Source organism: Medicago sativa, chromosome 6 (genome assembly GCF_051527215.1).
Source record: "Medicago sativa cultivar Bolivia chromosome 6, Bolivia_mono, whole genome shotgun sequence".
NCBI classification, from domain to species: Eukaryota; Viridiplantae; Streptophyta; class Magnoliopsida; order Fabales; family Fabaceae; genus Medicago; species Medicago sativa.
Genome location: NC_140754.1, coordinates 19,366,402 through 19,486,556, shown reverse-complemented (window position 1 = coordinate 19,486,556; position 120,155 = coordinate 19,366,402). Strand labels below are relative to the sequence as shown.

Below are 120,155 nucleotides of genomic sequence, written 5' to 3'. Positions count from 1 at the left end.
TTTGTTATAATTTGAAATCAAAAAACATTTATATTTTTATTTTTAATCAATTAAAATTACATAAAAAACACCGTTCATAATTTTCAAACGTAAGCGCAATAAAAGAGCGAATAGACGGGCACATGAATAGTAATAAAAAATATTATTTAAATTTACTTAAATAGAACAGTCTGATAGGCCTAGAATATTATTTAGACTGGTCTATTCCCCAACCCTACCTGAGAGGTCCCGAGTTGGAGCCCATCTAGTGCATTTGGAGGGAAGTAAATGTAAAGACCTTTGTAGTACTCTTTACACGCACTAAGGTCTTCCTTACCGATTCTACTTACGCTATACGACGTCATTCAAGCTTTTAGAAGCTATTCTTAGATTTTATATTTGGTCTAACTCATCCTTACAAAAAACCAGCTTCTGGGGGTGAGCCGGTGAGGGTTGCCCATGCTTTATAAACACTGCACATGTCATATCTCTAAGCGATGTGAGATTAAATCCGCCCTTTCAAACCCAACACAAAGTGTTGGAGGCTGCAATGAAGGCAACCCAAAAGCCGCAATTAAGCGACTAGGGTGGACCACAATAAATGCATAATTTTGAACAGCTATCTATCTTAACTATTTGTAGATCACATGGTTTTTGAACTTGGCAGGAGGCTTAGTGCTGCGTTTGGGCCTGATTGTCAACAGAATCAAGTGGCAAAGGTTCCAGTTCAGTAGGTCATGAATTGTGCATGAAGGGCTCCTAAGTCAATGGCTTTATAGCAGCGATCAATAACAACCAATATGATCTCAGAAAAGAAAAGAAAACACTTAACCTCTTAAGATTCTTAACAATTGGGAGAGGGATAAAGATCAGTGATAGGTAACTACTAATGTGTAGAAAAGTTAAACAAATGATAAAGATACTTGGTTTTCACTAATTGCCATTTGATGAATTGCATTTTTTTTGCTAAAAATGATATATGCCTTGCTTGATTCTTACTCTTTTTCTGCTCTCTGAAGTTGGAAAGGTTGATTGCAAAAGTTCTATTATGCTATATAGTTTGTTGGATGTACTATCAGCACTTCATTTCAATATTTATATCATTTTAGAGCGTTCATTCTTCGGTTAAGGAAGGTTTTGTTAGAGGGTATATAGTTTGAAAAAGGGCTGCTGCAACTCTTCATAGTATGCAGGCTCTAATAAAGCGTTTACTGTTTATGCAGTAAACGTGTTTTCGGGTTAAGCTTTTTGCGAAGCTGCTTTGTGCGCTTTGTTAGCATAGCACGCATACACAACGAGTTTTTGATGCCTATTCTTGAAACAAAAATGCCTTTACAGTTTTACAGTGATCTATTCTTTTATTGTCTTTTGTTAGGCATGTAAAAAGTACGAAAAATCCGAGCACGGAAACACTCAAAATGAGTTTGACAAACAATTCCGCCGTTGCAGAGTATATTATCTTCTGTCTTGAATTGTTAGGCATGCAGTTGAGACGTGTCTCGAGATGTTTGTTCAAATAAGATTAAAATGGTTAGTGAACAAATCATAAACTATATTTTTAGTTTAATTTCTTCTATTATATCATGAGATAAATAAATCTACTATAAGCCATTCATATACAGTATCAATTTAAGTACCAAAGTATAAGAGTACTTGTGCAAACTTAAACCTTTAGTTTGACCAAAGGGACTAAAAGCAAAACAAATATTCATTTTCTCAGAGAATAGAGATGTGTAAGGAAATGTTTCGATCTGCAGTTACGTATTTTTTTCTTCATCGTCTGATATTCCACTGAAGTTTTAATATAACATGTGCTTGAAAAATCTACTTTCTCCTCGGCTATGGTATTATCAAGAGGTGCGCTGAAGCTCGTCATGTTATACAAATGTATCTCACATGTCATCTTTTATGTTTTATGTCGATTTCGTCGATCCGTTTCAACAACCTGGAAATTTGCCAGTACCACCCACCCAATATAGCTCTGAAGAAAGAAAAAAAAAATTTGTCAGTTTATCAGCAAAATATTTTTACACCAGCAGTTAAACACTTGATATTTTTAACATCATAAATTGATGAGAAAAATCATTCATCAGTTTATCCCGCCCAAATACAAATTAACGATGATAGAAAAAAATGTATGGTTTTGTGTATTATTCTAGAAAAACCAAGCGACAGATAGATAATTACGGAGCTTGAGTTCCATATGCATATTTTAGACTTCCAATTCAACGAAACTGTGCTGTGCCGATGCAAGGTTATTGTATGAGTGATCCAATTGACCGTAAGTCAGGTCATTGGTGGATAACTACATGAGGCTGCAAACTTATTCACATTTCAAGTTGGTAATTTGCACAAATATGGGAATATTACTCTGATAGGTACCAGAATTTCTGCTCAAGAAATATGAGATTAAGCTCATAACTACAAAGAATTTCTGAGTATTTTTCTAACCAAATATGCATGATATGATTCTGAGAAAAAACCAACATGCTGATAACAAAACAGCACCTTCACTTAGTATTAAGCATACAGACCGGCACACGGTGCTTGTTTCCATTTCTGTTATTTATCACTTGTTTCCTACAAGTTTATTTACAAAATGGCAGATGCAGCAAACAAAGCATTAATGATTGCTCTAAATTAAAAATATAGAAAACATAAGGTATTAACAAAAGGCTTAATAAAGGAAAATGCTAATAAGGAAAATGCTAATAAGTGACCTTAGGACATCTGTTTGACTTGTATTTTCAAGACAAAATTTCTTTTTACGTACAGATTCTTTAAACAATGTTCTTAGGAGTTAGGAAAGTTGTTATTATGACTGTTAAATTAATCATCGATTATAAGGTATTAACCGTCGTAGATCTTATGCATACCTACACGGTTTTGTCCTTAATTAAAAGCCACCCCAATGGGCTGAGGAGAGTGAGTATTCATAAACTACTCTGAATCTCGATCCCACACGGTGTTACAATGTAAGAGTCTTCAAGAACAATATCCGTCAATTGAGGCTAGGGAGCTAAGGGATCGTCAATCCAACACTCGTGTGAGGCTTAGACTCTCCTTCTAAATCAATGTTCAAACCACAAATCTATTGCTTGGATTGTTCCTTCTACATTAAAATAACGAGTTTTATAAAATACCTTTATCTCAACCCAAATTAAGTAAAACTTTTTGGTTTACTATAGAACAAAAATCCATAATTTCAAATTAACAAGAATCGATCAAACTTTATCCTACTAAGTGGGGTAAATTACATGAATCAATCTCAAAGAACAAAAAAAAAGGGGTTTTAAATAGTAGCTGCGGTAACATTAAGAATTTTGCAATTTCGATTGTTACGGATGTTGAGTTACAGATTGCACAATCTTATTAAAATTATTTATACTATCTTGTAATGTAAAATAACTTAATTTCTCATTGTTTTATCATAATTTCATAACGTAATTATTTACATAATTTTGTAATCAATTTATTTCTTCTTTTAAGAGACAAGATCATAATAAAACCAAATCATACAATAAATTTGATTCCTACCATTTGCCGCAGCCGTAACGGCGTTTAGTCACATTGGTTTCTGTGATTTTTTTTGTACTATGTTAAACGGAGAGAGAAATGGTAATAATCACCACCTATACCTTAATATCGTGACAGTTTTCGCAGTAAAAAACCCGTATTTAAAACCTTGCAGAAAAAGTAAGAATGAGAAAATATAGATTGACTTACAATGAAGCTCCAAGATGAAGAAGACCTAGTTTTATACTCATAATATCAATCCGACCAGACCTACTTTTATACTCATAATTTTCATACTGCGAATAATAATTCCAACCATTCCCAGCACCAGCACTAGAACCAGTGGCACTTCTTCCGCCGACACCGGCTTTTTCGTTACCGGCACCACCGGCACTTCCTCCACACTGAGCGCGTTTCCGATCATCCATGAGAACTTCATACGCTTCAGAAACCTGTTTGAATCGACGTGTAGCGTTGTCTTGAACGGATTTGGGTGATTGATAATACTTATCTGGATGACATTGAAACACGAGTTTCTTGAATGCTGCTTTGATTTCTTGTTTTGATGCTGTTTTCTTTAACCCTAGAACCTTGTAATAATGATTCATGATCAGATTTTGGTGTGTGTGAAATTGATTTGATTTGCGATAAAATTTTGTTTTTAGGGTTTTCTTTTGGTATTATATCAACACTAGACTTTTCACCCGTGCTGTCGCACGGGTCTCACAGATTCACTACAAAACAGAAAATTTAATAGAGAAATAATATTGAAGTTAAGATTGTCCCAAGATGTCCTATAATGTAAATTAAAAGTTTTGTAGATCTGAAAACAAACTTTATCAAACTTATTTTCATATTTGACAACAAAACAGTAAAATAAGTAAATTTTTAACTTTCTTTTTTGACAAAATGGTGAAATTTAACTTTTGTTTATAGTTAAGACCGAAAGAAATATATATTTGCATTGAAATCCAAATAAAATATTATTGAGAACTATGTATATTGAATATTTGTTACATTTAAAAAAGTGTTAGCAAATCAATAATGGGTTAGTATGTACCGAACTTAAATTAGACCTTCTTACTTGATTTCTTTTTAGCCAAGTACCACTGCATGCAAAGAAATGATAGTATAGGTTCAAAATTCGACCATTTAAAAAAAAGTTTCTAAATTTTATGTCGCTTAAATTGTTGGACCTACAATCAAATTTAAATCAGAGTTTAACTATGGTTTTATCATTTAGTGCTTACCATTCATGTTATTTATTATTAGTATTGTTTTTTTAAATAGTATTCTTTTGAAAACATGATCATCTGGAGAGTTACAAATATGGAATTAAGGTACCACCATTTAGTGTTGTCAAGAATTATAAGTTGGAATCAATGAGCACAACTACACATCTACACTGAAACTTTTAAAACTGGAGTGATAATCATACCAAGTTATATTTGTACATAGAACAAATCAAAACAAAAGCACACATCCTTGCACTTTTTAAGATATAATAGAGGAAATTTTTTAATCTCCAATCTGCAACAAAGCCACTGTCAAATACATAAGGAAGGTTCAGATGCACACAGATTTGTAGTCATGATACAACCAACATGAACCTATCAAGAGAAAATCATCTTGCACCAATGGCATGATCAACATTCAACAATGCATATTTCTAGTCATACCGGCACACATGAAACCTGAAATGGGTGATGCATAATATATCTTCAACTACCACAAATTAACTCACATCACATCAAATTCAATTGAAAACTGAAAAGATTATGTTAAATCAAAGCAAACTTAATTTTTTGAATACCAATTAAAACAACCATATGCTCGTAGAAAATAAGCAATAACATTATTTTCTTGTCCTTTCCCTATCACAACTTTAACAATTGAAATTTTTCACAATAAAGAGAATAAATAATATACTCCATCGTTTTCATTCGCATTACATTCATTTTCTATAACATTATTTTCAAGATATAATTTAGAGAGTACAGAGGTGGAAATGGAAAAAGTGCACAACAAATAGCTCAATTAATGCAAAAGCTTTTTAGGTATAAATGAAAATAATGAACTTGTGAATTGAAGAAAAGGAAAAGGTGCATAATTAACTTGTTGATCCTATGTTTCTCTAGGAGTACCCACTTGTTGCTCTTGTATACCCTTCCCGTAAACCAAAGTCCAAACATGTTATCAATATTATGTAACAAACTTGTTTTATCCCAAAGTCAACAACATCACTGCATTTGGTTGTCAAACATGGAAAAGGAGAGAATGAAATAAGAACAAAAATAGATTAAAAAAACTTGTAAAGTATTGAAGAATCAAAAGAGTGATTGGCATGAATAAAGAAGTGTACACAAACAATCTTTGAATCAATTTTCAGTGAGTGAGCCTATAACAAAAGAAGAATTGTTAGAAACATTAGAAGTAAAGAATCAATATCAAAATAAATAACTCACTTTTAAGAGAAGGAGGGGATTGTTTTTCAAATATCTTACCAATGACCACTTTCATAGTCTGAGTCGCTGGACTTCTTTTTAGTAAATCTCAATGAAGCCCTCGTATTCCTTCATTCTTCAACATTTCCTTTCAACCTTTGCAACAAATGTGAAGTCAGGTTTCAAATGAGATGGAAATTACAACATAGTAGAAATCAAATCAATAGAATGAGAAAAGGATTTGAATTTTTTCATATCATGTCAGCAATCATGTAATCGACTTAAGAAAATTAAGAATAAATGGGAAAACATATAGGTTGAGGTTGTCATTACCTTTGTCGGTGATGGTAAGCGTCGTCGTCTCCTCTTCTTCTTACGTGGTCGATTTGGGCGACATCGTTAGGAGAAAGAGCAGAGATGTGATAGTTGATGTCATTGAAAAGAATGGAAGCTGAAGAAAAAAAATCGATTCTTTGAGTCATGAACGATTCGTGTTCTATAAAATCGAATAGAATTTGGAAAAGTGCGTGCGAAATTGAATTGAAATTAGGGATTCAGAAGAAAAAATAAAAAACAGAGAAATGCATATATAAAAAAAAGTATTACCAGAGTAGAAGCGAGTTTTTTGAAGGAGGTATTGAAGCAGTAATTGCCAAAGATCCTGAAATGAAAAAGGAGTGATTGTGAATTTATATGGAAAGCGGTGAAGAAAAAACAAAGAAGGAAGAGAGAAAGGTTTAATGGGAACGAACCTCGAGAAAAATTGGTGATAAAAATAGCACTATACATATAACAAACAGCACCATTCAACCACTTTAAAATTGGTGATAAAAACATAAAGCGGTAGAAAATCCAGCAATTCAAATTGAGAGCACAATACATTCCAATGAAATATGCAAAATTGTTGGTATTTTCAATGCCACTATTTATTTTCAAACTGATATATAGATTGAAGCAAAAAACAGCACTATTTTAAACAATTAGGGTAGAATCCATGCACCAAAGCAACCAACCACTTGAAAATTCAAAAAATATAGCAAACATCACTATTTTTGGCAGAAGATATTCATTATTAAAATTAGGCTAGAGAAAGAATGTCTATAGTAAATGGGAGAACTGCTATTTGATAGATTATAGTTGAGATTATTTCTAGTAACAGTAGCAAGAAGCTTCTGATTTCCAAGCCATTTGATGCAGAGATTCAAAGATTGTTTTTTAAGGATGCATTTCTCTTTTTCTCTTTGACCAAAGGATGCCTTTTTATAATTGTTTCTTGTCAAGACTTGTTAAACCACAGTAAGTTGCAGAGTACACAAAAATCATGCTTAAATCAACCAATGCTACAACAACTTTCTAAATAACAGTTTTAAGATTGTGAAAAAAAAATAGCAGTTTTAAGAGGATAATAGGGAATATTCATGTCTGAAAGATTACGAAGCAAATTACTCTTCAAAAATTACTAAGTTATGGACATATAAAATTTTAATGTAGAAGTGCATACCAAAAAAAATAAGCAAATTGCAGACACATTACTAATTTGAAAGGGGAATGTTACATGTAAATGGAGAGAGTCTTTGAATTGAATTAGGAATTCCAACAGAGAGAAAATAATTGTTAAAATCAAGTGATTTCAAACATAATTTCTTGACTGACATAGCTTGTAAGTTTCTTAAAAGATAGAGAACAAAAACACATGTAAGGTGACATAACATAAAGTAGTAGAAAATCCAGCAATTCAACTTGAGAGCACAATACATTCCAATGAAATATGCAAAATTGTTGGTATTTTCAATGTCACTATTTATTTTCATAATGATATATAGATTGAAGCAAAAAATAGCACTATTTTAAACAATTAGGGTAGAATTCATGCACCAAAGCAACCAACCACTTGAAAATTCAAAATCTGCAAAATTGATATGTATGAAATTCAAACAAAGCAATTCAACCAATTGAAAATATGAAAAATTGATATATACAGCAAAGAACAAACTTACACAGCAACTATCTGTTTATAATTTTAGAAACAAAACTATGAATATTATACAGTACAACGAAAAGGAAAGTATACTCACAGTTTCGAAGTCGTACTCGACGATGTATGTTCTGTACTTCACTTGTAGGTTGTTTATTGCCTTGTCATATTCTGAAACTGGTTTTTTTAGCAGAGGACCTATCAAAGAACGAAAGTGAAATTTCTGTTATGTATAAACGGCAACAAAAAAATAATTACATTAAAGGAATATGTGTTCAAATGTTGACCAGTTAGGCAGTGATACGACATAAGAGTTTCTATGTTTCTGCCGACCATGTTTTCTTAAATAGAATTAGAGTTAGTTGAGCAATAGAGATTGAAGCATAGAAACAAAATGGATGAAAAATAGCAATAACAAAGGAACCCCATTAAAATGAAACACAAATAGCAACAACATAGCATAGAAAAAAAACAAAAAAAATATCAATACGTAACAAAGCATAGAAACCTAACCTGAAGCACCTGCGATGGATAGATTCGGTATGGAAGAACTTACAAAAACTGGAGCAAGAAATAAAGTGTTGAAATAAAGATTATCTGAAAGAAAGCGATTTGTTTTGTTCAAAAAAATAGGAGATTAGGTGTGATGTGGCCGATTTGTTTCAGCAAAAAAAGAAAGGGTTAATAGGGAAATAGGAGATTAGGTCTGATCTGTTTCAACAAAAAAAATAGGGTTAAACAAATCGGAATTAAGCTTTAGGGTCAAAGAAGACAAATATATAGCACTATGATTTCCATAAACAACATGTTGAAATCAAAGAAGAGACCGAATCAATTCAACAAAAAAATAATAAGCAAATAACACTATGCATTCGGCACTTTAATAATAAGCAAAGAACATATCATTTTGATTGCAGTGGGTATAAGAAGCAAACAACATAAAAATTATATGTGTAAGGAAGAACAAATATAATAAGCAAAATCAGAAAAAAAAAAAAGTCTAAAAACCTAATGTTCTACATCAGCCATGAAAAAAAAAAGTTCTTATATAGGTACCAATTAAAACAGAAACAGAAAATAGTGTATTTGGGGTGACTACAATTAGAGTTATATATGCTCATATATATTAAAATGAAGCATGGAAAGAGAAGAGTCTGATTCTCATAATTTATAACAGGTTAATTAAGTAATTCAAAATTATGCACTAATTAATATATTTTGTCCTTGTTAACCCTATCTCTTGGAGTATATTCACCAAAACTCAAGGAAGATTATATGCAAGCAAATACTCATAGAAAAGGAAAAGGATATGTCAAAGCAAATAATGAGCAAAAATAATAAGCAAATAACAATATGCACTCGGCACTTTAATAATAAGCAAAGAAGAGAAATATATAGCACTATGATTTCCATAAACAACATGTTGAAATCAAAGAAGAGACCGAATCAATTCAACAAAAAAATAATAAGCAAATAACACTATGCATTCGGCACTTTAACAATAAGCAAAGAACATATCATTTTGATTGCAGTGGGTATAAGAAGCAAACAACATAAAAATTATATGTGTAAGGAAGAACAAAAATAATAAGCAAAATCAGAAAAAAAAAGTCTAAAAACCTAATGTTCTACATCAGCCATGAAAAAAAAAAAGTTCTTATATAGGTACCAATTAAAACAGAAACAGAAAATAGTGTATTTGGGGTGAGTACAATTAGAGTTATATATGCTCATATATATTAAAATGAAGCATGGAAAGAGAAGAGTCTGATTCTCATAATTTATAACAGGTTAATTAAGTAATTCAAAATTATGCACTAATTAATATATTTTGTCCTTGTTAACCCTATCTCTTGGAGTATATTCACCAAAACTCAAGGAAGATTATATGCAAGCAAATACTCATAGAAAAGGAAAAGGATATGTCAAAGCAAATAATGAGCAAAAATAATAAGCAAATAACAATATGCACTCGGCACTTTAATAATAAGCAAAGAAGACAAATATATAGCACTATGATTTCCATAAACAACATGTTGAAATCAAAGAAGAGACCGAATCAATTCAACAAAAAAATAATAAGCAAATAACACTATGCATTCGGCACTTTAACAATAAGCAAAGAACATATCATTTTGATTGCAGTGGGTATAAGAAGCAAACAACATAAAAATTATATGTGTAAGGAAGAACAAAAATAATAAGCAAAATCAGAAAAAAAAAGGTCTAAAAACCTAATGTTCTACATCAGCCATGAAAAAAAAAAAGTTCTTATATAGGTACCAATTAAAACAGAAACAGAAAATAGTGTATTTGGGGTGAGTACAATTAGAGTTATATATGCTCATATATATTAAAATGAAGCATGGAAAGAGAAGAGTCTGATTCTCATAATTTATAACAGGTTAATTAAGTAATTCAAAATTATGCACTAATTAATATATTTTGTCCTTGTTAACCCTATCTCTTGGAGTATATTCACCAAAACTCAAGGAAGATTATATGCAAGCAAATACTCATAGAAAAGGAAAAGGATATGTCAAAGCAAATAATGAGCAAAAATAATAAGCAAATAACAATATGCACTCGGCACTTTAATAATAAGCAAAGAAGACAAATATATAGCACTATGATTTCCATAAACAACATGTTGAAATCAAAGAAGAGACCGAATCAATTCAACAAAAAAATAATAAGCAAATAACACTATGCATTCGGCACTTTAATAATAAGCAAAGAACATATCATTTTGATTGCAGTGGGTATAAGAAGCAAACAACATAAAAATTATATGTGTAAGGAAGAACAAAAATAATAAGCAAAATCAGAAAAAAAAAGTCTAAAAACCTAATGTTCTACATCAGCCATGAAAAAAAAAAGTTCTTATATAGGTACCAATTAAAACAGAAACAGAAAATAGTGTATTTGGGGTGACTACAATTAGAGTTATATATGCTCATATATATTAAAATGAAGCATGGAAAGAGTCTGATTCTCATAATTTATAACAGGTTAATTAAGTTATTCAAAATTATGCACTAATTAATATATTTTGTCCTTGTTAAGCGTATCTCTTGTAGTATATTCACCAAAACTCAAGGAAGATTATATGCAAGCAAATACTCACAGAAAAGGAAAAGGATATGTCAAAGTACATTATATAAGCAACAGGGATAGTGCACACAAATTATCATTATATAGAAGTGCACACCAAAAATTAAATAAGAGACCAAAAATATAGAAGTGCAATAGGTTATAAGCAAAGAATATTATACAATTCAAGGAAAAGGATAGCTGAACGAAAAGGAAAGCAGACTCACAGTTTCGACGTCATAGTCGACGATGTATGTTCTGTATTTGAGTTGTAGCTTGTTGATTGCCTTGTTGATTGCCTTGTTAGCCCTATCTCTTGGAAGATTATATGCAAGGAAATACTCACAGAAAAGGAAAACGATATGTCAAAGTATATTATATAAGCAACAGGGATAGTGCACACAAATTATCATTATATAGAAGTGCACACCAAAAATTAAATAAGAGACCAAAAATATAGAAGTGCAACAGGTTATAATGAAAGAATGTCATACAATTCAAGGAAAAGGATAGCTGAACAAAAAGGAAAGGATACTCACAGTTTCGACGTCATAGTCAACGATGTATGTTCTGAATTTGAGTTGTAGCTTGTTGATTGCCTTGTCGTACTCTGAAACTGGGTTTGTTAATAGAGGACCTGTGAATGAAGGTAAGTGGAATGTTGGTTATGATAAACTGCAAGGAAACAAAAATAATACAAACATCAGCAAAAAACAATTACAAAAATATGTGTTGTGAGGTAATTACCAGTTAGGCAGTGATAGGAGAGGAGAGTTTCCATGTTTGTTCCAGCCATAAGTCAAGAAAAGGAAAAAGGATTTTTGGGTTGGAAAGAATTTTGTCAGCAACTCTTTTCTTTGATCTGCGTTTTTATTTGTGATAGTAGCAGATAGTTAGGTTGTTGTTGTTTGGAAATAAATTAGGAAACAACTTTGAGCAAAAACAACAATTTGAGATTTTTGCGTTTTTTTTGTTGTTGTCATGTTTATCTGTGCGACATATTCTTGTTAGGGTTTCGGGGAAACAACTTATTTTTCTTGTTAGGGTTTCGGGGAAACAACTTATTTGGTAGCGGAAACAGAGGGAAACGGTTTAGCGGAAACAACTCAAATAGATGCAAACGATTATTTTTCTTTATTGGTTTTAATAATTTAATAATTAAAGTTTTAGTTAGGGTAAATTAGTAATTATCATCATTAGGGCAACAGTGAAATTAGGGCGACAATTATTGCTTGGGGCAACTTTTATATATAGAAAACAACTCAAATAGATGCAAACGATTATTTTTCTTTATTGGTTTTAATAATTTAATAATTAAAGTTTTAGTTAGGGTAAATTAGTAATTATCATCATTAGGGCAACAGTGAAATTAGGGCGACAATTATTGCTTGGGGCAACTTTTATATATAGAATAGATGTTGGTTATGATAAACTGCAAGGAAACAAAAATAATACAAACATCAGCAAAAAACAATTACAAAAATATGTGTTGTGAGGTAATTACCAGTTAGGCAGTGATAGGAGAGGAGAGTTTCTATGTTTGTTCCAGCCATAAGTCAAGAAAAGGAAAAAGGATTTTTGGGTTGGAAAGAATTTTGTCAGCAACTCTTTTCTTTGATCTGCGTTTTTATTTGTGATAGTAGCAGATAGTTAGGTTGTTGTTGTTTGGAAATAAATTAGGAAACAACTTTGAGCAAAAACAACAATTTGAGATTTTTGCGTTTTTTTTGTTGTTGTCATGTTTATCTGTGCGACATATTCTTGTTAGGGTTTCGGGGAAACAACTTATTTTTCTTGTTAGGGTTTCGGGGAAACAACTTATTTGGTAGCGGAAACAGAGGGAAACGGTTTAGCGGAAACAACTCAAATAGATGCAAACGATTATTTTTCTTTATTGGTTTTAATAATTTAATAATTAAAGTTTTAGTTAGGGTAAATTAGTAATTATCATCATTAGGGCAACAGTGAAATTAGGGCGACAATTATTGCTTGGGGCAACTTTTATATATAGAAAACAACTCAAATAGATGCAAACGATTATTTTTCTTTATTGGTTTTAATAATTTAATAATTAAAGTTTTAGTTAGGGTAAATTAGTAATTATCATCATTAGGGCAACAGTGAAATTAGGGCGACAATTATTGCTTGGGGCAACTTTTATATATAGAATAGATGTTGGTTATGATAAACTGCAAGGAAACAAAAATAATACAAACATCAGCAAAAAACAATTACAAAAATATGTGTTGTGAGGTAATTACCAGTTAGGCAGTGATAGGAGAGGAGAGTTTCCATGTTTGTTCCAGCCATAAGTCAAGAAAAGGAAAAAGGATTTTTGGGTTGGAAAGAATTTTGTCAGCAACTCTTTTCTTTGATCTGCGTTTTTATTTGTGATAGTAGCAGATAGTTAGGTTGTTGTTGTTTGGAAATAAATTAGGAAACAACTTTGAGCAAAAACAACAATTTGAGATTTTTGCGTTTTTTTTGTTGTTGTCATGTTTATCTGTGCGACATATTCTTGTTAGGGTTTCGGGGAAACAACTTATTTTTCTTGTTAGGGTTTCGGGGAAACAACTTATTTGGTAGCGGAAACAGAGGGAAACGGTTTAGCGGAAACAACTCAAATAGATGCAAACGATTATTTTTCTTTACTAGACCATTGACCCGTGCTGACGCACGGGTCATACGAAAGAACAAATATAGCGCAAATATGAAAGTAAACATTTTACTTGAATCGAAAAAATAGTATAGTTCAATTCATAAAATAAATTGCCAGAAACCTTTGTAATGTACCATATTAAACAATTTCCATGACATCGACCCTATTACGGTAACATAACACATAAATTTAATGACATAGTTTATTGAAGAAAAGAAAATCCAACGTCTGTCGACATAAAAATAGTACCAATATTGCTGATAAATAAGAGAACTGCTACAATGGGGTAAAAACAAAATTTAGCTTGTAATATAGAAGAACTGCTACACATTGTGGTAAAAACAAAATTTGCTGATAAATTTGCTGATCATTGCATATTTATCAAAGCAATTTCTTTCTTATGGTCACCTGAAGAAGTATTAATCCAATTAAGCTTTTGTCTAGCCTTTTCTTTAGAAGTTTTAAAATGTTGTTATTAAATCTCTAAATTAATAGTATACTTTTTGCAATGAAGTTACCAATTCATCACAGTTTGGTTAACTGTTTACTAAAGCCAATTAACAAACGATTGGGCAGGGCATGATGATTTAGAAAACGATTTGCTTACTGATTTTCATTAAAAATAGCTTAATTTGTTATGCACATTGTGTTTACTTCCCTGCATAAAAAATAGGTCATTTTGTTTCCTAAAGATTGACATACTGATAAGCATGGAAAAATAGGACATTCTGTTAACTAAAGATTGACATATTGATAAGGATGAAACACATGACACAAATTAGTAACCACTGAACAATTTTGTTATGTATCACAGAAAATAATAGGAGATTCTGTTTACTAAGGATTGACATCTTGATAAGCATGAAAAAAATAGTAACTATTTAACAATTTCTGTTTATATCGATCAAAAAAAATGACAGCTGAATTTCTTGACAAAAAATATTTTCAATATTATAAATATTATCATTTTTACTTATGCACTTGCATATTAAAAGTTTGGAGAGCAAAAGTTGGTTATGGCTTCTATATTCTAATGCAGAAATATGGGAAGCAGATAAGGTTAAATCAGAAAATAAGCATTAGGGTTAAAATAGTAAATCTAAGCAATAGGGTTTAGGTTAAAATTAGGGGTAAAATAATCACTCGGGTTAACTTTTATATATAAGAAGATATATAAGGAAGCATATAAGGTTAAATCAGAAAATAAGCATTAGGGTTAAAATAGTAAATCTAAGCAATATGGTTTAGGTTAAAATTTGGGCTAAAATAATCACTCGGGTTAACTTTTAATATATAAGAAGATAAGAAGATATATAAGGAAGCAGATAAGGTTAAATCAGAAAATAAGCATTAGGGTTACAATAGTAAATCTAAGCAATATGGTTTAGGTTAAAATTAGGGCTAAAATAATCATTCGGGTTAACTTTTATATATAAAAAGATATATAAGGAAGCAGATGAGGTTAAATCAGAAAATAAGCATTAAGGTTAAATCAGAAAATAAGCATTAGGGTTAAAATAGTAAATCTAAGCAATAGGGTTTAGGTTAAAATTAGGGCTAAAATAATCACTCGGGTTAACTTTTATATATAAGAAGATATGTAAGGAAGCAGATAAGGTTAAATCAGAAAATAAGTATTAGGGTTTAAATAGTAAATCTAAGCAATAGGGTTTAGGTTAAAATTATGGCTAAAATAATCACTCGGGTTAACTTTTATATATAAGAAGATATATAAGGAAGCAGATAAGGTTAAATCAGAAAATAAGCATTAAGGTTAAATCAGAAAATAAGCATTAGGGTTAAAATAGTAAATCTAAGCAATAGGGTTTAGGTTAAAATTAGGGTTAAAATAATCACTCGGTTAACTTTTATATATAAGAAGATATATATAAGAAGATATATAAGGAAGCATATAAGGTTAAATCAGAAAATAAGCATTAGGGTTAAAATAGTAAATCTAAGCAATATGGTTTAGGTTAAAATTTGGGCTAAAATAATCACTCGGGTTAACTTTTAATATATAAGAAGATAAGAAGATATATAAGGAAGCAGATAAGGTTAAATCAGAAAATAAGCATTAGGGTTAAAATAGTAAATCTAAGCAATATGGTTTAGGTTAAAATTAGGGCTAAAATAATCACTCGGTTAACTTTTATATATAAGAAGATATATAAGGAAGCAGATAAGGTCAAATCAGAAAATAAGCATTAGGGTTAAAATAGTAAATCTAAGCAATAAGGTTTAGGTTAAAATTAGGGCTAAAATAATCACTCGGTTAACTTTTATATATATAATATAATAATAATAATCACTCGGGTTAACTTTTAATATATAAGAAGATAAGAAGATATATAAGGAAGCAGATAAGGTTAAATCAGAAAATAAGCATTAGGGTTAAAATAGTAAATCTAAGCAATATGGTTTAGGTTAAAATTAGGGCTAAAATAATCACTCGGTTAACTTTTATATATAAGAAGATATATAAGGAAGCAGATAAGGTCAAATCAGAAAATAAGCATTAGGGTTAAAACAGTAAATCCAAGCACTAGGGTTTAGGTTAAAATTAGGGCTAAAACAATCACCCGGGTTAACTTTTATATATAAGAAGATTGGTTTTAATAATTTAATAATTAAAATTTTAGTTAGGGTAAATTAGTAATTATCATCATTAGGGCAACAGTGAAATTAGGGCGACAATTATTGCTTGGGGCAACTTTTATATATAGAAAACAACTCAAATAGATGCAAACGATTATTTTTCTTTATTGGTTTTAATAATTTAATAATTAAAGTTTTAGTTAGGGTAAATTAGTAATTATCATCATTAGGGCAACAGTGAAATTAGGGCGACAATTATTGCTTGGGGCAACTTTTATATATAGAATAGATGCATGGAAAACTTGCTCTTCAAGTAGGTAACAAACTTAATTAGATTCTTATGCAAGTTAACTCCAAACGTTAGGTTTAGTATTGTTAAAAGATATGTCAGGTTTTTAAAAGTATGATATGGTTTTTTTTTTTTTTTAATGAAGTACGATATGGTCGGTTAACTTCTTTACAAGCATATTTCATATTAACATATTATTTATTTAAATAATAAATTGACTATATATAGTATCATTTTAATAATTTAAATATGTTCACGTATGTAAACACAATATAGTTACAATAGGTGAGTTGCTCAGTGAATTGTCCCAAGAGGAATTTCAACTTCAAGAGCATCCTGAAAAAGAGTGTGTGTTTGGTTCAGCTTTGGATAGAATTGATTCTAACAGAATTTATTTTGATAGAATTGATTCTGACATAATTGATTTTGAGAGAATTGATTTATGTTTGGATACAATAATGTAAAATTGATTAAACGGAATGAAAGTTGTTTGGATAGTTTTGATCAAAATTGTTTTTGATGTATAATTACTAAAATGGACATAGTTAAATACAAATAAATGGACATAGTTGATTGTATGTGTAGATAAATACTAAATGTAGATATATTACTTAATTTAACTAAATAAATTTTTCTATATATTAATTTAAAAAATAATAAATACAATGATTAAACCAAATTTTTTTGACAAAATATTTGTTCTATGTATTTTATATTTTTTGATAAAATATATTTAAGTTAAAAATAATAGAGATGGTTGCCAAAAATGATAAAATATAGCGTAAAAGAAAAATTACTGTAAATCTGAACGGAAAAAATGTAAAGAAAAATTCAAAACTTGGTAACTCATGACCAGAAATATTTTCTGGGATAATTTGGTTCGTTAAATTTTTTTGATTCAATTTGGTTCATCAAATTAAATACAAACCAAAAAGAAGAAGAATTGATAAAGGACAATAAAGAATGGATAGTCACTACCAAAAAAAAAAAGGACAATAAAGGAAGATAATGAATTGTAATAATTAAAATATAAAATTTAATGGAGAATTAATTCTAGTTAACTCAAAAGCTAGGAATTGTAGCTTCAACCAGAATTGCTTTTGTAAAGCTGAACCAAACATGTGAGAAATTGCATTTTTTCAATTCTGAGGCTGTAGAAATGATTCTGGATTAAGAAGAATCTGAACCAAACAAAGAGTTAGATGAAAATACACTATGCAAGATGAATGAATCCCCCTTCGCTGCTTTCTAAGTTTCTCCTTTTATGCATGGAGCATCCTCACCCAAAAAATATTATAAAAAAGATTGTTGCAAATTAAAAAAGAGCAGGGGTCAAGCCAAACCCTCTCAAGCAAAAGAGAATCTATAACTAGGCAAACCTAGTCTGTTATGAACATAAGCTCCTCTAACCTCCATAGGTAAAGTACAATAATAAACAAAAGAGTTTAAGAAGAGACCTATGTATGCTAACCTATCAGCACACACATTCCCTTCTCTATATATATGAGTCACCAAAAAGTTAATATTAGCAATGTAATCCAAAAAATTGAGCCATATGTTCCTTATCTGCCAAGGAACCATAATAGCAGATTTGAAAGCCAAGACTGCAAGCTTTGAATCAGTTTCAAGGCAAAAATGAATGTACGTAATTTCAGCTATTAGAGAGTTTCAAACACCTAGACCTTCAGCAAAGCCGCCTAAGAATTGTTCATTGCTATCTCTAAATATTCCACCACAAGCTGAGGTTCCAGGGATGGCTACTCCATCACAGTTACCTTTGATTTGATCCAATGGAGAATGGGAGGATTCCAAAAGACTTCTTTGACAGTACTAATTCTGGTAGGAATAATTTTGCAATTGAAATCCTTGAAAATAGAGATTTCTATCATAGAGGAGCTAGCAGGGAACAAAGAGTTGCTAACAGATAGAGTTCTTTGTTTTCTCTAAATGTCATTTGATGAATTGCATTGTTTTCGATAAAGATACTTGGTTTTGCTACAAAAGATAGCGTGTTTTGCTTGTTTCTTACTTTTTGTTTGCTCTCTAAAGTTGGAAAAGTTGATTGCAAATGGTTTATTATGCTATATAGTTTGTTTGATGTTCTGTCAGCACTTTATTTCAATTTTCATATCATTTGTTTCATTCAGACGCAGAAGACTCTTAGAGCACTCATGCTTTGAAAAAGGGCTGCTGCAACTCTTCATATGAAATGTTTTCGTCGTTTTCACATTTTTGGTTCTATGTTCCCAGCTCTTTTGCTTCTGAAACAGATGATTCTTATCAAATATTCTATGGCTTAGTTCCACAAAAATAATCCTTTTTATGAATTCATGTGACTTGAAGTTGATGGTGGGGAAAATAATCACAGCACACTTAATTCTTGGCGTTTGGTCACAAGATACTATACAACCTTGGCTTTAATGGCATTGATAGATCAACATATTGTTCTGGTTATTGATTTTGATTGCAGAAATCATATTTTCAAGTAAAGTTACCCTTCCCCCTCTCAAATGTAAAACTATGATTCTTAACAGGTTCTTATAACCACTTACAATACTCCCTGGATTACAATATATTTTCATGTGAATAATGAGATATACACAAAATTATGTAGAGTCTAATATATTATTTAACAATTCCATTACATATGCAAACTTGACCTCTAAGTTTATGTCTTAATGTAAAACGTGTTTGAAAGATCCACTTTCTCCTTTGCTACCCGTATTATCAAGAACTACGCTGAAGCTCGTCGTGTTATGCATGTCTCACAAGTCATCTTTTCATCCAATTTCCCGATTCTTGTCGATTCCGCCTGTGTTTTCTCCAAAATGTTTGACTTTCTGATAAGCTGACCTTCGCCAGTAACCTAACCCGCCAAATCCGCCTAATATAGCTCTAGAGAAAAATCTTCCATCAGTTTATTAGCAAAATAGATTTAACATCAGCTGCTAAACACTTGATATAGAACTACAAAGAAAACTAGAAAAGAAGAGTCCTTTACCCAATAAAGAGCAGTTAATGTAGTTTATAAAGTCATGAACTACAAAAATATGTATTGTAAATATTTTTCTCCATAATTACCATGGAATAGAGTAACTTGCACTATATAGAAGTTGACCGTAGGAATTCTCATGTAAATTAAATCTAGTCAGGTCATTATTGTGAGAGAAGTGAGGCAGCTAGGATCATATACAAACTCAAATTAACACGCTAAAAGAATCAGGATTTCATAAAAGTTTTGTACTTAACACACTTGACACTTGTGAAGCAACTTCAGGACGAAACAGGAGTTGGAATAGAGGACTGCAAAAATGCTCTATCAGAGAGTGAAGGTGACTTCATCAAAGCACAAGATCTCCTTAGGAGAAAAGGCTTCGCGAGTGCAGACAAGAAGGCAGTCAGAGCAACTGCTGAAGGAAGGATAGGTTCTTACATTCATAACAGCAGGATTGGTGTTTTAGTAGAAGTAAACTGCGAGAAAGATTTTGTCTCCCGAGGTGAAATTTTTAAAGAGCTTGTTGGTGATATAGCCATGCAAGTGGCTGCATGCCCTCAAGTAGAGTATGTTGTTACCGAAGACGGTCCTGACGAATTCGTGAAAAAAGAAATGGAGATAGAAATGCAAAAAGAAGAACTTGCGTCAAAACCGGTGAAAATTAGATCAAGGATTGTTGAAGGACGGATAAGAAAAAGACTTGAGGATTTAGCATTTCTTGAGCAGCCCTACATCAAAACCAGAATTTTGCTGCTGAAGTCGCTGCACAAACTACAGCAAAACCTCGTGTCAATTTAGTCATTTCTTCATGTCAAATTGGTTGTTTTGTTTAAAAACGTCAACAATGTAGGATCAAACTTCAGTTTTCATGTATGTTACCAAAAGTCTAACCGAGCTTTTTAAAAGGTACATTATATATTCAGTACATCAAGGTTACATCTAAGTTACATCATAGCAACTGTTACAATTGTGGTACTGATCTGTGAAACACTCTTTAAAGTATATCATTGATTGATGATTATGTACTAAAATCAGTAACAGAATGAAGTTGGTTCAATGTTGTAAATATTTTTAAAGATAAAATACTAATTTGACATCTCAGCAGTGTGCTAAAGTATTTGAGCAATGGGTTGCATTTCACATTTTCCTATTATTTTTACAACCAACAACAAGCAAGCCTTATCCCACTAAGTGAGATCGGCTTACTTTGAGTGTGTCATCGCCCGTTTACAAAATAGTGCAACATCACTTTGTTAAAATTTCACTGTGCATAGCGCCACCATTTGACAACACAATATACTTTTTAAGGTGCATTACTCCCTGGATACAATATATTTTCTCAAGTCAAAATTTCACACAAACTTTCTCATGTGAAAGTTTTGGATCATTTTTTTTCTTTTCGGCATAACTGATCAATAGGGTAAGATTCTTATACATATTTATGAAGAGATATGCATACAAAATTTTCACAGGTCATGTAAAAAATTTAACATGAAAGGATTACACAACACAACCTAATACTTGGAACAAGCTAACCAACTCCCAATCCTCTAAACAGGGTCGGCCCAAGCCCAAAGCAAGTGAAGCATGGGCTTTAGGCCCCAAATTTTCGGGCCTTAAACTTTGGTTGAATAGAAAGTGTTTCGGACTAATTAACCAGAACAAATAAAAGTAGTCGATTTAAGATAGCACTGCTAATTCAATTTAAAATAAAAAAAAATTGAGAAATTGTCTCGGTAATCGGTTATAAATGACGTAAAATCAATAACCGAACATGGGAAAAATCAAATGCAATTATTTTGATTAGATTGAATTCTTAGAACTATCAAATAATTGATTTGATTCTTGCACCGCTACTGGCTCGTTTGAACCTTAAGATTGCAATAACATTCATTTGTACCCGATTCAAGACTTTCGTGGAGTCCCATTGCATCAGTTATAAAATTCGTCGTGGCTATGGGTGGAAATGGGTTCTAATTGCTTGTAGCTTCTGCTTCTGCTTCTGCTTATAGGTTTTGATTATAGCTTCTGGTTTTTTTTTATAGCTTCTGTTTGTAGCTTTAGCTGATAGCTTTTGCTTATGGTTTCTGCTTATAGGTTGTGTTTTTCCTTTTAGCTTTCTCCAATTGCATATGGCTTTTCCTTGTACTTATAGGTTTTGCATATAGCCTCTGTTTTTATTTTTAGCTTTCTAATAGCTTATAGCTTTTGCTTCTGCTTCTACTTATAGGTTTTGCTTATAGCTTCTAATCGTTTATAGCTTTTGTTTTTACTTATAGCTTCTACTTATGATTCTGTTTTTGCTTATAGCTTCTCCTTATATGTTTTGCTTATAGCCTCTAATTGTTCATAGCTTCTGTTTTTGCTTATAGCTTCTAATTGTTTATAATTTATGCTTATAGCTTCTGCTACTAGTATCCATGGCAGCGGTCGACTGGACTAACCTTCCAAAGGATCTTCTCAATCTGATATCACAACGAATCTATGACGAAGTCGATCTCATTCGCTTTCAATCAGTTTGTTCAACATGGCGTTCTTCCTCCGTCTCCAATCATCATCCCATATCACCCTTCAAGTTCCCACTCCTCAAATTCCCATTCCTCTCTGACCCCAATGACATTGATACCATCAACAGCAACAACAACACTTCATTCTGTTACCTCTCTAAACAAAATCTTTTCCTCATCCAACCACCACAACAACAAGAAGAAGAACAACCCCTAATTCGCCCTTGGTTGGTAGGAGTTGGCCAAAACGCGCATGGCCAACCCAAATACTTCCACCCAGTCAACCAAGATTGCTCTTATGCTGTCCATTTTGTGCTCGATTTCAACAAATTATCTGTTCTCCATTTGGGAAGCACCTACTTCATCATGGACATCGCCATCAAACTCAACCGTCAACTCATCATCTTTCAAGAATACATGTACCCTATAAAGGTCGTTGTTGTCACATGCCATGGAAAAAAACCTCTTGTTGTTGGCATGTTTGCCTTTCCTCCACATCCGTTACTTTTGAAATGTGGTGATGAGGATTGGAAGGTGATCACTGACATATCAACGGAATTCGGAGACATATGCGTTTTTAAAGGGCTGCCCTATGCGATCAACAAAATTGGTAAGACGATTATGATTGGACCGGATTCGAGTGTCCATTTAGTGGCTGAACCTTTGGTTGGTGGTGGGAACATGAAATTCTTAGTGGAGAGCGAGGGAGATTTGTTGTTAGCGGACGTTTATGATTGTCTTTGTATTGATCTTAATGATCCTGATCTTAATGATCCGGTAAGGATTGATTTGTTTAAGCTTAATGAGAAGGAGAAGAAGTGGGTGAAATTAACGAGTTTAGGGGATAGGGTTTTGTTCTTGGGGTTGGGGTTGGTATATTCGTTTTCTGTTTCTGCTTCAGATTTGTGTGTTTCCAAAGGGAATTGTGTCATATTTGATGAAAATATCTTTGAATCGATGTCATCTGAATGTGAGTTATATGTTTTGGACTTGGATGAAGGTCAGCTTTCGCTTTTGGATGATAATCCTGAATATTCCAACTTGTTCTGGCTACCTCGAGCATGGATCCGAGCTCGTTACCAAGTATGTTGATCTTGCATTGAGAGGTTTCTAATGTGATTGTGATAAAGCTTTACTGTGCTTAACTTCTTTTATTGTTACTTTTGCAGACTACAAGTTCAGCACCAAACTCCTAATCACATATTCATGTGAAAAAATGTATTGAAAATGCGGTGAAACTCGGGTTTCTGGATAAGCGTTTTGGTGGATTCTTGAAGTCTTATATGTAAGCAAGTTGTGATTATTCATGTAAACTCGGGTTGCTGGATAAACCTTTCCTAGTATTTGCTGTCTTCAAGGGTTCTGTTTCTTTGACTTGCCAACATGTTACATAATTATGACAACAAATTCATTCTTGTTTGTTTTATTGGAATGGAGTCGATGAACATTGTGAAAAATGCAGTTTTGAATAACTTATCTATGAACGGTTCCGTCCTCTTTCTTTCTTGTTTACTTAGATTAGGTTTTGATTGTTTATCCTTAATGTGTAGCTATTTGGAGGTTTTGTCATTGTGCATTGACAAGGTCTTCGGTATTATGGACCAAATGTCTTTTTCATAGTTCATTCATTAGAACTTTGAAGGGATTTACAAGCTGATATTACATATCTAAAATATGGAATGACCTAGAAAAGTATTATACATATCTAAAATATTTTCAATCTGCAGTTACATATTTTATTCTTTGTTGGCTGATATTCCATCGAATTTAAGTCCTAATCTAGCATGTGTTTGAAAGATCCACTTTCTCATCCGCTACCCGTGTTATCAAGAACTACGCTGAAGCTCGTCGTGTTATACGTGTCTCGGAAGTCATCTTTTCCTCCGATTTCTAGTTCTCATCCATTCCTCCTGTGTTTTCTCCAAAAGGTTTGAATTTCTTTTGACTCTTGATCTGTTTCGACAAGCTGACCATTCGCCAATAACCCAACCCACCAAATCCACACCTAACATAGCTCTGGAGAAAAATCTTCCATCAGTTTATCAGCAAAATAGTTTTAACATCAGCTGCTAAACACTTGATATAGAACTACAAACAAAACTAGAAAATAAAAGTCTGCAACCTTCCTAGCCAAATGGCTCCCATACTTTACCCAATAAAGAGCAGTTAATGTAGTTTATAAAGTCATGAACTACAAAAATATGTCATGTTGATATTTTTCTCCATAATTACCATGGAATAGAGTAACTTGCACTATATAGAAGTTGACCGTAGGAATTCTCATGTAAATTAAATCTAGTCAGGTAATTATTTTGAGGGAAGAGAGGTAGCTAGGATCATATACAAACTCAAATTAACACACTAAAAGAATCAGGATTTCATAAGATTTTAAAAGACTTTTTAGTGAGAAAGAAAGTTTTGTGGTATGACTTTTAACAAATAAAAATAAGTTATGTGGTATTTAATCAAGATGTCTTACGACTTAAAAAATGTCACTTGGTATTCTAAAGTATACGAATTTTAACAAATTATTTTATAGAATGGATTATGTGAGACTTTTTAGTCGAAAATATATATACTAAACCCATTCAACAATCTCATTGAGACTTTTACACAATTTAACTTCTTTTATGTCATTGCCACATATTGATTCTCTATTCATTGTCTTTTCTTTCTTTATCGTCATCATCAATTTATTATGAGTAATTTTTTAAATAATAGGGTTAATACATGTTTATCCCCCGTAATATTAGCGATTTCCGGTTTACCCTGTAAAAAAAATTGTTTAGATTCCAACCCTGTAATTTGAAGATTCTTTGGTTTTGGACCTTCATGAATTTTGACTGTACAAAATCGATGATATGACAGGGGGTAAACTGAAATTGGGGCGAAAGTACCTTAAATTTTGTAATTTGATGCCATGAAGGTCTAAAACTAAAGAATCTTCAAATTACAGGGTTGGAATCTAAACAAATTTTTCTACAGGGGGTAAACCGGAAATCGCTAATATTACAGGGGGTAAACATGTATTAACCCTAAATAATACTCCCTCCTTCTCATATGAGGTGTCCTTTTTTTCTAATTTTTTTGTCTCAAATTATTTGTTCATTTTGCAATATCAATACAACATTTATTATTTTTTCCACTAACACACACTTTTTTATTACATTTCAATCATCTATAACTATTCCACCAACTGTAATAAATAAAATTGTTTTAGTAAATGATACCTGAATTGTCGTTAAAATCAACATTATTAAAGTGTAAAACTCAAATGAAACACCTAATTTGAGATGGAGAAGTACTATTAAAGCAACTTCTGAAGTTTCCTATAAAATGTAAATAAATCAATCAATAGTGAAAAGTTGGCAAGAAATCAACGCTTATATATACACACACACACTCACCCACTTGTTTTTTAGGTTATATGCCATTCCAGTCATGGGACAACGCCGAAAGTGTCCCATAAAATATAAAAAGATGCCACGAAATGGACACTTAAAGTTCATTGTTCATAATATATGCTTGTTTTGAGCATATTCATTCATGTGATAGATTCACGTTGTTCATCTAAAAATTTAGCTTATTCAGATGGCTAGCAGTAGCAACTCATCTTTAGCTCTGGTGACATCTTCAAGGAGAAATCATTATGATGTGTTTGTCACCTTTAGAGGTGAAGACACTCACAACAATTTCACAGATTATCTTTTTGATGCCCTTGAAGCAAAAGGTATTTACGCATTTAGGGATGGCACTAATCTTCAGAAAGGTGAATCTATTGGACCTGAGCTCCTTCGAGCAATCGAAGGATCTCAAGTTTTTGTTGCGGTCTTCTCAAGAAACTATGCTTTCTCAACATTGTGCTTGCAAGAATTAGAAAAGATATGTGAATGTGTTCATGTATCTGGAAAACATGTTCTTCCTGTTTTCTATGATGTTGATCCTTATGAGGTGCGAAAGCAAAGTGGAATTTATTGTGAAGCTTTTGCTAAACATGAACAAAGATTCAAAGAAGATTCTCATATGGTGTCAAGATGGAGGGAAGCTTTAAAACAAGTGGGGAGTATCTCTGGTTGGGACCTACGTGATAAGTAAGTACTTTATTAATAGTGAATACTTTTCAACCTATAGTTTTCTCTTCTTTCTTTTCTTTTTTTGGTAGAAAATATAGGGTGAGGGTCCAAGTTCAAACAGAAATTCAAAGAATACTTACGAAATGATTTAAATTTACCTTTAGAACAAACATTTGGAGTTCAAACTATAGTTTTCCATAAGATGAAAATCATGTGTTATTTTGTTTAGTTTTTTTTTTTTTTTGATATGTGATGATTTCGTGTCATTGACAATTTTTCAAACATTCAGGCCACAATCTGCAGAGACTAAAAATATTGTTCAAAAGATAATAAATAAATTGGAATTCAAATCTTCATATGTTTCAAAAGATTTAGTTGGGATTAATTCTCCTATAGAAGCATTACAAAATCATTTGCTTTTGGACTCGATTGATGGTGTTTGTGCCATAGGAATTTGTGGAATGGGAGGAATAGGGAAGACAACCCTTGCAATGGTTTTATATGACCAAATATCTCATCGATTTAGTGCATCCTGTTTTATTGATGATATAAGCAAAATTTATAGATTGCATGATGGACCACTTGATGCACAAAAGCAAATCTTACTTCAAACTCTCGGCATAGAACAGCATCAAATATGCAATCGCTACAGTGCAACTAATTTGATACGACGTAGGCTATGTCGTGAAAGGGCCCTCCTGATTCTTGATAATGTGGATCAAGTTGAACAATTGGAAAAAATAGATGTGCATCGTGAATGGTTAGGTGCGGGTAGCAGAATCATTATCATTTCTAGAGATGAGCATATATTGAAAGAGTATGAAGTGGATGTAGTTTATAGAGTTCCACTCTTGAATCATACTGAATCTCACAAGTTATTTTGTCGAAAAGCTTTTAAACTTGAGAAAATTATTGGTAAATTATCAAAATTTGGCATATGAGATACTTAATTATGCTAAAGGTCTACCGTTAGCAATTAAAGTATTGGGCTCATTTTTGTTTGGTCGTAATGTGACTGAATGGAAGAGTGCATTGGCTAGATTGAGACAAATTCCAGATAAAGATGTCATGGATGTGTTGCAACTAAGTTTTGATGGGCTAGAGGAAACGGAAAAAGAAATATTTCTTCATATTGCTTGTTTTTTTAACTCTTGGTCCGAGAAATATGTTAAAAACATTCTAAATTGTTGTGGATTTTATGTTGATATTGGATTAAGAGTTCTCATTGATAAATCACTTATAAGCATTAATTATTCAGAGATTAAAATGCATTCTTTGTTAGAAGAGCTAGGCAGAAAAATTGTGCAAGAAAATTCAAGCAAAGAGCAAAGAAAGTGGAGCAGGTTGTGGTCTAAAAAACAACTCTACAATGTTACAGTGGAGAGTATGGTAAAGTAACTTTATAAATAAAAAAAATAAAAAATAAAAGACATGTTTCCATTTTCATATAAACTATAAATATTGAAAGTAATTTATTTTTTTTCTTTTATTTTTTGCAATTCTTTAGGAAAAGCATGTTGAAGCCATAGTTTTGAATGATGAAGTTGATTATAAAGAGATGGTATATTGGAACGTTGAACACTTGTCCAAAATGAGTAGTCTTAGATTGCTCATCATCAAGTACGGTTGGAATATCTTCCCATGTAGTCTTTCGAACGAGTTAAGATATCTTGAGTGGTATCGATATCCTTTCAAGTATTTGCCATCAAGTTTTCACGCCAATGAACTTGTACAATTGATCTTGAACTGGAGCAACATTAAACAACTATGGAAAAACAAGAAGGTACTATAAACTCTCTTATTATTACTGTTTATCTTAGAAATATAAACAAATTCAAAACAATTCTCTTACAATCAAAGTAATGGCTCTATTTTTGTTTGTTTTTCATGTCACAGTTTCTTCCCAATTTGAAAAGATTGGATCTAAGGTACTCCCGAGTGCTAGTAAAGATACTAGATTTTGCAGGGTTTCTGAATCTTGAGTGGTTAGATTTGGAAGGATGTGTAAAACTTGTGGAGTTGGATCCATCTATTGGACTTCTAAGGAAGCTTGTTTACTTGAATGTAAAAGATTGCGAAATCTAGTAAGCATACCCAACAGCGTATTCGGTCTTAGCTCTCTTAAAGATCTAAATATGTGTGGCTGTTCCAAGCTGTTTAACGATCCATGGCATTTGAAGGAGCCTGATGTATCCTCAAAAAAGAAGAAGCATGATATAAGTGAAAGGGCATCACATTCCCGATCAACGTCTTCGGTCTTCGAATGGACCATGTTGCTTGACAATTCTTTGTTTTCGGCTCCCACAACACTCACATATTTGTTGCATTCCTTGCGTAGTTTATATTGTTTGCGTGAAGTTGACATTAGCTATTGCCATCTAACCCAAGTGCCTGATACAATTCAACGTTTACGGTGGCTAGAAAGATTAAACTTAGGGGGAAACGATTTTGAGACGCTACCTAGCTTGAGGAACCTTTCCAAACTTGTATATAAATTTGGAGCATTGCAGGTTGTTGGAGTCTTTGCCTCAACTTCCTTTTTTTACCACTATCGAGCAGGATCATCGTGAGAACAAATTTTTCTCGGCAACAGGATTGGTCATTTTCAACTGTCCAGAATTGAGTGATAAGGAACATTGCAGTAGCATCACATTTTCATGGATGATGCAATTCATTCAGGCAAACCCACCATCCTACTTTGATAGGGTTCAAATTGTTACACCAGGAAGTGAAATACCAAGTTGGATCAACAATCGGAGCGTGGATGGTTCAATACCAATAGACCTATCTCCTATTATGCATGACAATAATAACAATATCATTGGTTTTGTATGTTGTGCAGTATTTTCCATGGCACCTCATGGTGAGGGGTTTTCATCGTCAGCCCGTATGGAACTGGTTTTTGATCCTATTGATTCCCATAAGAAGAGCTGTATGAGTGTTCAAGTAATTCTCAATGGATTTCTTGTTTTGACCAAATCAAGTCACCTATGGATAATCTACTTCCCTCGAGAGTCCTATGATGAATTTGGAAAAATCCATTTTGACATTATTCGGGGTGAAGGTTTGGATATGAAGGTGAAGACTTGTGGATATCGATGGGTACGTAAACAAGACCTACAAGAGTTCAACTTAATGACGAATCACGAAAAATCCTTGACTCGGAAGCATAAGATTTTGGCAATTGAAGATGGGAAACAACAGATGGATCAAAACAAGATCACGAAGAGTCTCAACAAAATGGACATGGAATGCTATAAATTCAAACTGAAGGCAGAGGAGCATTGACATGATTTTCATCTCTATTGTCATCTACTCAAGGGTCATCAAGTGGTAAAATGGGACTAAAGCTATTTCAGAAGAATCTTGTTAACAATTTATTCCTTTTGTTTTTTACCTTGTTTTAGTTGTAATGTTCACCTAAGAGTGATACAATTTTGATGTACCTGATTTCTTATATTTTGTAAATGATACATTTCAAATTGTCTTCTTTACTGCGCTCATTTTGCTGAGTTCTTTGTTCTGGAACAAGCTAACCAACTTTTGGATACGTATCTATGAATTTATATTCTCAATCCTCTAATATTGCAAGCTCTGACTCGTCCAAACCTTCGAGGTTTCCATTAATATCTTGAGGTTTAAAAGACAGGTGAGGAAGGGCTCGGCTACATTATTTTCCGGCAAACAATGTATACGATCCTCCTGGACCGTAAAATTTCCTGCATATACATGATCAAGCAAAGTCTATCAGCTCACTAGGGAGAAAGAGAAAAAAACAGGTCAAGTACATTACCTATAACAAGTAATCACAAAGTGTTGTCAATTGCAGGTCGCAGAAAATAGTGCTTTGTTCAAAACTCATTACACAACAGTACTATAGAGCTACTATATATAAACACTATTTGACAACATTTTGAACTAAATAGCGTATTGCGGAACAGTAGGGATTTGTTCAAATTTCTCTACGCTACAGCGCCAATTTAGCTTCTATTTAACAACACACAACCACAATCCAAACTACTTAATATGATTATGCTTCGCTTATATATCAAACCATAAATTTTTGCATATCAGAGTAAATTCAACTTAAACAAGTGCTCCAATGTTAATTTAAGATATCATCCATCCACAAAAAGTAGCATGCATGATTGAATTCATAAAATGCGTAGTGCATGATAATAGAATGATATGCCATCATTTATGTGCAAGTTCAGATCATTTGTGCCGGCAAACTATGCCAATTTACCGATTTTCTGTAATTTAACAAGAATATTTCTCACTACGTAAACACTGTTATTTCAGAATGTGGAAGTGAGTGCATATCTTGAGAGAGTAAACCTTCAAATTAGCCAAAGTTTCCAATGAAGCTCTGTGGCTGCAGCATTTATTTGTCCCTAGTTCTTCAATGATTAATTTCTCATCAAATTATTCCTTAATTTGTAACTGTAATTGTGGCCGAAATGTTAAGGTTAATAATACCGTTAACACTGCAATTTTCGCAATATCAAAGATTCGCAAGAAAATCACAACCGCGACAACAATTATGATTGAGATTAAGTTTCACTAAAACCAATATTGACCATTCACCATATCATAACATTGAATGGTCAAGATTGACTCAGTTAACTTTTCCTCACTTGATTATACTCTTGAAAACACATGAGTGAAATCGTAAATTAGTAATCGAAACTGTGAGTATCAGTCAAAATAGTGTTCATATTCTACAATTTAGTAAACATATCACTAAAATCACAACTCGTTAGTCAAATTGGTCACTCCATTCACTTTTTTCATTAGAGTCATTGACATTACAATCAATCGAATATGTTTCCTTTCACGTGAATCCATATGAATGTCACGTCACCAAAAACTAAGGTAACACATCAAGTTTGTATTGCACTATCACTCAAAAATTTCATATGCAAAATTAGTTCACGGTGACGTGGCATTGACGTAGAATCCACGTAGAATTTTATATGTCATTTAACATGTCAGTCATAGCTGTCAATGGTTAACAAATGATATTACTAGCCTTGACACATTTACTTGGGGGCAAACCTGAGACCTCACAGTTGTGTGTGTAAATTTAGGTGATACTTGCCACTCCGTACGGACAAAATTACTGCAAAAACAGTAAAAAAAAATTAAGCAATTCTTGCATTATAGTTGATAAGGTAGCTATATGATACAATATACTACATCAGTTCAAAAATTTAAGCAATTTTTGCATTGTCTCAAATAAAACCAGGCCAGCATACTATGAAGTTCGGCAACCCTTTTTCAAACTATATGCCCTCTAACAAGAGATTGTATCTTAACAAGAGATTGATAGTGACCAATATGCCTAAGCATGTCCCACAGAAAATATATGCATTTATTCCTTAGTTTAGGATCAGATTCAGTTTGAAGAGTGGAGCATATTGATTCAAACATTGGTATTGATCAAGTCCTTATGATCATTCCAAACCATCTTTCTTTATAAAGTGAATAAGATTATTAGGTGGAAGGGAGGGGAGGGGTTTGGAAAAAATGAATGAGCAAGTGGAAGAAATAAATACATTGAAAGGAGAAGGTTTTGGGGGTCCAATATCAGCCGATTAAGATGCAAATGATATCCAAAATATGTGATTCAACTACTTATTTTTCTTGTGTCAACATAAAGATAACATTGAATGTGAAAAAATTACTCTAAAATCATGTGTGCCCTCTATATATAGGTATAGATATAATAGATATATTGATAGATTATTAAAGTTTATTTCTTTACAATGTACACTGCATCTATACATGTTTCTTTTAATAAATTCAATTGAACGTATCTATGCCGTGTCATATCTTGAATTTTAAAAGAAACCATTTTTTTTCAAGATTTGCAACAATATTTTTTGGATACACAATTGAAGTGAATTTTAAATTTTAACCCAAGTCATGATATAGGCCCCATTTGAATAAATATTTTATTTACATATTATTCCCTCTGCTTCTTTTTAATTGTCTTTTTAAAATTATAAACTCAAATTAAAGAAGTGAATTTTTTCAGTTTTTTCCTATTATACCCTGTGTTAATCCTCATTAAATTTGTATTTTTTTGCACACCCTCTTTGTTTCCAATAATTTTGATGTGTTATTTTTCACCCAAAAGAAACAATCGTTGGTTATTCTCAATCTCTCCGGCATATTCATGAAGTCTTTTATTTTATTTTTTCTCTCAAAATTGTTTTTCTATTTTGCACTTGAAATTTTTAACGATATTTCTCAACTTAGTTATAGAATTTCACCTCTGTTGTTATTATAGGTAACAAAATTTTGTGCAGAGGGAGTTTAAACTTGAGATAACAAAAATTAAACTTTATTTTAAAAAAATAAACATTAACTTTTCAAATAGATAGTATTAATAAGCTTTGTGAATTCAAATCAACAATCAATTTAATCAAAACTTTGTCTTCCACAATTGTTCGATCCTGGAATCATCTTCGTCTCCGATATCATCCAATTGTTCGATCTTGGAATCATCTTTGTCTCCGGTATCATCCAATTGTTCGATCTTGGAATCATCTTCGTCTCCGGTATCATCCAATTGTTCGATCTTAGAATCATCTTCGTCTCCGGTATCATCCAATTGTTCGATCTTGGAATCATCACACGTAACAGCCATGTCGTCGGCGGTGCAAACTTGAAGTGGTGAGCTGACATCGGAAATTGTTCGCCGAATATCACCGACTCGGGGCGGTGGAGTTACCAAGTCATCATGGTTTCGCGAGACGAATCCAAACCACAGAAAATCGCAGTTGATTTCGGTTAGACCGGCTCTGGCAGAAACTAAGATTGAGAGAATCAAGGTTAGGAAAACTGAAGAAAAAAAAAACTGAAACTTGTCAGTTTGTTAGAGAGAGGAGGATGGAAAGATTGAGGAGGTTTAGAGAATCTTTGATGTTAGGGTTATGGGTTTAGAGAATGAGTTTATATGTTTGAAGTTACAATAATGGTTTGTTATTAATACTCTGAATTTGGTTAAGTGCTTTGTGAGTTATGTATTTTTATCTCAAACGTTTTTCATTTATCTTTTACTTTTTTTTTTTTTGGTCAGGTAGCCTAGTGGCTATAATTCCCCTTATAAGGTGAATAAATGGAGTGTCCGGGGTTCGAGCCCCGGCCCCTACATATAATAATGCATTGTACCAACTGAACTATGTTCACGGGACCATTTATCTTTTACTTTAATGTGTAGAAAAGGATTGTTAGAGGGTATATAGTTTGAAAAATGGCTGCTGCAACTCTTCATAGTATGCAGGCTCTAATAAAGTTTTTATGTTTATGCAATAAACGTGTATTTGGGTTAAGCTATTTGCGAAGCTGGTTTGTGCACTTTGTTAGCATAGCACGCATACACAACGAGTTTTTGATGCCTATCGCATACACAACGAGTTTTTGATGCCTATCCTTGAAATAAAAATGCCTCCAAATGTTCTTTTATTGTCTTTTGTTAGGCATACAAAAAGTATGAAAAATCCGAGCACGGAAACACTCAATGAGTTTGACAAAAAATTCCACCGTTGCAGAGTATGATCTTCTACCTTGAATTGTTAGGCATGGTTGAGACCGCGTGTCTTGAGATGTTTATTCGAATAAGATTAAAATGGTTAGTGAGCACATCATAAACTATAATTTTATTTTAATAAGTTCTTCTGTTATATCATGAGATCAATAAATCCACTAAGGAGAATGTTAACCAGTGCCTCCGGGGCATTGGTTAAGCATCAAATGAAGTAAGTTTTTATTAAAAAGTAATGTAATTATTACTTAATAAAAAGTGATAGTTTATATTACCAAGACAGAAAATTCTATTTATACATTCCTTAACCCGTGCATCGGAGCACCGATTAACAAAACCCATCTACTAATAACATTGAATGGTCAATATTGACTCAGTTAACTTTTCCTCACTTGATTATACTCTTGAAAACTCATAAGTGAAATCGTAAATTAGTACTCGAACATGTTATCGGTCAAAATAGTGTTTCTATTCTGCAATTTAATAAATATATCCTTAAAACTACAACACGTTAGTCAAATTGGTCACTCCATTCACTTTTTCCATTAGAGTCATTGACATTACAATCAATCAAATATGTTTCCTTTCACGTGAATCCACATGAATGTCACATCACCAAAAACTAAGGTAACACATCAAGTTTGTATTGCACTATCACACATAAATTTCATATTCAAAATTAGTTCGCGGTGATGTGGCATTGACGTAGAATCCACATAGAATTTTACATGTTAATTTAACATGACACTCATAGCTCTTCTTCAACAAAGAAAAACAAGTCAGTCATAGCCTTTAACGGTTAACAAATGAATCATTTTGATTCACTCGTTACAGTTTTCAGATATATGTTTGCCCATTCGCAAACTTCAAAAATTGTTGTCCGTAAGACCTGACTCAACTTGCAAGGCCGATATTACTAGGCTAGTCTTTATTGAAATGTTATACATAATATATTTAAACATGTCGACAACTAATAATATAGTAAACCTGATTCTTATATATGAAAATCGAAACAAACCCGTGCATCGCACGGGTTAGGGTCTAGTTTTTCCTAACAAATTAAACTCAAATTCTCTGTAACGATTAATCTTTTAATAATATTCATTAAGCACTATAATTCTATCATTTTTATCACGAAATTGATACCCACGTTGTTTATCTCTCGAATTTGATTTGTAGACTTTTTTTAATTGCATTTTAGTCCCTCAATTTAAAAGATTTTATGAACATTTTCGAGAAACAGAAAAAAGACAAAGAAGCGGTTACAACACTGCCACGCCTCAATTCTTCGCGCCATGAATCTTTCTTTCTCTTTTCTTTTCTCACACAATTTTCCCGAGAAAATTCCCTCAAGAAAATTTAAAAACCCTAAAAACAAAATTTCATCCCAAAATCCAATTCCAATTCAAATTCATACAAAAACACCAAAATCTCCATCATGGATCATTACAAGGTTCTAGGGTTACACAAAACAGCATCAAAAGAAGAAATCAAAATCGCATTCAAGAAACTCGCGTTTCAATTTCATCCAGATAAGCATTCTCAATCATCTAAATCCGTTAGAGAAAATGCAACAATTCGATTCAAGCAGGTTTCTGAAGCGTATGAGGTTCTCATGGATGATCGGAAACGCGCTGAGTTTAATTACCGCTGGCGGGCCGGTGGTGGTGGTGGAGGAAGTGCCGGTGCTGCCGGTGGAAGTGCCGGTAACTATTATTACCAATCTCAGTATAGTTATGGATATGGTAGAAGTGGGAGTGGGAGTGGGAGTGGGAGTGGGAGTGGTTATTATGGTAGAAGTGGGTCTGCTGGTGGTGGTGGTGGTGGTTTTGGGGATAAATTTGGGGTTTTTATTCGGATTTTGACGGCCAGGTCTTCGCTTCTTAATCTTGGATTCGCAGCGTAAGTTAATCTCTTGTTTTCAATGTGATTGTTCATTGATTCGACTTATGATAGAATATTATAACGTCGTTTTATCCATGTAGCCGACCCCAGTTAGTGGGATAAGACTTGTTGTTGTGAATTTTGTTGTTAATTGTTGTTTGTTAGAGTTGAATTTTATAAATACTGATTTTTGGGGAAGATTTGTGTTTGGTAGAGGCGTTTGTTTATAAAACACTCACTGTATTTGATTCACTAGGATACAATTTAACTGAGACCCTATTTGGATAAACGGCCTATAGCATGTGTGCTTCTCATGATAAAAGTTTATGTATTAGCATAAACTTGTTTGGATAGAATTATTTAATCTTATATACTAGCGTAAGCATTTGTGAATTGTGACACTGTTTGAGAGAACTTATGATATGTTCATGGGTTGTTTTAAGCTTATTTCAATAAGCTCTGCAAGATAGTTTATGAAAACAACTTGCAGATTACTCAAAAATTGCTTGACTTTATTTTTACTATCTTGTATTATAGAAGTAGCTTATTCATAAGCAATTATATGATAAGCTCTTATGCTATAAGCTGTAAAATAAGATGTTTATCCAAACAGGGCCATATATTGGAGGACTTGTGAAAATAAGCTGAAAACAGCTTATGAACCATGTTATAAGCTTTCATAAGTTCTCCTAAACAGTCTCATAAAACTTAGTCTATAGGTAAGTTCAAATAAGTCGATCCAACAAAATTGTGAGGGCTCACATAACTTTCAAAACAGACAATACCTTGGGAAGTATGTGCATCGTTCTTTAGATTTGAACATTGACACTAGAAGGATGGCCGACTCACCCTTTAGCTCCTTAGGCTCAACTCTGCTAGTTTTCTAGTACACTTTCACATTCTCTGCGAATCGAGGCTAAAGGTAGTTTATAAATATTCAGTCTCCTCAATTCACTGAAGTGTCTTTTAATTTGGGACAAAATCGTTTATAAACACTCACCATCATCAAACCACTGATACACATTTCACCTAAGAACAAAATCGAGACTGCTCGCATATGATTTAACTTGGACAATATCTCATAAAAGTGGTGATTATTTTGAAGTCTTTCGTTTTATTCTTGGTGGTTTTTCGTTACTGTTAATGATGTGTGCTATCTTTTCATGAATGTTGGAAATTCAGTTCCAAATATAACATTTTTACTAAAGATCAAAATGGAAAACAGGGGAACACCTGCAGCATCGTATTAGTTATAATGTTCCAGCATGAGTTTGAATTATTGACTAATTAATTTGGGCTTTGCCTAACATGCACAAGTGAGACAAGTCTTGAACCATGCACAAATACCATTTTCACCATTGGATCAATAAGTCATATCATATCTCATTTAATTTAATGGTGGAATTAATTTATGCAATGGTGAAAACTAGTATGTGCATGATGCAAGACTTCTCTTGTGTGCCATAGAATTGGCCATTAATTTGCATCAGGAAAGTTAAAGGAAGAAAACCACAAGTGTAGTCAACTTAATACTAAGTGAATGTATTGTTCCATTCTCAAACATGTTGGTGGTTTTCAGAATCATGTGCATATTTGGTTAGAAAAATTAAATCAGAAACCCAGTCTTTAAGTCTTCGCTTTGAATCGTGAGAGACGTTTTAATTTTAGACTTCAGTCAAACAGAGAACGAATTTGACTTCGTATATGATCCCGTCTGCCTCACTTCCCTCACAATAATAACCTGACGATTTTACAAGATTTTTGTTCTTGGCTTCTCAGCGTCAAATAAGTCTGGACTCAGAATTCCTTTAGTCAACGTCTATACAGTGCAAGTTACTCTATTCCATGGAGAACTATGGAGAAAAACTTGCATAATATAAAATATTTACATTACATATTCTAGTGATTCATGTTTCATTGTTTTATAAGCTACACAAACTGCTCTTTTTCATGTCTTGAAATCACACAACGTATAGAAGCAGATATACACAATGACCCAAGACTGATCTTTAAAGCTAGTTTGCAATTTGCTGCTCCCAGTTTCATTTTGATATTGCATCAGTGCTGTCAAATATCGGCCATGGTGGATATCGGTGGCGGTTTTTGGCTTTCCACCATGGTCAAATATGTCGGAATTTTGGCTCTCAGCCATGGTCCGCCATCGAGAACACTGTATTGCATGCATGGACTATTTACATTATGGGAACTCGTTTCTCAGTAAATAACAAAAAGCCAAAAGCGAAATCATTGAATGTATAAAGAGCTACTGCAAATATTGAGATACTTCAGGCAGAGCAATATGTTTTGTGCAAATAACCAAATTTAAATGAGAACAGGTTTGCAGCATCACATTGCACCACCGGTCATCCGCAAGAATTGTGATCCGTTCTATCATCTTCACAATAACTTGTGATTCTTGAAAAGCTAACCGATCATGATAGAGAGTCTCATAATACTATTGTTTACATAACACTTCAAAACACCCTGCATTAGTGTGACATATTTTTGTTGAAGAAAAGAAAGTAGAAGAGCACATTGAACTCAGATTCCATATTTACTATACCCACCACTGGCTTTAAAGAACTCCTTAAATTATTGATGCTCAAATCATTAATATGTATCTACAAATAACTATCAAATATTTAGCTGCTGAGTTTAACAATATTTTTCTGATAACCTGATGGAAGATTCTTGGCCAGAGCTATATTAGGTGCGATGGTTGTTGTTGATTCAAGTGGAGAATCTTTATGGAAGATGCAAAATTCTGGGGTAAGCTTTTGGTTTTCTCTCATTTATTGTGTTTTTTTTATCTTTCAGTTACCACATCCCAGCATCATGATCCCTTTGTTTCAATTTTGAGTTGATATCAGTTGGTTCATATGTACTGGCCTTTTGTTTATTCTCAATGATATCATTTTTTTAAAGTTGAATAAAATTTATTCAAATGATAAGACATGTTTCATCGTTTCTTGTCATGGATAGCATGGCCGCAGATGATTATATTTTTCAGTGTTGATTTCAGTGACCATATTGACAGTTTTTCTTTCTTGTATAAAAAGTGATTACTAATTTATTCTTTGAACTTTTTTATGCGATTTAAGCTTCCTATGTTAATTTTATGTGCAGCACTACTGACTTGTTCTTCCTTTCACTTTTGTAATATTATTTTTGCACTCAGAAATCTTTTGAAGAAGCCATGGACACCATTGAGAAAGCAAAAGTGTATAAAAAAGATAACACGAATGAACATCCTTGATTCAGTTATCTGCTCTCCGCTTCACTTGCCACTCGAATGCTTCTTCACGTTTAAGAAATAGTGAATAATGGAAGCTTTCAGTTTTGGGGATTGATTGCATGGATATAGTATATGTGCGGCTGTTCTTCTGTCTGTCGTCTGTACCTTGTTGTCTCTTGCAATTTGCCTCACTAAGTGGTCTCTCTTCCCTTCCCTAGTTACTTGTGCAATTGTAATTTACAATGTTAGCATGTATTCCATATACGGGATATTGGATTCTCTGCAGTCACGCTGTCGTAGATTTAGGGGATTGGATTAAATGCAGTTAATGGTGGGTGCAGTCAGGCTCAGTCAGCACCTCTGAACCATCTGATCAAGAACGAATGGTTCAGGTCTCAAGACAGTTTTTGATTTTTTATTTAATATTACTGAGGTTGAAATCTGGACAGTCCGATCTTGATCGTGTTCGGACGGTCTTGAGCTTACCGACTGCATGATGACTACACCCACTTTTGACTGCAACGAAACCCAATCCCAAATTTAGGTGGTTTGATGAGGATCTGATGGCTGAAATTAGATTTGTGGAAGTTGGAATAAGAGCCATATGATTGTCATGCAACAGTCGAGGTTTTTTCAACTGCGTGATTGCGTGCTTCTTTTAACTGCAGAGAATTTGAGTCCAATGTAGAAAGTATACTTGTACAGTTGTACTTGTACGTGTAAAAGTAATTCAATGTGTAAAATGGTTACAATCCTACTTGTACTTGTACTGCTGAGAATATGAGAGTTTGTATACTTGTTCCATTTATTTAGCAGTTTTTCCAAGTAAAACACAAATTAATTTTTAGCAGTTTTTTTAAGCTATATATTCACTATTTGCTATTTCTTTGTTACTTTAATCCTTTTGAAGTATTGCAAAATGTCACTCAAGAGCACTTGGATGATATGTTGATGATCTCTTCCAACTTAATAAAAGGTCTTGAGTTCAAATATTGTGATTCTCCCTGACTCGAGATATTAGTCTTTGTAATTGCACGTAGAGAATTTTGCAGTTCACAACCAAAAAAAAATGCCAAATGTCCACCGATTAACGATTAAGAGATAAAAAAAAAAAGATGAATGATAACATTCTAAATCCAAGGGGTTCCCTTCACATATTCTTTCCTAATTGATGATCTTCGCCACCACCAAATGGTCGCTTAATCCCTTAATTTTCCTTTGATGTGTCTATTTTGGAATGAGTTTGTAAGTTTTCTTCATTAGGCTTTGTTTACGACTTTGGAAAGAAAGGGAGGGGAAGGCTTTGAAGAAAAAGGAAGGAGCAAATAGAAAAAATGGAGATTAGAGGACATTGGGGGTTCATTTTTCTTCATAATACAAAATCATCCTTCTTTGGGGACGGTTTATATGAATGCTTCAAATTTAACCTACGTTGTTATAATATTCTTAAAATTTAAAATATATCAATCATAAGCATTAGTTTATCATTCTTTACACAAATACTCTTTTAAATATAGTGAAAGATTTCTCCATTTCCCCATATATTTCCCATCCTCCAAAACCCTCCACTACCTTAAATTACTGAAAAGATTAAAAAAATATATAATTTAATTCAATGTACAATATATAATATAATAGTATTCATGGATATTTGACCATGTACAACTGACTACTCGGCTAACATGTACCCATGTTCTCCCCCTTCCATTTTTTTAAGGTAGTGGATATTTTACCATATTGTTTTCATTCAAACTAACCCTGGATCAGTTATGTCTCCTTTTCTCTCTCTTTAACCGCTTCATTTATCATGCTACATACATAGAAAAGTGGTTGTATAACCTTTGGATGTGTTCAAATCAATGTTGCATCATTTTGGAGTACTATTAAGCATGACCATGACCATGACCATGACCTTAATAAGACCTAATAATAGCCTCCAAGACCATTTGAACTTGATAGCCATGCTCAATCGTCACCTAATAATCAATTCAACTATCATCTGATTCAACATTAGTTGTCAGTCGATCTAGTTGTTAGCATATTAAACATTAGTTGACAGCCGATTCAACATTAGTTGTCATCTAATTCAACATCAATCTATTTCACCATCAGCTGATTAAGATGCAAATAGATGCAAATGATAGTCAAAATCATTCCACTTCAGTTAAGTGGTTGACAGTCGATTCAACATTAGTTGTCCTCTAATTCAACAGCAATCTATTTCACCATCAGCTGATTAAGATGCAAATGATAGTCAAAATCATTCCACTTTAGTTAAGTGGGAAATATATGACTCAACTACTTTTTTGTGTGTCACCATAAGGATAACATTGAAAGTGACAAAGTCATTCTAAAATTATGTATGCCATTTATATATAGGTATCGATAGAATAGATATATTAATGCTAAATTATTAATGTATATTTCATTACAGGTACTCGACATCTACGTATGTTTTTTCTTAATAAATTCAATTGATGTATCTATGTCGTGTCATATCTTGAATTTTAAAAGAAATCATATTAGTGTCATTTAGCACCTATATTCGGTCTTCACCAGATAATACTAATTTAAGGATGATTTGCAATATTTTTTTTCAAGCTTTGCAACAAATTTTGTTTTGATAGACAATTGGCAACAAAATTTAACTGTAACATATATCAAATTTAATATTTTGAAGTGAATTTTCATTTTTAACTCAAGTCATGATACAAGCCTTGTTTGGATAAATACTTTATTTATATATTATTCCCTCCATTTCTTTTTAAGTATCTTTTTAGAATAATACACTTGAATTAAGAAAGTGAATTTTTGGAATTTATTTCTTCTATTACATCCTATTTTAATCCACCATTAAATTTCTATTTTTATGCACACACTATTTCCAATAAATTTGATGGGTTATCTTTTTCTCATAACAAATAATTGCTAGTTACTCTCAATCTCTCCTGCAAATTCATGAAGTCTTTTATTTTTTTCTCATAATTGTTCTTCGATTTTGCACTTGAAATTTTTAGCAATAATTTTCAACATCTTATTTAGAATTTCAACTCTTAATGAAGCCATTATTATAGTACTAGCGTCCAGACGGGCACTCCCGTGCCCGTCTGTCCGCTTTTTATACTGCGCTGACGCATATATAAATAGATAGTACTCCCTCCGTCCCAATTTATTTGACCTCTTGGCTCATTTCACACAGATTAAGAAAAATGTATAAATAAAGGGGAAAGTGGAATATATTGTATTGGGAATGATAAAAGTAGTATTATTTAGTGTTATATTGTATTGGAAATGATGAAAGTTGTATTGAAAATTGAAATGGGTCAGTTATTTTGGGACACTTTTTTTTAGAAAATGGGTCAGTTATTCCGGGACGGAGGGAGTAAGAGAATAAGAGAGGATTAGAATGCACAATAATTGTTATTTATTAATACAAATAGTTTTAAACATAAGATAATAGACATATCTCTCATTTAACAGACTTCAAATTATCTAAGATGCTCACTATAAAATAGAAATATATACGAAACATAAGAAAATTATAATATCAACCCGTTATCTAAAACCGTTCAGTGCGATTTCAAATACACAATTGATCTCTTTAGCCCTTCACCATTGAAAAAATAATTTCTTTACTTTACATTTCAGAAGCCTAGAATAAAGTTTGTTACATAATCACTTCATCAAAATTTATTCCTGAACATGTATATTTACCTCTAGAGGTTTCTCCCACTCCTTAATTATGGTTCTTATTCTCTAGTCTATGCTTGAGGTTGGAATGAGTTTAGCGGTTGAACTTGGGAAGTATACTGGAGTAACACAAAGCAAATACCAAATAAGGCCAAAGGTAGAAAGCACAAAACAAAATATGGGTCTTTACTTATAGTTATATTTTGAAAATAAAACAAAAACCAAATTATTTTCTTTGAAATCAAAATATAAGACATGTTCAATATCTCTATTTACATCACACTCTCATTGTCGACAAAAGAAGTGGAGAGAATATAATTAATTGTAGAAACATGATAAGAAAAAAAACAGTAAACAAACCTCTCTCTCTCTCCAAAAACCTTATGCCCCCCTTCCTCTATCATTTTTTGCGAGTGCTATGAGGATTTGCATTTAAGCCACAGTCAAGGGATGACCTCGATGGCTCCCTATTTTCCTCACGTATTAAAAAAAAATACTTTGATGTCATATATACTTTCATCAAAGAGAAGTTCTATACTAATTTAGTGAGTAGTCTCAGGGGGAAAAAGAATAATGTAGTGAGTAATGAGTCAGAAGAAAAGACTAAAACCAAAATATATATAAATGGCTCAAAGCAATGTAATACTCCGGACAAGGCAAATAAATTATTTGCTTCAAAAATTTGTAAAAGAACTAAAGTTGAAAATATGTACGTGAATAACAAATTGAAGTTGTAGTCGAATATGAAAATTGATCTTGATCTTACTTATATTGTGTTCTCATTTTTTTTCTAACTTCACACATTTTCCTCTCTGCTATACTCACATAATTGATTGTTACATTAAAGGAATATTTACCTTTTAAAAAAAAAATCAAAATACAAAGAATGAAAGCCACCTCCCAACTTTCCCTCCCTTATGAATTCATTTGTAAAATAATTAAGTAATTTACACTTGCGATGATGGAATAAGGATCAGATGTTCTTTTGTTGGTAAACTTACATGCATAGGAAAAATATTCTCCATAAAGAACTTGAAGGAAATATTAAAAACAGGATGGAATTAATCTGAAGATCACATAGAAAATAATGATATAATGATTTAAAAAATGACAACTAACTTATTAACAAAAGATGTTGTTACATGACAATGACGACTAAATTTATATATGACAATTATAGTAGTTTCTTATTAGTTTTTCATTGTAAAGGCCTGAAACTGAAAGCCACGCATAAAAATTACAAAAATGATAAAGCAAAGTTAGAAAGGAAATAAAGAAAGAATCAACTTGAATTAGAAGGAAAGGATAAAATAAAGGGTTAATTATGTTTCTAGTCCCTATAAAATAGCGACCTTGTAAGTTTAGTCCCTACTTAATTTTAATAGCATTTTTAGTCCCTATAAAAAAAATTTACTTATAATTTTAGTCCCTGCTAAAACAAAGTTTGATTAATTATCCTTAAACTCTTAAATTTTTGAACGATTTTTTTGAGACAAGATTAGAACACTATGAAAGGTTCTTTTACTAAAATTTAGAATTTTCTGACATGAAATGAATTAAATATGAATTTTTTAAAACGACAAAAGTTAAAGATAAAAAGTAATAAAATCTGGATGTAGAAATCAAATTTTGGGATAATTTTTTGCGGACGAACTTTTAGTAATGTTCTAAACATGTCTGCAAAAAATTGTTCAAAAATTTAAGAGTTTAAGCATAAATTAAACAAATTTGAATTGAGTAGGGACTAATACTCAGTGCAGAAAAACAAAATTAGGGACTAAAAATGCTATTAAAATTAAGTAGGGACTAAACTTACAAGGTCGCTATTTTATAGGGACTAAAAACATAATTAACCCTAAAATAAATAAAGATATGTAGAAACAGTTATAAGAATCAAGGAATGAATTAGTGTAAGTGGTACCCCTCGGTTCATGTTGAAATTTCCAATTTAAGTGAGCAAGCGTGAATTTAAAATTAATGGGAAGGTTAAAAATATCAATGAAAATAAAGGCTTAATTAATGATTTGGTCCCTAAGTTATTTGTTGGTTACATTTTGGTCCCATAAGTTATTAACGTTACAATTTGGTCCTTTAAGTTATTTGTTGGTTACATTTTGGTCCCATAAGTTATTAACTTGGTCCCATAAGTTATTAACGTTACAATTTGGTCCCTTAACTTACATTTTGGTTTCGTTTTGGTCCCTTAACTTATTTTTTGGTTTCGTTTTGATCCTTTAACTCTAATAACATAAAGGACCAGAGTGGTTGACGGAGGAAGAGTTAAGGTACCAAAACGAAACCAAAAAATAAGTTAAGGGACCAAATTGTAACGTTAATAACTTAGAGCTTTTACGAAACGATATACAAAATTAAGCGTCGTTGTCCTGTGCAATATACCTGCAATAATAAAAATACAATAACTTAATTATCCATATTGTTATTTTGTGGGAAAAAAAAAAGCTTTATATCTTGGAGGAAATCCCAATATTTTTTCTACATTTGATCTTGTGATATCACTTCATCACATTTTCCATTACAGAATATAGCGTACGCATTCGTTATATATCTAATTACAAGAGATAACCAATATTAATCAATACGAAGAACAAAGAAGCAGAAGGGCCAAAATTACACATATTAGAGGGACACAATTAGAATTTAGCATTAACTTGTTAAAAATGAAGAGTTCACAAATTTTAAATAAGAGCACGTATTTGCCGACACTATGCAACAACATAAGTCAAAGTCTCAGCCAAGTATTCATGAGAACATTTTTGACATTTTAACGTGAAGACATAATGTGTATATTACCTGTTGTATTTTCCCTCTTATTTTTACATGTATTGTAAACATAAGCAAATATCTCAATATAAGATATACTCCCTCCGTTTCAAAATACATGTCCATTTTAGAAAAATTACAGATACCAAGGAATCAAATAAATGTTGTCATTTTTGATGCAATTCTTTGTGTTTTTTCTATAATACCCTTACTCATTTATTATGTCATTCTATTATTTCTCTCTCTACAATAAATATATAAGGGTATTATTGATAAACCAATAATTAATATTGCATTGAAACTTGAAAGGGACAAGTAAAGTGAAACAAAATTATTCTCCAAAATGGACAAGTATTGTGAAACGGAGGGAGTAATAATTAGTACTTGCAAAAAAGATGTTTAAAAAGAATGTTAAAAGAAAAAAGAGATGGATGACCAAAATCGAGAAAAAATATCAATAGGGAATAAAAACCCATTTTTAAACTAAGATGATCAAAATTTCCTATATTTTTTTAAATAATGGGATCAAAAATACATTTAAACCAACATAATAACAATCGATGTATTAAGTCAAAATATTGTTTTTTGTTTTTCTGAAAAGACGAAATTCCTCACAATCTTACGAGGAATTTATTTAGATAATAAGTTAACATTTTGTTTTTCTAGACTAGACTCAACTCTTTAGATAATAAACTTACACACATGAACATGTAACTCTTCTACACCTACTACCTCCCTCCGTTCATAAATACATATTGCAGTCAACCACTTTACATATATTAATCTACAACTTAACTCGTCTACACCTACTCCCTCCGTTCATAAATACATATCGCAATCAACCACTTCACATGTATATATATATATATATATATATATATATATATATATGGCATATCAAGTGAGAGGGCTTTTTAAATGAGAGGGTGAGAGGAGCAATTAACCTACTCCCTCCGTTCATAAATACATATCGCAGTCAACCATTTTACATATATTAATCTACAACTTAACTCGTCTACACCTACTCCCTCCGTTCATAAATACATATCGCAGTCAACCACTTCACATATAATATATATAATTTTGATTAGTAATATATTTAATCATCTACAATAAAAAAATTGATATTTTCAAGATATTTATTGAGACAAATTGAACAACATATTATTTACCAACATTTGTCTTTATATATAGGGTTAATTAAGTAAATGGTCCCTATAAATATTCAGAATTTTGTTTTTAGTCCCTACAAAATAAAATTGCACTTTTTAGTCCCTATAAAATTTTCCATCAACATTTTTAGTCCCTATAAAATTTTTCCATAATCATTTCAGTCCCTGTAAAAATTTTCCATCAACATTTTTGGTCCCTAAAGTGCTTAAGGAAAATGTCACAGGGACTAAAAAGTGTAATTTTATTTTGTAGGGACTAAAAACAAAACTGTGAATATTTATAGGGACTAAAAAATTATTTAACCCTTATATATATATATTAATTAAAATATATGCCATAAATAATACACATGGACTTTTAAAAACAATAAAAAATAATGCACATGGAAAAACTGTACCATATATATATATATATATATATATATATATATATATATATATATATATATATATGTGTGTGTGTGTGTGTGTGTGTGTGTGTCCGTCTTTCCGCTATTTTTATTACGCTAACAGTTAAAAATTATGAACGGTGTTTTTTTTAAGAAATTTTGAATTTGATCAAAAGTAAAAATATAAATGTTTTTTGCTTTCAATTTATAACAAATCAAACTAATCATAATTATCTATTTCAATGACACCAATAATATAACAAAAAAAATATATTCGAAATTCTTTTTTTTTAAGAACAAGCTAAAATGAAATATATTATCAACAACGAATTATCCCCCCGCACAAGACGTGTTGAAAGAGGACACCGCAAACAGTTAAAAAGTCACTGATGCCAACAAAAAGAGGACACAACCAGAAGAAAAGCAAAAATAATTACAAATGGACGCTCATACAAGAGAGCGGGTGTTTCCACCAGTCATGATGACAAAACGAGCTAAACGATAGTCGTTTAGATTTCAACCACAAGAAAGAATGAAGTTTAATTTTCTCGATGAGAGCTGAAGGATCTGAAATTCTGAAAAACACGGTTATTTATTTACTTCCATAAAACCCAAACAGACGCAAACCAAACAACCTGTAAAAATGAATGAGAACATCGCAGCATACCTGCCATATTAGAAAACCGAACAAAATGATTACGAATCACACCATCAGGAACCGATAAAATGCCCAACCAGTTCCAGACATGAGACCAAACCATGGTTGCCAAACTGCAACCTAAAAAAAGACGCTTTGTCGTTTCCTGGTTACCGCAACCAATAACGCATGTTGTGTCATTTTAATGAAGAACACGCCTACGCAATAAATTGTCCTTGGTTGGAATTCTGTCGCGGAAAAGGCGCCAAACAAACAACGACACCTTTGACGGAATTTGTTTATGCCAGACGTTGACAACCAGGTTCCTATCAACAGGTTCAACATAAGTAGTAATAAATCGATACGTTTCTCTGACCGAATAACCATTAATAGGGTCGAGCATCCATTTCCATTGATCAGTAACATTTTCCTGCAAAACAATGTTAGATAATAAGGTTGAACACTCCCTCATGCTATCCTCCTCCCAAGCCAACAAGTGGCGCCTCCACACCCACGCTGCCCCCATCTCCCCACCCTAAAATCACCATCTCCTCCACAGTGGACACCTTTTTCACGGCCAAATCGAAGAGACGGAGAAATTTAATTCGTAAAGGAATTTCCCCTATCCAAGTGTCGTGCCAGAACAAAGTGTTTCTTCCGTCCCCCACGACGCGACGTAAATTATCGTCAAACCAACTCCCCACACCCTCACTAATCCCCCCATGGATATCACACATCATCCTCCACCACATCGAACTGTGTCTCCCACCATCCTTCAACCGCCCCCTCGTCACTGTATCTAGCTTTTAAAACTCGATACCAGAGCCCCTCCTTTTCCACCACCATCTTCTAACACCATTTACCCAACAAAGAAAAATTAAAAGCACCCAACCTCCTAACCCCCAACCCACCTTCCTCCTTTGGTAAACAAATAGATTGGCAATTTAGCCAAGCAATTTTCCTAGATTCCTCATTGCCCCCCCCCCCCCCCCCCCCCCCCCCCCAAAAAAAAATCTTTTAAAAATAGATTCTATAGAAGAAATTATACTTGTGGGAGCCTTGAAAAAGGAAAGAAAGTAAACCGGAAGAGAGGACAGGACAAACAATCAACAACAATCTAAATTATAGAGAAAGTTGTTTAAGGGTATACTTAAGATAATAAAAAGGTAAGTATAGATATATTCATCTAGTTTGTTACACTTTTTAAATAATAAAAGAAAAAATGGATATGTATATATCCATGTCATGTTTGTTACACTTTTATTTTATTATTTAAATTTAATCTTATATATTTGTTATATTTGTTGTTTGTATTGAAAGTTGAGGGTAATTTTGGGAAGAGGAAAAGTTAGCCCAAAAGAGGCAAACCATGCTATTTTCTTTACATAAAGTATACACACACCAGTGAAAAGACGGGCGTACACGCACTCATGTGCCCGTCTTTCCTTTTTTTTTATTGTGCTAACGTTTGAAAATTATGAACGGTGATTTTTTATGAAATTTTGACTTAAAAGTAAAAATAGAAATGCTTTTATCTTTCAAATTATAACAAAACAAACTAACCATGATTATCTAGTTCAATGACAACAACAATATAACAACAAAATATAATCTAAGTTCTTTTTTTAATGACACCAACAACAATCTTTATTATAGAAAAGAGAAATGATATTTGAACAACCATTTTTGACAACTTTTGTGTCAACTTTCTCTCTCATACTCATATTATCTTTTTACTTCTCTCTCTGTTGCTTTGGTTTTTGTGTCAATATCTCATTTCCTTTGTAAAATTTTGGTTGTCACAAAAGTTGTCACATATATGGATGTTCAAATAACAGAACTCTGTAGAAAATGTTCACACACACTTATTTATTTTAATATTTGAATTTACTCTTATTTATTTGTTATGTGTTATTTGCAGGGACAATTCTAGACATTTGATACATGTGGGGCTAAAATAGTTCCTCAATGTATCAAAATGTTTAATTGTCTCTGATTGTACAGATTGTTAGTCAAAATAGTCTCTAATATATGCAATCCATATGGTTCATGTTGATGGTGTATTAGTCGAAGGGGTTCAAAATATTCGATCGACGTTTTTTTACTCATTTTGCTCAGCATTATCGCGCATCAGAGGTGGTTCGGCTAACAGTGGATGGGTTAAACTTCCGAAAATTATCCCATGCGCAGGGGAGTAGTTTGGTGCGTCCGTTCTCAGTTGAGGAGGTTAAGCAGGCTGTCTAGGATGGTGAGAGTTTTAAAAGTCCAGGACCAGATGGCATCAACTTTTGTTTTATTAACGATTTTTGGCAGGAATTGAAGGATGATTTTATGAGATTTTTGGTGGAGTTCCATCGAAATGGGAAGTTGTCGAAAGGTTTAAATTCGACGTTTATTGATTTGATTCCAAAGGTTGAGAGCCATCAAAGACTTGCTGATTATCGTCCTATTTCGTTGGTTGGTTGCTTATATAAGGTGTTGGCAAAGGTTCTTGCGAATAGGTTTCGTTCTGTAATTTGTACTGTTGTGTCAGATTCTCAGTCAACTTTTATTCGTGGTAAACAAATCCTTGATGGTATTCTTATTGCCAATGAGGTGGTGGATGAGGCTAGACGCTTGAATAAGGAATTATTATTGTTTAAAGTAGATTTCGAAAAAGCTTATGATTCGGTGGATTTGAATTACTTAAATTCGGTGATGGTTAACATGAATTTCCCAACTCTTTGGCGAAAGTGGATAGTGGAGTGTATTGGGACGGTGACTACTTATGTCCTTGTAAATGGGAGCCCGACGGAGGAGTTTCATATAGAGAGGGGGCTTCGACAAGGGGACCCTCTCTCTCCTTTTCTTTTCTTGCTGGCGACTGAAGGGTTCGACGTGTTAATGAAAGCGGTTGTGGTAAACAACATGTTCCAGCTGTATGGTGTAGGAAGGGAAGGGATGGTTAAGCTGTCACATCTGCAGTTTGCCAATGATACTCTCATTCTTGGGGAAAAATCATGGTTGAATGTGCGGACGATCCGGGCCGTGTTATTATTACTTGACGAGGTGTCAGGGCTGAAAGTTAATTTTAATAAAAGTATGCTGACGGGTGTGAATATTCCTTCGACATGGTTGTCAAAAGCTGCTTCAGTGTTGAATTGTAGAATCGGTACTATTCCGTTTGTTTATTTGGGGTTGCCTATTGGTGGAGATAGTAGGAAACTTAGTTTCTGAAAACCTGTTGTTGATCAAATTGTTGCTAGATTGTCGTCGTGGAACCATAAATTTTTGTCTTTTGGTGGCCGCCTGGTTCTTTTGAAATCTGTCATATACTCTCTTTCGGTTTACTTTCTTTCTTTTTTCAAGGCCCCTACATGTATAATCTCTTCCCTTGAATCTATTTGTTTTAAAAAAAAAATTGGGGGGTTGTGAGGTTTCTAAAAAAATTGCTTGGATCCGTTGGGATTCAATATGTTTATCTATGGATCATGGTGGTTTGGGGGTTAGGAGGTTAGGAGAATTTAATTTATCTTTGTTAGAAACGTGGTGTTGGAGGATGTTGGTTGAGAAGGAGGGGTTATGGTACCGTGTGCTTAAAGCACGTTATGGGGAGGAGGGAGGGCGTGTTCAGGAAGGGGGCAGAAATGCTTCTTCGTGGTGGCGTATGATGTTTCGCTTGAGGGAGGGGATAGGATCGGGTGTTGGCAGCTGGTTTGATGACAATATTTGGAGGGTGGTTGGTAATGTTCGGAACACGTTCTTTTGGACTGATAATTGGTTGGGTGGAGCTCATTTAAAGCTTCAATTCAGCCGCTTATTTGAGTTGTCAGTGCATAAGGATTGTTTGGTAGAGGATATGGCGAGTTTAGGGTGGATGGATGGGGGTAATGCGTGGAGATGGAGGAGGGGGTTGTTGGCTTGGGAGGAGGAAAGCTTGAGGGAGTGTTCTGCTTTGTTGGTTGACGTTGTTTTGCAGGATAATTTACAGGATTCTTGGCGGTGGCTTCTTGATCCTAGTCATGGCTACACGGTTCGCGGGACATATCTTTATCTCACAACTTATGATGAATTGATGCCTGCTGGTGTTTATAACAACGTATGGGATAAGTTGATTCCCTCTAAAGTGTCTCTCTTTGCTTGGAGACTACTACAAGATAGAATTCTAACAAGATCAAATTTGGTGTCTAGACATGTTATTCAACCTATTGATAGTTTGTGTGTCGGTGGGTGCGGTGACATGGAAACGACAGATCATCTTTTTATTGGTTGCAATTTGTTTGGAAGTGTTTGTTACCTTATTTGTCTTTGGCTTTGCATTTCTTTTGTGTGTCCAGGGTCATTACAAGGTCACTTTACTCAGTTTATTCATATGGCGGGTATGCCAAGATCCTCTCATCGTTACTTTAAGATTATTTGGCTAGCATCTACATGAGCAATATGGAAGGTTAGAAACAATTGTGTCTTCAAAAATGCGGTGATTGATCCTTACAGGATACTTGAAAAAGTGAAGCTGGACTCATTTTTATGGTTATCTTCGAATATTGTTCCTATTTCTTTTGGTTTTCATGATTGGTGGAGACACTCCATTCTTTGCATGGGTGTCATGTAATTTGTATTCGTTCATTTTCTTTTTTCCAGTGGATGCACCTTTGATAGGTGTTGTTGTGATGTAACATACATTGGGTGATTCATCACTTTTAGCACACCTTGTGCGGGGTGAATCACATAGCTTTTGAGCAATATATTTCATTTTGATTTGTTAAAAAAATATTTTATTAATATTGTCATATTAGCCATTCAATATACTTATTTATTATCACTTTAGGGACTATTATGACCAACAAAGTACAAAATTAGGGACTATTTTAGAATTTTAATACATTGAGAAATTATCATGACTATTTATTACACATTCAGGGATCAATATGACTATTACACTTTTTATAATATATATAAATAAAAAAATTGGAAAGTGGCATGTGGGGCTTTAGCCTCACATAGCCCTTGATTAGAACCGCCCCTGGTTATTTATATTGAAAGTTTGGGGTAATTTTAGAAAATGAAAAAACAACTCCAAAAACTAAAACATGCTATTTTCTTTATATATAAGTACAAAACGAGTATTACTCAACTCGTGTCTTCTCACTTGTTCTCATGTCTCAATTAGCACAAATCAATCAACTCTTTTTTGTGTTTTTTTTCAAAACAAAAGATAATAAAAGAAATAATGAAAAAAAAGTAATATTTAATTAAAATTGGATAAAAATATTTGACCGAAAACTATTATTCGCTCAATTAAATCAAGTGAATAATTTATAAACTTTAAATTTTTTAAACTTTTAGATAAATTTATCCATTTTTACTAAGTTCAAATATATAAATATCTTTTTATTAATAATTTTTAAACTAGTTAATAATTTAAAAAAGTTCTTTAAAAAAATATTTAAAAAAGTTGTTGTATTTTTTTTTAGAAAGTGCTCGTAAAAGTAATATATCTCAGAATTCTTTTAAGGCACGTACAATTAAAGTCGACTTTTAACAAAAAGACCAAATCTCATAGTTCATGCATGAATTTATTAAAAAGATGGTAGACATAGTTGATGATGATCATTGTGGATTACGTGTTGCGGGCTTATGTAACATGTTTTTTTTTTTTTTTTTAATGTTTGTTGATGATTATCAAATGATCCGCTATCAACTTCTAAAAGAGCTTAACTACGAAAAAAGTGAATATTATCACTTTGACCGATGATGTTATTGGTCTTGCTGTACTAGATAAATAGAGCGCGCGAGAACTTCATCGGATCTTAAAAAAAATATGGGTAATAAACCGGTTAGTTAACCCGGCCCATTTTGACAGCACTACCTATAAAACTCTTCCAACTACCTGAAAAACAAAAATTTAGGATTAGATGTAACAGAAGAACAGTAACATAGTAGTTCTTTACGAAGAACAGGAGCATAGTTTTTCTGTTCCAAATCTCTGTTCTACAAGCAACTACAACAAACAAACTTCGTTGCCTCTCAAACGTAATGGTATAATTGTTCTTGGTTTTCGCTTGTTCTTCTTGATTCGATTTTCACAACAAAATAAAAAAATTGATCTTTTTGTGTTTTTTTTAATGTTTTTTAGGATAAAACCGGTGGTGGTACTGAAAAGAAAACAATGGTCGATAAGTATAATGTCGAATCCGCTGAAAAGTTGGCTAATGAAGCTCAGGTGAAAAACCCAGTTCCAAAGTTTTGATTTTTTTTTTTTTTTTTGTTTTTCTTTTCAAATTCTTTGACCCTTTTGTTTCTTTTATTAATAATTCATGTTTGTTGGAGCAAAAGATATTAATGTGATAATCTATTTCTAAGCTTATCATGATAATCCCTTATGTATAACTATAAGCTCTTTGTCTATTGTTGAGGTCAAACTTAAACCCTGTTTGGATAAACAACTTATCATTATAAGTGCTCATGTATAAGCTTTTTCTATATCAAAAGATAAAATAAAGTTAAATTATTTTAGTATAAGCTGGAAGCTGTTTTCATAAGCTATCTTAGAGAATTTATGAAGATAAGCTGAAAACAGCTTATTGACAATGACATAAGCTATTTTCATAAGTTCTCTCAAACAGTCTCACAAAATTAGACAAGCTCGAATAAGCCAATCCAAACATACCCCTATATATACAAGTGTTGTTAAATAGTGGTGCTATAACACCATTGTCGTGCAATACACGTGATTTTGTACAACGTGTTGTCAAATAGCGGCTATAGTAGGTTTTGACCCGGTTTCCAAGTTTTAACTTTTTGTAGAGGGGCACACCTGTATTATATATTAGTGTTGTCGAATTGTGGCAATATAAGACTATAGTGCAGTGGAATTTAACAAACAACTATTGTTCTGCAATAAGCAATTTAGTACAACTCGTTGTCAAATAATGGCTATGTCGGTGCGAAAGTACTGTAGCATCGTCGGAATTTTATGAAACCGCTATTGTTTTGTGCATACACAATTTAGTATAAAATGTTCTCAAATTGCGGTAATAGTAGCGGTATAGCACTGTAGTGTAGTGGAATTTGAACAAACTGCTATTTTCCGCGAATGACAACACTGATATTTACTAGTAGTTTCTGTTTTTGTTTGTTTCTAACTTTTTGCAATTCTTTGACCCTTTTGTTTATATTGCTCATTGATGTTGTTTCTCAGTTGTTTAGCATTTGTTTTTCACAGTGGCAACAGCCGTATGTACTAGCAGCTTCTGTTTTTGTTTCCAAATATGTAATTCTTTGACCCTTTGTTCATTTTGCTCATTGACGATGTTGTTTCTCTGTTGTTGTTTAGGCCTTGTCTATTGCAGAAGCCACACCAATATACGAGCAGCTTCTGCAGTTATTTCCAACAGCTGTAAGTGTTATTGTTCGGTGCTTTAGTTGTGTGCAGAAGAAATATGTGATTTTGCGTGTGTTTTATAGTAAACTACTTCTGTGAGTGATTTTGGAAGGCTCTACTATTATGGAACTGATTTTTTATGATGCTTATTTGGATTTGTGTCCAGGCCAAGTTTTGGAAGCAGTATGTGGAGGCACACATGGCTGTAAATAATGATGATGCTATCAAACAGATTTTTAGCCGCTGTTTGTTGAATTGTCTTCAGGTTCCTCTCTGGTACGTTGTTCTCTTAATCTTATTATGGCAATGGTTGATGTATTAGTTTCTTTTACTCCCTTTTGGTTTTGTTGTTTGAAAGGTTTTGGTTTTATGAGAGAACTCAATGTAGAGCGTAGAATGACACAGATTGGACTGTCTATTTCTTGTGTATTTAAGGCCTATGCTAATAAGAAATAGTCTATGCTTTACTGTTGGTCGGTCGCCAAGAAGGATGGCGTAGTAGATCTATCTAACATGGAAACTTCCTCTAGGGGTATGGACGGAGAGGTTTATGATGGAATCATGGAATGTTATTGTCGTCAAATAGAAGTTATAGTAGCACTGTCGTGTAACATAATTTAAACATCGCGAAACATTATTTAGTATAACGCGTTGTCATAGCGGCGCTGTAACACTGTAGTGTAGCAGAAGTTGAACAAATTGTTAATTTCTGCGATAGGCAGAACCCGATGCAAGCCTACTGCAGTTGTAAATATAAGTACCTGTTCAACCAAAATGAGTAAACTTATTGTCAATTTGGTATATTAAAGTTAAGTTGGCCTTCCCCAAATGTTATCATTAGAAGATCTTGAAAGATATTTGGTTTTTCGGCAAGTGATCTGAAATTATTGTACTTTAGTTGTTTCTTTCTTTTTCCTGGCAGAATTTCTATTGTTTGTTATATTCTGTTCCATATTCTCCTGTCTACATAATGTTTTATTTGGAATTTTCAATAATTTTTTTCTTCATATAATTATGGATCAAATACCTGCTTATTAGTTCTGTCTTGTGGTATATGCAAACAATGTTTTTGTTTTAATGTTTCAACTTGTGTTTTTTTCTTCTGGCTTATAGGCGGTGTTACATTCGTTTCATTAGAAAGGTTAATGATAAGAAGGGGGCAGAGGGTCAAGAAGAGACAAAAAAAGCTTTTGAATTTATGCTCAGCTATGTTGGTAAGTTGTTTACCATTGTCCTATTAGTTGTGTATTTCAGTTTTCTTTGAATTGTTGTAGCACCTAAGTGGGTTCAGTCATGTGAGAAAAATTCTAATAGAGTCTTTTGTGAGAGGAAGAGTTCTTGGGACTCGATATGAAAACTGTGTAAACAGTCTCTACTGTAGAAGGGGGATCCCTTGGAGGAGAGTTTCACTCTCATTCTTTCATATTTTCTGAATAAAAGTGTTCGTATTATTCAATCCAATTTCCGTGTTCCTAACAGGTCCGCCTTTGCATTTTTAAGCTTTGAGCCCAAGAGGCTCTTATTTTTAGATATAAAACCATTGATGTTCCACGCTTTGAGCCCAAGAGGCTCTTATTTAAGTATTAGATATAAAACCATTGATGTTCCACCAACGGCAAAATTTTTTGGAATAGTTAGTTCATGATAGAGCCGGCAGCGACTGATCCATGTGGCCGACTACACATTGTGCGAAGGTTTCAATGCTGTTCTTGAATGTATTGGAAGAACTCTTTGTCCCTTTAGCGCCTTTTTACTGAATGTAGAGTCCTTTTAGAGTCCTATTGAATGAGGAGCAGTCAACATGGAAATATACTAATTTCAAAGAGATAGATTGAAGTAAAACCGGTCTGATTTAGGCACAGGGGGCTATTAGGAAATTGCATTAGTTTGAATTTTAACCTCGAAAACAGAAACTGATTCCGTTTTTTGTTAGGAGAATTTTTCTCTCGCTAAACATATGATATAATTTTATCCTTTTTATATGTTATTTGATTGGGGCATTCATCATTTGTTGAATCTAGTCATCAGTGACTTTCAATTTTTCTGACTAACACAAGTCAACTCTTATTTTTGTTAATTTTGCGCTTCTTAGTTTATGCGGAGATTAATTACTTGTGTGCGTGTATATGCATGTATCTCTGTACGTATGTATTGATACATTTTTCCAATGATGTGCTAACAGGATCAGACATAGCATCAGGCCCTGTGTGGATGGAGTACATAGCCTTTCTAAAGTCATTGCCGGTTAGTTAATCTTTTGTGTGTTATGCAATTCTCATTTCTTGGTGCATAATTTGGTATCACTTTTCAAAATTTTGGGTCGATTACAATTGCAGGCTGCACACCCACAAGAAGAAACACATCGGATGACTGTTGTGAGGAAAGTCTACCAGAGGGCTATTATTACTCCTACACATCACATTGAACAACTTTGGAAAGACTATGATAGTTTTGAAAGTTCTGTTAGCCAGAAGTTGGTAATATTTCGTGCTTGATCTGATAATATGTATTTGTGATTCTGTAGTTTCTATTAAGGCCTACATTTTGATGATAAGGTGTTTTGCAGGCTAAAGGACTGATATCCGAATATCAACCAAAATATAATTCTGCGAGGGCAGTATACAGAGAACGGAAGAAGTTTTTCGATGAAATTGATTGGAATATGCTTGCTGTGCCACCAACTGGATCCCACAAGGCAAGTTTCTGTTCCTCTGCAAATATTGGTATCGTTGCTATCAGTTTCTGTTAACAAATTGTTTTGGAAAGATAATCATTTTCCTCCGAAATCTCTCTAAAGAGGGTTTTTGGCTCCAATATAAGCAAAATTCAAACATGTACCAAATATCCAAAAACTTCAGCAGTTGGTACGTGGGCGATTTTATGCTTTTTAACATATCTAACACACACTCTCACGTAAGAGTTCATTGGATTTGAAGAAGCCAACTGTTGTAAAATATAATTTTAATTAGAAGAATAACCGGTGTTGAGTATCGAACTTTAGACCACCTAGTCATAGAGGCTCCAATATCCTATTATGAGCAACTATATTAAAAAATGTTACGATGTTAGATGCACGAATTATTAGTTATTTATATATCTTACATCATGATAAGTTTCGTGTTTGTTTCTTCTGACAGGAAGAAATGCAGTGGATGGCATGGAAGAAACTTCTGTCTTTTGAAAAGTAAGAAGCTTGCATCTTCTCTCTCTCTCTCTCTCTCTCTCTCTCTCTCTCTCTCTCTCTCTCTTAAATTTAACTTTTTTCTTTAAGTTTAACTGTTGACATGGATCGAGATTAACCCTCAACCTGAGCCAAACCGATCTGTAGCCACCCCTGAAGCTTTTGGGAGAGTTGATGTTTGACCTAACTTATCGTTTTGAAATGCTTGCTAGATGAATCTAGTACCTTCCTCTCATAGATTTATCTAACGATGTTTACTTAACATTTGGTATTCAACCATTCTTTGTTTCAGAGGAAATCCACAGAGAATAGACATTGCTTCCTCCAACAAACGAGTTATATTTACTTATGAGCAGGTAATAGGAAAATATTTTTTCTTTCCTTTTATCCTTTAAACAGTATCAATTTTTCAATATGTAGACAAAATTACGTTTGTGTAAACTATTTCTGAAGAGAATCATATCTTATCACCTACTTGAACTCTTAATCAGGATTAGGAACGCCATTATCCATGTCTTTTTCTGCGGTGATATTTATTAATTATATTATTTATGGAATTTCTTACTGCATTTTACTGGTATACAGTGTCTGATGTATTTGTACCATTATCCTGATGTATGGTATGATTATGCTACATGGCATGCTAAAGCTGGTTCGATAGATGCTGCAATCAAAGTATTTCAAAGGTCTCTGAAGGCTCTTCCTGGTAAGTGGCACTTCTGCTTACTTTTTTCATATTGTTGTTAGTGCCTATATCGTTTTTATTCACAACATTTTCTCGAGTCTCTATGTGAAAACCTTCTCTTGTATTAGCTTGTCTTAATGACACATTAACGTTTCTTCACCTCACATTTTTTACCTTTATTTAATTGCTCTGTCATTTCATTTGTGAATAGATTCGGAAATGCTACGATATGCTTATGCAGAGCTAGAGGAATCCCGTGGAGCAATTCAGGTATTACCAAATGGATATATGAAATGGAAACTATAGTCATTTATATTATTAGGAGTTGTGGGATTTTTTAATGTATTATCAGGAAATTGTTTAATTTTTACTATTCTTCGTATATGTAAAATGCATTTTTTTTTTAGTATCAATGATACTTGGTACTCCCACTTAAGTAATTCGTTGAAACCTCTCCTAAATCTTTTCTAGTTTCTTCTTAATTTGGTTTTAGAGCGGGCTTGATCTTGCTTCTGCTCTCAATATCTGGGTTCTGCCATCTGTTGAGGCAGGGTTTAAATCTGTTAATAGTCTGCCAGTTGTGTCTCTAAAATCTAATCTAGTACCTTCATGGAAAAGTCTATCTTTTTTAGGAATGTATATGTTTGGAGGCATAATAATTTTTTTGGCTTAATCATACTTTGGATCTAGTAAAAGGCGCCCATATGTGTCATATGATATCTTACTCATTTTTTTTAGTCCTGTCTTCATTGGTTATTTTAATCCTTAAGGAGTTCTTATTCGTTGTTTTCTTGTTTTGTTTCAGGCTGCAAAGAAAATATACGAAAACCTTTTGGGAGACAGTGACAATGCAACTGCACTTGCACATATTCAAGTATGTCAAATAGTTTGTTTAATATGCTCATCATTCGTAGTGTTTCAATACTTTTCAAAATCAGTAAATATACTGCTGCATGGCGTGGTCCGAAATTTAAATGTTTTACTTGTTCAAAACTCATTAATGGAAGATTGTATATGCGTAAAACACGTTTTTTTTTGCCCTCTGCCATTATTTTTCTTTAACGAGAGCGTTCAGTAATTTATGCAGTTTATTGTAATGATTGTTGTTAGATTTCCATGCAAAAGATTTGACATCTGTTTCATGCTACAGTTCATTCGTTTTCTAAGAAGAACTGAAGGTGTTGAAGCTGCTAGGAAGTACTTTCTGGATGCTCGCAAATCCCCATCTTGTACATATCATGTCTATGTGGCTTACGCGTCAGTGGCCTTTTGTCTTGACAAAGATCCCAAGGTCTTACTATTTCCTTTTTTTGTGCATATTGTTACTGCATTTGAGTCTCAGAATGAATTAAAATATGGGAACATTGCCTACTATTGTGTTTCTTGCTTGTTATTTTAAGCACTGGAGTCTCGTTTTAACGTCTAGAAAATAATTCGGATTATCCATGCAGATGGCTCATAATGTTTTCGAAGCAGGATTAAAACACTTTATGCACGAGCCCGTTTATATTCTTGAGTGAGTTCTACTTTCTCCCATCTCTGATTAATCCTGTTTTCCCTTGCTTTCTTAATGTATTATGCCAATATTGGAGCATGCAAACAGCTCCATTACATGCATTCGGGGGTTGATAGTGTGACATGCCTGTTTCCTCTAGTTTTTAAATCTTATACTGCTTATTTTTAACTTTACGTTTTGTAGGATACATTATCCTCGCACAAGTTATACTTTTCTTCATTCCTCTTAACAATAATTCTTTTTCAATGGAAAAAACAGTGATTGAATATTTAATAATAATTTTTTTTCAGATATGCTGATTTCTTGATACGTTTGAATGATGATCAAAATATACGTGCTTTATTCGAGAGGGCATTGAGTTCACTTCCTCTAGAGGATTCAGTTGAGGTTGGCCTTGACTCTTATTTCCTTGTTCCTTCAAAAAATATTCTGGAATCTTAGTAGTACTTGGTTGACAAGGTTATGTTCCATTTTGAGAACAAATATGTGATGTGATGCATGATTTATTTTATCTGAAAATAACGAAGTACATGCATGGTTCATGCCAATATTTTATTTAGATTCAGTAGGTATTTAATTTGATGTTGTATAAGTATTAATGTTGCTGATAATTTATGTGCTTATTCAGTTGGAAAATGTTTAGTAGTTGTTTTCTGATGTTCAATTTCATTGCAACTAATTTCACTTGTAGGTTTGGAAAAGGTTCGTTAAATTTGAGCAAACTTACGGGGATCTTGCTAGCATGCTTAAGGTAGTACTTTCTTATTTGGTTCAATACAACTTTTACCTTGCTACGTCCGGTTATTTCTTTTGCGTCTGACTCTTAGTCAGGCTTGTCAAATCGTTGCTTTTTCGTAATCACTGATCATATGAAAGGAAATCCTTGATGGAAAAAATTGGGATATATGATTTGTTGAATTTTCCATCTGTTTTGCATAGATTAGGATATATATGCTCCATGTATCAATCCAAGCTTTGAGCAATGCATGAAAAAATAGATTCAATTTTGTTAAGAGATGATCTAAGTTACTCTTGGATAAGATTAAGATATTATACGGCGATGCTTATGCTAGTCGAATAGACTGCACACAGATGGCTGGTGCTCATTGTTGATAATTTATCCATGTATCACATGTAGGTTGAGCAAAGAAGGAAAGAAGCGTTTGGTGAAGAAGCAACAGCAGCATCAGAGAGTTCTCTGCAAGATGTTGTATCACGATATAGTTTCATGGATCTATGGCCGTGCACTTCGAATGATCTTGATAATTTATCCCGGCAAGAGGTACCAGTTTGTATATTTTTTAAAGAGATGATTAATATGTTGCTTGTTGTCAATAACTATGTTCTTTTGAAAGCTTTAGCTGTTAGGTCACAAAAAATTGTATCTTTTTAAAAAATATAGTAATTCATTTTAATTTCTACCTTTTTTAGTGGCTTGTCAAAAATACGAAGAAAGTGGAGAAGTCTATTCTGCTTAATGGATCAACTTTTATAGGTATTATCTTCATTCTTGAACTTGGTTTCTCAATATTTCTTATTATGTGGATAATGATACACTATTGTTGCAGATAAGGGACCGACTGCAAGTATTTCAACTACATCTTCAAAGGTTGTTTATCCTGATACTTCAAAGATGTTGATATATGATCCAAAGCATAATCCAGGTATGTAACCCATCTTGTTTGAAATTTGAATATTTTTTGGTGATTAAATTTTTTCGTGCTTACAACTTATGATATCCAAATTTACTATAGAAGATATGTTTTAAGAACCTTTTATGTTCAGATTAATAAAATATTTTTCAACCTTCAAAATCCAGTAACTATATGTTGGTATATAAGAAAGTATCTTATAAAATCTTGACATTATCTTGCAAGACTTGTTTCTAATAATTTTTTATATTTATCACCAAAAACATACGTGAAAAAAATCGCATTAAGAAAATTTTCTTTCAGTTTCCAAATATTGCAAGTATAATATGCGTGTTCCGTGTACATTTGTGGTCGTTATGGGGAGTTTTTATATAAGCTTGTTAACTTACCAATTCGCAGGGACAGGTGCTGCTGGAACAAATGCATTTGATGAAATTCTGAAAGCTACACCACCTGCTTTGGTCGCATTTTTAGCAAACCTACCTTCAGTTGACGGTAATTTTCAATATTTCTGTTAACTATTTTCTTGTCATTCATACAGTACGTTCTTTTCGCTATTTTATAGGCAATCTAGAAACATGCATTTGATTATCAACTAGACGTATCACTCGTGAACTTGCCAATATGTATTAAATATGAATCATATCCATATGAGAAATGTGTCTTTAGTTGATAACAAGTGTTGAAGACGCATCTGAAAAGTATCGGCAAAATTATTTTGTAAAATAGTTTAAATTATTATCGGATACTTTTTGGATACATATCAGACATGTATCAGATACCTATATATACCTATATATAGTCTTCCATTTTTGAAGTGTATGGTATCTAAACGTTGTCGACAACCATGTTTGAAATTTGCAGGTCCAACACCAAATGTGGATATTGTGCTATCGATTTGTTTACAGAGCGACCTTCCAACGGGACAAAGTGGTAAAACTGGTATTCCATCACAATTGCCAGTAGGTCCTGCACCTGCTACAAGTGAACTTTCTGGTTCAAGCAAGTCTCACCCTGTTCAAAGTGGCTTATCTCACAAGCAACCCGGTAGAAAGCAATACGGGAAAAGGAAACAATTAGACAGTATGTGCATAATCCCTTTCGACTATACTTCATGCTTACATTTTCCTTTGCCTTTTCTTTTTGATTTTGGACCTGTTTGGATTGCTTTGCATCTGACGTAAACATCTGTGACTGTGAGATTGTTTAGAAGTGCTTATAGAAACAACTTATAACATATCAACTTGTAACAAAGCGGCACCGACACTGTTTGACACGGACATGACACCAGCACATGTGATTATGTTCAATTAATTCATTTTATCAAATTTGTATTTGTGTCGACGTTTTCGTGTCAGAGTCGTGTCCACGGTGCTTCATAGCTTCTAATCCAAGTTTCCTCTTGTACAAATAACCAATGAATTTACGTCAATTACGAAAATTATTAATTGCATCTCTTAGATTAGACACAACTCATCAAATATACATAAATGTACTTTTACCTTTATTCTTTATGTTTTCACATCAAAATTCCATTTTCATGTGATTGATATTTGTTATAATAATGTTCAGGCCAAGAGGAAGATGATACTAAATCTGTGCAAAGCCAACCACTTCCTCAAGACGCTTTCCGGATACGACAGTTCCAGAAAGCTCGAGCCGGCAGCACTTCACAAACAGGATCAGTTTCATATGGAAGTGCTCTTTCTGGCGATTTATCCGGCAGCACCGGTTGATATAACATTTTACATCACTTCCCTATGTAAATCAAAAGACCTTCCTTGAGCTTATAGATAATTTAAGTGCTTCATTAACAAGTAGCAGAGAAATAGATTAGTGTCTGTAGCTCCAATCTATGATGTAGTATTGTAGTTAAATTAAGTTAAACCTCACTAAGCTTAATTTCTCCTATATTAACAACTTTCTCTTAGTAACTTTTTCCTTTTTTTTTTGAAAGATCTTAGTAACTTTTTCTGTTGTATCATATAATTATTTGAGAGATATGAGAATGATTTGATTCTGTAAATATAAGTTAAATAGTATGCTAACTATTTGATTTGAAAATATTTTGTATTGAATAAATGAAATGATTTTAACTATTTGTTTTGTATTAGAAGATTTAAATCATTCTATAACTGAAAAAATGATATTATTTGTTAACATCTTTAAACTAATAAAAAATATTATAATCCGTATGATTGTGAAATTTTATTTGGATAATTAAATATTAAGAGTTGATAACTATTTAATCCAACCCTTCCGAAAAACCTCTCAATCCAAAAAAATAAAATAATCAAACTTAATACACCAAAAATTTACTTTTTAAATATATTCAATAAATGATGTATGTGTATATACCATATACATCATTTATTGAATGTATCTAAAAATTGGATTTTTGTTTATGATAGTGACTAGAAGGTGTACTATTGAGTTCATTGAAGATGATTTAATTGTTTCTCAAGTTCTTATAGATTAAAATAATACTACATATCTCAAGTACTGTTGTATCATTGTAGATAAGTTTTTCTAAAGCGTGTAACAAATTTCAACATATGTATCTAATGATGTTATGTCATGTCAACGTCATGATATGTCATGTGTTTTTCATCTTTAAACAATATGCATACGTAAAATTTTGTTGCGCCGACAGTGTATATAAATTAGAGTCTTTTTAACCGATCCTCCAGGGCACTGGTTAAGAAACTAAAAGTAGAAATAAAAGACATGATTTACTTTGAAAAAAGCAATGCTTCAACTTTTAAAAAACAGAATACATAATTTTCAAGAAAATATTTCCTTTTCTAATTCCTTAACAAGACCCAAATATAAATGATTATAGTGGTACCAATTTTATAGTACCAAAAATTTCAGTGCTGACTTGTCAGATAGTACATAGTTTCAAAATAACATATAATTCCTTGGACATACATTACAATTGTAACCTCTATATGCTAGAAAAACACAAATATAATTAATTATTCACTTTTACATGATGGTGCAAGGTGCATTAACATTATCATCACTAAAGAGAAAAACAGTTTCATCAGGAACGGTTGAGTAAACTTGATCAGGAAAATATCCATGAACACTCTCATTGAAACCATGTCTATAGTAATTATATGAAGATGTAAACGTAGATTCATCCAAATATTGAGAAGCATATGGATAATATTCACTATCATAAGGAAATGGCCAATATTCAGCTTTTCTTCCTGTTCTTCTCACCATTTTTAATACTTTGCTTTTGTCTACATATCCTGTCACTGTTACCTTCTGCATTTCCATGTCTATCTCCAAACTATCAACACCTGCATTTGTTCATGCTATCAATATTCATTTGGTGCCACAACACTTTTGTATATAATTCCATTAAGAAAAACTTTTTTATATAACTGTTAGAGAAGCAACTAGTAACAAAAAATTTAATAAGAGAACGAAAGAGAGAGATGAACACACGATATTTGTTAACGCAGTTCGGCCAATTATGCCTACCTCTGCGACAGAGCATTTATAGTTTCGTTTTGATTACTGTGATAAGAATAAGGCTTGAGTGTTACAAGCTGTATATATAGTACAACTACGACTCAGTTTACAATATTACCTCTGAACCGTACTGCGTGGGCTATCGCCTCCCACACCCCAGTCACACCCCCCCTAAACAAACAGTTCTTCAGTGTCTTCTATATATGAGACATACTTCAACAATAACTTTTGAATATACAAAATCATGTGTATGTGAAAGCTTTCATCCAAAAACGTATCATTGTCGTGGTACGATGCCACAAAACGTATTATCAACTATACCAACATCCGATGGTATAAATTAAATATTTTACATATATATTAATCTTTCAAGTCAAGTAGAAAATATATGAATGATAAAACTCTCCTGATAATAGTTTTTTTTTCCTCTTCATATTCACAATTTAATTAAATATTGTTGTTGATAATATGTAAAAAAAAGTAGCTGACATACTCACTATACATGTCTAACATAAAGTGTCACTAGGTAGCCAACATGAATGGATACCTAAACAAGTGTCACATGTTGTCTGCTTGATGAATTTGTTGAATCAAATGATAGATTTTATTGTCTCTTTTTTTGACACAACGGTAGATTATTATTCTTTCAAAGTTGGTACCTTAATTTAATAGATTTTTTTTTTGGATAAGGCAAGAGTCTAGTGACATAAAAAAGGAATAGAATACAAGTTGCCTTAATTTATCAACGCATTATTGGATCAAGGTTTCCTTAATTTACAAGTTGCCTCACATTGTGTGTTTGTAGACAAAATAGAGAGGAATGTAGGGAAGGTTCTTGCCATTTATTTTGGAGATCACCCTTCTTATTCTTTCTTCACACCCTTGGCAATCCATATGCACCTTAAGTTCCACAATCTACAATCATATACAATAACAAAAATTGAAGTCAAACATAGGCAAGTAGATGAACTCAATTTTTAGTAGATTTTTCATACAAGTAATTAATATATTTAAAAAAAATGAATTAGCAACAATTTTTTTTTTGAAAAAGAATTAGCAACAAAAATCAAAGACAAAAAATATATATTTTTAATTCACTTGCTATAAAGTTTATTGATGCCATTATATCTATACCTATATAAGAAGATATAAGATTTTGGTTAGTAAAAAAAATAAATATAAGATTTTGATGTGACCTTTTTTTGTTTCCTTTGTATTTTATCTTTATCAAAATTAATACATTTCAAATAAAAAATAAACAAATGAAAAGTAAACAAATAATATTTGATATTTTATATTGGAGCAAATATATTATATAGTTAATAATTCAATAAAATAGATACACAAAGTGCAACAAAAGATATGAATAGACAAACTAGTTAGTCACATAGAGTAATGCAACAAAAAAATATGCATGGGTGTATTATTAATATATTATATCTTTTGAGAAAGGGAGTTGGCATGCACTTACAGACAAAGCATTAGGAATTCTTGTTTTCCAAGGTCTCCACCCTAACATGTTATACTTTTGATTTGATAATATTGTTAACTTGTTTTTGTTGGGAACATATTGAATGTGCTTCTCTCCCTCTTCCTATATATAATATGTCTCAAAGGAACATTGTACGTTATAGATATAACCACTATCATGTCTATGTGCTATTTCAACATATATGCATGGGTGTATTATTAATTAAATAAAAGAAGTAGATTGGAATTTTTTGAAATGGTAGCATGAAATTTTATGTATCAGAGGAATATATTGTTCCGAGTTGTGAGTACCTAGGGGAATCGATACTCAATTTTATTCCCTATTTTATGTGGTAGAATGTTCCTACTTACTGAATGAAATTTAAATAATTTTTTTTTCCTATAAAAAATTCATTTTGCTTACAATAATTGATTTAACTAGGATTCGAATTCAGATTCTTCTAAATACGGCGCCTTAGTTTGTACTTTCTGTAACACCGGTCGTTGTTCGTCTTGTGCAGAGACCTAGTTTTTAATAAAATTTTGCTGATTCAAAAAAAAAAAGATTCTTCTAAACGAGGCTTTGCATAATGCAACCACTATAAAATATCTTAAACCGAACTCAATTAGCAGATATTGAGAAGGTGGTTCCTTCGTGACGAGCCTCGTATTAAATGATGCCTAAAAGAGGTTGGATCAAATGTAATACAGATGGAGTAGTTAATTATAGTCTCCATAAAACGGCTTGTGGAGGCTCCTTCATGACGAGTCTTCTACTTGAATATGTGGTTTGGCTCATAATTTGTGGTTGTGTTCGATTCTCATGACTAAGTTTTGGGGTTATCCTTACTAGTCTTCAAGTTTCTTGGGATAAAGTCTCTTTGTTTTTCTTGAGTCAAATTTGATGGTGGCAGATTCACTCATGAATAAAGGGTGCACTCCTCCCACTCTTGCGCTTCTATCGTTTTCCTAATCAATCGTCTTAGGATGAAGGATTGACAAGTTCAAATTTCTCACATTCATAAACAGACATTAGATCGTTGACTAGCTTGGGAGTTATGCGTTCTCTACCTACGATCCTCACCTTCTTCATCCTCCTCTCTTTAGTTGTGTTAACCATTTATAGCACGATGTTGCTAATATTTTACTTTAATCGTCGTATTTGATTGTAGTTTAGCCTATTGGCCTCCCTCTTAGAAAAAAAGTTCAATAGAAATTGAATATTTCATATTTCAACTATATAAAACAAATTAACAATTAAAACTTGAAACAACTAAACTAACACACCAATTCAATTTCAATTAGTGTACTTTTTTTTTTTTTAAGTTTCACAATTACTTAACTTATTATTGAGGCTTAGCAAATAACAATGTCAAAAATTTGAAATGGTAAGCCATTCATCCTCTTAACATTTTCTTGGCTTAAAAAGGAATAAATAAGGTTTATATTAAACATGTGGTTTTTGTTATGTTATTTTAGATTTGGGTATAGGTGCTCCTTTCTTGTCATAAATTTATTCTTTTATATTTGAGGAGACATTAAAGTTAAGATCAAGCTGTGATGACATATACAATATGTCTAGTCTCATGTGATATGTGTGGCTTTCATAAATCCAAACTTCCAACCATTGGCAATGGCATATGCTTACATATTAACCAATGGTTCTACCAATTTCATTATCATCTCTTTCTCAAAACAACCGTATGTACAATCATATCATATCAAAATAAATTTTGGGCCAACTAGCTTCTGAAAACTCACGAATATTCGTTATAATATATGATACCCTATATTGCCTTAGGTTTTAAGTTTTTAGATAAGCTAAACAAATTTATCGAAACATTAAATAGATTGATAAAAGAACATGTAACTTAGGGATGAATCCAATTATCATCCCTAAGTGCTAGTCGCAAGAAGTGCTAATTAAAAAATTTAAAATTTGTGTTTGCCCTAACTTTATCATAAAAGTTGGTATGTTAGATTAGGGGCATCTCATTCAATGTGTGACTCTCAACTAATTTGCTCAATGTCTATGACTGAACATTTGAAGTGTAATCTAGTGACATGATAAGGAATGACTCAATAAATTAATCGTGGATGGGTTGTGATACTATCTTTAGATTTATATTGGTATAACGTAATCTCCACAAAATAAACTTTTAGTCAAATTTGATTCAATGTGGACTCTTAACAAATTCATCACGTGTAATGTTAGACACGTGAAGTATAATGAACTTTTAATCAAATTTGGATCAATTCTATTTCAACTATTTAAAACTGACTTTGGAAGGTTGAGTTGCCCAACTAATCGGACAGAGAACCAATATTAGAAGTTATACAAACCTAAACAAATTATTTCTATTTAGCTCCTCAGGGTTGCTCCGGCTCGGAGAAACCCTATCAAACCTAAGATCCAAGAGATTATAATTGAAAAAACACCGATCATAATTTGCATTCCGATATGTTTGTTCCATCGAAAACTATCTTTCGATAAATAGAGCCTTTTTAAGCAACGTGAGGGCTAAACATCAATTATCCCATTTATTGGATTCAACACCATTCAGATTAATGCAAAATGGGACAAACATATGATAAATATCTTGATAAATATTTGAGAGTTATTTTTTACACTCACCTTGTTTGGTATTATCTTACTTTTCTTAATTTTCCTTATTTCCGCAAATATATCTGAAAGAAATAAGGATGGCACAATTACTTTTTAAAAAACGAAGATAAAAAATAAATATAATAAAAATAAAATTAGAAAGAATATAAAATTCTTTACAAAAAAAAAATATACAGTTTTTTATCAAATAAGAAGATATTAATTAGTTTATAAGTTCCAGCTCAGTTGACGAAAAATGCCAAAATTGTTAGGTTACATGTTATGATTGAGGTTCGAATTTGTCAACAAAAAAAAATGATTGAGGTTCGAACCTCGGTCTTTTTTTTTGTGGTGGCCGAGGTTTGAACCTCGTACCTTACATATATTTTGCATTGTCCATACCAACTGAGTTAAGCTCACGAGGACTTCGAACCTCGGTCTCTCCTATTGTACGTGTGTTTTAATTTTAATGATTATTTGTCTTTTCCACTATAAAGAAAAAAAATACTCCCTCCGTTTCAAAATACATGTCCAAGTCAATCACTTCACACATGCCAATGCACAATTTTGACTGTTAATATCTTTAATTATCTAAAGTAAAAAATTATAAAAATTTAATATTTTGAAAATATTTATCGAGACAAATCAAACAACATCTTACATGCTAATATTTGTATTTATAGATTACTTAAAAAATATGGTCAAAGTAAGTCAAGTGAATAGTGCATGTTGCAAAAAATGGACATGTATTTTGAAACGGAGGGAGTATTGATTAACCAATTGTCATTAAAAACTTTGACGTCATTAAAAACTTTGACACTAGTTGAAAGGTAATTCTTGGTCACACAACCACGATCATTTTTCTTACCGTCGTTTCAAAAAAATCGCGGGAAATGAATTACAACAACTCCTTGGATACCAACAAATACAACCCTGTCTTCGTAGAAAAATCAAAAAACAAATGGAACACATTTAATTTTCAACTTTTTTCTTGACCATGAGTTGATAATTTTCAACTTTTTTCTTGACCATGAGTTGATAAGCTAAGAAAATATAACAAGTCTATTTTGTCACTATCTTATAATATCTTTTAGTTAAAATCTTATCATGTTGTGATGCTTGAGATAATTAGACAACAACTTAACTAAAGATGGACCTACACTTAATTTTCAACAAACTTGTTACTATATAACGTGTAATCACTCTAAGTTTTATGTTTGATTCTCCTCCGCTAGCTTATACAAACTTGATAAGAGGAAAATATTTTGTCCAACTCGGACGCTATAGTTTTTTTTTTTTTGACCGAGACAAAATTAACTATTATCATTAATCAACCAATTTTCAATAAAAAAAGGATAAGAATAAAAAATACGGTGACTAGCTCAAGAACACGCGCGCCCTAGCTAAAGTTTGAGCAACCATGTTCGTTTGTCTCCTAACAAACTTCACATCGAAGTTGGAATGTAAAGATAATTGATAAATAATACTAGAAACAATAGCATAGAATTCCGAATTACCATGGCCCGGAGACGGTAGAGCTTGCACTAGAGTAGATGAATCGGACTGGAAGGCAACCCGGTCCCACCTGTTTGCACCCGCAAAATGAAGGGTCTCGAGTAAGGCCACTACCTCCCCCTCCAAAACTGTCATATTTGTCCGCTGCCATTTCGTTTGTGCCCGAATAAATTGCCCGCGGGAGTCTCTAACACAACACGCAAAAGTTGTAATATGGTTACGGTCATGGAACGCGGCATCCACATTGCACTTCAACCACGTCTCGCTTGGTTTCTTCCAAACTGAGTTGTTACCTTGTACTATGTTCTGCCCGTGTTGCACAACCGGTGGTGAGGGTTGTTTATGAACCTCTTGTCATTGTTGCCATGCATTCAATGCTGTCCTCCCAATGCTTGTTGAAGTATGATGGGTATAGTTTTTAAAGTTTATAAAACTAATGTTATTCAACTATGGGTTTTTTGGGATCGACTATTAATCATAATTCTAGTTTTGTTTGGTTTAGCAATATTTGATCTTCTCAAATATTTTGTTCAAAGATGGATACCGTTAAAAAAATGGCGATGACTCTTTAATTCCAATAAAATTTCCTTGACTTAGAAGTGGAAGTAACCTATCTTAACTAGCGGAAAGACGGGCATTATGGTGCCCGTCTGTCCGCTCTTTCTACTGCGCTAACGCATGTGATTATTTTATTATGTTTGTTTGTATAATTTTGATTAAATTTTTTAAATTTTTAAATATTAATGGAAATTATTGATATATTGATTTATAAACAAAATATTGTCAAGTTATATAACAATTATTTATGAACTCAACATATTTTAGTTTGTCTGCATATAAAATAAAGAAAAAATAATGATCTTTTATTGTTTATTCTAATAGTAATTAGTAACATCATAACATAAATGTATAAATGACATTTTATGTAAAAGAAATATTGTTATGATTGCGATAAAAGAATATCTTTAAAAACTATATTTTTCGTAAAGTCTTCATCTTCTCCTTCTATTTTCCCTTCATTAATGAGAACTTTTGTTGAATTTTGAGAAACTTTTCTTGATAAAGCTACATATAATTGACTATGACTGAAAACATGCCGTGGAAGATAGATTCCGACATTGGGAATGGTCTGCCCTTTAACATTAATTTTTGCTCACATTTGTTACTAATATTTTTTAGAGGAATTAAAGTCCAATCTTTAACATAATATTTTGCTCACTTTTGTTACTAATATTTTTTTCCAGAGGATTTAAAGTTCAATCTTTAACATTATTTTTTGCTCACATTTGTTACTAATATTTTTTTTAGAGTATTTAAAGTTCAATCTTTAACATTATTTTTTTCTCACGTTTGTTACTAATCTTTTTTTAGAGGATTTAAAGTCCAATCTTTAACATTATTTTTTGCTCACGTTTGTTACTAATCTTTTTTTTAGAGAATTTATTGTCTAATCTTCAACAATATTTTTTGCTCACGTCTATTACTAATCTTTTTTATAAAGTCCAATCTTTAGCAATATGTTTTGTTCACGTTTGTTACTAATTTTTTTTAGAGGATTTAAATTTCTATATTTAACATTATTTTTTGCTCACGTTTGTTACTAATCTTTTTTTTTTAGAGGATTTAAAGCCCAATCTTTTCCATTATTTTTTACTCACGTTTGTTACAATTGATCAAAGACTAAGGATGAGTAATTTATATCAATAAAATAATATGGAATACTGTTTTTTGTGGAAGGGATATGAAAATACTTGACAATCTTTGTCGTCGGTTGTATTGAGGGGAACAACACAGATGTACAACATAAAAGCGGCTGATAAAAAAGTAACATGAGTTGTTGTTTTGTGCTAGTTTTTTTGTGAGTTTGATCTTTGGTTAACAGAGGTAAAAGAGGGTTAACGGTGATGATTAGTGACATGGATTACTAATCCACGTATTATTTTATAATTGGCTATTTGTATTTAAAATTAAGGGTATTTTGGGAAAGAAAAGTCCAACCCAAAGGTGTGCTTATAGGTTAAAAAAAAAAAAAAGCACACTATCATAGTTTGTATAAGCAATTATAAACCAGCAAAGTGAAATCATTCTTAAAATTAATCGTAAATAATTTGAATCATAATCACTTATAAACCAACAAAGTCAAATAATCCATAAAATTAATCAACTTTGATTAGTTGTAACATGAAAAGAAAAAAAAAACTTACAGGTTAATTCTGAATTTTGATGCAGAGGGCGGAGAGAGGTTGAGAAAAACTAAACAATGCGGGAACGAACTATGAACTGTGAGAACCCTACTTATTAATATTTTTAATATAGTGCTAACAAATCTTTTTCTAAAGGATTTTGAATCATAATATTTTGCTCACGTTTATTACTAATATTTTTATCAGAGGATTTAAAGTCCAATTTTTAACATTATTTTTTTCTCATGTTTGTTACTAATCTTTTTTTTTTTTTGCTCACGTTTGTTACTAATCTTTTATTAGAGGATTTAAAGTCTAATATTTAACATTATTTTTTGCTCATGTTTGTTACTAATATTTTTTTAGAGGATTTAAAGTCCAATATTTAGCAATATTTTTTAATCATGTTTGTTACTAATCTTTTTTTAAAGGATTTATAGTCCATTTAATATAGTGCTAACAAATCTTTTTCTAAAAGATTTTGAATCATAATATTTTGCTCACGTTTGTTACTAATATTTTTATCAGATGATTTAAAGTCCAATTTTTAACATTATTTTTTGCTTAGTTTGTTACTAATCTTTTTTTTTGCTCACGTTTGTTACTAATCTTTTATTAGTGGATTTATAGTCTAATCTTTAACATTATTTTTTGCTCATGTTTGTTACTAATCTTTTTTTAGAGGATTTAAAGTCCAATCTTTAACAATATTTTTTGCTCACGTTTGTTACTAATTTTTTTTAGAGGATTTATAGTCCAATCCTCATCGGCTAATATTTTTGTTTAAAAAAAATTAAAAAAACTCATAGACTCGTGAGAAATAAAGCAGGAAAAAACATAAACTTTGTATTATTTTTTTTCATAAGTGATTATTGTTCAACTTTGATTTTCTCAAATTCTGATTCATTCATTCTTCTAACAAAAAAAAGTAAAAACAAAGCTTGAATTGTAATGTTGGCGGAAAGTAAATTGCTCGAAGGATAAAACAGAAAGATATTCAATTCATGAAGTTGGCCTTAAAGATATTCCATTCAATGGTGCTTTAGAAGTATTAATCAAGTTCGTGAGCCTTGGAACTTTCTAATTTTTTAGAGGTTATGAGATGTGATCAGAGGGTACTATGATGAATCCTGGATCGATTTGAATTCATGAGAAGAGACATACAGAATGCAAATATAATTTTTAAACGTTTTGTGAGTTTGATCTGTTGTTAACGGTGGTAAAAGAAAGTTAACGGTGACGATTAGTGACATTGCTTATTAATCCACGTGTTATTTTATAATTGACTATTTGTATTTAAAAATTAAGGGTGTTTTTGGAAAGAAAATTACAACCCAAAAGTGTGCTGAAAGGGGTAGTTTTCTTTATATATAGTATAGATTACACCTTGCATTCGACCCTTGTTTTTTTTTGTTTGTTTACAAAGCTATGAAAAACAAAGGAAAAAAATACACAAGAACGACTAAAGTCTACGAAATCAGGTTTCTATAGAGTTTGCAATAAGGAGGTTTAATAAGCCTGTCTGAGAAGAGGTGTGAACTACAAACTCTAAAGTAGAAGAAGCACCAAGCAGCTTAGCTAGAAAATGAGCACAATTGTTGATTTGTTTCCTTCCCGTATCGCGTAATCAATGAAACCTAACCAGTTAAGGTTGAGGAGATCCTTGATGTATTGAATCAACGTAGCATGCTTAATAAATTTGGGGGTTGGCTCTCCTTAAGGATTTGAACACAATGGAGGGAATTAGATAACTTCTTGAAAGTTTTTAAACAACCCACAGTAAATAACATGAAGCTCGGCAAGAAGGATATGTGCCTACAACATAACCTAAGAAACCTGAAATCCAATGCTCAGTCGAAGAAAGCCTTCAAATTCCGCTACGATGGAATTACCTAAACAACTACCATCCACGTTAAGAATGGAGCAAGTTTTCAATCCATGTTTTAGAAGTGATTAATGTTTACTGAATATACCAAATTTACGTAGAAAAAATAGTTGAGTGCCCATTGGCTTGTGTGGTGTGCCAAACGGACAATGAATAAAATCAAATTGACTTTTATTTTTATAATCATGCAGTGTGGTTGTGCCTAATATCAAAACCAATTAATTATTAATTTTGGATTGATCACTTGGAGTCTTTGGAAGAAAATGAATATTCATTTTGGTTAGGTTGTGATTGGGTGGAGTGTTTAGGAGGGGAAGAGAGGGGATGACTTTTTTTTTTTTAAATTACGGATATTATAAAATGATTTTTAGAAAATTGAATTAACAACATGATAAATGATCATATAATACATCAAAAACACTTAATTTATTAAAAAAAAAACATTTTACAATGTTCATAATTTAAAACAAAAAAGTGAGCCCTCCCCTCCTTTCCTCTCCTAAACCCTCGATCCAAACACGCTCTTAGGGTATAACTGGTCGGTTTGGAATTCCATAGAAATTAATACAAAGCATTAAAAAATAGGGTTATGCTAACCAGTGCTCCAAAGACACTAATTAAAGAAATTAAAAATAGTAAGTTTGCATTGAATTCGACAATTTTTTAACTTTTAAAAAGTCAAATCTATCCCTTTTCACTATTTTTCAATACAACATTTATAAGTTTGTCCTCTTAACCAATGCCCTAAGGGCACTCTTTAGCATTTTTCCTAAATAAATATTAAGTTTGATTTAGTTTTTGTGATTTATTTTTCGAAATCCAAACCATACGAACTTGATGAACTATAAATTGGTTTAGACCCGTCCTTCAAACAAAATTGGTTTAGTCCAATTCAATTGAGTTGTGAATTAAAAGGAGAGCCTGCAATTATTCAGGCATTAAAAAATGTTGAATTTGATCCGTTAATTCACAAAAATTAGTGTTGAATTTGATCTGTTTTATTTTTTGTTGATAGAATTTTTTGTTTTTTTCTTGTAAAAATACAATGCACATGGACCAAATGGAATGTAGGTCCCCTTCAAAACAAAATTGGAATTTAGGTCTGTTACATAATCTTTGTGTGAAAAAAAAAAAAACAAAACTTTGTTTTCAAAAACTAATGAGCAATACTATATCTCTAGAAAAATAACATCAAGAATTCTTCAAGAATAAAGAGTAGTCAATCACAATGCATTATTTGCCACAATTCAAGGAGGTGTGGCTGGAAAATAGGAAGTAGACAAATAAATCATCCAATTAAAATTTGCCAACTGTGTCTTGAAAAATTCTTGAAGCTATTTTTCTTGAGAAGTAGCATTTTCCAAAACTAATACACCTAAATTCTAAATTTCATGCGAATGAGACGTTACTAGTTAGTGAGGCAGTCAACATTTATATGATGTGAGTATATTTCTCCTACTTTATAGTCAAAATATATACACATTTCTCATTCTTTCTTTTTCTCTTCCGATTGAAACGTTACATTTGAGTCCAAAACTGCACTCATTTTTTGTCAGTGGTAAACATTTTTTTCTTTTCTTTTTGCATGCATTCAACAACCATCACGATATATTTGCTTAGTTTTTGTCACGATCAAGAGTCACATGCTTCTTGCCTCAAACCCTAGAATTGTTTATATTTTTTTATAGACAAATGTTAATATGTTTAGGGTTTAGTGTTTTTGGTTTACCAAAGAGCTCCTTGTTAGTTTTTAGGGTTTGAATTGAACCCTAGACCTCGTGGTTGGTATTTCTTATGTGTCCCTTAGTTCACTAACGGAGCTGTCTAAATAAGTTGTCTGCTTGGTCCAAACCCTAGAATTAGAGCGAACATTCTTTTTGAGTCTTGGTTTTGGACTATATACATTCTCATTATTATGGATTTTGTGTTAGTCCTTTAGTATTTTTCATTGTAATCAAAGTTATGATTTTCTATTTGCCCTTTTGGCTGGAAATTCTAGAAAAGGAGAAAAATGTGGATATTATAATATAACCATTGATATTTTAATCATATTAGATTAACAATTTCATCTTATGTAGCTGAATTTACACACTTTTCCTATTAATATTTTCACTTTGGATTGATTGATTGAAAGAGATAGAGTGGTATAGAATCATTGAACGTTTCAATTATGCTTGGTTAATTTAAAGTTTAATGGTATTGATTTTCCTCTTCGGATCTTCTAAGCACAATGCGCTCCGATCAAATGTCTGACATGGTTGACATTTGGTCGGAGAGCTGCATATTTGGATTGAATGACATGGAACAACTTTATTATATTCAACTTTACTTCATTCCATTTGAGGGATTTCTGCGAATACCTAAAATAGAATGACGCCAAAAAGGATTTTGATACAAATAGCAATTCGACATGTGTTAGCCGACGATAGACATAAACTTTTATAATATATAAACTTTGTAAAAGTAAAGTTGGTAAACTCAACTTCCTTTATTTTTATATTGGTCCTTTCCAGCATTATAGACATTATGATTAGGATATACTTGTTTTTTTATATACTTTTCACATTTGTCTTCTTATGCAATGTCTTTGGAATCTCACATCTTTTGATGTACTAATACTATATATCATTTTCATAAGAGATTCGGCAACTGATTTTTTTACTCTTGATGATTTTGTAGATACCAATTCTTTGACACAATGGGCGGAGTCATTGGTCATTCCACATCATTGTGTCTTGGAAACCAACATTGTTTGCAATTGGTTCAAATGGTTATGAGAAGTGATGCAAAGACAGCTTCTATTACATTAGGTGTAATTAGTGTCATTGTTTGGATGATTGCTGAGATACCTCAGTTAATCACAAATTACAGAGAAAAATCTTCTCATGGTTTGTCTGTTACTTTCTTGCTGACATGGATAATCGGGTAAATTAAGTTCTTGTTTTAAATTTTAAGTTATTCTAATGTAGTTTAATTTTAATCATAAGCTGTTCCTGTTTTGATTTGTGTGTGTTCTGTTGTTGTTTTTGGAACTTTAACATCTCTTGATAGTGTTCACTAAGTGCATTTTTGGATTCGCGGTGAGTTTGGCAGAATCATGGTGTGCTCCTTTGATTTTGTCGGAAGCTACACTTATGAGCTTCGTTAAACTCGTTCTGATTTTAAACAAATTCTACCAAGTGATATGAAAAATACTAAGATAGTGATTGTTAAATGTTGTCAATCGTGGGTCACGGAAAACAGTGGTTTGTTCACATTCCGTTATACAACAGTGCTATAGCGCCGCTATAGCCTCTATTTGACAGCAGTTTGTACCGAATCCCGTATTGCGGAAAATTAGTGATTTGTGAAAGAACCTAGTAATCATTGATTGATCCATATAGCCAACTTGACTCATTTGGCTTACACTTTATATATAGTTGTTTCATCTGTATTTAGTGTCAGCGTTTTGATTTACGTTTTTCCTGATTTTGTTATGTATGCTTGGAGTTCCAAACACATACATTGAACATTTGATTCAATTATTTTATTTTGCAGAGACTTGTTCAACCTCTTTGGATGCTTACTGGAACCTGCAACTGTGAGTGTTTCTATCGTGTCTGGAAGATTTTCTAAGATTAACCTATAAACATTCATATCACTGTACATTTAAACCAGTGTTGACGCTATAGCGCTATTCGAACACATCACTATTGTTCCGCGTATTTATCACAAAGTTTAGTCAAATAGCCGTTATAGCGGTGCTATAGTACTTTAGCGTTGCAGACTTTAAACATTCCACTATTTTCTACGATGATGCCATTTTTCTTCGATTAACAACGCTGATATTAATTTGTGACACTCATAAGGGTGTATGTACTAAGTTTGATGACTTTATTTCTTGTTTTTGCAGCTACCGACTCAGCTATATACTGCAGTGGTAAGACTCTAGCCAAAGATTGAGGTGTTCTAAGACGTCGTAAATAATTTCATCTAACTTCTGAATTCTTGTGCAGTTGTATACGTTGATAACACTTACCCTTTGTTTACAAGCCACTTACTATGGACACATATATCCCAAACTTAAGTACAAGGGACAGTTCAAGGTAAAAACTCTGATACTTCATTTTGCCTGTGGAATTTTCGACATACTGTGATATGTTTGGATATCGAAATTACTATATCACGATAGAAATATCTATATATGATATCATAGATTTAATGCAGTGATGTTGAAATAGCGGCTATATTGCTATAGAATAGCAGAATTTGAATTAGTTTCTATTGTTTTGTGATACACTGTTAACTACAAAATGTTGTCAAATAGAGGCTATAGCGGCGCTATAGCACTGTTGCATAGTGGAATTTGAGCAAACCGCTATTTTTCGCGATCTACAATTTATAACGCTGATTTAATTAAACAAATCTTCACTTACCTCCTTTCCTATTATTAGGATATATATGCAATTACTATTAAGATCATTATTTTGTTTTATTTGTAATTCCATGTACTGTGTCGTGATCAGATTGACCCACCAATAGATGATGGCGAAAGCAATAACGGAGTTGAGAATGGAAATGCTGCTGATCAAAGAACAGCCATTGGTTTGAGCTCACCAATTCCTTTTCCGGCTCAAAAGAGTCATGTTGGAACACAATCATACTACCAGTAATTAATCCTTTTCATTGAAATTTTATGCTAAATTTTATTAGACTTCTCGTTTAACCATGGTTATAGTGACGGAGCCAACTGAACCATGATCCGATGGTCTCACCAGTTCAATCTCCGACTTAACTATAATTTGTTTTTCAAAGTTCTCAAAACTCTTCTCTTTTGATTTCATTAGGTCAGCAAGATATCTATCAAAGAGTCATACTCCGAAATCAGAATTAGCCCAAAGAATGTCATCTTCTCTTATTTTGGACCCTATAGAAGAGCCTTTGCTTGTTCCATCTGTCTTCACAAAATCCGCACCATCTTTAAAGATGAAGAACACTCTATGTTTGGTAAACTTTTCTATTCCCACTGTCTTCCATAACTATGCAATGTTGTAAAATAGCAGCTATAGCGCAGCGGAACTTAACAAATCGCTTTTGTTCCTCAATACACAATTTAGTTCAAAATGTTGCCAAATAGTGGCTATGATACTATTGCATAGCAGAATATGAACAAACCGCTATTTTTCGTGATCCACGACAGATTCACAACACTATAAATATGACAATAGTGCTATAATGGAAATCTAAACACTTCTATCTTGTTCAGGTGTCAACGTTAACTTTTCTAGGTGCCTTGAATCTGCTTCATTCACCGGATACGCGAATCCATTCAGTGGTCTCAAAACCAAGAAAAGAATTTGTGATATATGTTGGAAGAAAGCTTTTGCAGGTAACTTAATACAAATCACAATTTTGTTACACACTTGAAAGAATTCCAAAACATTGGTTTCAGTATTTCCGAATATTTTTCGGCTAGGTAGATGAAAATGTTGTTAGAAAGATTATAGTTTTAACCATCATGCCATTATTGTTTCTTAAATTTCAGGTTAGTGGCCAGCAGTTGTCGGATCATGGCGTGGAAGCATACCATAGCATTGGAACTTACCTTGGTTGGGCAATGGCAGTTATATATATGGGTGGAAGACTTCCTCAAATTTGTTTAAATGTAAGTTATATTTTCTTGAACTTTAGATCAGAAATTCTTCTGATTAAGATTCTTGTCTCACTCTCACATAATCTGCATTGCGAAGAACTTGGAACGCTTGTTATAGAAATCAATAAACAAAACCAGTTTTCTCAAGTAGCGTAGCGAAATTTGAATAAATCGTTATAATTGCGCGATATGCTATTTAGTGCATACTTGAAAATTTTAAATCTTCTAATATAAGTTAGTTGATCATATGTGTGTTGAGCATGACTTTGTTTGTCTTGTTCTCTTTATATAGTTCAATATCGACTTGACTATAATTTTCGTCAATTTTGCAGATCAGAAAAGGTAACTTTGAGGTGAGGGACTCCAATCATTGCAAGATGTGATTATTTATAAGTTCTTTTCTTTTTTATTATAAAACAAAGTAAAAAAAATTGAGACATGATTATAATAGAGAACTTTTGATTATAAAAAAGTGATTTTCGTTATGATAAAGGAACACGATAACTTTTGTTTTTCTTAAAAATTACTTAATGCCGAAATCACTTTTTTTTAATCCTAAAAAAACTACCATTTAATTAGTTCTATGAGCTGAATTTTAATCTTTTTCATTACATGTAGGGTGTGAATCCTCTAATGTTTCTCTTTGCTTTAATTGGGAATACTACTTATGTAGCAAGGTATGCTTCTAGTTATATCATCTTTAATGTCTCAATATGTGACTTCTATGTCAATCAACATATTCAACAAGACATGAATTTTTGTTTCATGTAGCATACTTGTAAGCAGCTTGGATTGGTCAAAACTTGGTCCAAATCTTCCATGGCTTGTCGAATCAGGAGGATGTTCCATTCTTGATTCTTTTGTATCCTTTTCTTATTTACTACTAAGATACTCGTGCATTCACACAGGTCACTTTCGTTTGTATGAACGCACGAAGATAGTTATTGATGAAAATTGTTATTTATTTAAAGAAATTTTTGGCTAGAAAATTAAATGAAAAAACATGTTATACTCTAAAATTTGAAATTTCAAACCCAAAGGAAAAAGGAAGATACATTACGAGATTGTTACTGATTCATAGTAGAAGGGGTGCTGGAAGAAATCTGTCTACCTTAACTTCAGTTTTAGATTTTGATGCAGTTTCTATATTATCGATATAAGACATCGAAAACCCTCGAGACTAAGTACAAACATCAAGTTGTTGCTTAGATGATGACGATGATTTGAAGAAACAAGGATTTTCAGGTTTCTGTCTTTCTCTTTCACACTCTTTTTGCACATTTGTGCACACTAGTATTTGGGTGCACCAACGTTACATTGAAAGTTTATATCATACAAATCATTTTTACATAATATGAAATTATTCGATATACCATAGAAACATGAATATTAACGTTGTTTAATGAAAGCTTTAAGACATTAATCTTGTCGCACCTCAATAAAAATATCAAACGATTTCAAATTTACTTGAAAATTTATAGTGATGATCTATATGGGTATAAACTTTCAATCCAACAGTCAATTCTATAAAATATGTATATAGTCTAAGTTTAAATAATACAATAGCCTATCTAGAATTCGAGGGTTAATGAATACATTTTATGTATCCGGAACCCCTGCAATTAGGGAATCACACATTTGTCGCAGTTACACAATCTAGACCATTAGATTTCGATCCAACAACTCATGTTCCGACTTTGTAAATTGAATTCAAAATACCAATTCGAAACGTGTTTATTCATCTTGATAAGACACCGCTCATTACTTGAATGCAGATTTCCTAATTGCAGAGAATCCAAATCAATTTTCATGCTATTCTTCAGCTTTAGTGTCACTCATTCTAATTTCAGTCAAATAGGATTTTGGTTATGTTATGGCATGTACCATGTTGCTACAGTGATTAATGTTGTTTTGATGAATTTATTGATGATGTGTATAGCAGCCATGCAGTCTCCACCATGATGACCAAGTCATGTCTGTGAGCATGAAGTTGAAATCAACTCAGATTGAATGATAAGATGCTGATATTTGTCCTTTTGAGAATAAAGGAAAGGAAAATGGTCCTTGATTGAGGACCAGAAATCTTGTATCAGTTAAACAATACCATTATGAATTTCCCTTAAATTTTCTAGCTGTCTTACTTAATGAAATTTCATTGTCACTGTTACTGGTTTAGGTTATTTATCATTATATCCATTGATTTTAACTTAAAGAGAAATGCTAGAAACACTCCTAATTTTAATGAATAGCCATGGACTCTAGGGCCGACCCGGTGCTCCTAAGTTTATTTTTCGGTGCAATCAAAAAAATTGTTTCGCCAGCGACAGCTATGCGCCGCGACAGTAATTAGTCCTTAACTGATTTGACGGTAGCCCTCGATTGAGCATTGTCTTTAATGGGGTTTTGGATGTACGAGATGTATGAGTTTTATTTTGAGTGTTCCGCCTACATACATCGTCCTTTATTTTGTTATTTATATCTTAATAGTCACTGTTCGTCTTGTGCAGAGATTGGTTATTAATTAATTTTGCCGTTCAACCAGATCTTGAATAAAAAAAACATGAAAGACCATTAAATTGAAGAATAACTAGTTAAAAAGGTCTTGTATAATCAGATTGAAAGAATGTAGACAAAATATTTCTCCAAGACAAAATCAAGAACACCTAAAAAGGTGCATTATGCATACATGACTTGTCTAGAAACAGGCAATAAGGCAATGCATGTTAGCTAAAAGGTTAAAGGTGACCCCACCATACCATTGCTTCCAAATCAGTCCATTTCTAATTAGTTTAAACAATGAAGACTTTCTTTTTTTGGAAATATGAATTTTCAAGAGGTGAGACATACATTCCCTATGTCAAATAGAATTGAAGTTGGACCTTTACATATCACATGTTCCTTAATTTTTGATTAATTGAGAGAATTAGTAGCAGAAGGTGACATATGAACTAAAATGAGCAATAATTTATACTTTTAGAGACATTTTATCAATTTCTTAATTTCAAATCAAATTTATCAACGTCCAACAAATTCATGAACCTAATTGGTCATATCTCTCAAGTTTATAAACCGATGAAAGTGATTAAATGACTACTTATAAATTGAGAATAGTGACAATTTGGAACATATTAGCTGAGATTTCACTTTAATAACATGCCATCCTTAGGATTCACTACACCTGTAGATCAACTGGTTTCAACGAAGTGTTAAAAAAATTGGAGGTCTTACGTTCAAATTCGGACGAATGAGTAAATATTAATCTAACAATTAATTTTTAACATTTGTCTTTAAAAAAAAAAACTTCACTTAGATCAAGTTGATAGACATCAACCTATACTTTTGTGGTCAGTTAAAATATGAACATAAAATAAAATAAAAGCAAAAATATTTTTGTTTTGCATTTGGAATGGAACTGTTATTGATACTAATGATTGTGTGCACATTTCTAATTGCTCTCTTATTTGCAAACACACAAATAGAGGGGTAGATTTACTTCTAAATCTTTCTCCTATCGATCTCTAACTAGTAACTATAGGATTCCCTACGGCATTGTTTAGGAGTTTGGAGGGGAATGAGGGATGGCTTTGGGGGGTTGGAAATATATAGAAAACTGGACAAAAAATTCACATTTTTTGAAAGAACAGTTTTTTAGAGAATGATAAACTAATACTTATGACTAATATACTTTTAATTTTAAGAATATTATAATAACATAGATTGAATTTGAAAAATTCATATAAACCCTCCATAACCCCCCAAAACCCTCCCCCAATGCAATTTTTGAGTCCCTCCAAATGAGGAGGATTTTTTATTATGAGTAAAAAATTAACCTCCGAAGCCCTCTCCTCCCAATGTCTTCTATTTCTTCCACTTGCTCCTTCCTTTTTTCCAAAACCCTCCCCTCCCCTCCCCTCCAAACTCCCAAACAAAGCCTACATGTTTTATATTCATAGTTGTAGGGTTTGTGATTTATTTTGTGTTTTCAGTAAAATGAATTGTTAATTTCTTTGTTGTTCTTTTTTAGGAATTATATGAGCCATGCTCACAATTTGTTCCTTCATTTGTAGTGATGAATCAAATACGGTTAAAGACAAATCATATGGTCCTAAGCCTGATTTTGAAGAATTAGAGAAGCTTTTAGAAGCATATTTTGCTCAAATAAATGGAATTTTGCAAAAAGTGTCCAGTGTAAGTATTTCATTTCAACTCTTTTATCCATTTGAAGTTAACGTGAGATGTTTCTTTGTATTTTTATAGTAAGAAATCATCTTGAACATGTGCTATATCAATTTTATTTTAACAATTTAATTTTAGAGACATGCTTACCAAATTGATATAGCACAAATTTAATATTAGAGAAAGAGATATATTAATATTTATAAATTGAGATGAATTTTGATGCACTTTACTTATAAAAAAATTTACATCGTCAATTATTCATAAATTATCGTTCGTATAACTTTTAAAGTAGATATGATTAAAGTCAATATGTTTAATTGATTGAACGGTTATGATTGATTGAAAATGTAAAACAAAATTGAGACGAATATGCACTTTCACTATAAAAAAAATTACATTTTCAATCAATCATAAATCATTGTTCATATAACTTTTAAAGTAGATATGATTAAAGTCAAATATTTTTAATGATTCAACAATTATGGTTGATTGAAAATGCAAAACAAAAATTACATTGTTGGTGGATAATACTTACATCCTTAAAAAATCATTATCTTTGATATTCACTTATATATGCTTTTTCTCCTTTGTAAAGCTGAATGAGTATGTGGATAATACATAAGACTACATCAACATAATGTTAGAATATGATAAGAGAAATCAACTTCTAAGTCAATAATATTTCATAATATTCAACATAATAAATTTCATAGTCAATGCAGGTATTGTGGTTACTGGAGTATTTGGCATGAATATTAATATTGAGCTCCTCAATGGCCAACCTCATCAATTTTGGTCCACAATTAGTGACACAATCTTAGGTTGTGTGTTACTCTCCCTTATTTCTATTTGATGGGGTAAAAAATATTTGCTCTCTCAATAGAGGGAATTAGATCACATGCATATGATGATTTAGGTTATTACAAATTCATATGTATATGATTAGTGGTAGATACTTGCTGCATTATTTGCTTTTTCCTTTAACACTAACCTTGTTTATTTAATATTTAATAGTTTTGTTATTTCTTTCATCCACGTGAGAAATATTGTAAACACATTTTGTTTGGTAAAACACATTTTTCAGGTGTGAACTATTTTTAGTCTTACATGTTGTTTGAAAAATATTGTGTGTTGTAAGGTGAATCAGTTTACATGAAAAATTGTCTATGATTCTGAAAATACACATCCATATCCGAACCACGATGATTAATTTTAAATCCAAAATGTTACATTGGCCGCCATCATATGGGATCTGAATTCTCTATATTCCAATCATCAGTATTTAATATATTTCTCTCGATCTTTCTCGTAATCAATCATTTTCTCGCATTTAAATAATTTATTTCAATCGCCAAACTCTAGAAAACTCGACGTAAGATTTATTGCAATAAAATGATAACAAGATTCGACAACTATTCAAAATGGATCATATTTCAAAGTTGTCTGGAGGTGAAGATCATTGAAAAGGTCGACTACTCCTTTGGTATCAAGAGTGAAGACAACTTATTGAAAACAAAATTCTCTCCTCCACTTTAGTACTTCTAGTAGTACCAATGCTTCACCAATTTTAACATCTACAAGAGGTTGAAATCACATTATCTTTGCTCCCATTAACATGGCATGTTCGTCTCTTAAGCATATACCAATTGCAACCTTTCTTTGATACTCCAAAAATGACGCGTCAAAGTTGTATTTCATGAAATTTTGAGAATCCAAATCCATTTTCATGCATGCAAAAAATTAATGATTGCATTTCATGCTATTCTTCAACTTTACCGTCACTCATTCTGATTTCTGTCATAAGATTTTGGTTATCATATGGCATGTTGCTATATTTCACATGTAAAAATCTCCAACTACAAATGATTAATTGTTGTTTTGATTAATTATTGATAAATCTCTATATCAGACATGCAATTCCACCATGATGACCAAGTCATGTGTGTGAGCATGAATTTCCCTTAAATTTTCTATTTGGCTTACCTGAATAAGTTTTCAATGTTGTTTAGGCTAATTATCATTATATATATATATATCAATGGTTTTAACTATATATTTGATTTGTTTGCTATCATGAAGTAAGAAAAAATGTATACTTTGTTTTTATCGGTATGAATCAAACTCAATGCTTCAAAGTTTACAACACTCAGACACATTACATAAATAATACCAAACGAATTAATTTTCTCTATTCAATTATTAATGGAAGGCAATATTTATAAGATTTCAAATTCTCAATCATTTGGAAACTTCCAAATTATTTTAGTGAAAAATAAAGATGACCCTTTATGGTCAATTCAAAAAATGAATAGTAAATTGATTTGAAACCACCAACTAAGCAAAATTTCTATAAAGTAAAAGACATGGAATGAATAGTGATAGATTGACTCAGGCAACTTAGTGCTAGGTATTCTTGTATGGTTACAAGACCAAATCAATAGTGTTTGGACACACACACAAAAAGATGGTCCTTAAAATATTCAATCATTTTTTTATCAATTTCCTCTTTAGTATTAAAAAAATATTTCTTTGTGTGTGTGACCAAACACTTTTTATTTGGTCATATGACCATATTAGAATTTTTCACTTAGTGCTTTCATGTTTGATTTTTGCTAGTGTAAGAAAATGTTTAGCCGAAAACAGCTACTCATGTAACCGTGATTAGTTGTTGCTGGCTAATCATTTGAGATACTATTAATAAAAAACTTTGAGATATACATAATCTTGGACAAATAAAAATAACAATTAAATTGAAGAATCACTAGCTGAGAGGGTTTTGTATAATTAGATGGAAAGAATGTAGATAAAATATTTTTTCAAGGAAAATTCCAAAACACCTAAAAAGGAGTACTATACATTTTTTTTTTTTTGACAAAAAAAAGGAGTACTATACATGAATTGTCTTGAAGCATGCAATAAAACATTGCATGTTAGTTAGAAGGTTAGTGGTGACCCCACCATATCATTGCTTCCAAATCAATCCACTTCTGATTGTGTTAACCTATGAAGACTTTTTCTTTTGTGGTCTTATTTGTCAAGACTTAGAGACATACCTTCCCTAATTTCAGATTATTAAATGTACATAATTGGACCCTTACATGACATGCATTGCTTTCTCTAATTAACTGGAAAATAGATCTCTTCATTTTTTTTCTCTATATTTTATCAATTAACCATTTTTCTCCCTTTTATTTGGGATAGGGGGAGTAATTAACATGAAATAATTGATTTAGAATCATTGTCATCATCTTTGTTAATTAGATCCTAACAATTTGTCTGTGAAGATATTTTACGGGAAATCTGAGTTTGAACTCGTGTCACATTTTCTCTCCGATACATATTATTTTAGTATGTGTGACCACTAGGCCAATAGCCGAATTAAAAAACATACTTATTTGCATTCATAAGTAGTAATTTTCTTATAAAAAAAAAAAACTTTAGGAATTAATTTGAAACAATTACTAGAGAAGGTGATATTTTTTTAAGGAAGGAGAAGGTGACATATGAACCAAAATGATCAATAATTTATTATTTTAGTCACGCTTTATGTCAATTTCTTAATTTCAATTCTAATTTATCAAATCAGTCAATAAAAATATCAAATTCATCAACTTCCAGCAAATTCATGAACCTAATTGGTCATATCTCATGAATTTAGAAACCATTGAAAGTGATTCAATGACTACTTATAAATTTGAAATAGTAACAATATGGAACTTATTAGCTGAGAATATACCATCATTAGGTTACAATGTTTGCTTTGTTATTCACTTTTTGAAATATATTCATTAATCCACAATTATGTTGCCTTTCTATTTTATCACATTCACAATTAATATATGTTTCAACTAACAATAATATTTATACTCCCTTCCTTTCAAAATGAGTGTCGCTTTAGGCTTTGGCACACAGATTAAGAAATAGAATGAAATAATCATTGGATATAACGCTTTTACTAAACTATCCTTACTTTATTAGAAAAAGACAAACTTAAAGTTGCATTGAAAATTGTGTGAGAGAAAAGTTTGAGAGGGTCAAGTTGGAAGAAAAAAATTAAAGTTGTATTGGAAATGTAAAGCGACATTCATTTTGAAACAAATTTTTTTGGCTAAAATGACACTCATTTTGAAACGGAGGGAGTATTTGATTAAAGGTGGACTCGATTTCTCTCTATCTTTAAGTGAAGTCTTGAGTTTAAACCTTATGAATGGAAAATAATGGGGCAGAAAGAAAAACCCTACTAATTGTGGCCACACCTATATATTTTACTTCTCAAATCTTACTTTTCTCATTATCCAACTATGATTTACTAGATATCCAGTTTTTCAACGCAAAAGATATTCGTATTCAGAATAACTTTGGCACAGTAATTTCTGTATGGCAAATATCATTTTGTAAAATACTTTATATAAATAAATATTTTGTATAATTGAGTGCATTAATTGAGAAAGCAACAAGACATAGTATAGGTTGGGAATTTGTTCCATTGAAGATAGGGGAAGAAGAGACAATTTAGCTTTAGGCAATGATGGATAAAAAGAAGAAGAAACACTACTACTACCTAGCTTTGTGTGGTCTAATGATGGGATTATGCAAAGAATCCAGGGTTACCCTCCAACCACATAGTTTATTCGGTCTTAAATATAAGTAGAAGTTGAGTCAACAAAGTGATTGTATTTAGTTCAAATTTTGGACGGAGTACATCAATTTTTGTTGACTTAACAACTTTTGTTTATATTCGAGACCAGAGAGAATACGTCAATTAGAAGTAAAGGAGAAATTGATGAAGAAACGACACAAATCATACAAAATTTAAAAATGAGTGCTAAAAAAAAAAAAAATCAACAATTAACAATCATCCTTGTACATTTGAGGTTTCTATAATAACGTGTGTGTGAAACTTATTTTTTCCTTTATTACTCGATGATTGATGTCACGATAAATTAGTGCACAGTCCTAAGACACCCCACATAGATGTGGTCCTCACGATGTTTGACCAATTGTTTTATGATGAGTGATATTTGTACAACCATAGTATGTGACAACTTTGTTGACAACTTTCATTTGCTCTCTTTCTATTGGTCCAAAATAATAGAGAGGGAAAAAGGAAGAGAGAGAATAAAAATATAATGTGAGTATGAAAGAGAAAGTTGTCCTAAAATTGTTGTACAAATATCATTTCTCTTGTTTTAAAAATCGGATTGAAGATCGCACTAGTCAAGCTTACTTTTGAGCCATGTGAGGTTTTGTTTGTTCAATCTATTCGATCATAGTTGAAACATATGACAAATAAATAAAATATATTTTAAAAAGTGGAAAGAAAAAAGAATAATTGAGGTTCAACTCTAATACAATATGTTACTAAAAATAATGTTATGAACATTTTTCAGTCGAGTCACCAAATTAAAGATCAGGAACTCTCTCTTTTATTAGTTAAAATTCATGCGAATCTCACCAAATTTATTTGAAACTCATCTGATTTGTTAGGATCCATTCAAATTTTAACCAATAAAAAAGAGTGTATTGAAAAATGAGTATTAAAAAGTGTGTTTTTAGCACTTCTCATCTTATTAAAGCATGCCAATATTGTTTGTTCATATTGGTGTTCCATCTTATTTAAATTGTATTTACAGTCTACCCTAGGCAAATTAAATAGTTTTACTTTGATTTTTTCAGGGGAGTTTTACTTTGATTTTTATTAAATTGTTTTATCAAGAACAAATTATTTAGCAAATAAAAAGTTGCAGGAATGATCCCTAAAATAAATGCAAGGATGATAGTGTTCTAATGGTAAAGTAACATTACTTTTTAAGCTCGCACCGACATCCAAAATCTTCTTGACGTCGTTGACCCACCACTAAATCAACAATGATACATGTACTTCTTATATTTTTAAACATTAATTCAACACCCTATCAATTCACTCTTTTTTTTTTCTTTTTTCTTCTAGGTGTATACATCTACATGACGTGTACACCAAACATTTTCCTACTTAAATATATAGAAGGATATGGGATATTAATTAAATGCATTAGCTCAAATCTTTAGTTTAAAATCTCTCAAAAAAAGAGTGAGAAAAATGGAAAGAGGAATTCATGATAACATGGATCTAAAGAAAAGTGAACCACATCATGCTACTAAAGAATCTACTAGTGGATGCATAGCTCATGCTCTTGATTCCAAAAACATTTCTCCTCTTCTTAACACAAGTAGCCAACACAAACAAAATCAAGAAGCAAAGACAAGAAAATCATACTCACATGCTTGTTTTGTTTCATCATCATCATTCCATGCTACAACTCCAACAACACATTCTTCAAAATCTTCTTCTTCCACTTCTTCTAAAAAACTTGTTGGTTTGAAATATTCTCATCTTACTACAAATCCAATTTCACCTTCCAAGAAAAACCCTTCTCATAGCAACATTTTTATTGATCTTTACAAGAAAATCAAAGCTTCATTGTCAAAACCAATATCTCTTATAAGAAGAAAATGTTCTTGTTTTGATAAAAAAAAATTGCAAGTCAAAGAAAACACTTCAAAATCAAAAGCCTCAAGTTCAGCTACATTACCAACTCCTCAAATTCAAACTCTCTCACAAAATCAAATTGCTATAAATGATGTGAATCACAAAAAAACACCAAAAGACAAGTTGACACCAAATGATGAAGATGATGATCGTCAAGAAGAAAAGGAAGAGGAGGTACGCGATTCCTTGCAAGTTTTTCAACCAACAAGTTCACCAAAGTCACATGTAAAGGATGAAGATGTAGCAAGTGATTCAAGTTCTGATCTTTTTGAAATAGAGGGCTTCTCCACACTAGCTACAACGCTGGAATACCCAACAAAACCTACCATGATAGAGTGCCAAGAGACCACCACCGCTACAAATGTTTTGTGTGATACTTAGGTTTGTTTTTTGTTTTTCAAAAATCAATAGTGAAAAGTCAAGTCATTGAACTCGAGCAATTAATAAACTTCACTTAAGAACGAGTCATTCGAAAAAATCGGGTTTGAGTCCTACTAAAACAATCCTTAATCAATAGAATTTTGAATTACTAGGAGATCCTACCCAATATAAAATTAAGAGAGGTTTGTTGTCATGCATAGTGTTACAAATGGAGGACTTAAATATTATTTTTAAATTATAAAATTCTATCGCCACATTTGAAAATGTGTGTTTTTTTTTATACTCGGTTATAGTGATAAAACTTCTCTTTTTTAACAAAATGGAGAGGGTCTCTACTTGCAACAGAGTGATGATCTTAATATTTAGCGTCGTTATAACTTATATTGGGTGACGAACTTACGGTCTTCCTTTTTTTTCCGAAAGGGGGCTACGATCCATATATTTTAAGCATGTATAGTCCTTTTACATCTTTTTTTGGTACTTATTGAGTGAACTTAATAATAGTTTATAAAATTGGAATCAAGTGAGTATGTTTCACATGTTAATTCTTGATACAACTGATATCTTTTGCGTTAGGAAATCAATTAAAATTTCTAAATAAATTCAAATGGATAGAAATGTAAGAGGTACATTGTAAGAGATGGATGAATGTATCTTGGCACTTGAAAATCACACAATCATATACTTATAAGAACGATTAATGTTCACTAAATTATATACATAAATGAAAGTCATGCCATGTCCTAGAGAGATATATGTAGGTGACCATTGTTTTAAAAAAAACTATATATGCGATATAAGGACCGACTAATTTGATGCATTCAATCTTACTTTTTACTTGTGGGAGCCCATTCCAAGTCAGAGGAAATCTATAGACTAATACTCCCTCCGGTCCTATTTATAAGAGAAATTTTTGTCAACAAAAGTTAATGTATTTGGTTAAAAAATTGGACCAAATACATTCACTTTTGTTGACCCAAATTTCTTTTATAAATAGGACCGGAGGGAGTATTTGTGTAGGTGACTATTTAATATGTGGGATGTGAATATCATTATCATTCTTTAATTTCTAACTCTTGAGTGAGACTAATATTGTAGGGTGATACACAATTTAGGATTGAGTTTGTAATAATATTTGAGATAGCTAAATATTATATTAAGAGATTTCAATGGATGTAAGTAAGGGATGTCGAACCACATTATTTTTTATTTTATAAATGAACCACGTTAAATTTTATTTTTGTTATATTACTTTATTTTTAGTGTATTCTTGCATGTTTAATCAAAGATCCATGTACGTTCTCATAGGCTTAACTCGGTTGGTAGAGACAATGAATAATATATATAAGATTTGGGGGTTCAAACCCCAGACATCAAAAAAAAAAAAATCAAAGATCCCTGTACGTGTAAGTAGCTTTTGGCGTGCACTTGTTATCCCCAAACATGGTGATGATGCAACTTTTATAAGAAATTTTATCTTGTTAAAAAGTTGAGGCAAATTCTACAATTTTGATTAAGAATGATCAATTAAATCAAATGTTTGCAAAATCAAATCCCACTTAGAAGTTTATTGTGATATGAAGTTAAGAAGTGTGTGAAGATTGGACCGTACATATTTCATCGGTCACCCTTAAATATTGGAGAGCAATTAGAAAACAATGATCAAATCAAAACACATTTTATGTGACACATAATTAAAGAATGTTTTACCTTTGATATGTGCATATTTATACTGACCACAAACCTTCAAATATTGAGTATAGAATCCGATCCGAATTCACTATTGTAAGTTGTAACTACTCTTAAAATTTGTTGTTAGTCTTAACAGAAACCCACAAAACCAGTTTGTAAGATGATAACTATCCAATTTATAAATATTTCTTCAAGCCATATTTTATCTAATGTGAGCCTTAACACTTCATCATGCCCAACATTGTTGGGTTTGATGCATGGATATAAATTGTGGGTGACCTGATAACGAAAATTTGATAGGTGGTGATCCAATGGATCATGACATAGACTCTAATACCATCTTAGAATTTATGGTTGAATCTAACATAACGTTACAAAACCAACTTATAAGACAATTAATGTCACAAATGATTAATACTTGTCTATCGTGCAATGCAACGTAGGTCTCTTTAACAACTACATGGCACAGTTAGAAGCAGGACCATATTTGATTCCAAATGAAACCACGTTGCTATCCACAATATATGACATCATGTGGTGTACTATATGGGAAGTGGATTCTAGCTCACCATCGTGAATTGGGGAAAAGCTAGATCATTTTTTCAATTGTTATCATCAAAGTCACACATACAATAGACACAATCATACATTAATACTATTTAGAAGTACAAGCCCATCCACTGTTAGAGGAGACAAACTTTTGGATTTAAAGTGAAGAGGACTCCTACTAGCCTAACTTGGTGATTTTATAGGTACATGCATGCATGTTATATCTTTCCTAAACAATATAAAGAATGGAATTCAATGGTTTCCTGAAATTGTGATGAAAAAGTTGATGGTATAAAGCCAATTTGGTGGCTAATCTTTTGGGATGTAATGGGTAGGTGGGTTTACTTAAGGGAAACTACTTCTCCATAAAAATAGTACTACCTCTTTTTCCTTTTTGATTCAAGGGAAAGTCTCACCATAATGTGTAGGGTCATGACCTACTCGGTTTAGAGACTCGACTTAATAAAATAGTTTAGTTTAAAGGAAAATGATAACGTGTGCTCTTAAAACAAATTAAGAAAATTGATATAAAAATATTATATTGCAAGGTGGGATATTAAAAAAAATGAAGTTTAAAAAATGTTATCAATATAGTTGAACATTACAAAATATTTTTTTAACCTTAAGTAAATATAGTTGAACATTCAAAATATTTAAAAAAAAAAAAAAATAGGGTTAAATATGTTTTTGGTCCCTATAAATATATCAACTTTTCGTTTTGGTCCCTCTAAAATTTTCCTTCAACTTTTAGTCCCTATAAAATTTTCAATTACTACTTTTGGTCCCTATTTTTTTAATGAAATTATGCAGAAATGTGTAGAATATTGTAAGAAAAATTCCCAGAAAAAAATAGAATTTTTTAACAAAACATGAATTAAATATGAATTTTTAACCGTAAAAAATGTAAAATTTCATATTAAATTCATGTTATGTTAAAAAATTCTAATTTTTTTTGGGAAAGATTCTTATAATATTATGAATTTTTCTGCAAATTTTTATTCAAAAATATGAATTCTACATATGATTTTACTTTAAAAGAGGGCCAAAAGTGAAAAAGGAAAATTTTTAAGGGACTAAAAGTTGAAGGAAAATTTTAAAGGGACTAAAACGAAAAGTTGGTATATTTATAGGGACCAAAAACATATTTAACCCAAAAAAATATAGAATGTTAATCAAGGTTTCCCTAGTGTCTGAATCTTGTATCAAATGTTTCTTTGACATTATTCACTTAATTTCAAATTCATGTCTAACATTGCTAACTCAATGACATTTTAACTCCTACAAATTATATCAAAATATTGACAAATTTAACTTCATTTTGTAAGGAATCATCTCAAAATATTGACATGAGGACTGTATTGTGGCACCTTCTTCAACTAAATTCATATTTGATTGTGTATGTGTTTTCTTTTTTCCATTTACTACTTTAGTTCAAGATACTACTTGGTTAGAAAATTTGTTATTATCATATAGATGAAATCTCAATTCATACCACTTGTCAGTGGTACTTTGCTTATTTAAATTTAAATATGTATCGAGAGCTAGAATAATCAGACCCATTGTAATTTTGATGGAGAGACCCATTGTTTTGGAATTTGAAAACTTCTACCATACTTCATAGAATATGAATTAACTATTTTTTTAGGGAAAGACCAATTTTTGTTGACCATGGAATTAATCTTTACTAGTACAATATAAATGTCACACCTAGCTTATATTGTAATGTGGTATGCAACAAAAAATGAGCTTGAGATTTTGTACTATAAGGTCTAAACCACGAAAATTTGGAATCACATTCACTATACCAGATCGTATTACTTCAGAAATCAATGATAAAAAGAGAATCATAGGGAAGCATCCTTTGAGGATTACTAGAATTCCCTCAGGAGGGCCAAGGGAATTTCACAATCTTGTTCAAGAAGCTGAGAAAGGGTCATCATCACTTGTTACATTGAAGAAGAAAGATGGATTTGGAAAGAAGTTGTTTAGTCACAAAAGGGCTTATCATAGGAATCGGTTTAATGATTGGTGTGTTGAAGTGTTTAATTTTGAGAGTTTTGAAGGTAAGAGTGGGAACCAACCCTCTGAAAATAACTCATTATTAGGGTAACTCTATATATGTAGATCATAGTGTAGTTTGTTAACTTTTATTTGAAATTATGTAACTAATGCTACTAAATTACTAATTACTAATCATGTAGTTAGTATATGTTGAAAACCATTGAGTATAAACTAATTGCATTTCACCTCACCTTGTTAAAAAAATGTTTAAGGTGTTTTTGCTATCGTGGCAGGTTGAACAAAATCACTGTAATATCATAATTTTGTTGAATTTATAAAGTGTAGTTTTTGCAATATCAAGATGAGCCAACATGATTTTTTCAACTCGTTGCGATACCAAATAAGCACTTAGTCTTCACTATTTCACTTGATGCTTGACAATTATTTTTATTACCCTCTCAAGATCAGATATATTAGTTTCTTTAGTGATCTAAGCTCCAAAGTTATGATCCAAAATATCTAAAAAAAGTTACTTACCACATACATGGTGTGGCCACAATCTCATTTTAAGGTATTAGTATTATGATAGCAAGAGATATAATGACAATAAAGAAAGCCTTATAAATCCATAGATTTCAAAGACTAATTGTTGAAAAACACATAAACCAACAATAAAACTAAAAGAATTGGAAAGACTAGCTTCAATTAGAATGCTTGTACAACTTTAAAATTTTAGATGATTAAAGTGAGGTTGCATTTATGGTGGACCACCATAGTAGGTGCCATGAGGACCACCTATTATGAATACAATGGCTAAAGAAAGTGGTTTTTGTACAATATATTATTTTGAAATTTCAAAACAATGACTTAGCTTATCAGAAACTTCAAAACCATGAATTCATAAGTTCGTTTTTTTTTCTGTGAAGAAATTCATAAGTGCCCTTATACTATATATGATCTACCTTATACTATTATATGATATACTTGTAATATATCATACCATATATTAGAGCCTGCAAAATTATGTAGCTCAATATGATTGTACAAAAAGGAATTAAAAAAAAAATAAAGTGCCGCGATCAACGTTATATTGGGTTCGAGTCTTATGGATGAAAAAAATATATAGTTGAGGGGAAAGACCTTATTAAAGGTGGCCAATTAGATTCTTCGGCAAATCATTCGACGTATATTTTTATAATACGACATATTACCACCAAAAATAAGTTGCTGGTTTTAGAATACCACATAAATTTTAATATCTACATACCTACAACTATGACTGAGGCTGTATCAACATCATTTGACAGTAATTCACAACACTATCAAGAATTATGATGCCACCAAAGTGTGAATTAAAATCTTGATAAAAAGCTAAACAATTTACAACTAAAAGTATGGAAGAGGAAGAATATAGAACAAAAGAGAATTGATAAGTAGATATATGACATAAATTAAACACTATAGATTTTTTTTTGAATAATAAATAAATTAAACACTATAGATATACATATAATTTATAAAACTGTTTAAATTACTACAATCATAAATAAAGTAAAAATTTATACATTATTCATCATGAACCATGAACCAATACCTCAGACTTCTAGGGTTTGGTTAAACCAGATAGATACAAACTTTTGACTCTTGTAAAATATTCTCTTCCAAATTCTTCTCCAACTCACTTTCATAGTTACTCCATTCTCTTTGTTGTGTCCATCTTGCATTCAAACATGAATCATCTTTAATAGTGCAAAAGGAGGTAGAAGAAACAATGGAATGTTCTTGGTTTTTATTTCTAACTAGAAAAGATAGAAGAAGAACAAGAGAAGCCATAAGGCATGGAGAATGAAACTATGAAAGCAAATACCTTCAATTTACTTTGAAAGATAAATGTGTATAAGCTTTGGTTATATACTAATATATGTGTAGAGAAATGGTGTTATTGCCAACTAAGAATTGATGAAAAATGTGCATGTAGACAAGATAACTTGTTGCATTTAGTTCTGGTTTTGGTTTTCATTAATATCACTTGAGAAAATTTGGCATAGTGCTACACTAGTAGTTGGGGTTGTTGGGAATCTCAATACCTTATTTATGAGAAAAAATGTTATGTTAAATAAATTGTGCATGGTCCTCATGTACTACTAGGTAGAAGTATGTGATTTTTTTTATTCCATGAATTTTTTAATATGTATAGTTATCAACTATCTTCTCTTCAAAAAAATCTTCTTTGAATATAAGAGAGTGTGACTGCTCAAGCCTTGATTGATAATATGACAGTGATATAATCTGTCTTGCCGGTTATTTATTGCAAGGTTCCAATTGCCAGACAAAAATACAACAGTATAGTAATGATATTACTTCATTTCTTTTGTATTCATTCATCTGTAGTCAATCGGTGGCCGCACCGCAACACGCCGGCGTGCAGCGTAGCGGGGTTAGGATCCTCTACACGTGTAGAGGATCTATGTAACAGTTGTAGAGTGCGGCCACCCCGGCATGCAGCGTATAGCGGGATTAGAATCCTCTACACACGTAGCGGATCTATGTAACAGTTGTAGGATCAATTAACATCAGGTGTAGCGTTAAATACAAGTCATCTTCTATTACTTATCGTAGTTGTATGAAATTATTCTTATTTATACTCCTCATTCCTTTTTTCTATAATAAAATTTAGGATGAAAGGATGTTGTTTCAATCTGAAGTAGAGAAGACTTTTAGGTTAGAAAAACATCGTAAACATCTGTATCAAAAAAAAAAAATTTATCACTAGACCAATTCAAGTTTATATTCTTCATTCCTTATTTTGGTCCTTCATTATAATAAACCTAGCTTATCATGTATTAAGATTATGTTTTTATTTAGATAATCCTAAAACAATTAATTGCCAATATACTCTCCCTCTGCAGTAATATACTGAAATGCCCTTTTTCTCTAAGGTTAGAGGAAGAAAAACAATAGACTTTTATGATAGTCTATGAGCACTACTATCACCTAAACACGCTTAACTACAAAATTTTGATGAAATTCGATGTATTAATACTAATATGGTCACACCTTCATTTTTTGGCTGAAATGATTAAATTTAGTTAATTTAATTTGTTAATTAATTTAATAACTAATTATGTTAATTGTGTATAAAAAATTTCACTTATTTAAATAAAAAAGATTACCAAAACAAGTAATGTTTTGAGATTAGAGAAAAGCAGATGGATTGCTCAACAAACAACCAAACAACATCAACTACCATTGACAACCACAATTACTATTTTATTAGCTTTCTCTTCTTTTTTTTTGAGGGAAGCTTTTTCTTCTTTTAGTAACTTATTGTACCCTCTCATTTATTAGGCAACATATTTGGACAATGAATCATTCAGTCACATGAACACAACTAAATTCCCACCCACAATAATTGATGCCACTAGCATCAGAGTCTTGTAAGCACAAAAAATTAGAAATGACAAATTGACAAGTCTTGTAAGAACTAACTTACCCATATCTAGTTTATGTGGGATCTCAACACTCCCTCAAGTTTAGGATCATGGTTTTAAATTGTGGTTGCGGCGCAGATGTGATTGCAACCACTATGATCACAGGCATGGTGACTGTTGCGATACATATTGTGGTTGTCGCGGCGTATTTATCTGTATCGACTCTACAAAGCTTTAAAACATCTGTGATCCTTTTAAAATACCATCTAAATCTATTCATGTAAAAAAAGAGGAACATGAAAAATAATTTGGCTGCGAACTACATGGTCCGCCGTGGCCTGATGTGGTGAGACACGGCTGTTGCGCCCACTATGTTATGTTATTGTGATACGGTTTTTACTGTGATTTAGAATCACACTGCAACGGAAGCTTGCTGCGGTTGCAGGCAATGTCGCAACCGCAATATTGCGGCTGCATAACATGATACAGTCCGCAATTTGAATCTTCTTCAGGACCAAAACATCTGAAACTAGAAGCCTAGAACAAGTATAGATGGCATAACAAATCGGATCTCAAGGAACCTTCATGCCCTGAACTAAGAGCATCTTAGAATTTAGATCGAACCTAACACAATCCTAGAAGTTAACAAACGGTGTGGATTGTCTGAGCCTATAAAGACTAGTTTAGCCATATCTCTAATCGATGTGAAATCATAACAACCAACAGCAATCACAATCTATAAAAACGACTTCGATACTTAGTTTTCACCTAAATTCAACAGTTTGAACACATTCAATACTTATATATAAAGTAATAATCTTAGTAGCTTCAAATACCATGTTTCAAATTATTAGCTACTTAAATCATTATCGAAAGATAGCATGGCCATCAGAGTATTATTTGCCCTATGATTCCTGACAGCTCGCCGCAAATCCTTTCCTACATTTTAGCCTGGTGGCCAGTTCATCTGTCGACCGCCAATAACGTGCACATGAATGTGGTAAACCGATTGGCCTGTTCAAAAAACAATCAAATTCAATATACGATATCAAAGAATCAACAACTCAAAAAAAGAATCATCAAAGTTCAAGTGCTAGCATGGATAATAATAAAACTGACATCCTTTTGGCCCATCATTAATTACAACCCTGTAGCCATCGTCAAGACCTTCTTGTTTGGCAACCAGCTTAGCAGTGTAAAGAAGTCGGCCAAGAATGTCGATGTGCCTCTCCTCAGCCTGAAGAAACATTTCCCAGAAATTGAGCTTGAGAATATGATATAACATTCTCATAGTGCGATATAAACTTAAAAACATGTTCTTTCGGTATAATTGATTCATTTAAAAGTAACTAATAAAGAGCTGTAGCATGCTAAAGCCATGATGAGTACGAAAAAGAATGAACTATCAAGGCATAAATAGCCTCGAAGTTGTCATAGTAAAATAGACGCCTAACAAGATTGATTTTACGCCGAATTTCAGGTTGTGGAAAATGAAGCGACATCATGAACCTGTTTTAGAACAGAATAATTCGTATTTGAAAACACTGTAGACTTTAAATAAAGATACGGTATCAGTTCCAGTCAAGGATTTAACATCAGCATAAACAATATGAAAGAATAACTTCAAAATATCTTAGGAAATAATTTCTTTAAGAAAGAACAGATCGAAAAAGATGCAGTGAATCCGTAACTCCAACTTTACAATACAATCAAAAAGCGTCGCTGTTATTGCAGGATGAGGCAAGCTGGACAATCTTTTTATTCAAAGCAATTTTCATGGTATCGACAGACTGATACTAAATGAAATCTATCATTTTCTCCATATATATTAGACAAAAAAGGACAAATTTACATCAAAATGTAAATGAAATTAAAGAGGTTAATAATTTGTGTATAAAAAAATCATTAATGCATAAAAACAGTGGCGTAAACAAGTGCAATTGCATGATTTTCTTTTCAAATGAAAGTTTGGTACAACATAATGTCCATGGACACTGAAAGAGCAGCTAAAAGTTACCTTGGATATGCCAGTCAACCCGTCTCTGACTTTGGGAATTACTAGAATGTGCACGGGACCTTGAGGTTGTATGTCCCTAAAGGCGAACACCTTACAAAAGAGGGAAAAATCAATATAAATCCCATGACTTAAAACACAAAAGTAAAAATATAAATTATTGTCAAGAATTAGGTCTATAAAACATAATTATTTTCGTAACAGTTAAAGCCATAAACGAAGCTAAGATTACGCTTCTTCAAAGTGAACTTGTCTTTAAAATGAACAAGGATTTGAATAAATTTAAAGTGAAGCATAATTTCAACCCATTAACATTTAAATGTGGAGGCACACTTGAAAATCTTTTGAACAGACTGCATTTTTACACAAAAAAGTGTCTAGACTCTAGACAGTAAAAAAAACAGGCACGTGTGCGAGTTTGGATGAAGAACTTCCACTAAAACTGATAAAGCGAGATTAATAAGCATACATAATAATACAAACAATGGAATTTCAACATAAATCTAGATTGATAATGTTTTCGCCCGTGTTGTCAAATAGCGGCACTATAGCATTACAGCGTAACGGAATTTGAACAGATCACTAATGCTGTACGCTATTTAGTACAAAGTGTGGTCAAATAGCAACTATGACAGCGCTATGGCACTGCAGCATAGAAGAATTTGAACAAACCGCTATTTTCCACGATTCACAATTGACAACACTGGTTTTCACACATCAGGCAGTACATTATCACACTATTTACAGTCACACATCAGAAAATACCTTATCATCCTCATAAACCACGGTAGAAGGAATCTCTTTGTTGATGATCTTGTCAAATCTGTGCATCACAGAATATAACATTTAGCATAATATACATTAACAATAATAATGATATGCACTTCAAAAAATCTCAAAAAAAAAAAAAACTGAAGCATCTTTTTCTACATGCAAACACAAGCAGGCAGAACCCGGGGTTTTAAATAAATGTATGTGACCATGATTTAGGCGGTGACATAAAGTTTCATATGTTGCCAAAACCACAATGCGGACGCTAGGCCGTGACATAACGGTTTTATGTTTCCAAAACCGCAACACGGCTGCAATTGAGGTCGCATTTGACAACAATTCTCCGCAATATCTAGGATACGGAGCAATAACAATTGTTACCACGACCGCTGTGTAAAATCCTATAACCATTGTCCTTTCAAATCATTTTTGAGGTATGCACCAAAACCACCATTACCACATCCAAAAACACTAATCAAAATTCTCAAATGTAGAACCAAAGTAATATCAATCAAACAACCAATTTCAAAAGTGAGTCTCATCAATAATCAAACACACATCTTAATAGTATAAGCAACAAAATAGTATCAAAAAGCACAAATTTTCAACCAATTCATTTTCCCAACTTTAACATTGACTTAATTCTAAAAACAAAAAATCTAAAATTCAAATACCCAATAACCCTATCTACATCAAAATGCAACATTTTTAGGGTTTCTGATCCTAAAAACAAAATCCCAAATAATCAAAACATGATAAAATGGTAACATTATGAAAAAATTGAAACAAAATCGACTTGATTACAATAGAACAAAATTAAAAATTTAAATTTAAATTTAAATACCCATTAATCATAACTACATAAAAATGCAACCTTTTTAAGGTTTCTGTATCCAAAAACAAAAACCCAATGAAAAAATTGAAACTTTATGAAAAAAATTGAAAAACCCATGAAAAATTGAAAAACAAGAAAGAGAAAATGAACGTAGAAGAGAAGAATGAATCATACATGGTGGGAGAATCAGCGTCAGGAGGAGTGGCAGCAAGAGCAGCTTCTTTCTCGGAAGCCATTGAAGTTGAAGGAGTGAAGTGTGATGTCAGCACAGTAATTCTTTCACTTGTGTTGTTGTTCTTCATTTATAGTTAAAAAAAAGTGCTTATTTAGATAAGCTGTAATGACTTAAATGTCCATTCATTGAACATGCAAGAATATTCCTTTTTTCATTTTTTGGCTAAATTATTCCAATAATACAATGTGTTAAGTTTGGCTTTATTTTATTTTTTAATGTACTTGCATTTATAATTAAAAAAGTGCTTATTCAGATAAGTTCTAATTACTTAAATGTCCATGCATTGAATTATACAAGAATATTCCTTTTTTCAATTTTTGGCTAAATTATTATGTCAATAATACAATGTGATAAGTTTGGCTTTATTTTATTTTTTAATGTGCATGCATTTATAATTTAAAAAGTGCTTGTTTAGATAAGTTGTAATGACTAAAATGTTCATGCATTCAAATGGACTATATGGTATACACTGTAATAATTAATATTCCTTTTTTCAGGTTTGGGTTTATTTTAGTTTTGATTAACTTGCTATTGCATAAAAAATCAAAAGTTTATTTTTCTTTTTTAAGTCTAACATTGAAAAACACAAATATTAAGTGTTGTAAGGTGGAGCAGTGTATTTGGCCTAACTCAGTTGATAGGTTGATATTGTTAGTTGGACAATTTCATTTGAGTTCGAACTCAACTTAATAATTGTGTATGTGAATTTGAGATGGTGTTTGCCATTTCATTTATAATCATAAATATGTGAAATGTTGTCTTCGATGTATCAAATGTTCTATTGTTCTAGATAGTTTTTATATGAAAAAAATATATTTTTTGATGATTTTAATTGTGTTTGTTTAAGTTTTTAAATTAATTTATATTCTAAAAAAAAGATTTTAGAATTTTTTTGTACCTTTTTTAACTAGCTAGTTCTACTCTTTTACAAAATAATCTAGTTTTAGTGAGCATGGTAGATGAGAGAGTATTTAAAAAAGTTAGTATCACTCTTGAAAACAAAAAATAATAACCACCTTTAACTTCAAATAAAAATTTCTAGAGATTTTAAATATCGTGTTTTATTCAATAATATTTGGACGAGAGGCTAAGAGATCTCTTTGAATTTAACTGGAGACCTCCAATTTGAATACAAACTCTAAGATGTAGCATTGTTAAATTTTTCAGAGTAATTGTCACTTATTGTGATCATATTCGATGGATAGATGAATCTTTGCGATCCTGATTCATACCAAAACGACATGCTCTCAATCATATCTCACAATTTTTTTTTTTAAAAAATGTTTTAATAATTAACATAATAAAATGGTAATGGTGTATAGTTAAATTAGATGCATTATGTAAAATATAAAACATATATCGATTCATAGTAATCAATCTCTTAACTTAAATATTAACTAAAAAAAAAAATTGTAACCAGGCTCATAGAACACTCATTAGTATAGCCATTAGCTAACAAACATTCAAAGAGATTGATTATTAACGAGTGTTTCCTGATTCTGGACCTCTGGTTATGTCGTTTTAAACACTCATTAGCGTTATTAACACTCATTAGTATAACCACTAAGTATAAAACACTCATTAGTATGGTTGGAGCCATATGATAGTAAGCACCTCCATCTGAATTATGCAACCAAACATCTTTCTTTTTTCATTTTACTTTTTCCATTTCCATGTAAAAAATATAACTGCACATTCATGCTAAGACAAAACACAACAGAATAGTTGGCATCCTATGCTACTCTCCTACTTACTACGTAGTACATAGGAGACAATAACAATAAAAGTGTTATTTTTTCGTTCAAATGAAAGAGAGCAGAGAAAATAAATTAGAGAGAGATTAACTGCCAATCAAGAAATAATTTAACATTGAGTCTCAATGGTCTAAGTTGTATAAATATATCTTAGAGCATTAACAATCCTTTTTTATGATAAACTCCATCTTTTTAGAAATTTATTTTTGAACAGCAAAAGTTATCTAAAAATAACTTATACGGAAAAACAAACCTTTGAAATTAAACTTTTGGAGAGGTGGGTGTGTTAGCAAAAAGAGTAGTACTAAGAGATGAATCCAAAAGCTCGTTAAACCAAAATTATGCCTATAAATAAACCCCCAAGTGGTTGCTACTTGCCACTCCCAACATTCATAACCCTAATTTCTCTCTCATTCTCTTTCTCTTTTGCAATTAAGTTTGACTCTTCTTTTTGTGTTTACATAGATCAACATTTCTCCACTTACCCACCATTATAGTCATCATTGTCTTTGTTGCAATTAATAAAATTATCTACTTCAACTTCTTCAAAGTGCTCTAATTGTTTCAAGTTATCTCCTCTCATTGAAATATAATTGTTCATCACCCAAAGTACCCTCCTAAGTGCCTTTGGAGTTGTATAATGCTTCTTACTTTTCTATACTACTATGAATATTTTTTATTGAGTTTATAGTGAGATGTGGCATGTTCTTCATAGATGTAGGTAGATTTTATTTTCTTTTTCATTTAGTAAATACACAAGTTTTGATATTCAATGTTGAAATTGAATTAAGAGTTCGTTTTGCTCCAAATAGGTTCTTGAATGTATCAATTTTAGATCAGTATCAAAAATTATGGTGTTCATTCAAGAATCTAAGGAGATAACAAACTTACAAGTCATTTCAATATTACTATCAAATTCATGCATTTACTAAATAAAAAAGATAACAAAATAGTTACTTTTATTTTTATATATATCGGAGGGAAATGACTAATCTCATTATAAGGTCTAATAAAAAAATAAAGATCCATGTTACACATTTTATAACTCAAATAAAGAAAACAATTTAAACTTTTAACTGAACATTACTACAATTGAAATTCACAAAAAATATTAACATAAAAAAGGACCAAATTATATTGTTTGTAACTTAAGGGACTAAAATGAAAGAAAAAAGACGTAAGGGATTAAAGCAAAATCTAACAATAACTTAAATGACCAACATTATAATTTAACATATATTTATTTACATAACTTTAAAATAAATTGAAACAACTAAAAATATAATTAACATTTGAAATTAACATTTTGAAGAGGTGGGTGAGTTAGAAAAAAGAGTAGTGCTACTAGATGAATCCTAAATCCCTTCAACTTAAAATATGACCATAAATAAATCCCTAGTGGTTTCCCACTCCCAACATTCATAGCCCTATTTCCCTTTAAAAAAAGGGTTAATTATGTTTCTAGTCCCTATAAAATAGCGACCTTGTAAGTTTAGTCCCTACTTAATTTTAATAGCATTTTTAGTCCCTAATTTTATTTTTCTGCACTGAGTATTAGTCCCTACTCAATTCAAATTTGTTTAATTTATGCTTAAACTCTTAAATTTTTGAACAATTTTTTGCAGACATGTTTAGAACATTACTAAAAGTTCGTCCGCAAAAAATTATTGCAAAATTTGATTTCTACATCCAGATTTTATTACTTTTTATCTTTAACTTTTGTCGTTTTAAAAAATTCATATTTAATTCATTTCATGTCAAAAAATTCTAAATTTTAGTAAACGAACCTTTCATAGTGTTCTAATCTTGTCTCAAAAAAATCGTTCAAAAATTTAAGAGTTTAAGGATAATTAATCAAACTTTGTTTTAGCAGGGACTAAAATTATAAGTAAATTTTTTTTTATAGGGACTAAAAATGCTATTAAAATTAAGTAGGGACTAAACTTACAAGGTCGCTATTTTATAGGGACTAGAAACATAATTAACCCATAAAAAAAATCATATCCCTATTTCTCTCTCATTCTTTCTCTTTTGCAAGCAAGTTTGACTCTTAATTTTCAGTTTACATAGATCAACAATTCTGCTGCACTTATCCACCAATTTGTTGCAATTAATAAAATTCTTTTCTCTTCTCTCATTGAAATTGAACCGTTCACCGGTTCATGCAATACTTCCTCAAAGCGCCTTTGGACTGTTACGAAGTACTTTGAGGAAGTTCAACGACTCAATGAATTGTTGGTAGCAATGTCAAGTGTCCTTTATTTGATCGGAAATGCTAAGAATTTTGCTCTCCACCCAGCACATTTTGCTCGCACCCTGCAGCCATGCCCAAAATGCCCCTGCGCTAGTTAACTTGCGCAAGTGTAAATTAATGCGCATGTTAAGTAACGCTGCGCAAGTTAAGTGATGCAAAGCTACTTTTTTTAAAATTTATTTACTATTTTCAAATTATGTTATTAACTTTATTCAAAATTATTTTGTTTATATTAACTTTATTCAAATTATGTTATTTTCTTAACTTTATTAACTTTATTCTAAATTATTTTATTAACTTTATTTTGAAATTATTTTGTTTACATTAATCTAAATTATTTTCCTAATTTTATTCTAAATTATTGATTCGATATTATTCTTTAAATTAATACAAATATAAATAAAGGTAAATACAACATTAGAAACTAAAAGCAAATATAAAACAAAGGAACAAAATTGAGGCATAAATAATATCTCATTTTATTAATAATTCATACATTACATTACAATAATTCATACAATAAGTTTGAACTTATTCACTAAATCTACTTATTTTCTCCTTGGGGTAAAAAGTGAACAATCTTCGTGGGGTAAAATAGTGAGCAGCCTTCTTGGGGAAAATACATCATCAACCATTGGGCTAAATTTAAATCTGTTTTTTTGCCACAAGAAGTTCTTTTTACCCACGGTAAAAAGTTTCTGCGGTTAAAAAAACAGGTTTAAAATTATCCCAAGGGTCGATCACTTCCCCAAGTCGGCTACTCACTATTTTACCCCACGAAAATTGATCACTTTTTACCCCAAAGAGAATATTGAAAAAAAAAGGAAAGAAGAGAAATAGAGGGAGAGAGTGAGGAGGGGGAGAAAGTGAGATGGTGTGAGGAATTAGGGAAGTATGAAGAGGTATTTATAGGTAGAAATGGGAGCCTAGGTTGTAACTACCATAAATGTGGTAAAAAAACGTGTAAAGGTTGTAAAAAAACGTGTAGATTGAAGGTTGAAAATGTGACCACCGTCCACAAAAACTTGTGTTCTTGAGCACAGACCACCGGCCAACGTGCGTGAGTTAACTCGCGCATAGGCCAGTGGTGCGTGACTTGGCTTACAACCTGCGTTAGTTAAGTCACGCATGGCTTACAACGTGCGATAGTTAAGTCATGCTGCGTGACTTAACTAACGCAAGGGTATATTTGGAAGCAGTGCAGGGTGCGAGCATGTAATATTCCGCTTGTCAGCTAATGGAAATTTCATCTGTTAAATGTATCAGAGGACTAAGATTCATGGAAAGTGATTATGATGAAGAAAGTTAAGTACGACGGAAGATATTTATAAGTAATATCAGTTAAGCATGAGTTATGTATCAGGGTCAGGTAAACACGACTGAGACGAAGGACATTTAATTAAACTCGCACAAGGGAGTATATAAGTGGTTTTGGGCCAAAATCTTCATTATCTTCATGACTTTCTCTCTCTAGGTTTTTGGGTAAAGAATTCTCTCCTCCTTCTCTCTAGATATGCGCCCCTCCTTCCCTCTCCAATCCATCCAAGGCTTTCCAAATCATGCAATTAGTAACCAAACAAGAATCATAGAAGCTTCAAGGACAAGAAACAACAAAGAGAAAGGATTGAGCAAGGATTCTTGGATTAGGGTTTGAACTTGGGAAAGCTTGGAACTTGAGGAATCACAAGGAATATGTTAGGTGAGTTCTTAGATAGAACCCACCATTGGGATTATGTGTTTAATTGCAAGCAAATCATGATTTTAGTTAAGTTTAGAGAAAAAATGATTTTTAGTACCCTAGCCTTGATCTAGTCTTGTACATGTTAATATTGCCATGAAAGATGTTTTATAAGGTATATATATGTTGCTGGATGTTTTGGTGCATTGCAGGAACCATTGGAATAGCGAAATTCACAGGATGAGCCACGCCCCAGCTGAGCTATTAGCGCAGCTCTCTGGACTTGGCCAACTTGCTTTGGCCTGTTGGCCCAGTTCAGGGTCCGTGGTGCATTCTGAAGCTTTTCTTTCAACGTTTTACAACTTTATAACCCCAAAACAACATCTAGGCAATGCATATAACATCAAACGATTCTTGAAATGAAAATCATGGCAATCTTAACATGAATGGCAAGAGTGATTCAAGAGAGATTAGCCAAATTACTCGGGTAGCAAAGAACTAGGCATGGGATGAAAGTAGAGCCTTGACATAGCTTGTCAAGAACTAGAATAGTTAGTAAAGAATAGAATGCTAGGCATGAGTAGTATGCTTGATTAGATGCGAAGTGATATAGAGTATTCTCTTCGTATAGAAACTAGAGTGCCATGCGAGTGTGGCCAGACGTGAATTGATTAGATATCTCTTCACGTAGCAAGTTAAGCAAGCATATAGTTTACCTCTAGTCGGATCGTATAGGCATCCGAGCTAAAAGAGGTAGCTAGTATAGATTTAATACTCATGCATATATATAGACCAAGACTTTAAAGTTAAAGGTGCCATGTCTCTTGTGTCCACACTAGGTTGGCTCAAGGGGTTTCCAGTAGGTGAAACGGGGTTAGCCGTAAGGAACCCGCATGTCACTTAGTAAGCAAGATGTAGTGGTCGTGTCTCTTGTGTCCACACTAGGTTGGTTCAAGGGGTTTCCATTAGGTGAAACGGGGTTAGCCGTAAGGATCCCGCACATCACTGCAGGAGTGCCGTTGGTTATACCTTAGATAGGTTTCCATCGGATAGATAGGGATTGCGCTAGGGGTTACTCCACTCGGGGCTTTCCGTAAAATGAACTCAGATAATAACTGTTTGTTCAACGCTAACTTATGAATGAATCTGACTGTGCATATTTATTAGACATATTTATGTTATGTCATAGAGCCTTGACGTAGATCGTCAAGAATAGTAGAACATAGACGTAGATCATCAAGAATAGTAGAACATAGACGTAGATCGTCTAAAATAGTATGATAGCAAGATAAGATACGTTGTTAGAAACATCGTATTATGCATTAGAGCAAATAGAGAAAGGTACGCCGATGACGATCTTAGGTTTCCCCTAATTGTCTGGTTTAGAATTGTGTCATGATTATAGTATGTTTAGGCCTTGATACGTAGAGCGTATTCTTGGCATTGCGGTTTTAGATTCCCCTTGACCGCCATGACACGTATAGGAAGTGAATCCTATAACAAGTGAGATAAGACTATGACGGCCCTAGTATGCACGACCGTCTAAGTATGCAAGTCCCCACACACGTATAATCAACCGTCAGGTTGTATTTTAGACACGTGGTGACCGTAGGTTTCCCCTGAGGTTGCCTATAGCCTAGGATTTAGGGGAACTCACTGAGACATTATGTCTCATCCCAATCCTTATTTGTTTCAGATAAACAGGTTGGATTAGCAAGTTAGTAGCCGAATGGATGATACGACAAGTGTTCGTTCGTACCGCTGCAGGACGATATGGATATTCAAGGATGCATCTATTATACTTTAGAAAGTTGAGTTGTATTACTATGTACGAACGCATTTGGTTGTATATGTATTCATTCATAGTTGTATTGTTGTAAATTTTTAATGTATCCAGTACTAAACTAATACACATGCTAGACTTTCTAGATACGTCTAGTATGGGTGTTACATTTGGTATCAGAGCAGGTCGATTCAGATCGTGCCTTGGGTTATTAAGTTACAACAAAGGTAGTGGGACCATTGGGTTTCGGGTAAATGTTCTAGTTGTTGCTGTTAGTTGAGCTTGATCAACTCAATTTAGCATTCGACGATTAGAATGGATGCCTGAGAGCTGAATAGGACCCTGGAGGAACGAAGTATGTGATGAAGATGCACCGGAAAGTGTGAACCCAGAAGTAAGAACTCGGAATGAGTATTAGTAAGAAGTTGATCGTGCCAGTAGGTGGCCGGTGAACTAAGCAAGTAGAAGTATGAATCCTCCGGGAATGTAAGGCAATGTTGAGAAGGGTCGTTCCGATAGTGTTGGGTAAGTTGTTAATGATACTTTGTATACCCGTAAGTGAAGAACATGGAAATATCTTAGCAGGACCTGAAGCTTCAGTAAGGGTCGTAGTTAGAACGGAATTGTATTCCGGAAATTAAGCGCAAGGCTACAAGATAGAGAGCAGTCGACGTACGTTGGCGGAATTAGTAGATTCTCAGGATTAGCGTTATGTTGTTGAGGTTATGGACTTGAATGTTCAAAGTGAACAAGGTTCTAGTGTTCGGAAAGCTACGTTAAGCGGCAACGCAAAGAAGCAAGCTCCTCGTAGTAGAAAAGGATTCAGTGAAAGTTTTATGTTATCAGGAATGAGGCATTAATTTCTAAAGTGCCGAGAATTGTATCGAATTAGGTTGATGCTTGCCATGCATATGTAGTAGGATATTTTAGATGTTGGGAATGATTGATGTGCATTGATTTACTTGAGAAATAAAAATTTATGCAAAGTATGTTTTTTGAAAATTGAGCTGAAGAAACTCGTCAATAGCGAACCTGGAGCGAAATTTTTGGTTTTCCCGAAAACTTTCAGTTCGTATCTAGGGAATACAGTGACTATTGGAGAGTTGTCTTCACCATCTTTTATGCAACGAAATTTTTTGATATCGAGTGACGAATGCATATCACATCCTAAGATTTTCAAAGGAAAAATGCATGGACAAGTATTAACGGAATCAATTCGGTTTAAGGTAACTTTGGGAGTTAATGTGCAAGAGATAAGAATGAGTTTAGACCAAGAGTTTAGAGGCACCAGTATCTAGGATGGAAGTCACAGATGTGAAGGCATGAAGTAAGAAGTTAAAGTGGTGCAGAGTAGTATGAAATCACAAGGCTCTCGGATTTTGTGGAGTTATGAGTACCCCTCGAATCTATGTTTTGCTTGATGGACTTGCGAAGGCTCGTTAAGATGTCAAATCGTAAAGTTTACATGATTTTGGAAATATATACACATAAGGGTGATTGAAGTTGACATTTTTGAAATTCAAATGAATTTTTGTAGGTATCGGTCTGTTACGACTCGCGTAGTTTGGGCTAAACTTACTAGAACTAAGACTTGATGGCACGTACGTGTTGTCAACTCGTTCTGTGAATTTAGAGTAATGACTGGGACCTAGATTCAGTATATGTTTTTATATAGTTGAAAATCATCAACGTCAATGACCCGTGTGCTAATTTACGAAATTTTCTTAGAGAGAAAAATTAACGAGCAAGCATAGGAAGAATTAAGCAAAACATAATATGCGAGATACGAAGATACAATGTTAGATGCATAAGGAAGTATGTCCGAGTGCAAGATGAGTTTACCATTGGAAGTTGTAAGAACGATTCATGGAATAGTAGGTATGTAATAGCAAAGATATGCTCCTTGAGTTAAGTTGTTCGGGAATAAGAGTAAGTATGACATTGATATGTCCAGAGGTAAGTTTCCTTGAGATTCAATCTTACCAACAAAGAGTAGAGCGAGGTTGCAGAGTAGCACGTAACATAGAAGTATCGAGCAGAGTTCAAGCAGATATTAGTGTAATGATAGAAGAAGAATAAAGTTCATACGTCTCGACGGATCAGAGTAATGGTTGAAGCCAACCGGTGAGAATCAGAGTAGCGCAACGGAAAGTTAATCAGTAAAGTTGTTAACAGTAGCCATGGAACATGGAAATTGATAGTAAGAATCTTCGTGAAGGAAGTTCATGATAGAAATGCAGCTTTAGTGAGAAGTATTATGAAACCAGCAGGGAGTTCTCGTTATGTTAAGTAAGTATAGATGATTAATCGGGTTGCCTATTTGGTGATGTCGAATGCGCAGAAGAGTTGTTGGTCAATCAGAAAGAATTTGTGATGTGATAAAAGAATACGATTCATGAGATATGCACGGAGAAGCACATATCATTTTATACCATACTTGTTAGGTGATAACGGTACTTTCTAGAATGGTGTCAAGCCATGATTTTATAATTTTTAGAGTTAAGATTGGTATTGAGTTAAAAACATGAAATTTCACATTGTTAAAACTGATGAGATACGTCGAAAGCGAGTAAGCTCACTTAAGACGTACAGACTTCAGGACCAACTCGCTAGAGGCAAGTGTGAAGGAGAGTCGTAAAACCTTTTTCAGATATAGAGACTCGTCCTGTGGTTCTGCAGTACTAGTATAGACTTAGTTTTAAAATGATATTTTTCTAGTCATGCATCTATTCGTTCCAAGAACCTATGTACCAGAGTTTAGAAATTTTAGAAACAAAATGCTAGAATGAGTATCGTTATTAACTAACAAGAAACCGTATTAGAATGTGTGCAAACTATAGAAGATAAGGTTTTATGAGGAAACGACGATGTTCATGTGATACTAATGTCCTACGGGATGCACAGATTTGTGCTTAGAATGTCCAATGCAAGTGTAAATGGACTTGGTAGAAAGTTTTAAGAGTGTGCAAACCTCAAGATTGGTTAATAGATTTTCATGTGAATCGGTGTATATGGTTTCGCTTCTTCATACCAAGTTGGACAAGTTACCCCTGGATTCGGGTGCAAGGAGACTGTGAGAGATAGAAAGGTTTCTTAAGACTCCGAAAAGAGATAATAGATTTGCTGAATCATCAAGATGAGTAACAAAGTAAGAGGCAAAAGTCGCAAGGTGCGGCAAGAAAGATTATGTATGCGTGATAAGATGTATGCATGATAAGATGTGGTAGATACAAGTAAGCACTGCAGGGCAAACCTGGATATCAGTAGAACTCCAGTTTAAAGGCAAATCCTGAGTGATTCAGATAGAGAAAAGTTACTTAGATGCAGAGTTCATGCTAAGCAGAGAAGGAATAGATCCGAGACAAGCAATCCTCATATAACAAAAGTTAGTTTTAATCACTATGTTCTCGGATAGTTCTGTGATTTTGATAAAGATAGTAAGATTGAAGAGACCATATTCAATCATATGCAGAATAAGAAAGAGGAAGAATTACATGTATTGATAAGGAAAGTATGCTTCGAAACTCTTCGGAGTGAGTTTGATCAGATATTGTATAACAAAAACCAAAGGAGGCAGATTATAGTTGCGATGATTGTAGATAATTTCTAAATTTCGAGGACGAAATTTTTTTTAAGGGGGTTAGAGTGTAATATTCCGCTTGTCAGCTAATGGAAATTTCATCTGTTAAATGTATCAGAGGACTAAGATTCATGGAAAGTGATTATGATGAAGAAAGTTAAGTACGACGGAAGATATTTATAAGTAATATCAGTTAAGCATGAGTTATGTATCAGGGTCAGGTAAACACGACTGAGACGAAGGACATTTAAGTAAACTCGCACAAGGGAGTATATAAGTGGTTTTGGGCCAAAATCTTCATTATCTTCATGACTTTCTCTCTCTAGGTTTTTGGGTAAAGAATTCTCTCCTCCTTCTCTCTAGATATGCGCCCCTCCTTCCCTCTCCAATCCATCCAAGGCTTTCCAAATCATGCAATTAGTAACCAAACAAGAATCATAGAAGCTTCAAGGACAAGAAACAACAAAGAGAAAGGATTGAGCAAGGATTCTTGGATTAGGGTTTGAACTTGGGAAAGCTTGGAACTTGAGGAATCACAAGGAATATGTTAGGTGAGTTCTTAGATAGAACCCACCATTGGGATTATGTGTTTAATTGCAACCAAATCATGATTTTAGTTAAGTTTAGAGAAAAAAATGATTTTTAGTACCCTAGCCTTGATCTAGTCTTGTACATGTTAATATTGCCATGAAAGATGTTTTATAAGGTATATATATGTTGCTGGATGTTTTGGTGCATTGCAGGAACCATTGGAATAGCGAAATTCACAGGATGAGCCACACCCTAGCTGAGCTATTAGCGCAGCTCTCTGGACTTGGCCAACTTGCTTTGGCCTGTTGGCCCAGTTCAGGGTCCGTGGTGCATTCTGAAGCTTTTCTTTCAACGTTTTACAACTTTATAACCCCAAAACAACATCTAGGCAATGCATATAACATCAAACGATTCTTGAAATGAAAATCATGGCAATCTTAACATGAATGGCAAGAGTGATTCAAGAGAGATTAGCCGAATTACTCGGGTAGCAAAGAACTAGGCATGGGATGAAAGTAGAGCCTTGACATAGCTTGTCAAGAACTAGAATAGTTAGTAAAGAATAGAATGCTAGGCATGAGTAGTATGCTTGATTAGATGCGAAGTGATATAGAGTATTCTCTTCGTATAGAAACTAGAGTGCCATGCGAGTGTGGCCAGACGTGAATTGATTAGATATCTCTTCACGTAGCAAGTTAAGCAAGCATATAGTTTACCTCTAGTCGGATCGTATAGGCATCCGAGCTAAAAGAGGTAGCTAGTATAGATTTAATACTCATGCATATATATAGACCAAGACTTTAAAGTTAAAGGTGCCATGTCTCTTGTGTCCACACTAGGTTGGCTCAAGGGGTTTCCAGTAGGTGAAACGGGGTTAGCCGTAAGGAACCCGCATGTCACTTAGTAAGCAAGATGTAGTGGTCGTGTCTCTTGTGTCCACACTAGGTTGGTTCAAGGGGTTTCCATTAGGTGAAACGGGGTTAGCCGTAAGGATCCCGCACATCACTGCAGGAGTGCCGTTGGTTATACCTTAGATAGGTTTCCATCGGATAGATAGGGATTGCGCTAGGGGTTACTCCACTCGGGGCTTTCCGTAAAATGAACTCAGATAATAACTGTTTGTTCAACGCTAACTTATGAATGAATCTGACTGTGCATATTTATTAGACATATTTATGTTATGTCATAGAGCCTTGACGTAGATCGTCAAGAATAGTAGAACATAGACGTAGATCATCAAGAATAGTAGAACATAGACGTAGATCGTCTAAAATAGTATGATAGCAAGATAAGATACGTTGTTAGAAACATCGTATTATGCATTAGAGCAAATAGAGAAAGGTACGCCGATGACAATCTTAGGTTTCCCCTAATTGTCTGGTTTAGAATTGTGTCATGATTATAGTATGTTTAGGCCTTGATACGTAGAGCGTATTCTTGGCATTGCGGTTTTAGATTCCCCTTGACCGCCATGACACGTATAGGAAGTGAATCCTATAACAAGTGAGATAAGACTATGACGGCCCTAGTATGCACGACCGTCTAAGTATGCAAGTCCCCACACACGTATAATCAACCGTCAGGTTGTATTTTAGACACGTGGTGACCGTAGGTTTCCCCTGAGGTTGCCTATAGCCTAGGATTTAGGGGAACTCACTGAGACATTATGTCTCATCCCAATCCTTATTTGTTTCAGATAAACAGGTTGGATTAGCAAGTTAGTAGCCGAATGGATGATACGACAAGTGTTCGTTCGTACCGCTGCAGGACGATGTGGATATTCAAGGATGCATCTATTATACTTTAGAAAGTTGAGTTGTATTACTATGTACGAACGCATTTGGTTGTATATGTATTCATTCATAGTTGTATTGTTGTAAATTTTTAATGTATCCAGTACTAAACTAATACACATGCTAGACTTTCTAGATACGTCTAGTATGGGTGTTACATTTGGTATCAGAGCAGGTCGATTCAGATCGTGCCTTGGGTTATTAAGTTACAACAAAGGTAGTGGGACCATTGGGTTTCGGGTAAATGTTCTAGTTGTTGCTGTTAGTTGAGCTTGATCAACTCAATTTAGCATTCGACGATTAGAATGGATGCCTGAGAGCTGAATAGGACCCTGGAGGAACGAAGTATGTGATGAAGATGCACCGGAAAGTGTGAACCCAGAAGTAAGAACTCGGAATGAGTATTAGTAAGAAGTTGATCGTGCCAGTAGGTGGCCGGTGAACTAAGCAAGTAGAAGTATGAATCCTCCGGGAATGTAAGGCAATGTTGAGAAGGGTCGTTCCGATAGTGTTGGGTAAGTTGTTAATGATACTTTGTATACCCGTAAGTGAAGAACATGGAAATATCTTAGCAGGACCTGAAGCTTCAGTAAGGGTCGTAGTTAGAACGGAATTGTATTCCGGAAATTAAGCGCAAGGCTACAAGATAGAGAGCAGTCGACGTACGTTGGCGGAATTAGTAGATTCTCAGGATTAGCGTTATGTTGTTGAGGTTATGGACTTGAATGTTCAAAGTGAACAAGGTTCTAGTGTTCGGAAAGCTACGTTAAGCGGCAACGCAAAGAAGCAAGCTCCTCGTAGTAGAAAAGGATTCAGTGAAAGTTTTATGTTATCAGGAATGAGGCATTAATTTCTAAAGTGCCGAGAATTGTATCGAATTAGGTTGATGCTTGCCATGCATATGTAGTAGGATATTTTAGATGTTGGGAATGATTGATGTGCATTGATTTACTTGAGAAATAAAAATTTATGCAAAGTATGTTTTTTGAAAATTGAGCTGAAGAAACTCGTCAATAGCGAACCTGGAGCGAAATTTTTGGTTTTCCCGAAAACTTTCAGTTCGTATCTAGGGAATACAGTGACTATTGGAGAGTTGTCTTCACCATCTTTTATGCAACGAAATTTTTTGATATCGAGTGACGAATGCATATCACATCCTAAGATTTTCAAAGGAAAAATGCATGGACAAGTATTAACGGAATCAATTCGGTTTAAGGTAACTTTGGGAGTTAATGTGCAAGAGATAAGAATGAGTTTAGACCAAGAGTTTAGAGGCACCAGTATCTAGGATGGAAGTCACAGATGTGAAGGCATGAAGTAAGAAGTTAAAGTGGTGCAGAGTAGTATGAAATCACAAGGCTCTCGGATTTTGTGGAGTTATGAGTACCCCTCGAATCTATGTTTTGCTTGATGGACTTGCGAAGGCTCGTTAAGATGTCAAATCGTAAAGTTTACATGATTTTGGAAATATATACACATAAGGGTGATTGAAGTTGACATTTTTGAAATTCAAATGAATTTTTGTAGGTATCGGTCTGTTACGACTCGCGTAGTTTGGGCTAAACTTACTAGAACTAAGACTTGATGGCACGTACGTGTTGTCAACTCGTTCTGTGAATTTAGAGTAATGACTGGGACCTAGATTCAGTATATGTTTTTATATAGTTGAAAATCATCAACGTCAATGACCCGTGTGCTAATTTACGAAATTTTCTTAGAGAGAAAAATTAACGAGCAAGCATAGGAAGAATTAAGCAAAACATAATATGCGAGATACGAAGATACAATGTTAGATGCATAAGGAAGTATGTCCGAGTGCAAGATGAGTTTACCATTGGAAGTTGTAAGAACGATTCATGGAATAGTAGGTATGTAATAGCAAAGATATGCTCCTTGAGTTAAGTTGTTCGGGAATAAGAGTAAGTATGACATTGATATGTCCAGAGGTAAGTTTCCTTGAGATTCAATCTTACCAACAAAGAGTAGAGCGAGGTTGCAGAGTAGCACGTAACATAGAAGTATCGAGCAGAGTTCAAGCAGATATTAGTGTAATGATAGAAGAAGAATAAAGTTCATTCGTCTCGACGGATCAGAATAATGGTTGAAGCCAACCGGTGAGAATCAGAGTAGCGCAACGGAAAGTTAATCAGTAAAGTTGTTAACAGTAGCCATGGAACATGGAAATTGATAGTAAGAATCTTCGTGAAGGAAGTTCATGATAGAAATGCAGCTTTAGTGAGAAGTATTATGAAACCAGCAGGGAGTTCTCGTTATGTTAAGTAAGTATAGATGATTAATCGGGTTGCCTATTTGGTGATGTCGAATGCGCAGAAGAGTTGTTGGTCAATCAGAAAGAATTTGTGATGTGATAAAAGAATACGATTCATGAGATATGCACGGAGAAGCACATATCATTTTATACCATACTTGTTAGGTGATAACGGTACTTTCTAGAATGGTGTCAAGCCATGATTTTATAATTTTTAGAGTTAAGATTGGTATTGAGTTAAAAACATGAAATTTCACATTGTTAAAACTGATGAGATACGTCGAAAGCGAGTAAGCTCACTTAAGACGTACAGACTTCAGGACCAACTCGCTAGAGGCAAGTGTGAAGGAGAGTCGTAAAACCTTTTTCAGATATAGAGACTCGTCCTGTGGTTCTGCAGTACTAGTATAGACTTAGTTTTAAAATGATATTTTTCTAGTCATGCATCTATTCGTTCCAAGAACCTATGTACCAGAGTTTAGAAATTTTAGAAACAAAATGCTAGAATGAGTATCGTTATTAACTAACAAGAAACCGTATTAGAATGTGTGCAAACTATAGAAGATAAGGTTTTATGAGGAAACGACGATGTTCATGTGATACTAATGTCCTACGGGATGCACAGATTTGTGCTTAGAATGTCCAATGCAAGTGTAAATGGACTTGGTAGAAAGTTTTAAGAGTGTGCAAACCTCAAGATTGGTTAATAGATTTTCATGTGAATCGGTGTATATGGTTTCGCTTCTTCATACCAAGTTGGACAAGTTACCCCTGGATTCGGGTGCAAGGAGACTGTGAGAGATAGAAAGGTTTCTTAAGACTCCGAAAAGAGATAATAGATTTGCTGAATCATCAAGATGAGTAACAAAGTAAGAGGCAAAAGTCGCAAGGTGCGGCAAGAAAGATTATGTATGCGTGATAAGATGTATGCATGATAAGATGTGGTAGATACAAGTAAGCACTGCAGGGCAAACCTGGATATCAGTAGAACTCCAGTTTAAAGGCAAATCCTGAGTGATTCAGATAGAGAAAAGTTACTTAGATGCAGAGTTCATGCTAAGCAGAGAAGGAATAGATCCGAGACAAGCAATCCTCATATAACAAAAGTTAGTTTTAATCACTATGTTCTCGGATAGTTCTGTGATTTTGATAAAGATAGTAAGATTGAAGAGACCATATTCAATCATATGCAGAATAAGAAAGAGGAAGAATTACATGTATTGATAAGGAAAGTATGCTTCGAAACTCTTCGGAG

The 120,155-nt window shown here is 32.6% G+C and overlaps 7 protein-coding genes, 1 long non-coding RNA gene and 2 pseudogenes across 15 annotated transcripts; 7 read left to right on the top strand and 3 right to left on the bottom strand.

The window, feature by feature from the left end:
• Nucleotides 1-5,650: 5,650 nt before the first annotated feature.
• On the bottom strand, nt 5,651-6,942 carry LOC146913488 (uncharacterized). The gene is made up of 3 exons (XR_015013613.1): nt 6,546-6,942; nt 6,273-6,390; nt 5,651-6,095 (listed from the first exon to the last, which is right to left on the bottom strand). It is a non-coding gene; the product is annotated as an uncharacterized LOC146913488 (long non-coding RNA).
• Nucleotides 6,943-11,568: 4,626 nt separating this feature from the next.
• Nucleotides 11,569-20,346, top strand: LOC146913487 (polyprotein of EF-Ts, chloroplastic pseudogene; annotated as a pseudogene).
• Nucleotides 20,347-21,271: 925 nt separating this feature from the next.
• Nucleotides 21,272-23,747, top strand: LOC146913486 (F-box protein SKIP23-like). 2 transcript variants are annotated; one of them, XM_085716707.1, is made up of 4 exons: nt 21,272-21,560; nt 21,951-22,832; nt 23,056-23,138; nt 23,225-23,747. In XM_085716707.1, exons 2-4 carry the CDS (start codon nt 21,969-21,971, stop codon nt 23,265-23,267), a joined length of 990 nt encoding a protein of 329 aa, XP_085572833.1. In that variant the 5' UTR covers nt 21,272-21,560; nt 21,951-21,968; the 3' UTR covers nt 23,268-23,747. The 2 variants fall into 2 exon arrangements, with proteins under 2 accessions (XP_085572833.1, XP_085572832.1); XM_085716706.1 differs by having other exon boundaries at nt 21,278-21,560; nt 21,951-23,138.
• A 1,872-nt stretch (nt 23,748-25,619) lies between these two features.
• LOC146913485 (disease resistance protein RUN1-like) lies at nt 25,620-29,683 on the top strand (annotated as a pseudogene). The gene is made up of 4 exons (XR_015013612.1): nt 25,620-26,146; nt 26,418-27,517; nt 27,636-27,911; nt 28,025-29,683. The product of XR_015013612.1 is annotated as a disease resistance protein RUN1-like (transcript).
• Nucleotides 29,684-34,955: 5,272 nt separating this feature from the next.
• Nucleotides 34,956-39,607, top strand: LOC146913484 (Chaperone DnaJ-domain superfamily protein). Of its 2 annotated transcripts, none has more exons than XM_085716705.1 (3): nt 34,956-35,582; nt 38,264-38,333; nt 38,743-39,607. In XM_085716705.1, exons 1-3 carry the CDS (start codon nt 35,119-35,121, stop codon nt 38,818-38,820), a joined length of 612 nt encoding a protein of 203 aa, XP_085572831.1. In that variant the 5' UTR covers nt 34,956-35,118; the 3' UTR covers nt 38,821-39,607. The 2 variants fall into 2 exon arrangements, with proteins under 2 accessions (XP_085572831.1, XP_085572830.1); XM_085716704.1 differs by having other exon boundaries at nt 38,252-38,333.
• A 13,747-nt stretch (nt 39,608-53,354) lies between these two features.
• Nucleotides 53,355-63,891, top strand: CSTF77 (Tetratricopeptide repeat (TPR)-like superfamily protein). 4 transcript variants are annotated; one of them, XM_085716703.1, is made up of 23 exons: nt 53,355-53,480; nt 53,584-53,670; nt 54,784-54,846; nt 54,998-55,107; nt 55,945-56,045; nt 57,014-57,075; nt 57,168-57,308; nt 57,398-57,526; nt 57,969-58,015; nt 58,305-58,368; nt 58,598-58,718; nt 58,909-58,967; nt 59,503-59,571; nt 59,848-59,988; nt 60,149-60,213; nt 60,504-60,600; nt 60,905-60,964; nt 61,352-61,495; nt 61,645-61,708; nt 61,782-61,877; nt 62,271-62,360; nt 62,730-62,948; nt 63,438-63,891. In XM_085716703.1, exons 2-23 carry the CDS (start codon nt 53,617-53,619, stop codon nt 63,599-63,601), a joined length of 2,160 nt encoding a protein of 719 aa, XP_085572829.1. In that variant the 5' UTR covers nt 53,355-53,480; nt 53,584-53,616; the 3' UTR covers nt 63,602-63,891. The 4 variants fall into 4 exon arrangements, with proteins under 4 accessions (XP_085572829.1, XP_085572828.1, XP_085572827.1 ...); XM_085716702.1 differs by having other exon boundaries at nt 62,265-62,360; XM_085716701.1 differs by having other exon boundaries at nt 53,355-53,486.
• Nucleotides 63,892-64,817: 926 nt separating this feature from the next.
• LOC146913482 (Heavy metal transport/detoxification superfamily protein) lies at nt 64,818-67,013 on the bottom strand. The gene is made up of 3 exons (XM_085719882.1): nt 66,823-67,013; nt 66,191-66,266; nt 64,818-65,176 (listed from the first exon to the last, which is right to left on the bottom strand). The coding sequence occupies exons 1-3, from the start codon at nt 66,868-66,870 to the stop codon at nt 64,854-64,856; spliced, it is 447 nt and encodes a 148-aa protein (XP_085576008.1). The 5' UTR covers nt 66,871-67,013; the 3' UTR covers nt 64,818-64,853.
• A 9,939-nt stretch (nt 67,014-76,952) lies between these two features.
• Nucleotides 76,953-82,808, top strand: LOC146913481 (vacuolar histidine transporter YPQ3-like). Of its 2 annotated transcripts, none has more exons than XM_085716696.1 (13): nt 76,953-77,934; nt 78,547-78,589; nt 78,902-78,928; nt 79,005-79,094; nt 79,515-79,657; nt 79,836-79,995; nt 80,255-80,377; nt 80,534-80,653; nt 80,974-80,994; nt 81,260-81,318; nt 81,413-81,503; nt 81,770-81,886; nt 82,584-82,808. In XM_085716696.1, exons 1-12 carry the CDS (start codon nt 77,708-77,710, stop codon nt 81,848-81,850), a joined length of 1,185 nt encoding a protein of 394 aa, XP_085572822.1. In that variant the 5' UTR covers nt 76,953-77,707; the 3' UTR covers nt 81,851-81,886; nt 82,584-82,808. The 2 variants fall into 2 exon arrangements, with proteins under 2 accessions (XP_085572822.1, XP_085572823.1); XM_085716697.1 differs by having other exon boundaries at nt 77,500-77,934; nt 82,581-82,808.
• Nucleotides 82,809-90,682: 7,874 nt separating this feature from the next.
• LOC146913480 (uncharacterized) lies at nt 90,683-92,894 on the top strand. Its single transcript, XM_085716699.1, has one exon. It carries the CDS (start codon nt 90,900-90,902, stop codon nt 91,728-91,730), a length of 831 nt encoding a protein of 276 aa, XP_085572825.1. The 5' UTR covers nt 90,683-90,899; the 3' UTR covers nt 91,731-92,894.
• A 7,246-nt stretch (nt 92,895-100,140) lies between these two features.
• On the bottom strand, nt 100,141-103,353 carry HIT3 (HIS triad family protein 3). The gene is made up of 5 exons (XM_085716698.1): nt 103,198-103,353; nt 102,183-102,240; nt 101,421-101,510; nt 100,523-100,640; nt 100,141-100,417 (listed from the first exon to the last, which is right to left on the bottom strand). Exons 1-5 carry the CDS (start codon nt 103,323-103,325, stop codon nt 100,350-100,352), a joined length of 462 nt encoding a protein of 153 aa, XP_085572824.1. The 5' UTR covers nt 103,326-103,353; the 3' UTR covers nt 100,141-100,349.
• Between the last annotated feature and the right edge of the window lie 16,802 nt (nt 103,354-120,155).

Bases quoted from the DNA above. Each gene is read 5' to 3' on its own strand.
- LOC146913486 (XM_085716706.1), top strand. From the start codon at position 21,969: ATGGCAGCGGTCGACTGGACTAACCTTCCAAAGGATCTTCTCAATCTG. The intron at 23,139-23,224 runs GTATGTTGATCT...TTACTTTTGCAG, and splicing joins GGATCCGAGCTCGTTACCAA to ACTACAAGTTCAGCACCAAA.
- LOC146913484 (XM_085716704.1), top strand. From the start codon at position 35,119: ATGGATCATTACAAGGTTCTAGGGTTACACAAAACAGCATCAAAAGAA. The intron at 35,583-38,251 runs GTAAGTTAATCT...ACCTGATGGAAG, and splicing joins CTTAATCTTGGATTCGCAGC to ATTCTTGGCCAGAGCTATAT. The intron at 38,334-38,742 runs GTAAGCTTTTGG...TTTTGCACTCAG, and splicing joins GGAAGATGCAAAATTCTGGG to AAATCTTTTGAAGAAGCCAT.
- CSTF77 (XM_085716700.1), top strand. The intron at 56,046-57,013 runs GTAAGTTGTTTA...ATGTGCTAACAG, and splicing joins ATTTATGCTCAGCTATGTTG to GATCAGACATAGCATCAGGC. The intron at 57,076-57,167 runs GTTAGTTAATCT...TTACAATTGCAG, and splicing joins CCTTTCTAAAGTCATTGCCG to GCTGCACACCCACAAGAAGA.
- LOC146913482 (XM_085719882.1), bottom strand. From the start codon at position 66,870: ATGTTAGGGTGGAGACCTTGGAAAACAAGAATTCCTAATGCTTTGTCT. The intron at 66,267-66,822 runs GTAAGTGCATGC...ATATGATTGTAG, and splicing joins GAATTCCTAATGCTTTGTCT to ATTGTGGAACTTAAGGTGCA. The intron at 65,177-66,190 runs GCAAGAACCTTC...GAACAAATGCAG, and splicing joins GGTGATCTCCAAAATAAATG to GTGTTGATAGTTTGGAGATA.
- LOC146913481 (XM_085716696.1), top strand. From the start codon at position 77,708: ATGGGCGGAGTCATTGGTCATTCCACATCATTGTGTCTTGGAAACCAA. The intron at 80,378-80,533 runs GTAACTTAATAC...CTTAAATTTCAG, and splicing joins TTGGAAGAAAGCTTTTGCAG to GTTAGTGGCCAGCAGTTGTC. The intron at 81,319-81,412 runs GTATGCTTCTAG...TGTTTCATGTAG, and splicing joins AATACTACTTATGTAGCAAG to CATACTTGTAAGCAGCTTGG.
- LOC146913480 (XM_085716699.1), top strand. From the start codon at position 90,900: ATGGAAAGAGGAATTCATGATAACATGGATCTAAAGAAAAGTGAACCA.
- HIT3 (XM_085716698.1), bottom strand. From the start codon at position 103,325: ATGAAGAACAACAACACAAGTGAAAGAATTACTGTGCTGACATCACAC. The intron at 100,641-101,420 runs GTAACTTTTAGC...ATGTTTCTTCAG, and splicing joins GGTTGACTGGCATATCCAAG to GCTGAGGAGAGGCACATCGA. The intron at 100,418-100,522 runs GTCAGTTTTATT...TTTTTTGAACAG, and splicing joins TAATGATGGGCCAAAAGGAT to GCCAATCGGTTTACCACATT.